Source organism: Salmo salar, chromosome 03 (assembly GCF_965601325.2).
Source record: "Salmo salar chromosome 03, fSalSal1, whole genome shotgun sequence".
In the NCBI taxonomy this organism is placed as follows: Eukaryota; Metazoa; Chordata; class Actinopteri; order Salmoniformes; family Salmonidae; genus Salmo; species Salmo salar.
This window is the reverse complement of record NC_138293.1, coordinates 70,303,699-70,445,719: the sequence shown is the minus strand read 5'-3', so window position 1 is coordinate 70,445,719 and position 142,021 is coordinate 70,303,699. Positions and strand designations below refer to the sequence as shown.

At 44.1% G+C, this 142,021-nt stretch overlaps 7 protein-coding genes, 1 long non-coding RNA gene and 1 pseudogene across 19 annotated transcripts in view; 3 read left to right on the top strand and 6 right to left on the bottom strand.

Moving 5' to 3' along the window:
- Positions 1-12,291, top strand: part of hook2 (hook microtubule-tethering protein 2) — a 14,380-nt gene extending 2,089 nt beyond the window's left edge. For both annotated transcript variants that reach the window (XM_082971457.1, XM_014193453.3), the window contains exons 3-22: positions 456-528; positions 674-724; positions 924-1,056; positions 1,394-1,461; positions 2,798-2,860; positions 3,058-3,138; positions 4,867-5,030; positions 5,146-5,286; positions 5,399-5,600; positions 5,723-5,833; positions 6,015-6,102; positions 6,276-6,342; positions 7,202-7,339; positions 7,973-8,060; positions 8,670-8,704; positions 8,821-8,903; positions 9,026-9,129; positions 9,293-9,400; positions 9,473-9,544; positions 9,711-12,291. In XM_082971457.1, coding sequence (XP_082827583.1) covers positions 456-528; positions 674-724; positions 924-1,056; positions 1,394-1,461; positions 2,798-2,860; positions 3,058-3,138; positions 4,867-5,030; positions 5,146-5,286; positions 5,399-5,600; positions 5,723-5,833; positions 6,015-6,102; positions 6,276-6,342; positions 7,202-7,339; positions 7,973-8,060; positions 8,670-8,704; positions 8,821-8,903; positions 9,026-9,129; positions 9,293-9,400; positions 9,473-9,544; positions 9,711-9,842 — 2,002 coding nt within the window. In that variant the 3' untranslated portion in view covers positions 9,843-12,291. The remainder of the gene's footprint in view (positions 1-455; positions 529-673; positions 725-923; positions 1,057-1,393; positions 1,462-2,797; positions 2,861-3,057; positions 3,139-4,866; positions 5,031-5,145; positions 5,287-5,398; positions 5,601-5,722; positions 5,834-6,014; positions 6,103-6,275; positions 6,343-7,201; positions 7,340-7,972; positions 8,061-8,669; positions 8,705-8,820; positions 8,904-9,025; positions 9,130-9,292; positions 9,401-9,472; positions 9,545-9,710) is intronic.
- Positions 12,292-32,194: 19,903 nt separating this feature from the next.
- On the top strand, positions 32,195-34,249 carry LOC106601332 (telomerase RNA component interacting RNase). The gene is made up of 3 exons (XM_014193463.3): positions 32,195-33,021; positions 33,382-33,459; positions 33,575-34,249. The coding sequence occupies exons 1-3, from the start codon at positions 32,749-32,751 to the stop codon at positions 33,677-33,679; spliced, it is 456 nt and encodes a 151-aa protein (XP_014048938.1). The 5' UTR covers positions 32,195-32,748; the 3' UTR covers positions 33,680-34,249.
- Positions 34,250-34,463: 214 nt separating this feature from the next.
- Positions 34,464-45,795, bottom strand: LOC106601331 (ubinuclein-2). 5 transcript variants are annotated; one of them, XM_014193457.3, is made up of 17 exons: positions 45,151-45,795; positions 44,643-44,774; positions 44,419-44,526; positions 43,542-43,652; positions 43,315-43,421; positions 42,670-43,135; positions 41,979-42,049; positions 41,725-41,854; positions 41,449-41,555; positions 41,204-41,314; positions 39,357-39,500; positions 39,015-39,065; positions 38,855-38,897; positions 37,611-38,729; positions 37,006-37,210; positions 35,273-35,341; positions 34,464-35,077 (listed from the first exon to the last, which is right to left on the bottom strand). In XM_014193457.3, the coding sequence occupies exons 1-17, from the start codon at positions 45,460-45,462 to the stop codon at positions 35,010-35,012; spliced, it is 3,354 nt and encodes a 1,117-aa protein (XP_014048932.3). In that variant the 5' UTR covers positions 45,463-45,795; the 3' UTR covers positions 34,464-35,009. The 5 variants fall into 5 exon arrangements, with proteins under 5 accessions (XP_014048932.3, XP_014048937.3, XP_082827582.1 ...); XM_014193462.3 differs by having other exon boundaries at positions 34,464-35,056; XM_082971456.1 differs by lacking the exon at positions 39,357-39,500.
- Positions 45,796-47,387: 1,592 nt separating this feature from the next.
- LOC106601333 (intraflagellar transport protein 56-like) lies at positions 47,388-52,174 on the bottom strand (annotated as a pseudogene). Its single transcript, XR_014391803.1, has 13 exons — positions 52,039-52,174; positions 51,873-51,922; positions 51,612-51,757; positions 51,143-51,314; positions 50,906-50,980; positions 50,698-50,800; positions 50,527-50,582; positions 50,012-50,065; positions 48,239-48,302; positions 48,027-48,115; positions 47,831-47,914; positions 47,642-47,711; positions 47,388-47,544 (listed from the first exon to the last, which is right to left on the bottom strand). The product of XR_014391803.1 is annotated as an intraflagellar transport protein 56-like (transcript).
- Positions 52,175-57,144: 4,970 nt separating this feature from the next.
- On the bottom strand, positions 57,145-67,328 carry LOC145873233 (uncharacterized). Of its 3 annotated transcripts, none has more exons than XR_014388871.1 (4): positions 67,276-67,328; positions 65,486-66,158; positions 61,399-61,569; positions 57,145-61,235 (listed from the first exon to the last, which is right to left on the bottom strand). It is a non-coding gene; the product is annotated as an uncharacterized LOC145873233 (long non-coding RNA). The 3 variants fall into 3 exon arrangements; XR_014388883.1 differs by having other exon boundaries at positions 57,146-61,235; positions 66,068-66,158; XR_014388877.1 differs by lacking the exon at positions 65,486-66,158 and having other exon boundaries at positions 57,147-61,235; positions 67,276-67,320.
- Positions 67,329-69,499: 2,171 nt separating this feature from the next.
- On the bottom strand, positions 69,500-75,965 carry LOC106601335 (mitochondrial glycine transporter B). 2 transcript variants are annotated; one of them, XM_014193464.3, is made up of 8 exons: positions 75,853-75,965; positions 74,212-74,368; positions 72,308-72,432; positions 71,841-71,925; positions 71,547-71,726; positions 71,237-71,405; positions 70,839-71,005; positions 69,500-70,610 (listed from the first exon to the last, which is right to left on the bottom strand). In XM_014193464.3, the coding sequence occupies exons 2-8, from the start codon at positions 74,347-74,349 to the stop codon at positions 70,488-70,490; spliced, it is 987 nt and encodes a 328-aa protein (XP_014048939.1). In that variant the 5' UTR covers positions 74,350-74,368; positions 75,853-75,965; the 3' UTR covers positions 69,500-70,487. The 2 variants fall into 2 exon arrangements, with proteins under 2 accessions (XP_014048939.1, XP_014048941.1); XM_014193466.3 differs by lacking the exon at positions 75,853-75,965 and adding an exon at positions 74,531-75,804.
- A 445-nt stretch (positions 75,966-76,410) lies between these two features.
- On the bottom strand, positions 76,411-110,280 carry LOC106601336 (myosin-9). 2 transcript variants are annotated; one of them, XM_014193467.3, is made up of 41 exons: positions 110,005-110,280; positions 97,544-97,878; positions 95,936-96,092; positions 95,090-95,117; positions 94,841-94,934; positions 94,115-94,135; positions 92,183-92,275; positions 92,011-92,074; positions 91,469-91,567; positions 91,246-91,389; positions 91,069-91,164; positions 88,658-88,929; positions 88,212-88,385; positions 87,772-87,945; positions 87,537-87,651; positions 86,175-86,362; positions 85,882-86,003; positions 85,651-85,720; positions 85,383-85,543; positions 85,148-85,256; positions 84,899-85,030; positions 84,556-84,762; positions 84,331-84,468; positions 84,121-84,244; positions 83,875-84,046; positions 83,524-83,736; positions 83,129-83,273; positions 82,823-83,029; positions 82,611-82,715; positions 82,332-82,484; positions 81,946-82,194; positions 80,813-81,025; positions 80,466-80,678; positions 80,189-80,350; positions 79,923-80,051; positions 79,556-79,644; positions 79,309-79,432; positions 78,990-79,198; positions 78,690-78,798; positions 78,292-78,464; positions 76,411-78,018 (listed from the first exon to the last, which is right to left on the bottom strand). In XM_014193467.3, the coding sequence occupies exons 2-41, from the start codon at positions 97,871-97,873 to the stop codon at positions 77,910-77,912; spliced, it is 5,886 nt and encodes a 1,961-aa protein (XP_014048942.2). In that variant the 5' UTR covers positions 97,874-97,878; positions 110,005-110,280; the 3' UTR covers positions 76,411-77,909. The 2 variants fall into 2 exon arrangements, with proteins under 2 accessions (XP_014048942.2, XP_014048943.2); XM_014193468.3 differs by lacking the exon at positions 94,115-94,135.
- An 11,509-nt stretch (positions 110,281-121,789) lies between these two features.
- LOC106601338 (thioredoxin, mitochondrial) lies at positions 121,790-126,213 on the bottom strand. 2 transcript variants are annotated; one of them, XM_014193471.3, is made up of 4 exons: positions 126,097-126,213; positions 125,236-125,498; positions 122,607-122,730; positions 121,790-122,347 (listed from the first exon to the last, which is right to left on the bottom strand). In XM_014193471.3, exons 2-4 carry the CDS (start codon positions 125,496-125,498, stop codon positions 122,231-122,233), a joined length of 504 nt encoding a protein of 167 aa, XP_014048946.1. In that variant the 5' UTR covers positions 126,097-126,213; the 3' UTR covers positions 121,790-122,230. The 2 variants fall into 2 exon arrangements, with proteins under 2 accessions (XP_014048946.1, XP_014048945.1); XM_014193470.3 differs by having other exon boundaries at positions 125,931-126,116.
- Positions 126,214-137,722: 11,509 nt separating this feature from the next.
- Positions 137,723-142,021, top strand: part of LOC106601311 (CCN family member 1) — a 7,815-nt gene continuing 3,516 nt past the window's right edge. Inside the window, exons 1-4 of the mRNA XM_045716155.2 lie at positions 137,723-137,952; positions 138,983-139,196; positions 139,876-140,292; positions 140,666-140,844. Coding sequence (XP_045572111.1) covers positions 137,902-137,952; positions 138,983-139,196; positions 139,876-140,292; positions 140,666-140,844 — 861 coding nt within the window. The 5' untranslated portion in view covers positions 137,723-137,901. The remainder of the gene's footprint in view (positions 137,953-138,982; positions 139,197-139,875; positions 140,293-140,665; positions 140,845-142,021) is intronic.

Below are 142,021 nucleotides of genomic sequence, written 5' to 3'. Positions count from 1 at the left end.
AGGATGGGCTGTTAGTCTGTTTTATTTCTATTCCTACGCTTGATAGGGAATAGGTCTATATTTGTCAAGGCCTGGGTCTGGCAGATTGTGCCCAGGTGGGATTTTGTGCAAGGGCCTGTCCATTTAAGGGTACTGTCTGTCTGTCCAAGCCAAGTTACCTTCATACCTCATCTACTGTAGTATGTGTGTGCCTTTCTGTCCACACACACAGAAATGTATCTGTTTTTGTGTCGAACTAGAAACAAGCAGTGCTTTTATCTGAAGGTTAGTTGAATTGGGTAATGGCAATTCTGGCCTCAAGCAAGTTTCCAATGATTGCTTGCTTGTTGTGACATTCATTGAGTGTCACATTAGGGAGTTTGCGTTTTCCAGTTTAGAAATACTCTGCCCTGTGGCTTCCTGTGTATTGTATGTCCCTAGAATATGTCTTGTTAAGTGTTTCATCTTGTTAACAGAGACCCCTCCTGGTTTAATGAGGCATGGCTGGGCAGGATCAAGGAGGAGAGTGAGGCCAACTGGCGCCTCAAGGTGCAGTATGAGACAGAAGGATATGACACAGTGCCTCTAGGTTGTCACCTAGGCAACCTAGAGTGACCACTGTTTAAAGATGGTGTATTTTCACCAAGGCAAAGATGCCTGTATTCTCCAGCTCAGATTTTTCATTTTCCTCCAGGTCAGCAACTTGAAGAAGATTCTTCAGAGCATGCTTGAGTATTACCATGATGTGAGTAAAGGGTTTTCCTCATTAAAGATCGGAAGGAAGGGATGGATGGTATATGCACATTTCCTGCATTTCTTTTAAGAGCTCAATCTCCTCCAGTTGTTCTTCAGTGTTTGCACCTGTCTTAGTCCATTTGAAATATCATTGCTCAATGCATATATTTTCTCACAATCCCCCATTGTCTCCAACCCTCCATGAACAGGTGCTTGGCCACCAGATAGCAGACGAGCACCTGCCAGACATCAATCTGATTGGGGAGTTTGGAGATGTGACTGAACTTGGCAAGCTGGTGCAGTTGGTGCTTGGCTGTGCTGTCAGCTGTGAGAAGAAGCAAGGTGAGCTAGCTGGGATAGAGGAGGCCCTGCTGGGTAACAGGAAGTCACCTATGGAGAAAATGCAGGATTAATGCAATGACCTGATTATCACGAGTTGATAAACTGAGCATTCATTGGTTCGTTCCTACAAAGCCCCAACCATGTATTGTATACAGATTATGATAAAACAGAGTTTTAAAAGACAATGTGATCCTCAGATGAACAAGCTAGTGGGTTTGATGTGAATGCAGGAGAAACTGTTGTACTGTGTGTAAAGCAGTGTGCTTGAAGTGTGTTTCTGGCTGTCAGATGTGGATGTGATATTCAGTGGACTCCTCCTCTGTGTTTTTTCTCATAGAGCAAATCCAGCAGATAATGACTCTGGAGGAGTCTGACCAGCACGTTGTCATGACAGCCATACAGGAGGTGAGTGATCTGTCTTTTTGATATTATCCTCTTTGTAAATCTGTCATTCTTGCATAATCAATGCTTGGAGTTTGTCAGAATTTGTGGGTTTTTGTTTGTCCACCTGCCTCTTGAGGATTGACCACAAGTTCTCAATGGGATTAAGGTCTGGGGAGTTTCCTGGCCATGGACCCAAAATATCAATGTTTTGTTCCCCGAGCCACTTAGTTATCACTTTTGCCTTATGGCAAGGTGACCCATCATGCTGGAAAAGGCATTGTTTGTCACCAAACTGTTCCTGGATGGTTGGGAGAAATTGCTCTCGGAGGATGTGTTGGTACCATTCTTTACTCATGGCTGTGTTCTTAGGCAAAATTGTGAGTGAGCCCACTCCCTTGGCTGAGAAGCAACCCCACACATGAATGGTCTCAGGATGCTTTACTGTTGGCATGACACAGGACTGATGGTAGCGCTCACCTTGTCTTCTCCGGACAAGCTTTTTTCCGGATGCCCCAAACAATCGGAAAGGGGATTCATCAGAGAAAATGACTTTAACCCAGTCCTCAGCAGTCCAATCCCTGTACCTTTAGCAGAATATCAGTCTGTCCCTGATGTTTTTCCTGGAGAGAAGTGCATTCTTTGCTGCCCTTCATGACACCAGGCAGGCCATCCTCTAAAAGTCTTCGCCTCATCTGTGCGTGCAGATGCACTCACACCTGCCTGCTGCCATTCCTGAGCAAGCTCTGTACTGGTGGTGCCCTGATCCCGCAGCTGAATCAACTTTAGGAGACGGTCCTGGCGCTTGCTGGACTTTCTTGGGCGCACTGAAGCCTTCTTCACAACATTTGAACCACCCTCCTTTTGAAGTTTCCAGTCTGTTATTGAACTCAATCAGCATGACAGAGTGATCTCCAGCCTTGTTCTCGTCAACACTCACACCTGTGTTAACGAGAGAATCACTGATATGATGTCTGCTAGTCCTTTTGTGGCAGGGCTGAAATGCAGTGGAAATGTTTTTTGGGGGATTCAGTTCATTTGCATGGCAAAGAGGGACTTTGCAATTAATTGAAATTCATCTGATCACTCTTCATAACATTCAGGAGTATATGCAAATTGCCATCATACAAACTGAGGCAGCAGACTGTGAAAATTAATATTTGTCATTCTCAAAACTTTTGGCCACGACTGTACAAGCACAATTCTTTGCTCCTTGAAACCTTTCTGTATTTAACAGCAATATACACTAAAACGGGCAATACCTCACTTATTGTCCTGCTTACCTCTATATTGACAATGGGTTTCACCATGTGATCTGTCTTTCTGGAGTTTGAACCAGCAATTTACTGTTTTGTTGTAGCTCCTAGCTAAAGAGCCAACTGTTCCAGGAAGTCCTGAGACCTACGGGGACTTTGACTACCAGGTGGGACCCACTCTCTTCTTACTCTGCTTCTCTGAATACATTAAACTTTCACTCCCCTGCAAGTTGGTTTTATTGCTATTCTTCAATTGCCGTCTCATTTACTTGTCTTTCGTGGTATCTCTCTCTCTTTCTCTCTCGTTCTCTACCTCCCACTGTGCTGTCTATAACCTCCCTTGTGCCTCTCTCTGTGTCTGCAGTCCAGGAAGTATTATTTTCTCAGTGAGGAGGTGGAGGCGAAGGAGGATCTGGGCCAGCGCTGTCGTGACCTGGAGCACCAGGTGGGCAGAGAGGACTGTTTGTTAGTTAGCATGTTGAGTGTGTATCTGCAGCTCTTTGCCATGAGTGAAGTGACCCTATTTATTCGCTTGGCTGAGGATTGTTGTCCAGTCTGACTGATTGCCCCTGATGGTTTGTTGTATAAACAGTGCATAGAGAGTGATAGAGGACTCTTCTTTGTAGCTGTCCCATTATGGCTTCTGTGAGTGCACGGGCAGCGCCATTGAGCCCATCTCCATTTTGAACAGTGGAGGCTGGTGGGAGGAGCTATAGGATGATGGGCTCATTGTAATGGCTGTTATATAATTAAAGGGACGGAGTCAAACATGTGGTTTCCATATGTTTGATACCATTCCATTCTAGCCATTACAATGAGTCTGTTTTCCTATAGCTCCTCCCACCAGCCTCCACTGATTTTGAAGTAGTACATTTTCTTCTACTACTGAGTTGGTAAACAAACTGAAAGGGTGCATACTGCCACCTGGAGTGTGTTGTTTGAACAGGTATAAAGCCAAGGGTGGCGATGTACTGCCACCTGCAGTTATGGAGTGTTTGCTCACAAATAATTCATTGGCTGATCCTTCCAGATGTCCTGGATGGAATTATGTGATCCTTCCTTAACCAATAGGAAGCCACACCCAGTTGACTACTTCAAAATGGTGAAAGTTCTCAATGGCGCTACACATGCTAAAATAGGCTTTTGGGTACTAGAATCCTCTATTATTCTCTATGAAACTGTGCTAACTGTGCTGCTAATGCTGCCTCTGATTAGGCAATGTCATTGGGTACAAAGACTTAAGTCATTGATCCCCAATAATTACATTGTATAGTATTTAGGATTAAAAGGCAATTACTACTGTTATGTATTCAGCATATTTCTTAATATGTTAACATTCAACACATTAAGATATTCTCAGTAGTTTATGTAGTTCTTTACTTTCTCCCTGGTATGAAAGCTAAAGCAAGCCATTTGTCCTTAAAGTTCAGTGTAGAGTTTTGCTGTGCTCAAACTGGAAAGATGTCCAATAGGTAAGTAATAGACGCCCCCTTTTAATATTGGCATGCCTGCTTGCCTAACCCACATAAACATATTCAGGGTGGACATTTTACCCTAAACCACCAACCTACATTCTTGTCCGTGATAACCCCAAGGATAGTTCATCTTTCATCAAGCCTCACTAGCTTGAATCCTTAATCAATATCCCTTTTTGAGCCCACTCTCTGGTCTCCCCACTTTTTGTAACTTTTAGTCAGACTGAGTCAGACAACTGTTTTTCTATTCATCTCCTTGAGGGGTAATGCTAACAACTGCTCCATTGAGAAAGTGGCCCACCTGATTGAGAACATAGCAGACCAGCTGACTAACTGCTTTGATGTTTGTGCATGTTAAGTTACCACCAACCCTCATGGAAAAACATGGCATGTTTTGCAAGCAATGTACAGTGTCTGTTGCTGGATATGTGAGTGTGGCTCTTTTTTCTTGAGCACTTGCGGATTGTCTTTTTTTGTGTTCAGCATTTTCATGAGTAAATTTGTTTGTTTTTTGGCGGTGTTCTGCATTTTGAAGTGTGTCCTTTTTCTGTGCTCAGCACTTTCTATGACTCAATGTGTGACTGTTTGTTCATTTGTCTCTAGGTCTCCTCCCTCTCTCTAGCCTTGGTTACATGCCACTTTGTCTGGTTCTCTCTCTGCCCTCTCCACCCCTGACTCTGTCTGTGTTTGGTCCTCAGTTGGCAGCCGTCCTGGAGGAGAAGTCGTCCCTGCAGGTGGAGACACAGTCCCTGAGGGAGAAGCTCAGCCTCAGTGACCCACAGGATGCTTCCACCACCATCACTGGCAAGAAGCTGCTGCTGCTGCAGAGCCAGATGGAGCAGCTACAGGAGGAGAACTACAGGTCAGAGTCATACCCTCAACACCGACTTCCAAACTAAATGCATTCTACTCTGTGCCTGTACTCTTTTGATACAATTAATTTATCATTTTCTGTTTGCCCCCTGTTTGTGACACAGACTAGAGAACAGCCGAGATGACTTGCGTGTGCGAGGGGAGATTCTGGAGCGTGACGTTTTGGACCTCACTCACCGTAACGATGAACTGACCAGCCTCGCCCAGGAGGCCCAGACTCTCAAAGATGAGATGGACATCCTCCGGTGAGCCCAGGGGGAGAGCAGCCTCTCAGCAGTCTGTGGCCTCCTATCCTTTTCTCCTTTCCTGCCCCATCCTCAAAACGGCTTCCCCATCTCACCCTCTCCCCTCCTACAGGCATTCGTCTGACCGGGTGAGCCGGCTGGAGGCGCTGGTGGAGACGTACAAGCGTAAGCTGGAGGACCTGGGGGACCTGCGCAGACAGGTGCGTCTGCTGGAGGAGCGCAACACTGTCTACATGCAGCGCACATGTGAGCTGGAGGAGGAGCTACGCAGGGCCAACTCAGTCCGAACCCAGCTGGACACCTACAAGAGACAGGTGGGCAGAGAGGGCTAGAGAATGGGGGAGGGTTAACAAAGGTGTGGAGATGGATGTGTGTATGACATAGGATGCGATGAACTCTCTTCAGACCCTGAATGTGTTTGCCTCCCTGCTGTCAGGTCCATGAGCTTCACACCAAGCATTCGTCAGAGGCACTGAAGGCTGAGAAGTGGCAGTTTGAGTACAAGAACCTTCAGGATAAGTATGAAGCCCTGCTTAAGGAGAAAGAGGTGAGAGGGATGGCCTGTGACAACTCCTCTCCAGATTAAGAAATATTACTTAAAAGGGCATGATGTCAAAGTGGATGTGGATTTAAAATCTCTGAAATTCTGAGGCAGTCACTTTGAACACTTCTAGTAGGATCAGATTGAGTGCAGTCTAATCCCCACGTTATCTCAATGTGTTTTCCAGCGTTTGATCTCAGAGCGAGACACACTGCGGGAAACCAATGATGAGCTCAGGTGTGCACAGGTCCAGCAGAAGGGCCTCAATCAACCAGGTGAGTCCAATGGACACAACTAACATCCTGAGTCTTCAACCTCTCAGTTTTTCTAAATGACAAGGTGGTAGAGGGGGATTGTTTGACCTTTTGTGGCAGTTGATAAGACTACTGTCAAAACAAATGTGATTTATTTTCCCCTGACATCTTGGCTCTCTCTCTCTCCCCTTCAGGTGGATTATGTGAGGACTCTGGCACAGTGGGAAACCTGGCCTCCGAGATGATGCCCACAGAGTTCAAGTAAGTGTGTGAAAGCTTCATCTGTTAGGTGTTATCTATCTGACCTATCAATAGACATACAGGGGTGTCAGAATTCAATTGCTAATTTTCAACTGTAGGCTTGGGCGGTACCGGGGTATTTAGAATGTTTCTTTTTAAACTACAATTCAGTTGAGCCAGTCACATGGTATACGTACTAAGAGCATGTGGAGCAAACTGAAGTTTTGTGACGTCCACTGTCGAGCAGTACAAGCTGAGCTGATCAAGTTATACTTGAAATTCACTACTAATGTTTGCCAGCTAAATATATCTATACGTTAACTATCTTAATGCAAAATACATTTTCTCCAGCTATGCATTTGGTTTGCTAACCTGCTAGCTTGAAAGATCAAGCGTCTTACAGCAGAGACAATCAATCCCCTCCTAGATTAAGTGTGAGTAGCCTTTTGAGATAGTTCTATAACTTTATGAGCTGGGTTCTGTCTTTGCTTTTAGTTTATGTTCGCTTGCGCTTGTTAGCATTTAGCTAACGTCCGCTATGGGAATTCGCTAGTACTTTGATAGCATTTGAACAGAAACGATGCCCTTTGTGTGCACTGCCGTTAATGTCGTAAACCCAATATGGAAATCTGGATCCGCCCAAACATAGTCTTCAGCTGTGATAAATGAAAAGGTCTTATTCCTCAGCCACACTATTTTTAGAACCAGAATGTGCCATTGGCTCCATGAATAGAATGGCTCCCCGTCAGATGGCACTGCTGTTAAATTGACTGAGGCGGAGTTGAATACTTCTGTTGGTGCGTAGTGTACAGACCTGTGCCTCTCTGCCCCACTTCCCTGCCTTCTCTCTTTGACCTCATCCCTTCTGCTTCCTCCACAGGGAGACGGTGGTGCGTCTGCAGAGTGAGAACAAGATGCTGTGTGTCCAGGAGGAGAGCTACAGACAGAGACTGGTGGAGGTACAGGGTCAGCTGGAGGAGTCTCAACGCAGCCAGAACACCCTGGAGACACAAAACAGGTGTGTGTGTAGACATGCGTAAAATAAAACAGAGGTTCTATACGAATACCACTGCATCTCATCCACAAAAGTAAAATAAAGTGTTTTTAGTTATGCACATTGTGATTTGATTGTATCAAGGTCAGTCAGTGACACTGTTAGTCACAGTATATATTGCCAGAGTTTCTGTTTGAGTTTCACATTTGGCTAAACGGAGGAGCGATCTAGTGAAATGTCAGCTCACTCTCTGGTCTGTGTTGAGTTGTGTTGTGTGGGCCGGAGCAGAGGATGGACAGCAATGGGCCAGATTGTCCCCCGGCTGTCCGTACAGCGTGTGTGTGTGTGTGTGTGTGTGTGTGTGTGGCTGGTTTTTCTGAGTGGATCGTGTGTGTGACGATGGGTCCAGAGTGTGGGAGGCAGGCAGCCATCTTCAGCAGCAGGAGGAGAGCATCCCGAGCTGTGGAGTATGGCTGAAGTGGCTCTGTCTTCCCCTAATGAACCACAACACACAGAGGGGAGTGGGTGGGCGGGACACCTCTAGAATGGACTAATGCAGCAGCTGATGTGACATTGTATGCACCAGCTTAATCGAATTTCCTCATTCTCTCTTCTCTCCCTCCTGCTTTTCTTATTTGTTCTCTCTCATCCTTCCAGGTTGAACCAGCAGCAGATCTCTGAGCTGCGGTCCCAGATGGAGCATCTCCAGAAGGCTCTACAGGAGCAGGGCAGCAAGGCTGAGGATGTGAGTGTAGAGACAGACCCTCCTCATTCACCCCTCCTCTCCTCCTCCCCCTCTAACATCCTCTTACTCCTGTTACCTTGTCCATATCAATCACTGAGTGGACCCAGTCCTCTCCAATCAAAGACGACAGAATACTGAAAATGTATAGGAACCAGGAATGGAAAGGACCAATCTCTCTTAATCAGTTGACCCTCCTAGTTCAAATGTTTTTTTTTTTGTTTTTAATCATTTATTTTGTAGTCATTATAATTGGAAAAAGAGACCTAGACCTCAATATAGTCCTTGAGGACTGTTATAGACTGTATCCTTCTCTCCCCTCCGTTGACTGCCTGCCTGTGACTGCTCTCTGAGATTTTGTGTGGGAACTTTAACCCTTGTTTGCTGTGTTGATTCACCATTAACGCCTACCCTTCTGTCTCTCTCCGCCTGCCCCCACCGACCGACATTCGGCCAATCAGGCCATCGTAAGTACGGCCCATCCCTGCCTGGGCTCTGATTTGACTTTGACTACTTCAGTTGTGTATTATGCTTATTATTTGTGTCTCTGTCTGACAGAAGTCTGTTTCGCAGTAGTTTGAGTGTTGACTGACTTTCTTCCTCCCCGTTCAGTCCTCCCTGCTGAAGAAGAAGCTTGAGGAGCACCTGTGAGTACTATTATCACTGATGCTTGCACACTGCACCTGTGAAGGGAGTATTATTACGGCTCTGTAGATTCTTGCACGTCCGGCTCCTCCATGCTTTTCCTCTGTCCTCGTCCCAGGGAGAAGCTCCATGAGGCCCACTCAGACCTGCAGAAGAAGAGGGAGGTCATTGATGACCTGGAGCCCAAAGCGGACGGCAACAGTAAGCAGCCTCTTATTTGCTGCCCTTGGGAGGAGCAGTGCTATCAAATAGTATCAATCTAAGAGCACGTTCAAGCTCTGAAAATGCCATTAATATTTCCTCTTCAACCTCCCTCCTGTCAGTGGGGAAGAAGATCGATGAGCTGCAGGAGATCCTGAAGAAGAAGGATGAGGACATGAAGCTGATGGAGGAACGCTACAAGCGCTATGTGGAGAAGGCCAGGACGGTCAGTCAACACTGCCTGACACTAAACTCATCCATACAGCACAACAGTGCTTGGCCGCCGCCTTAAATCTGAGTTGCAGATATCGTCAAAGATTGTCATGCACATCGTGACATAGTTGAGAATTTCCGCACCAAGTACATGTGTGTTTATGTTCATTGTGCAGGTGATCAAGACTCTGGACCCCAAGCAGCCGCCTCTGACTGTGTCTCCTGATGTTCAGGCCCTCAAGAACCAGTTAACTGAGAGAGACCGGAAGATCCAGCACCTGGAGGTAAGAGCCATTGACTGATGAGTGGTGCATTGTCTGACCCTCCATATGCATGAACAACTCCTCTGTGTGCAGCATGACTATGAGAAGAGCAGGTCCAGACATGACCAGGAGGAGAAACTCATCATCAGTGCCTGGTACAACATGGTGAGTAATTAACCTCTGTCTCTATGTGCCTAATCTACATAGTATTAAAGCAGTTGGCATGATAGGTGCTACAATGCTGTGCAATGACTTGTATAATGGTCTTGGTTTTTATTGTAGTAAGACATTTACCTGTCTTATGGCTCTATTTCTCTCTCTCCCTCCCCAGGGTATGGCCCTGCATCAGAAGGTGGTGGGAGAGCGGTCGGGTCCGTCCAACCAGGCCCAGTCCTTCTTGGCCCAGCAGAGGCAGTCCACGCACGCCAGGAGAGGCCTCGCAGCCCGCCACCCGCCCAGATAAGACATATCAACTCTGGGGGAGGATGTGGAAATGAGGCAAAACATTGTCTATATCTTGGTGTTCACTTCTTCCGCACTCCTACTCTCACTGCTCTGATGCCTTCTCCTCTTGGTGTTTTGTGAAGATTGCTGCTGCTGCCCCCTGCTGGGCATCTCTATTACAGGATTTTCTGGAGAGTCTGTGATGCAGAGCTACTTAATGCACCTTCAAGTGCTTTCAAAGCTGCCAGGACTTTTGAACAAAGATGAGTCTTGGGTCTAAATGAGAGCTGGAATGAAGGAACATGAAGTGGATAGAAAGAAGCTGAGCGACTAATCCTTTGTCATGGAATTCTTAGACAATGTTTATCATTCAGTCCCTCCATTTCTTTCAAGCCCTCTTTTTTTAGCTATAATGTGTTTGATGTTTTCTTAAGGTTTAGATTAGGACATTATGAGAATAAATGCTTTGGAAGGCCACAATAATGACCGAGATGGAAAGGGATGATTTCTGCTGTCAATAGGGTAGGGGTCTTTACCTTCCCCCTACTACTACTTTTATATATTTTCATCCTTATTATCCAGCCCACTATCAGGCTAAATAGATATTATCCTCTTACTATGACATGGAAACACTAATAAGAGAGACCTATGGGTTGAGATCATGGTGAATCTGTGCGATTTGTATTAATTTGTGCCCAAGTCATTTGGAGATTCTGGCTTGTGCTGTGTCTCTGACACTTTTAAATGTACATGGTGAGAGAGACTGGTGAAGTGCTACAACAGGGATGTCGTCCGGATCCAGATTTGTTTTTGGGGGGGTGTACTCGATATACTTTTTCAATTATTAAAACCAAGTTTGAAACTGTAGAAATGATAATGGACCTACATTCATATAGTTTAGTGTCCAGCTCGCTAATAATCATCAAAATGACAGTCAGGGAGCATCACTTTTTTCCCCATTTTGATGGCGAGGAAATGTTGTTGAAGACTGAATGTGGCCCCCGGGGCAAAATGAGTTTGGCACCCCTGATCTAGAAGAGCTCAATAATACGTCTTCGATATGAGAGGAACACATTTTCTCTGCACACAGTCATGACCTCTTTATTTCTGTGAATGTGTTTAGGCTTTTCTTTCAAGCTGTATCATCTACTTGATTTCTCTTCATTTGTTATGAGTTGTTTTTGTTATAGTTTGAAGAGCAGGAAGAATAGCTTTCTAGACATTTTTGTTTTTTTCAAAATGAACCTCGGCATTTTGTAGTTGTTAGTCTGTATAATAATGTACAGAAAAGCACTCCCTCCCTTTTTGATTATGGTTAATTTCCTTGTGAATTGTTAACAGAGTCAGGGACATTTTTCTAGTCTATCTACTTTTAAAGACTTTTGTATCAAATTCCTGTATGGTGTGGTGTTCACATGTAATGTCAGAAGTTCTGAAAGACTAGCAGATATGGGTCCTCTTATGTCAGGACCATTTTACTGGAAGTATTTGCAGACTATTGAACAAGCTTTTGTTTCAAGCTGTAATATGGGAATTTATTCTTTGAATGATTGACTAGATTTTCTGATGGACTACATTTTGTTCTTTAACTTTAATTTATCCCCTCTAAGGCGTTAAACAGGGTGTTTTAAGAATTATAATTGGTTGCACACACCACTTTAGACTGATGTGAATGTAGAAAACGCTGGTGCTTGTGAGAACCAGAATGTGGGGTTATTGATTCACATTTAATTGATATGTGGGGGAAAACTGGTTTCAAGATGGCAATGGTATGTAGCTTTTCTCTCATTCTCAGCAGAAGCACTCAACTATAGATGCTTCTGTTCACTGACACTGGAACTTACCTAGCTAATGAACAGACAATGTGTACTCTTTAATGTCAGAATTATTTACAACTGAATTTATGTACATTTGTACCTATCATTTTCTCAAGATTAACCTGTGAAGGACAGCACTATTGTTGAACACTACATCTATCTGATTACTTTGACAGTATCCACTTAAACATGGAACTTCTCTTTGGTACTCAAACTGCTCTCTATGACTTGTACCTAACCCTCTAAGTGTGTAACTATCTGTGCAATGTTATTTACCAGGCTATGAAACCACAAGTGTGTACATTTAACTTCACTTAGTGTTTTACTCTTTAAGTAGATGTGTTTATTTGGTATTAAATCAGGAAATCAGACTTTTAATTTCAAAGTAGTAAATCAACATTCCAACTGAACTCCTATGTTCTAGCAATTCAACCTGTCCTTGTCGTGACTGGAAATCCCTATTCAAATCTGTCAATGTACTGTCCAATTGCAGTATAACTTGACACTGTCCATTAGCAATATATTACAATTGGCATTTACCATCACAAATTGGACATGCAGTTAAAGGGCTTAAACTCTACTGAACACAAATAAAGGCAACATGTAAAGTGTTGGTTTCATGAGCTGAAATAAAATATCCCTTAAATGTTCCATGCGCACATCTCTCAAATGTTGTGCACAAATTTGTTTACATTCCTGTTAGTAAACATTTCTCCTTTGCCAAGACAATCCATCCACCTGACAGGGGTGGCATATCAAGAAGCTGATTAAAGTACATGATTATTACAAAGGTGCACCTTGTCCTGGGGACAAGAAAAGGCCACTAAAATGTACAGTTTTGTGACAACACAATGCCATAGATGTCTCAAGTTTTGAGGGAGAGTGCAATTGGCATGCTTACTACAGGAATATCCTACAGAGCTTTTGCCAGAGAATTGAATGTACATTTTTCTACCAATGTTGTTTTAGAGAATTTGGCAGTATGTCCAACAGGCCTCTTAACAGCAGACCGTGTGTGTGTGTGTGTGTGTGTGTGTGTGTGTGTGTGTGTGTGTGTGTGAGCAGTTTACTGATGTGAACAGAGTGCCCCGTGGTGGGGTTATGGTAAGGGCAGGTATAAGCTACGGACAACGAACACAATTGCATTTTATCAATGGCAATTTGAATGCACAGAGATACCGTGACGAGATCCTGAGACCATCGTCGTGCCATTCATCCACCGCCATCACCTCATGTTTCAGCATAATAATGCTCGGCCCCACGTTGCAAGGATCTTTTTGACAATTACTGGAAGCTGAACATGTCCCAGTTCTTCCATGGCCTGCATACTCACCAAACATGTCACCCATTGAGCATGTTTGGATGCTCTGGATCGACGTGTACAAGAGCGTGATCCAGTTCCCGCCCAATATCCAGCAACTTCACACATGTCCATTAGCAATTTACAGTATGAGTCAAAGTGTTTCCTCTCCCTCACTCTTAACCTCTCTAGGGTATGTGGGACGAAATCGTCCCACCTACTCAACAGCCAGTGGAATCCCGTGGCGCGATATTCAAATACTTTAGAAATGCTATTACTTCAATTTCTCAAACATATGACTATTTTACACCATTTTAAAGACAAGACTCTCGTTAATCTAACCACACTGTCCGATTTCAAAAAGGCTTTACAACGAAAGCAAAACATTAGATTATGTCAGCAGAGTACCCAGCCAGAAATAATCAGACACCCATTTTTCAAGCTAACATAATGTTACATAAACCCAAACCACAGCTAAATGCAGCACTAACCTTTGATCTTCATCAGATGACACTCCTAGGACATTATGTTATACAATATATGCATGTTTTGTTCAATCAAGTTCATATTTATATCAAAAACCAGCTTTTACATTAGCATGTGACGTTCAGACCTAGCATACCCACTGCAAACTTCCGGTGAATTTACTAAATTACTCACGATAAACGTTCACAAAAAACAATTATTTGAAGAATTATAGATACAGAACTCCTTTATGCAATCGCTATGTCCGATTTTAAAATAGCTTTTCGGCAAAAGCACATTTTGCAATATTCTGAGTAGATAGCTTGCCATCACGGGCTAGCTATTTTGACACCCACCAAGTTTGGCCCTCACCAAACTCCGATTTACTATAAGAAAAATTGGATTACCTTTGCTGTTCTTCGTCAGAATGCACTCCCAGGACTTCTACTTCAATAACAAATGTTGGTTTGGTTCAAAATAATCCATAGTTATGTTCAAATATCCTCTGTTTTGTTTGTGCGTTCAAGACACTATCCGAAGGGTGACGAAGGGTTACGCGGCCGACGCGTTTCGTGACAAAAAAATTCTAAATATTCCATTACCGTACTTCGAAGCATGTCAACCGCTGTTTAAAATAAATTTTTATGCGTTTTTTCTCGTAAAAAAGCAATAATATTCCGACCGGGAAACCCTGTTTTCGTTCAAAGACGAAAAAATAAAAACATGGTGTCGGCTCGTGCACGCGCCCCCAGTCTCATTGTTCTCTGATCGACCACTATCCAAATGCGCTACTGTTTTTCAGCCTGGGCCTGCAAAGGCATCATTCCCCGTTCTGCCGCCTTCTGAGAGCCTATGGGAGCCGTAGGAAGTGTCACGTTACAGCAGAGATCCTCAGTTTTCAATAAAGAGAGTGTAGAAGGCCAAGAAATGGTCAGAGAGGGCACTTCCTGTATGGAATCTTCTCAGGTTTTGGCCTGCCATATGAGTTCTGTTATACTCACAGACACCATTCAAACAGTTTTAGAAACTTTAGGGTGTTTTCTATCCAAATCAAACAATTATATGCATATTCTAGTTTCTGGGCAGTAGTAATAACCAGATTAAATCGGGTACGTTTTTTATCCGGCCGTGCAAATACTGCCCCCTACCCTGGAGAGGTTAAGTGGTCATTTCAGTCTGTCCAATTCGTGATGGTAAATCCCTATTCAAATATATTGGCAATGGACACTGTCCAATTGCAGTATAACATATTGAAACTGGCAATATATGTGTAATGGACATATCACAATGGGCATTTACCATCACTAATTGGACATGCTGTTACATTGCTGAAACGCCGACCCGTTGAACTCGGGACGGCCTAACAGTGCTAGTGATTCCCCTCCCTCGCTTGTTGGTGTTGATTTCAGCCTGTCATTTTGGTGATTGGTAAATCACTGCTTAAATATATTGGAAATGGACCGTGTCTGTTCGACATGATATAATGCCAGTACCAACATTTGCAGTATGAAATGTTGGCACTGGTAATATACACTACATGACCAAAACTATGGACACCTGCTCATCAAACATCTCATTCCAAAATCACGGGCATTAATATGGACTTGGTCCCCCTTTTTGCTATACAGCCTCCACTCTTCTAGGAAGCCTTTCCACTAGATGTTGGAACATTGCTGCATGGACTGGCTTCCATTCAGCCACGAGCATTAGTGAGGTTGGGTACTGATGTTGGCCGATTAGGCCTAGCTCGCAGTCTGCGTTCCAATTCATCCCAAAGGTGTTCGATGGGGTTGAGGTCAGACTGTGCAGGCCAGCCAGGTTCTTCCACACTGATCTCAACAAACCATTTCTGTATGGACCTCACTTTGTGCACAGGGGCATTGTCATGCTGAAACAGGAAAGGGCCTTCCACAAACTTGGAAGCACAGGATCTTCTAGAATGTAATTGTATGCTGTAGCATTAAGATTTCCCTTCACTGGAACCAAGGGGTCTAGCCCTAACCAGGAAAAACAGCTCATTATTCCTCTTCCACCAAACTGTACAGTTAGCACTATGAAGGGGGGCAGGTAGCGTTCTCCTGGTATCCGCAAAACCCAGATTTGGCTGTCGGACTGCCAGATGGTGAAGCGTGATTCATCACTCCAGAGAATGTGTTTTCACTGCTCCAGAGTCCAATGGCCCTAACCTTTACACCACTCCATCCGACGCTTGGCATTGTGCATGGTGATCTTAGACTTGTTGGAAAGGTGGCATCCTATGACGGTGTCACGTTGAAAGTCCCTGAGCACTTCCATTAGGCCATTCTACTGCCAATGTTTTTCTATGGAGATTTCATGGCTATGTGCTTGAATTTATAAGCCTGTCAGCAATGGGTGTGGCTTAAATAGCCGGATCCACTAATTTGAAGGGGTGTCCACATACTTTTGTGTATAAACTAAGCAACAAAAAAAAAGAACCGTCCTCTCACTGTCAACTGCGTTTATTTTCAGCAAACTTAACGTGTAAATATGTGTATGAACATAAGTATCAACAACTGAGACAAACTGAACAAGTTCCATAGACATGTGACTAACAGAAATGGAATAATGTGTCCCTGAACAAAGGGGGGGTCAAAATCAAAAGTAACAGCCAGTATCTGGTGTGGTACTCCAGTGCATCTCGTCCTCATGGACTGCACCAGATTTGCCAGTTCTTGCTGTGAGATGTTACCCCACTCTTCCACCAAGGCACCTGCAAGTTCCCGGACATTTCTGGGGGGAATGGCCGTAGCCCTCACCCTACGATCCATCAGGTCCCAGACGTGCTCAATGGGATTGAGATCCGGGCTCTTCGCTGGACATGGTAGAACACTGACATTCCGGTCTTGCAGGAAATCACGCACAGAACGAGCAGTATGGTTGCCGGCATTGTCATGCTGGAGGGTCATGTCAGGATGAGCCTGTAGGAAGGGTACCACATGAGGGAGGAGGATGTCTTCCTTGTAACGCACAGCGTTGAGATTGCCTGCAATGGCAACAAGCTCAGTCCGATGATGCTGTGACACACCGCCCCAGACCATGACGGACCCTCCACCTCCAACTCGATCCAGCTCCAGAGTACAGGCCTTGGTGTAACGCTCATTCCTTCGACGATAAACGCTTATCTGAACACCACCCCTGGTGAGACAAAACCGCGACTCGTCAGTGAAGAGCACTTTTTGCCAGTCCTGTCTGGTCCAGCGACGGTGGGTTTGTGCCCATAGGCGACGTTGTTGCCGGTGATGTCTGGTGAGGACCTGCCTTACAACAGCCCTACAAGCCCTCAGTCCAGCCTCTCTCAGCCTATTGCGGACAGTCTGAGCACTGATGGAGGGATTGTGCATTCCTGGTGTAACTCGGGCAGTTGTTTCCATCCTGTACTTGTTCCTGTTCGGATGTACCAATCCTGTGCAGGTGTTGTTACACGTGGTCTGCCACTGCGAGGACTATCAGCTGTCCGTCCTGTCTCCCTGTAGCGCTGTCTTATGCGTCTCACAGTACGGACATTGCAATTTATTGTCCTGGCCACATCTGCATGCCTCCTTGCAACATGCCTATGGCACGTTCACGCAGATGAGCAGGGACCCTGGGCATCTTTCTTTTGGAGTTTTTCCAGAGTCAGTAGAAAGGCCTCTTTAGTGTCCTAAGTTTTGATAACTCTGACCTTAATTGCCTACCGTCTGTAAGCTGTTAGTGTCTTAACGACCGTTCCACAGGTGCATGTTCATTAATTTTTTATGGTTCATTGAACAAGCATTGGAAACAGTGTTTAAACCGTTTACAATGAAGAGCTGTGAAGTTACTTGGATTTTTACTAATTATCTTTGAAAGACAGGGTCCTGAAAAAGGGACGCTTCTTTTTTTGCTGAGTTTATATTCTGTAGGTCCTGCCGGCCAGACCTACCTACCTGTTGGGCCGACTAATCCAAACTTGCCAAAAAAGGTGAAGCACAACAAAATCAGGGAAGATCAGATAAAGGATTGCTTGTCTAGAAATCAAATCAAATAGGGAGGTCTCGCAAGACAACTGGAGTGCTGGGCCAGCCACTCTTAAATAGCCCCTGGGCCAGCACAGGTGAAACACCTTCCTTCTAATGAGATGACCAACCAGCACCGGTGTAATACAGACTGACTAACAAGGTGACACCAATCGGTGCGCCCCACTTGCTAACGTCCAACCTTTAAATATAAAATGGAAAAACCAAATCCTGTAACACTAGTGATTTTGCTACTGTCAAGCGTGTCAGTTTTTTTAATGTAATGTGCAGTATCTATGTAGGCTGAATTTGTTATATATTCTTATGTTTGTCATTTTTCGGCATAACATCCTACTCTCTTCCCAACAGCAGAAATATATGTTGGTAGGACAAGACTATGTATGTGCACGTGGAAATCAGTGATTTATGTTTACTATAGGTTAATGAGGCAATACAAATGTGACATGACTAAAATTATAGGACATTTAGTTGACTAAAATGGCCCACTATTTGCATCATTTTGAAAATAACTACACTAAAGTATTATTCAACTGACAAAAATGTGACTAAGACTTAATGATATTTTAGTCATAATGACGAAGACTAGATTACATGTGGGATGAATTGGTATGCCGACTGCGAGCCAGGCCTAATCGCCCAACATCAGTGCCCAACCTCACTAAGGCCCTTGTGGCTGAATAGAAGCAAGTCCCTGCAGCAATGTTCCATCTAGTGGAAAGCCTTCCCAGAAGAGTGGAGGCTGTTCTATCAAAGGGGGGACCAACTCCAAATAAATGCCCATGATTTTGGAATGAGATGTTCAACAAGCAGGTGTCCACATACTTTTGGTCATGTTGTGTACATCTTGAACAACGTTAGTAGGTGGTGGAAGCATGATAAGGATATTTTATTTGTCGATAGAACCAGATGGGTAGGCCAACCAGATAGCTAGGTCCGGTCAGCCAGATAGCTAGGTCCGGTCAGCCAGATAGCTAGGTCCGGTCAGCCAGATAGCTAGGTCTGGCTGGCCAGGCAGGTCCGGCCAGGTGGACCATCTAATCCAATCTGTCCGGCCAACTGTTACAAAATAAGGTCCAGCCGGATAGATAGGACTAGTCAGCCGGATTGGACCAGCCAGCCGACTGGTACTAGATAGCTGGTACTAGATACTTAGCTATCTGGCTGGATGGACCTACCTGGCTGGCCGGCTAGACCTACCATGCAATCCATCTCCACGCCTTGTACTAAGACACTGTAACCATTTGCTTAAGTGTCAGGCAAAAGCAAAACACCCTCCTAAATGAAGGACTCAACACTTTTTTTTGTAACTCAAGCATGCATGGTGTGAAGGGGGTTTTATTTTTATATCTGTCTTTTTCTTTGTATAACTTTTTAATCAGTGCATAGAGGGTTATATAAAAATGAAGGTGAAGGATAAGTTTATAGTCCAGTCTATTCTAGTATTTTGCACTACAAATAAAATGGGGACACCTGTATTTGAAAAAGCCAGTGATGAGGATATTGTTTTTGTAAGTTGGCCTCCAGTACGGTAGATGACGACATATGCATTCATTTACTAGGCTAACTGATGATTGACGTGACTGAGGTGAAGAGCTTTTTGAGTTGATGAGACATGGATACATTTGAACAGTTTGCTACTACAGCGTATGGAGGAGCGGAAAGATCGTGGAGATGTGGATATTGACAGCAACGAAGAAGGAAATGACATTAGGGAAGCGGTATGGTGTGGAAGATTGGCGTCAAGTACAAAAACCAAAAAATACCCTGGTAGCTCAGAAATTGAATGTGACGAGCATGAGAGTGAATTACCTGCGGTGGCAGGTGTGGTGAAGACCGCAGAGTTCGAGCCTCGCCCCAATGATTCTGGCCCAGTGCAAGTGAGATCTTTTCCTTTTGGCTGATCCATACATGGTGTCAGGTTGAGTGGAGAAGGGGTTGGGGACTGTTGAATCTGTGAAAGGAACTCGAAGTGGACTTGTGAAAAGACCTGTGACATGCTTTGCTCTCAGGAGCAGGGCTTCATTGAAAGGAGCGCTAACTGGGGTGGTGTTAGGTTCTGACACCTGCTGTTTGGTGCAACGCAAACCCAGTGGAGAGTGTTGTGAAACAGAGAAGACTGTCTATCCTGCTGAGTTTTGATGAAGTCTTGACTCGACAAAGTCAAGTTAGGATGTGTCAGTTATTCCGTGAGCGCTTTTGTCTCAAAACCATTACGGTGTTTTAGGTGCCAAGCTTATGGTCACGTTGCAGCAGTGTGTAGGAAGGAGATGTGAGAAGTGTGCAGGAAGGCATGAGACAAAGGAATATGTAGTATTGGTGGAAAAAGCTGTGTGTGAATATTTGCCCGCAGGCCGCCAGTTGGGGAACCCTGCTGTAGGGGTATGTTGCTGAAGACAGAAGTGTCCGTTTCAGAGAAAGGCAGGTCAAGGTTGCCAGGGTCAGAGTAGTACAGAAGGTGTCATATGCTGCAGCAGTGTAGAGAGTATTAGAGGAAGATGGATCTTTAATAATTTGTGTTTTAATCCACTCCAACATTTACTGTATATAAAATAACCAATCTCCGTTGGATATTCACTATTTGCTTCAGACTCATTACATGTCTATTATTTTAAGATTAACATGTAATGCGCCGAATTTTTCAACTACATCGGCCAATTTCAGAGGTGAAAATATAAACTTTCTAAAGTAGCTCTCGAGACTAGATTTCTTTCTGATTTATAACTTTCACTATAACATCCCTGGCACTATCCACTAGTCCCCTGTAGATGGCGCTCTCTGTCCATAATATGTCTGGTGCCTGAGATGGCGTAGACAAGAAATCAGACACTTTCTATTTTGCTTACTCACGAGTTGGTTTAGAACGTCAACCTTTGGAATATAAAAAAAAAAAACTCAATCGGGACTACAATAATTTATAGCCTTAAATTTAAAAACAAATCTATACATGTTCAACATTTCAATGGTCCTATTTAACAGGGCATGGGTTTTGTTTCAAAATGTATTACCAGGACGGAGGGCATCCCATGTATTTATAGTTTTATTGGTTAGGGGTAAATCAGTTCCCCGCACTTTTACCCAAAGTGGACATACGCCAATATTTTTGTGAGACTATTTCCCAGACCCTGTATAGACAGTCATGTAATGTTTTAACCTTATCTCTGTCAAATGATAAAAAAAATTATTTTATTGAACATTTATTTAACTAGGCAAGTCGGTTAAGAACAAATTCTTATTTACAATGAAGGCCTACCAAAAGGCAAAGGCCTCCTGCAAGAACGGGGCTGGGATTTTTTTAAATTATAATAAATATAAATATAGGACAAAACACACATCAAGACAAGAGACAACACAACACTACATAAAGAAACCTAAGACAACATAGCAAGGCAGCAACATATGACAACACAGCATGGTAGCAACACAACATGACAACAACATGGTAGCAACACAACATGACAACAACATGGTAGCAACACAACATGGTACAAACATGAATTGGGCACAGACAACAGCAAAAAGGACAAGAAGGTAGAGAGAACAATACATCACGCAAACCAGCCACAACTGTCAGTAAGAGTGTCCATGATAGAGTCTTTGAATGAAGAGATTGAGATAAAACTGTCCAGTTTGAGTGTTTGTTGCAGCTCGTTCCAGTCACTAGCTACAGCGAACTGAAAAGACGAGCAACCTATGGATGTGTGTGCTTTGGGGACCTTTAACAGAATGTAACTGGCAGGACAGGTGGTGTATGTGGAGGATGAGGGCTGCTGTAGATATCTCAGATAGGGGGGAGTGAGGCCTAAGAGGATTTTATAAATAAGCATCAACCAGTGAGTATTGCGATGGGCATATAGAGATGACTAGTTTACAGAGGAGTATAGAGTGCAGTGATGTGTCCTTTAATGAGCATTGGTGGCAAATCTGATGGCCAAATGGTAAAGCACATCTAGCCGCTCGAGAGTACCCTTACCTGCCGATCTATAAATTATGTCTCTGTAATCTAGCATGGGTAGGATGGTCATCTGAATCAGGGTTAGTTTGGCAGCTGGGGTGAAAGAAGAGTGATTACGATAGAGGAAACCAAGTCTAGATTTAACTTTAGCCTACAGCTGTGATATGTGCCGAGAGAAGGACAGTGTACCGTCTAGCCATACTCCCAAGTACTTGTATGAGGTGACTACCTCAAGCTCTAAACCCTCAGAGGTAGTAATCATACCGGTGGGGAGAGTGGCATTCTTCTTACCAAACCACATGACCTTTGTTTTGTAGGTGTTCAGAACAAGGTTAAGGGTAGAGAAAGCTTGTTGGACACTAAGAAAGCTTTGTTGTAGAGCATTTAACACAAAATCCTGGGAGGGGCCAGCTGAGTATAAGACTTTATGATCTGCATATAAATGGACGAGAGAGCTTCCTACTGCCTGAGCTATGTTGCTGATATAAATTGAAAAGAGCGTGAGGCCTAGGATCGAGCCCTGGGGTACTCCCTTGGTGACAGGCAGTGGCTGAGACAACAGATGTTCTGACTTTATATACTCCATAAAGTGACCAACTCAGGATACTTTTTTCACCCCTTCGTATGTCTATGTTTGGGTGTGCAAGTTTGTATATTATTATTATTATTATTACTTCATCAAATCTCCAGTAATCGATTATACACACAAACAATATCATTTTTTTTTCATATCTTCACAGAATCCATATATAACGTTATAAATCTTTGTTACTCACGTCAACACCACTCCATGTGCATTCCCCAATGACTCTCCGCTGCTACAACTAATTCTAATTATCTCATATCACATTCACACAGTACTGTTCCCAAAACACATTCATCAATTAGTTGTTTTCTACAATATTTTTGTTATCTGCAGAAATATTGCCTAATTTTTATCTCGAGGTTAGTTCCTGGGATACCGTAACTCATACATTTACATCTTACCATAATTACCCATGGCATTACCTCTTTAAATACTTATGTTACACATTACTGATTTCACAGGTCATGGACTGTTCCCCTTCGCGACCACACACCCTAGGTTTTTAATCAGTCACGAGGTTCACTAGTCATAGAGTTCTCATGGAACTTCCACACCCTAGTTTTTCACCTAGTCCTAACTTCACTAGTCATAAATCTCGAAAAGAAAATACACATCCTAGGCTTTTAGTTAGTTCCCACTAGTTTCACTGGTCATAACATTCCTTATTCAAAATACATCACATCCCAGGCTTTTAACTAGTACCTACCAGTCTCACCAGTCATAGTTGTTCCTTTCACAGAACCCTACCACTTAGTATTTTGATCTGGTAGAGACCCCACGGGTCTTACTTAATTATTGTTTCCAAGAAATTTCAGTCTCACCGTTTATTTATCTATGTTCGAGATCCCATATTTACCCACCAACACTCTCCTCTTGGATCTTAGGCAGGTCCCAGCTGAGTGCGGGCTTCAATGAGTCTCCTAATTTAGGTGAGTCCTGTAAACAGTTTAACCCAGGTCCTCAGGAGCAGTCAGTAGTTGAAGGTTGGAATCCCATCCTCATCGCCAAGAATGTTGTGGAAATTCTAATCAAGTGAGAGTGAGAGAGACTTGTTCTTCAAACAATCAATCTTTATTTGATATCGATTAATTATTGCAATAATGGAGCTGGTCAACGAACCACCCATAGGTGATTCGTTGAGACCCCAATGATTCAGAGTTGGGGTTTTTCCTTATATAGCCCAACTTTGTAACATTTCCTTAATCCACCACAACTGTCTCAATGTGTCGAACCAACAGATATCTACTGGATGAGGTGGCCATATATAATATTCTGAGTCCTCTGTGTTCTCCTGTGTGTACTAAGAAACGTAAATCACAAAAAATAGATGTGGTGGTAGCTGCAAAGAAATACTTTGATTTATAAGATTTTACTTTAGAAAAGATCCAAGGTGTGTTGAACGATAGACAGTGTCCTGTCCTCTTAGGCTGCTGGCCTGATGTAGGATCAAATCAAATGTTATTTGTCACATGCTTCGTAAACAACAGGTGTGGACTAACAGTGAAATGCTTACTTACAGACCCTTCCTAACAATGCAGAGAGAAAGAAAATAGAGAAATAATAGAAAAGTAAAACAAGTAATGAAAGATACACAATGAGTACCAGTACCGAGTTGATGTGCAGGGGTATGAGGTAATTGAGGTAGATATGTACAGTCGTAGCCAAAAGTTTTGAGAATGACACAAATATTAATTTTCACAAAGTCTGCTGCCTCAGTTTGTATGATGCCAATTTGCATATACTCCAGAATGTTATGAAGAGTGATTAGATGAATTGCAATTAATTGCAAAGTCCTTCTTTGCCATGCAAATGAACTGAATCCCCCAAAAACATTTCCACTGCATTTCAGCCCTGCCACAAAAGGACTAGCTGGCATCATGTCAGTGATTCTGTCGTTAACACAGGTGTGAGTGTTGACGAGGACAAGGCTGGAGATCACTCTGTCATGCTGATTGAGTTCAAATAACAGACCTGAAGCTTCAAATGGAGGGTGGTGCTTGGAATCATTGTTCTTCCTCTGTCAACCATGGTTACCTGCAAGGAAACATGTGCCGTCCTCATTGCTTTGCACAAAACAGGCAAGGATATTGCTGCCAGTAAGATTGCACCTAAATCAACCATTTATTGGATCATCAAGAACTTCAAGGAGAGCGGTTCAAATGTTGTGAAGAAGGCTTCAGGGCACCCAAGAAAGTCCAGCAAGCGCCAGGAACATCTCCTAAAGTTTATTCAGTTGCGGGATCGGGGCACCACCAGTACAGAGCTTGCTCAGGAATGGCAGCAGGCAGGTGTGAGTGCATCTGCACGCACAGTGAGGCGAAGACTTTTGGAGGATGGCCTGGTGTCAAGAAGGGCAGCAAAGAGCCACTTCTCTCTAGGAGAAACATCAGGGACAGACTGATATTCTGCAAAAGGTACAGGGATTGGACTGCTGAGGACTGGGGTAAAGTCATTTTCTCTGATAAATCCCCTTTCCAATTGTTTGGGGCATCCGGAAAAAGCTTGTCCGGAGAAGACAAGGTGAGCGCTACCATCAGTCCTGTGTCATGCCAACAGTAAAGCATCCTGAGACCATTCATGTGTGGGGTTGCTTCTCAGCCAAGGGAGTGGGCTCACTCACAATTTTGCCTAAGAACACAGCCATGAATAAAGAATGGTACCAACACATCCTCCAAACCACACTACAGGCTGATCCAACTTTGATGTAATGTCCTTAAAACAAGTCAAAATGAGGCTCAATAGTGTGTGTGGCCTCCACGTGCCTGTATGACCTCCCTACAACGCCTGGGCATGCTCCTGATGAGGTGGCGGATGGTCTCCTGAGGGATCTCCTCCCAGACCTGGACTAAAGCATCCGCCAACTCCTGGACAGTCTGTGGTGCAACGTGACGTTGGTGGATGGAGCGAGACATGATGTCCCAGATGTGCTCAATTGGATTCAGGTCTGGGGAACGGGCGGGCCAGTCCATAGCATCAATGCCTTCCTCTTGCAGGAACTGCTGACACACTCCAGCCACATGAGGTCTAGCATTGTCTTGCATTAGGAGGAACCCAGGGCCAACCGCACCAGCATATGGTCTCACAAGGGGTCTGAGGATCTCATCTCGGTACCTAATGGCAGTCAGGCTACCTCTGGCGAGCACATGGAGGGCTGTGCGGCCCCCCAAAGAAATGCCACCCCACACCATGACTGACCCACCGCCAAACCGGTCATGCTGGAGGATGTTGCAGGCAGCAGAACGTTCTCCACGGCGTCTCCAGACTCTGTCACGTCTGTCACGTGCTCAGTGTGAACCTGCTTTCATCTGTGAAGAGCACAGGGCGCCAGTGGCGAATTTGCCAATCTTGGTGTTCTCTGGCAAATGCCAAACGTCCTGCACGGTGTTCGGCTGTAAGCACAACCCCCACCTGTGGACGTCGGGCCCTCATACCACCCTCATGGAGTCTGTTTCTGACCGTTTGAGCAGACACATGCACATTTGTGGCCTGCTGGAGGTCATTTTGCAGGGCTCTGGCAGTGCTCCCCCTGCTCCTCCTTGCACAAAGGCGGAGGTAGCGGTCCTGCTGCTGGGTTGTTGCCCTCCTACGGCCTCCTCCACATCTCCTGATGTACTGGCCTGTCTCCTGGTAGCGCCTCCATGCTCTGGACACTACGCTGACAGACACAGCAAACCTTCTTGCCACAGCTCGCATTGATGTGCCATCCTGGATGAGCTGCACTACCTGAGCCACTTGTGTGGGTTGTAGACTCCGTCTCATGCTACCACTAGAGTGAAAGCACCGCCAGCATTCAAAAGTGACCAAAACATCAGCCAGGAAGCATAGGAACTGAGAAGTGGTCTGTGGTCCCCACCTGCAGAACCACTCCTTTATTGGGGGTGTCTTGCTAATTGCCTATAATTTCCACCTGTTGTCTATTCCATTTGCACAACAGCATGTGAAATTTATTGTCAATCAGTGTTGCTTCCTAAGTGGACAGTTTGATTTCACAGAAGTGTGATTGACTTGGAGTTACATTGTGTTGTTTAAGTGTTCCCTTTATTTTTTGAGCAGTGTATTTGTGTCATTCTCAAAACTTTTGGCCACGACTGTACATGTTCAGGGTCCTGTTGGTTCCAGACATGGTGCATCGGTACCGCTTGCCTTGCGGCAGAGAGAACAGTCTATGACTTGGGTGGCTGGAGTCTTTCACCATTTTTAGGGCCTTCCTCTACCACCTTCGTGTTGTCTGCAAACTTAATGATGGTTTTGAAATCCTGAGCAACCACGCAGTCGTGGGTGAACAAGGAGTACAGGACGGGACTAAGCAAGCACCCCTGAGGGGCCTCCATGATGAGGGTCAGCGTGGCGGATGTGTTGTTGTCTTCCCTCACCACTTGGCGGGCACAATGGTGTTGAACGCTGAGCTGTAGTCAATGACCAGCATTCTCACATAGGTGTTCCTTTTGTCCAAGGCACCCAGACCTATGTCCCCGATATCTCTGTCTCTTTCTCCTGCGAATGACGGGGATGAGGGCCTTGTCGGGTGTCTGGAGAAAATCCTTCGCGTGCAACTCGTTAAAGAAACAATATTCTTCCAGTACAGGGTGAGTTATTGCTGTCCTGAAATCTAGAAGCTCTTTTCGGTCATAAGAGACGGTGGCAGAAACATTATGTACAAAATAAGTTACAAATAATGCGAAAAAATATACACAATAGCACAATTGGTTAGGGGACCGTAAAACGGCAGCCATCTCCTCTGGCGCCATTATCAAATAGTATGGTCTACAGTTTATGACGTATTCTAACTCAGGCGAGCACAACCTTGAGACTTCCTCATAGCCGCGGGAAGTAGGGGTGTTGAGAGTGCTGCAGCACCCCCGATAAAGCTTCAATATGTCATTTATTTGGTGATCCAACCAAATTCACATAGAAATGTAAGTTATAGATCTGTCATTCTCATTCAAAGCCAGTCTAAGAAGTGGTGGATCTGTTATATGTGCACTGTTTCTATGCTTCCCATACTTACCCTCTTGCCCTTTTGCACCCCAGTATCTCTACTTGCACATCATCATCTGCACACCTATCACTCCAGTATTAATGCTAAATTGTAATTATTTTCGCCTCTAGGGCCTATTTATTGCCTACCTCCCTACTCTTCTACATTTGCACACACTGTACATAGATTTTTCTATTTTTATTTTATTTTGTGTTATTGACTGTACGTTTGTTTATTCCATGTGTAACTCTGTTGTTTGTCGCACTGCTTTGCTTTATCTTGGCTAGGTCGCAGCTGTAAATGAGAACTTTTTCTCAACTGGCCTACCTGGTTAAATAAAGGTGAAATAAATCAAATAAATTCTTCAGTTTAGTTTTTGTCTTTCACTTTCAGTTTTGTTCACCAGCTTCAAACAAGTTGAATATACAATATTTTGGGTTATTGAAAATATATTTAACCGCGGTTTAGATGGTACAATGATTCTTGTTTTGTCACAAACTGAAATGATGTTAACTATTACAGTTTTAGCAACCAGGAAAAGTTCTAGCGGTGTCAGTTTTTTTGTTGTTGCCTTTATCATGTAGTGTGTGTGGCTGGTGTCAAGTCAGATTAATATAATAGTTTGATTTAAGTGTTTAGCCTACATGCTGAGCAAGAATAACAATTTCCCTGTAAATAATCTTGTTTACATGACACCTCTGAAATCAGGCTACCTGATGTGATTTTGATAAATGCATAAAATCGCCAATCAAAATAAACGTTCTACCACAGCGGCCATATTCTTTTGGGGAAGCCTATTTGATTTTGCGTTCAGACATTCACTCTGGAAATTCCTTTGGTCTCTACTGAGTTAGTTAAATCAGCTTTTAGTTTTCTTGTACTGTTACACAAAGAAATCGTCAAAATGTTCTTAGATTGGATGTTTTGGTTTCTCTAGAGATAGGTATTCACACATTATTATTATTTTTTTCTTCACATTTTCAAACAGTCCGTTTATATTTTCCAACGTGGCAATACATTTGGGTGAGATTTTTTTCTTGCCTGAATAGCCTCGTCTCTGCCAAAAATACAATTAAATCATCTAGTGTTCAGCGAAATAATAACACAATGTCAAGTACAGGTAGCCTAGTCAAATAATTAACATCCAATCACATTAACCGTTACTCTCTCGCGGGAATTCCACTAACGGTCCGTATGTCGCCAAATGTAGCTGCTGCTCATTCCATTTGCTCGAAAATTGATAAATGGTAAAAAAAAAAAAAAGTCCATAGACACATATCAACTCTACTGGTAGTACTGCTACTACCAGCAGTACTGCACCTGTCAACGAAACAAGTTGTTCTTCTTCCACGAGCACATCCAATTCTAGCATCAGTAATTCTACATTTGTTGTTAGCCCAGCTAGCATGGACACTGACTGTTGTGAATCTGATGCAGCCGAAGAGCTACTGCCCCCTTACCCAGGAAAGCACCGAACAACAGACGGGGACGTTGGACCATCGAAGAGGAGCAAATATGATGAGAACTACATTGATCTGGGGTTCACTTATATTGGGAGTTGTGCCTTTCCTCAGCCACAGTGTGTTATATGTGAAAAAGTATTATCTCACAACTCGATGAAACCTTCACTCTTGCGCAGACATTTAGAAACAAAACATGCCAATTTGAAAAATAAGCGACAGGAGTTTTTTGAGGGAGAATTAAGATGACTTTTGAGTAGTGAGACATGTATAAAAGCAACAGATACCATTAATAAGAAGGGGCTAAAGCATCTTATATGGTAAGCTACCAAGTGGCTAGGACAGGCAAGCCCCATACTATTGTGGAGTACTTCATTCTTCCTGCTGCCGTGGATATGGCTGGGACAATACTGTGGGAAAAGGCAAAAAAAACTATACAGACAATGCCTTCATCAAACAACACCTTCACAGCGCATCAGTGACATGGCAGGAGATGTTTTGAAACAATTACTGCTTCGCATACAAGCTACTGAATTCTATGCGTTACAGCTGGATGAGTCAACAGACGTGGCGGGCCTGGAACAGCTCCTGGTATATGTCCGTTACGTTTATGGGGGGTCAATTAAGGAAGACATCCTCTTCTGCCCCGGAAACTAGGACAACAGGAGAGGATATTTTTTAAGTACTGGACAACTTTGTGACATCAAATGTACTTAGGTGGTCAAGATGTGTTGGTATCTGTACTGATGGTGCAAAAGCCATGACAGGGAGACAGTGGAGTGGTAATGCGTGTGCAAGCAGTTGCTCCCGATGCCACTTGGGTACACTGCAGCATCCACCGAGAGGCTCTTGCTGCCAAGAGAATGCCTGACAGCTTGAAAGACGTTTTGGACACTACAGTGAAAAGGGTTAACTTTGTTAAAGCAATCACCCTGAACTCTCGTGTATTTTCTGCACTATGCAATGATATGGGCAGCGACCATGTAACGCTTTTACAACATACACAAGTGCACTGTTTATCAAGGGGCAAAGTATCGACACGTTTTTTTTAAATTGAGAGACGAGCTTAAATTTTCTTTACTGACCATCATTTTCACTTGTCTAACCGCCTGCATGATGACAAGTTTCTCACACGACTGGACTATCTGGGTGATGTTTTTTCTCGCCTGAATGATCTGAATCTAGGATTACAGCAACTATATTCAATATGCGGGACAAAGTTGAGGCTATGATTAAGAAGTTGGAGCTATTCTCTGTCTGCATTAACAAGGACAACACACAGGTCTTTCCATCATTGTATGATTTTTTGTGTGCAAATTAACTCAAGCTTACAGACAATGTCTTACAGACAAGACTAAGGAGATGATTGTGGACTACAGGAAAAGGAGCACCGAGCACGCCCCCATTCTCATCGACGGGGCTGTAGTGGAGCAGGTTGAGAGCTTCAAGTTCCTTGGTGTCCACATCAACAACAAACTACAATGGTCCAAACACACCAAGACAGTCGTGAAGAGGGCACGACAAAGCCTTTTCCTCCTCAGGAAACTAAAAAGATTTGTCATGGGTCCTGAGATCCTCAAAAGGTTCTACAGCTGCAACATCGAGAGCATCCTGACCGGTTGCATCACTGCCTGGTACGGCAATTGCTCGGCCTCCGACCGCAAGGCACTTCAGAGTGTAGTGTGTACGGCCCAGTACATCACTGGGGCAAGGCTGCCTGCCATCGAGGACCTCTACACCAGGCGGTGTCAGAGGAGGGCCCTAAAAATTGTCAAAGACCCCAGCCACCCCAGTCATTGACTGTTCTCTCTACTACCGCATGGCAAGCGGTACCGGAGTGCCAAGTCTAGGACAAAAAGGCTTCTCAACAGTTTTTACCCCTAACCCATAAGACTCCTGAACAGATAACCAAATGGTTACCCGGACTATTTGCATTGTGTGCTCCCCCCCAATCCCTCTTTTACGCTGATGCTACTCTCTGTTTATCTTATATGCATAGTCACTTTAACTATTCATTCATGTGCATACTACCTCAATTGGCCCGACCAACCAGTGCTCCCGCACATTGGCTAACCGGGCTATCTGCATTGTGTCCCTCCACCCGCCATCTCCTCTTTTTACGCTACTGCTACTCTCTGTTCATCATATATGCATAGTCACTTTAACCACCATGTACATACTACCCCAATAAGCCTGACTAACCGGTGTCCGTATATAGCCTTGCTACTCTTATTTTCAAATGTCTTTTTACTGTTGTTTTATTTCTTTACTTACACACACACACACACACACACGCCTTTTTTCGCACTATTAGTTAGAGCCTCGGCGCACGTGACAAATAAACTTTGATTTGATTTGAATGTCAAATGTGATATAGCGAAGCACCTGAGTGAGTTGGGTGCGCAATTACGCAGGTACTTTCCCAAAACGGATGACACAAACAACTGGATTCGTTATCCCTTTCATGCCCTGCCTCCAGTCCACTTATCGATATCTGAACAAGAGAGCCTCATCAAAATTGCAACAAGCGGTTCTGTGAAAATGTAATTTAATCAGAAGCCACTGCCAGATTTCTGGATTGGGCTGCGCTCAGAGTATCCTGCCTTGGCAAATTGCGCTGTTAAGACACTGATGCCCTTTGCAACCACATACCTATGTGAGAGTGGATTCTCGGCCCTCACTAGCATGAAAACTAAACTAAATACAGGCACAGACTGTGTGTGGAAAATGATTTAAGACTGAGACTCTCTCCAATACAACCCAACATTGCAGAGTTATGTGCATCCTTTCAAGCATACCCTTCTCATTAACCTGTGGTGAGTTATTCACAATTTTCAAAATTTTCAATTAACAAATAAGGTTTTATATGTAAGATGGTTAAATAAAGAGCAAAATGATTGATTATTATTATTTGTGCCCTGGTCCTATAAGAGCTCTTTGTCACTTCCCACGAGCCGGGTTGTGACAAAAACTCACACTCATTCTTATGTTTAATAAATGTATCGTATAGCGTCAGTGTGGCAGGCTTACAATGATGGCAACAACAACAAAAAACATTTGAGAATGCGCTGACCCTTGTGCTATAGGAGGTACGCTGCTGGAGGTTGAATGTTTGAAGGGGTATGGGTCTATAAAAAGTTTGGGAACCACTGCGCTAGGCAATTCAGAAAGCTGACTGAGGACCTTATTACTGATGTTTTTTGTTTTTTATGGCCATGTCTTTTTTTCTGTTTGTATTTTGTGTTAATATTTTGATGTCTGTAGTTTCTGTAATTCAGGGCTGCTCATCTGTAAAAGAGACCTTGGTCCCAGTATTCAAACCTTTATTTAACTAGGCAAGTCAGTTAAGAACAAATTGTTATTTACAATGATAACCTACACCAGCCAAACCCGGACAAAGTTGGGCCAATTGTGCGCCGCCCTAAGGGACTCCCAATCACAGCCGGTTGTGAGACAGCCTGGATATGAACCAGGGTGTCTGTATTGACGCCGCAAGCACTGAGATGCAGTGTCTTAGACCGCTGCACCACTCGGGAGGCCTGAGTATGACTCCCTGATAAAATAAAGGTTAAATAAAAAGATAGGGTCAAGTAGTGGAATAGTAGGGAGGTTTTAATGGGTGAAGGGTTAGTTCGTAGGGCATTTTTTCCCCCCTTTTTATTTCACGAAGTGTAATGAATTCACACACCAGAACAGTAAACTGACACAGTCCACACAGTAGGTGGCGGCATGCACCTCTAACGAATGTTTGCGGACCGCCATAATACCATAGAATATTGACGTGCTGACGTAAATGATAAGCCGAAATTCAACATGGCCGATAACAACTGAAAGAAAACCACATCTGGACAAATGTAGCCAATATATCAGTAATATACTTCACTTTGAGAGTCGTTTGAAAAAAAAATATTATTATATATATCTAATGTGGTTGATTTGTGTTTTGTAATAGTTTAGCTACTCATGACACAATTGTTTGGTCATTAGCTAGTTGACATTTTTCGAATAACTAGCTAGATACAACGCTAACGTTAGCTAGCCACCAACAACACGCCTGAGTTTTTTCGCAGTGAGGACCTGTGCTAGCTCGCTGGGAGACGGACAAGTGTCGCTCCGATTAATTTATGGATTTCCACGTGTTTAATTAGACGGCTTCGTATGCTAGCTACTTTGCCTCGAAGTTTGTTGCTTAGTTTGGGGTTCGGGTGGAGTCACTGTCACCGATAGCATTTTTTTGTTAAGTAGCTAGCCGGCTTTAGTTTGTGTTGACACAAAACGACCAGAGAGCACACCACTAGTTGCAGAAAGGCCTAAAGGAACGGAGCCCTTCTACGTCAAAAGAAAAGCTAACATGGATCCGAAGCGTGGATACAACAGAAGACATCAAAACAGCAGCGATTCGAGCAGTAACAGCCCGGGGTCGCCAGCCAGTCCTGCACCGGGAGTCAGCAAAGCAGCGGCGGCCAATTCATTTGCTAATGATGGAAGCTTTATGGAGATGTTCAAGAAAAAAATGGAGAAAGAAAAAATGAAAAAAGAAATGGACCAAGGATGCGGTGATAAAAGTACTGCTGAAGAAGGACAGTCGACACAGGAAAAGAAGACTCCAAGTGTGACCAGCTTTGTAAGGGGTTTGGCTGTTGTTAGCTAGAGATTGTAGCCAATGGCAATGTCTCAATTAACAAATTATAAACATTTGTTTTTTTTATCCACCACACACAGTTCACGTTAGTGTATAGTTACATCACCATAGAGGGATACATTCACACGTGAAGAGGTGCACTGCAATGTCACCAACAAGTAACCTGAGATCCACATCAGGTCCTAGACATTGGAAAGCATTCATTAGCTACTCGACTTCAGGAATGTTTCCGGTGATAACATAGGCCTTTTCTTTGTTCTCTCGTCTTGTGTAGTCTCCATCATTGGCAGTCCACCCGCAAGGGCTCGTATAACGGTTTCAGTCTTCTATCCCCTAACCCAGGTGGGGAAGCGCAGAGGTGGCTCTAAATTGGCCCTTAAGACTGGCATGGTTGCGAAGAAACAGAAAGTGGACCCTGAGGTTCAAGAAATATTTTTTTTCCTGCTAGTTTTGTCATGACATTGTCTTCATGAAATACCACTTGTGTCTTCTAAACCATTGTCTAATTATTTATTCTGCTTATTCTGTTTTCCAGATGGAGGGCAAGGGGGATGCCTGGACAAAATACATGGCAGAGGTGAAAAAGTATAAAGCCCACCAGTGTGGCGATGATGACAAAACCAGGCCTCTGGTCAAATAGACTGGAGGACCTTTAGAAAGAAAAACCAACAGGGATTGGGACAGCCATCAAACCTTCTGCCAGACTCTTTACAGCTGTAGAAGCGATCACCTATTTTGTTTAATCTTGTTTTTCCTGTTTTTCTTTTTTGGTTTAAATGAATGTCAGCTTGTGTGCTGTATGGGGCAATAGCATTTTGATGTGGCGTTAAAAAGGCTTTTGGGATTGTATTGGAGTACCTTACTGGTCCTGCTTGATTATTTAAGGGTTATACTGTCAGGATTGTAGCTCCTGGATTAAGTCATGAGTAATTTTCTGAGTATGAGATATGGCATTTGATGTCAGCTAAATCAAAGTTGAAATTATAAGCACCGCCCATTGACCTGTGTGTTGTGCCTTGGGTGTGTTGGCCTTGTCTGGACCCAGAACCCTAAAGAACCTCTGCTGTTTCAACCTCAGTCTAGTGGAGGCACAGAAAGTTGTGCAGCCTTGTGTTGATTAATTTGACCTTTTGGGCTGCTTTGGATAAGCAACCGTCAGATAGTCTCCGGTTAGTTTGTTACCCGTCAAATAAACATTTGATTAATCAGACTCCAGGAAGCATGGTAAAGTGTGTCTTTGCAATGCTGACCATTTGTGGATTTTAAGAGCTAACATTGAGACTAACTTTTCACTATGTGGATGCTATTGGCTTGTTTTCCACTTTTATAAGTTATGGAGTGTAGCGCTTCATGAAAGCGAGTGAAGGCACGACATGAGGGAACAGAATTACCCATGCTGATGACCATAGAAAGTCACCAATATACCATTTTGTTATAATCCTGCATAGATCATGGCTTGTTTTATTGAGTTTGGTGGAGTTATGTACAGCAAAAAAATACAGCTCCGGTCCCTAAACAAATTCAACAACGTTCGCATTTAGTATCATTCTTACAGGTCTAGATAATACATTGAAAAAGAAGCACCAAATAGACACACTAACCCAGGTATCAGAGAGGGAGGGTTGCACACTGACGCTAAAGAAGTGCATTCACACACACACCAACAAGTAGACCTCTCATTCATTCTCCCCTCCCTGACCACAGTGATAAAGGTCTGTTCTGTAAACATTGACAAAAACAAACTTGTCATTAAGCCTTACAATTTACAATATTTAAACAATTATCAAATTGCTGTTTAAAAAATAAGTAACAGCCGGAAGATTATCGAGAGGGTCCAATTCCCCATTTCAGCCCCATCCTGTGTTTGGGCAGTTTCTGTTAGTCATTCATTCAAAGTCGTCCTAGTTCCTGATTTGTCCTGATAGCTGTCATATCATAGTGGATGTCCTCAGTGTTCCAAACAGGTGTGGTCAAAGAGACTTCCTCTTCACATCCCCTCCTTGGGTTTGATTGACATCTGGACAGGAAGAGTAGAGTTCTTGAAATATTGATAAGAAACAAAAACAAATATTTAAACAACACAAATGCCAACCACCGACATGACGAAAGCGACAGGCATGCACAGAGACTACGGAGGGACAGACAGGGAAGATGTCCCCAAGAAGAAAAAAAAAGACGAAGTGACAGCGGGCTGAGAGGAGAGAGCGGGGTCACAGGGAAGGGCAGATTTTACCTGAGAAAGCGAGCTGTAAGTGAGGAGGCAGAGCAACCTGAGACCCTGACTGGAGACTCTTTAACAGATCTGAGGAGAGACAGGAGGACATGGGAGGGAGGAGGAGACACAGGAGAGTGTCGGTCAAGGGCATGGTGAGATAGGAAAGGCAGTGTAGACGAAACAAGAATGGGACGCAAGACAGAAGAAACATGTTGAAAGGAAAAGAGATGAGCCAGGACAAATAGTAAATGGATGTAAGAGCACAGGAGATTAATGGAATAATAACATTTTAAAGAAGAGGCACAGAGGGATAAGTGGAGAAATGAGGAATAAACCAAAGAAACAATATGGGAGAATGTCAAACAATGGAGAAAAACATTGCAGGCTTCCAGACACAGCATGGGGATTTAACACAATGGTCCAACAACATAAAATACAAAAACAAACTATACCCAGACATCAACATACACACAGACTAGACTAAAGCAACCCCATCTCGATCAGCTGTTCTACATTCAACTTTTGCTACATTACAGCCTTATTCTAAAATTGATTAAAATCACCACCCCCCATCAATCTACACACAATAACTTATAAAGCAAAAACGGGTTTTTAGAAATGTTTGCAAAAAAAACTGAAACTTCAGATTTAAATAAGTATTCAGACCTGTTACTCAGTATTTTGTTGAAGCACCTTTGCCAGCAATTACAGCTTCGAGTCTTCTTGGGTATGACGCTACAGTCGGAGGTCCTGAGCGCTCTGGAGTAGGTTTTCATTAAGGATCTCTCTGTACTTTGCTCCATTCATCTTTCCCTTGATCCTGACTAGTCTCCCAGTCCCTGCCACTGGAAAACATCCCCACAGCATGATGCCACGACCATGATTCCCCATAGGGATGGTATTGGCCAGGTGATGAGTGGTGCCAGGTTTTCTCCAGATGTGACACTTGACATTCAGGCCAAAGTGTACTTTAGGTGCCTTTTGGCATACTCCAAGTGGGCTGTCGTGCATTTTACTGAGGAGTGGCTTCCGTCTGGGCACTCTACCATAAATGCCTGATTGGTGGAGTGCTGCAGAGATGGTTGTCCTTCTGGAAGGTTCTCCCATCTCCACAAAGCAACTCTGGAGCTCTGTCAGAGTGACCATCGGGTTCTTGGGTCAACTCCCTGACCAAGGCCCTTCTCCCCTGATTGCTCAGTTTGGCTGGGAGGCCAGCTCTAGGAAGAGTCTTGGTGGTTCCAAACTTCTTACATTTAAGAATGATGGAGGACACTGTGTTCTTGGGGACCTTCAATGCTGCAGACATTTTTTGGTAGCCTTCCCCTGATCTGTGCCTCAAAACAATCTATGGACAATTCCTTTGACCTCATGGCTTGGTTTTGGCTCTGACATGCACTGTCAACTGTGGGACCTTATATAGACAGGTTGGTGCCTTTCCAAATCATGTCCAATCAATTGAATTTACCACAGGTGGACTCCAATCAAGTTGCAGAAATATCTCAAGGATGATCAATGCAAACAGGATGCACCTGAGCTCAATTTCGAGTCTTATAGCAAAGGGTCTGAATACTTAAGTTATTTTTTTTTATTTTTAATACATTTGCAAACATTTCTAAAAACCTGTTTTCATTATGGGGTATTGTGTGTAGATTAAGGCTGTACTGTAACAAAATGTGGAAAAAGTGAAGGGGTCTGAATACTTTCCGAAAGAGTTTTTTTTCATGTTTCTGTGGACTGGCTGTGTCACTCACTCTGGGTCAGGGAGAATGCTGAGCTGTTGCTGGCTGAGGAGCCACTGGCCCCGGTGCTGGAGCCAGCTGTGCCCCCTAACGGGGGCAGGTTTAAGAGTGAAGGAAACTGGAAGGGCAGGGACACAGGAACCAGCCCCCCCAACATCCCAAAGCCCAGTGGGAGAGACGGAGCAGAGCCAAGAAGACTGCTGCTGGCTGAGGACACCTGGAGAACAAAGGCATATAATTAAGCAATAAGGCCAGGTGGAGTATCCAGGCGGAGTGCCTGGATACAGCCCTTAGCCGTGGTATATTGGCAATATACCATAACCCCCGAGGTGCCTTTATTGCTATTATAAATTGGTTACCAACGTAATTTGAGCAGTAAAAATAAATGTTTTGTCATGCTCGTGGTATATGGTCTGATACACCACGGCTTTCAGCATTCAGGGCTCGAACCACCCAATTTTTTATTAGAAATATAGACCAGACCAACAGACAACATATACAAACAGAGATAAAATACATAAATACACAGACAACACAAACCACAGTAGACGATAAATTCATTTTGAACATTTGTTGACCTTGTCCCACCCAGCTACCATCTCTTATTTCTCACTTACCTGTGGCAACTGAGAAGAGACAGACTGTGTGGAGACAGATTTAATAGGCTTAGCCCCCTGAATGGTTCCACCTGCCGGCCTTTGTCGCTGATTGGCCGAGGCTGTGGTAGGGGAGGGACTGGATCCCGAATGCTTGCTGATGGATGAGGTGTTGGTAAGGCTGGTGTTGGCGCTGCTGCTGATGATCTGAGAGGGGGTCTTTTGCCCTCCTGGAGGGGTGTAGCTGCCTTGGACAAGTTTGGCTGGCCCTCCCGGAGCACCTGAGAAAGGTGGGCGGAACCCTGCTGGGCTTTTGGAGGAGTACTGGTGCATACTGGAAGCTGCCTGAGGCCTGGGATTGGTGGAGGGTGAGGTGGTGTGCGTTAAGGGGTTGGGGAGGCGAGGGGTGAGTTTGATGATGGGCGAGGTGCTGCTGTGGGAGGACTTGGTGAGAGTGGCCTGCATGGGGGTGATGAAGTTGGACTGCTGCTGAGCTTGGGCTCCTGAGAGAGAGAAGGAGGAAGAAGGGGAGGAGAGGGGGGTGTCACTGCTGTTGGCTTTAGTATTATTGCTGCCAAAGCCCTTCTGATTGGGGGGCGGCCGCAGCTTAGGCTGGGAGTGAGAGCCGGGAGCGTTGGCTTTACTCAGTCCCGTCCCAGCAAGCCTCTGAGTGCTCTGCACTGATTGTCTGTGAGCCTGAGCCAGGGCACCTCCACCCTTCATCGACCCCAACCCCTCGACCCTCGCTGAGGACAGAGAAGGGGAGACCGTGGGAGGCCGAGAGAGAGAGGAGGGGGAGGAGGAGGTAGAGATGTAGAGAGGTGTGTTGGAGCTGGGTGTGTTGATGGTGCTCTTCTTGTGCTTCTGGAGGAGAGGTGAGGCGTGGAGGGAGGACGGGGCAGTCTTGGGCCTATCAGGGGAGGGGGGACTGTCCCCTTGGACCAGGCCCTTGGCTGCATTGCTGAGGAGGGCCAGGGCCTGGGAGATGGAGTCCTGGGCGGGGGCGGTCAGCTCTTCATCCAGGGAGTCCAGCAGACAGATGGTCTCAGCGGGGGACTGGGAGGGCCGGCAGGCCACTGGGGCTGCAGGGGAGGGGGTCGCACCAACTGAGGGGGTGGATCTCTGGACCCAACTACCCTCCTGGATCACCAAACAACATAGGAGATAGAAAGAGCAAACAATTAGTGTGATCTAAAACTATTCAAACAACAATGGTATTGAAATGACAAGCATGCAAGCAGTGCATCAGACTGCAAAACACTAACCTTGGGTTTAGACTTGGGACTAGGAATCATCTTTTTCTTGGCTCTGGATAACAGTGAAATCAAAAGGAAAAAGAGTGCATAATTAAGAACACCAGTGTTAACCTTCACTTAAATATAGTGATTTTTAAAATAAGCAGAGTATATCAAAGTAATGACTCACGGATTGCCAGTGAGGTGACAATGAACCACGAGGCTCTCTTTGAATAGCATCCTGAGGAGGAGAGGAACGTGGAGGGATTTTTTTAACCTTTATTTAACTAGGCAAGGCAGTCAAATTCTTATTTATAATGACGGCCTACCAGGGAACAGTGGGTTAAAAGTCTTGTTCAGGGGTAGAACGACAGATTTTTACCTTGTCAGCTCATGAATTTGATCCAGCAACCTTTTGGTTACTGGCCCAAAGCTCTAACCACTAGGCTACCTGCCACCCATGTGGTGTGGTGAAATGCAAACTAGGTTAAATGGTCAAATTGTATACTTTTATGCAAACGCATACACTGACCTGCCCTGCATCCAGCCCTTGGGCCACAGTGGTTTCACCTCAGTCTCCATGAAGGCCTTGAGATAGTCCTCTGGAGACTGGGAGCTCTGGCCCTCCAGCTCATAGCAGCCCAGCTTCACCCTCACCAGGTTACACAGCAACATCCTACAGACCAACACACGTTCCACCAACTATGCATTACAATTTCAGCTCCACTGTTCGCGAATGATTCGTTCTTTTTGGACAACTCTTCTTACTGACTCGAGAGTCATGATTAGCTTTTCTGAGTGACTCGTTCATTTTAGTCGTTCATTTGACTTGCTGGCTGCATTTAGTTCAACAGCAGGATTAATACGCACTCCTTCTGTGACTCCGGAGATGTGTTCCGACCAACAACTGTTCGTCATATGAGCGCAGGTAAAATAGATCATGCTGCAGGCAGCATAGAAAAGAAAAAAAAACATGTTTAGAACTAATAAATGATTGCATGGTGCAAGAATGAATGCTATGATGGACAACTTTGTAGAACCAAAAGATACACAGCTTCTGCTCAACAAACTCAAATCGTCGTGAACAGCGAACGATATTGTGCTATTCACCCTCACACCACTCAAGCAATGCATTCCGCCAAGAGTCGTTCACAATGCGTTTGCATTTACAAAATAGCCTCCAATACTCTACTCAGCAAATTGGATGCAGTCTATCACAGTGCCATCCGTTTTGTCACCAAAGCCCCATATACTACCCACCACTGCGACCTGTATGCTCTCATTTGCTGGCCCTCGCTACATATTCGTCGCCAAACCCACTGGCTCCAGGTCATCTATAAGTCTTTGCTAGGTAAAGCACCGCCTTATCTCAGCTCACTGGTCACCATAGCAGCACCCACCCGTAGCACGGGCTCCAGCAGGTATATTTCACTGGTCACCCCCAAAGCCAATTCCTACTTTGGCTGCCTTTCCTTCCAGTTCTCTGCTGCCAATGACTGGAACGAACTGCAAAAATCACTGAAGCTGGAGACTCATATCTCCCTCACTAGCTTTAAGCACCAGCTGTCAGAGCAGCTCACAGATTACTGCACCTGCACATAGCCCATCTGTAATTAGCCCATCCAACTACCTCATCCCTTTACTGTTATTTATTTTGCTCCTTTGCACCCCAGTATCTCTACTTGCACACTCATCTTCTGCACATCTATCACTCCAGTGTTTAATTGCTGTATTGTAATTATTTCGCCACTATGGCCTATTTATTGCCTTACCTCCCTTATCCTACCTCATTTGCACACACTGTATATAGACTTTTTCTATTGTGTTATTGACTGCATGTGTGTTTATTCCATGTGTAACTCTGTGTTGTTGTTTGTGTCGCACTGCTTTGCTTCATCTTGGCCAGGTTGCAGTTGTAAATGAGAACTTGTTCTCAACTGGCCTACCTGGTTAAATAAAGGTGAAATAAAAATAAATCATTAGTCCGGTTGCGGTCACAACTAGACTTTGTTTCAAATGTACCAAGAAATAATCGGATTTGTATACCTAGCAATCAACAAATACACATCATCTAAAGCACCATTTTACAAGTCTGTCACAAATTACATCTCCAATAAGCCCCTTATGGTGAACGACCTATGAACGAGAGGCTTGTAGAATTATGACTATTTCTAGTTTTTAGTTATCGTTCCGGGGTCCTGCATGCTTTGGGCATTACTGACTGAAATGAACAAAATGAGTCGAAAGATTCATTCATTTGACTGAACGAGTCGAAAAGATCGGAGTCAGTAAAAGGAGTCGAATGTCCCATCACTACACTAAACCAAAACACCTATATAACATAATTGTAAGACGTTACATTCACAAATGAGAGTTCACCTGAGCTTCTCATCCCAGACAAACTTCTTGCGAGGTCCCATCACTCTCTTCCCAGGCTTCTCCTCATCCTCCTCTTCTGACCCGTTCTTTTCCCCCCCTTCTGAATGCTGCCTGTAAATACACAACCCAGAGAGAATATTGACGAGGAGTAGAAAAATAGACAGCAAGGGACAAAAGGGGAGGTATGAGAGGAAATAAGAGGCGAACAGAATGCAGGAGAAGAAAGGAGACAGAGAAGGCCTTACTTGGCCACTTTGGCGATGCAGTCCATGTTGTATCTGGCGATCTGCTCTGGCATCACGCTGCACACAGCCAGCTTCAGCTTCAGTAGCGGGGCACGCAGACGGTCATCCTGGATGACAGAAGATGGAAAAGTTTACAATCACGCACACCAGATGGCACTCACGCCACACACTCCGTTAACAAACAATCTACAATTAGATAGAAGACAAGAACAGGCATATTATGTGCACACACAAACATACACATAAAATGTCAAACATTTTAGTGCATACACATACCTGGATATTGAGGCTGAGTTTCTTTAGGCGTTTGAGCAGAGCCTCCTTGTTGCAGGGCACAAAGGCCTCGAGATGGGAGTAGACTGAAGAGCGCACTGCTGCAGGCTGCTCCTGGACCTGCAACTCAATACTGACCAACACGCAGAGGAAGAGGGTTAGACATTGAGATAAACACAGACTAACACATGCAGAGAGATGGTCAGGGGAGGAAAGACGGTTTGTACTGTTGTAAAGAGCTCAGAGCAGAGACTCACTCCAGTAGGATGTTGTTCATGTCCAGCGTGAAGAACTTTTTCCTGCCCTCTTGATCAAACTGATGAGAAGCCTGTTTGTTGGAGAATAATTCAATTTCAGAGATTCTCTAAAACAAAACATAGTATGCTCAAATGGACACTGAAATGTAATGCAAATCAATCAATCACCTGCCCTTTCACTCCTCTAAGCCTCACCTTGTCGTCTAAGCTTTTCTTTTTGACCTCCTTCATTACAGTACCTCTCGCTCGCTCTTGGCCTCCTCTCCTCCCTGCCTCCACTCCTCTACCTTTCTCTCCTCTTCCTGATATTCCCCTCTTGCCCTTTCCCTTCACCCTCACCGTTCTGTCAGAGAGAGTTGGCACGTGTTTTCCCCTCATCTCCCTCAAAGAACATCACTGCTCTCGTTGCCACAGCAACCTCTACTTCTCACTCCTACTTGTGCCCCTGAGAGAATGCATGTGTTACTCAGGTCTCTTTATGGAAGGAAATATCAGAACGGTGACAATCACTTTTCGTTTTTAAAGGAAAAAAAATCTATCCATTCCATGTAATGTGCTTGAACGTTTTCAACGAGCAGCGAGGGCTTTTAGACCCTACAAATCAAATAAAGAAACTGACTGAAGACCTAAAATATCTCTAAATATGAAATATATCTGTAACTGGATTTGATTGAAGATGTCAGTCACTTACCACTCGGAGGTCCTCAATGCGCTTACTGAGAGGGGCAGGCAGTCCATTAGGCAGAGGAGGAGGGGGCAGGAGACCTCCTTGTGCCCCCTGGACCCTGCCCTGGACCCTACCCAGAGCACCGTTCTCCCCCTGCGCAGGGCTGGAGGGCTGAGGAGAGTCCAGCAGCCCAAAGTCTAGGTCGCCCATCATGTCCTGCAGCATGTCGTTGTTATTGGCTGAGCCCAGCAGTGACATCATGGCAGGGTCGTTGGCCAGGTCGGCCATGCTGATGTCGTTGGGTTTAGGGTGTGCGTTGAGCAGGGCACTGTTGGCATTGTGCTGGCCACGGGGCAGGCCGGGGTTCTTCTTGCGGTTCTCCTCCTTCTCCCGTGTGAAGCGGCGGAGCATGGCGGCCAGATTCAGAGAGTCCTTCATTAACTTCTTCCTTTTCTTCTTCTCTGGCCGGTGGACATTCAGGCCAGACGCTCTGGAAGATAACATAGGACCGTTGAGTTGCTACATGGAGCTTGTTACAAGCCATAGACATATAGCATAACTATGAAGCACACGGCTCAAGTCAAAGTCGGGCAATAAGTTCATACATCATATGAGCTTATACATCAGTTAACTTCAGAAGTGGGACAACAGATGTAGAACATTGCTCACCCTTGCTTTGGCATCCTGATCTTCCTGGGCTTTTTCTCATCCATGTTACTGCCATCTTGCTTTTTCATTCGCTTCTTTATCACACGCTCCTCACCATCTTTCAACTTCTACAGACAGGAGAAACAAAAACTGAGCTTGTCACATGATATAGAAATAGCGTTTAACACTGAATAACATTTGTTCATATATTGAAAAGGTGTGTGTGTGTGTGTGTGTGTGTAACCCACCTTGAAGTCCTCTCCCTCTGACTCGGAAGCTGCTCTGAACTGCAGGGTGCCAGTGTTGATGTAGAACCCTCCCAGCTTAGTGTTGAGGGAGGCTGGCACCAGCTCATCATACTGAGGGGAAGAAAGTAGCTAAGGGATAATCAACAAGGGGCTATGTATTCTCTGGAAAATAATAAACAACATGGAAGGTGTGTTCGACTACACGCTAGTGGAGTGGAACTAACCTTCCATGGAGTTGCATTATTTTCAGAGTTGATTTTCCCTTTTATACCATGGCTATAATTGAACAAATTTACAGTTAGAAATTTGGTCAGCACCCACTGAAGTAGGTAGCAAGTTTACTTGATATAGTAGCTACAGTTGTTGCCTTGGTAACCAAACAAACAGCTTGCTATTATAAAAATCTAATTCAACAATGCCAATACAGTTCTCAACTCAACTTTTGCTTTCAAATGCAGCTCAAACATAGAACATGTAAGAATGAACTGTAGCTATTGAATTCTACCGTGCTGATATGCTGTGCATTATAGGGAAATAATGCACACTCTAGAATGCCCTTCAAGCCAATCAGGAAATACTATTCAACAATGCCATGGCATAACAGGTTACAAACAGCAGAGAAACTAATAAGCAAGTATGGGAGAGAATGCAATGTGTTAATGAAAAAGGAAGACAAAAGCACAATGGTGGTAAGAAAAACATGTGAAAGAGACAGCAAAAAGAAAATTGGGATAACAAATGTAAAAACACTGAAACTAGGGGTAAAGTGCAAATATGTTAAAGCATATGTTGATGCTTGTTTACATGAGTCTTAAGTCTGTTCACAAAGGAAAGATTCTGCAGTATATGAGCAGACTTACAGCCTTGCAGTACTTACAGCCTCAGAGTTATCAATGAATGGGTCAGTCTCATCGTAGCCAAAACCAATGTCGATGAGATCCTGTACTCTGTCCTTCCGCTTCTTTTTCCCTGTATTGGCCTGTGACTAGAGGAAACAAAAAACTACAGTTGACTAGGTGAAAATATGAAAATGAAACTAATTCAATCTATTTGATCTATGTGTAGACCTATTTGTTTCCCCCACAAAGTAAAGGGACCTACATATTTGCTCTCAAATTTCTTGGCGAGCGCCTCTACTTCTCTTCTCTCCTTATCGTTGTCTGCAATGGGGTCGTTGGGGTCCAGGGCTGGCGTCAGGTCTTTAGGACGTCCTGGAGCAGGAGGCTTCTTCACCTTCAAGAGACAATCAGGCATGTCAGGAAATAAGAGTAGGTAAAATGGGTTCAACAGTGGATTCTTAGTAGCTTAAAATGTAATCTTAAAAGTTTTACCTCCAGCAAGATGGGAACTAGATGTGTCATTACCATATTATATGATTTATATAACGGTAATATAAACATTCATATCAAAATGAGACGAATATTATATCCTACATGAAGTTGGCATGCTTACATCATATCTAAGAATACTGTAGCTACAGTTGGCCAACATCGCTCTTGTTGACAACAGCACCATAGCCTCGAGAGCTTACACTTCAAGCTGCCTACGCGTTCACCAGCCCAGCCTGCTGTGTTATCACTTGTAGCCTTGACTGATTTCACGTCTTTACCTGAGTAGATTGAACAAGTTCACTGTAGTTGAATTCAGCAGATCCCCGTTCGCTGGGTTCGGGCAAGGAGAGGTTCAAGCGCACTGTTACACGTTTTGTTTCCGCTGAATCCCCGTCACCGGCTTTCACGATACCGAATGGACTAGCACCAGTACCACCTCCTGGCCTGGTTGCTGCACTTCCACCCCCTCCATCTTCCTCCAAACTGATTTCGGCCTCATCTTCCCGGCGGCGTTTCTTTGAATCCGAAGGCGGTGCATTGCTGTTAAAGGAAGAGATTGTGACAAACGGTACTTTTCTCGGTTCGGCCATTTGATGCTGACCGTCACAGACCCCCTCGGTACGAACACACAAGGGAGGACGAGACTTCACTGAACTAACGTTACTGTAGCTTGCTATCTAAAATGTGGAATGTTCGACAACTAACGTTAGCTAGCTAGATGGTAAACTATGTCAGGTAATAAAATGCCTTAAACCACACAGTGGTATCTTCTGCACTTCCCAGGTTAGCTCCGGGGCCTTTAAATCACGAGGAATAGTAGTTTTAGTTGTTTCCATGAAATTGTTCGGTAGCTACCGCAAGGAGGCATCTGAAGTAGCCATCTTGACCATTATTATCATTATTCAGTGAGAGTAGTAACTGGGCGTGCGTACGAAAAGAAAGCGGAAACAGAACAGTCAGGGAGCAGTCTTTGACCAATCATAGAGCGAGAACGCCCCTCAAGAACCGCCCACTTTGCATACTAGCGCGAATATGGAGAATCGATTGTTCCCGGACTCTGGCACGCGGGATGTTTTGACGAGGTTCCTTGAACACTTTTACCTGGACTGAACGCACTAACAACATAGGACTGCCCTTCATTAGAAAATATGCATTGAAACCAACAAATTCTCCTGTTTTATATTTCTGTATGCATGATAAGCACTGGTCTTTATGTGCTCTAAAACGTTATGTCAAGGCCAGAGATAGTAAAAGCACAGATGTGGTATAAGATTTAAATATTTATTCACATAGGCAAATATGTACAGAATAAATGTGCAAAAAAACGACACCAATACAATGTACTAACAAAATAACAAACAGGAAAGAGATGAATGTATAATGAACAAACTGGCACTTTTGGTGAATTTTTGCATTTGACCAAAGGACCCTTTTCTTCATATAGGCTATGCATTCTTAAGTACGGAATGATAACATCACAGAGAAACCCTGTTGTCCTTGGCCCATTTCTTCAGAATCCTGATGATGTATTCCACCTGAGGATTCCCAGTGTTTGTCAGCAAGGGCAGCACTTCCCTCAAAGCCTCCCTGTAAAATACACACAATTGAGCACATTATGGTAACATAAACACTCACATTGGTAGACTTCAGCAATGAAAAATACAGCCCATCATGTAAAAAATGTGTAGGTCACTGAGCTGAGGACATATTATTTTAATGCTATACAAAGTGGTGACATTCATGATCCTATATCAATCCAATAGATTGCTATGGTAGACATGGTACCTACCTGGGTTCTCTGCTGGCCAAAATTAGCTGAAAGATACCCACACAGGCTCCCCTTTTGCCCTCCCAGTACTCAGGGTTGGGGTCCAATCTCTCCAAGACATCAAATGCCTTTGCTGAGTAGTAGAACTGGCCCATCTGTAGATGAGAGAGAGAAGAGTTACACATGGTGCAAATCAGTGGTGTAAATTACTTAAGTAAAATTACTACTTAAGTCGTTTTTTGGGGTATTTTAAACTACTTTTACTAAACTACATTCCTAAAGAAAATTATGTACTTTTTACTCCATACATTTTCTCTGACACCCAAAAGTACTCGTTACATTTTTAATTCATATACTTATCAAGAGAACATCCCTGGTCATGCCTACTGCCTCTGATCTGGCGGAATCAATGTCTGAGTGTTGGAGTGTCTGTAAATAAAAAAAAAACTAGAAAAAGTGTCCGTCTCCTTTGCTTAATATTAGGAATTTGAAATTCTTTATACTTGTAATTTTGATACGTAAGTATTTTTTTTGCAATTCAATTTACTTTTGATACTTGAGTATATTTCAAACCAAATACTTTTAGACATTTACTCAAGTAGTATTTTACCTGGTGACTTTCACTTTTACTGGAGTCATTTTCTATTAAGGTATCTTTACTTTTACTCAAGTATGACAATTGGGTACTTTTTCCACCACTGGTGCAAGCGCTCTCAGAATGAAATAACTTCTGTCGTGATGGGGAAATTAAACGTTTAGGAAGTTGAGTGATTTTGGAATTAATAAAGGAGAGTCACCTTGTAGCAATCGTTGGCAATGAGCGGCAGGAGGCTGAAGGACTCTGCTGAGGTCTACATCTTCATATAGAGCTCCCAGGCCAGACGGGCCTTCTGGTTCTTGATGTCTAAAATAGGACAACAGTGTTCATTGACAACAATAGAACAACCACACAGTGTTATACCAGCAAATGTTTACATCGTTTAATGAGAAGGAGAACATACAGCAGCGTGTCAGCCAGCTCAGGTACACATAGTCACTCTTGTTCTTGTCATTCTGAATCAACAGGAAGATCTGGGAGACAAAGAGAAAGCACACACTTTTAACATACAATAAAAGACATAGATTCGTATCAGTGAAAACGTTAATAAAATGACATCAAATAATCCCAAAAGGACATGTCAAGGTTTTACCTCCTCTGCCTCCCTGTAGTTGCCAACAGCAGCTTTGGCCTGTGCATAGTTGAAGTTGAAGGCATCATAGTTGTAGAAGTAACTCTGTGAGCAATGAGAGTTCAGAGTATTTAGAATCCATTGAAGAATGATAATTATAGAACATCAATATTCTATGTGGACACAAATATCTGTCAGGGTATTATGCTGTGCTTACCTTGACAGAGTTGAGGTAGACGAGCACATCCTCAAACTGCCTGAGCAGAAAGAAACAAGAAGCCATGCACTGTCTGCCAGGGATGGTGTCTAAGACACAGGGAAAGGAATTGTTAAAGAAGGCACCAGTGTAAAAACGTATTTACCATTGAATTAGTGCAGTACAAAAATGTCATTCTAGTCAGTATTTTAAATATCTGGAGGAGCACTCACCAGATTCGCTAGCTGAGCCACCAACCAGCTAGAAAAACTGCTGAGCAATCTTCAGATGATCTTTCTGTAATGGAAAAATTACATGATAATGTCACACAAACAAAATCAGGTGGGTATCAACGCAGAACTATATATATATATATACACACACTGTACATTAATCTATAGTTATATATTTACTGTCACGTTGTGACCAGTAAAGGGGTTATTTGTTATTGTAGTTTGGTCAGGAGGTGGCAGGGGGTATTTGTCTTATGTGGTTCGGGGTTTGTTAGTATATGTGTTTATGTAGAGGGGTGTTTGGTTAGAGTATTCCGGGGTTGTGGGTTATGTTCTATTGTTTCGTATTCTAGGATCTATCTATGTTGTGTATTTCTTTGTGTTGGCCTGGTATGGCCCTCAATCAGGAACAGCTGTACATCGTTGTTGCTGATTGAGAGTCATACTTAGGTAGCCTGTTTTCACCTGTCCCTTTGTGGGAAGTTGTTGTTGCATAGCTGTGTGTGTAGCCTGCAATACTGTTCGTTTGATCATTTTCTTGTTTTGTTTAGTATGTGTTCAAATAAAGTCAACCCGCTGCGCCTTGGTCCGTTACGTACGACGACCGTTACATTTACACTGAAGAAAAATATCAAACCCAACAATTTCAAAGATTTTACTGAGTTACAGTTCAAATAAGGAAATTAGTCAATTTAAATAAATTCATTAGGTCCTAATCTATGGAATTCACATGACTGGCAATACAGATATGCATTTGTTGGTCACAGGTACCTTTAAAAAAAGGTTGGGGCATGGATCAGAAAACCAGTCATGATCTAGTGTGACCACTATTTGCCTCATGCAGCACAACACATCTTGTTCGCATAGAGTTGATCAGGCTGTTGATTGTGGCCTGTGGAATGTTATCTCACTCATCTTCAATGGCTATGCGAAGTTGCTGGATATTGGTGGGAACTGGAACACGCTGTCCTACACATCAATTCAGAGCAACCCAAACATACTCAATGGGTGACATGTCTGGTGACTATGCAGGCCATGGAAGAACTGGGACATTTTCCGCTTCCAGGGATTGTGCACAGATACTTACGACATGGGGCTGTGCATTATCATGCTGAAACATGAGGTGATGGAGGCCGATGAATGGTACGACAATGGGCCTCAGGATCTCGTCACGTTATCTCTGTGCATTCAAATTACCATTGATAAAATGCAATTGTGTTCGTCGTCCGTAGCTTATGCATGCCCTTACCATAACCCCACCTCCACCATGGGGCACTCTGTTCACAACGTTGACATCAGCAAACCATTCACCCACATGATGCCATACACGTGGTCTGCAGTTGTGAGGCCAGTTGGACGTACTGCCAAATTCTCTAAAACGATGTTGGCGGCGGTTTATGATAGAGAAATCAACATTCAATTCTCTGGCAACAACTCGTGGACATTTCTGCAGTCAGTATGCCAATTGCCCGCTCCCTCAAAACTTGAGACATGTATGACATTGTATTGTGTGACAAAACTGCACATTTTAAAGTGGCCTTTTATTGTCCCCAGCACAAGGTGCACCTGTGTCATTGATCATGCTGTTTAAATGAATCATCTTCTTGATATGCCACACCTGTCAGGTAGATGGATTATTGGCAAAGGAGAAATGCTCACTAAGATGTAAACAAATTTGTGCACAGAAAGCTCATGAAACAAGGGAACAACACTTTACATGTTGTGCTTATATTTTTGTTCAGTGTAGTATCTAAATGTATCTCTGGTACTCACCAACCCCATCTCCTGTCCGAGTGCAGCATTCACAACCCCCTTCAAGATGTACTCCTGAAAAAAAGGCAGGGAGAGGTTACAGCACATATGCACTTACCATACACCACAATCCATTGAGTTTATGGCTAGGGCTGCACTAACCCTGGCAAAGAGAGGAGGAGGATAGGGAAAGAGGGGGAGATGGCGAGAGAGAGCTGGCTGCACACACACACTTACTGTACGCTGATGTACATTAAGACTAACACTGCCCTGAACCTGAGAAAGAAAGAGAGAGAAAGGGGGAGGTTAATACACAAACGCCTACCACAAATGACTACCCTGCAAACATAGAGCTCACCGCAAACTACACTATCCTTGTAGAAGGAGGAAGAGGAAAAGGGAGAGCAGGGAAGAGAGGGTGAGATTACTGGACCCTAAAATAGCTGAGAGGCAGGAGACGAATGATAGGTGGGTTGAAAAAATTAAAAGGGAGGGAGAGAAATCTGGAAATGGTGAATGGAAATAGAGGAATGAACCTGTGGTGTGGTGGGTTCTAAGTCTTTGATGAGCTGGTAGGACTCCTGGACATCATCTGAGAGAGATAGAAAAATACAATTACTATCCATATATTAACAGTAAAAAAACACACTTAGTTATCAATCAGTTATCATTAGATTGGCTAGTCAGTAGTAAAAGTGGCAGCCCACCTTGTCTGAGGTAGTAGATGACCAGATTGAGACGAGCCTCAGTAATGACATCAATCAGTGCAGGCAGCACTTGCAAGGCCCCCTCCCCATCACGAAACACCACCTGAACACCAGAGAAAGAATCAAAAGGGTAATTTGCTTGCATGCTGTTACACACGTGAGGTGCAAAACTGCTATGTTCCCTAGGCTGATAAATCATGACTCTCACCAGGTTGTGTCGGATTAACTCCTTGGCAAACTCAAAGGAGCTGGAGGAGATATCTATCAGGCTTTTCAGCTCAGTCTGAGAGAAGGAAAATGTGATTTTAGTTGTTTAATACTACAATGTTGTACATTGGTGAGTCACTGACTGAAGCCTTACAAACATTAACAAAGCAACATTCAGACAAACAAGGCTTAATTTTGAGAATGATTTGTTCAGGACTCTCTTGTCAAGTTGCGTTACCTCTGCTGCTTTTCCGTTGTAGAGCCTGAAGTGGTTGCAGGCCTTGAGGTTGAGAGCGATGGTGGAGTCTGGGACGCTCTGCAGGTAAACAGCCAGCACCTCCTGGGACACATCGTAGTAGTCCAGCTTGTAGTAGCACAGAGCCACATACACATTCAGGGCCAGGAAGTCTCTGCAGCAGACACAGTATGAACACAGCATGAGCTCCGCCGACTCACAGTAGGTACAATGAATCTCTCTTTCCCACCCTCTCACCTGCACAAGCAGTCACTATCCTCCTCTCCAGTTTCCATTATCTTCTCTCTGTCTCAACACAGGGAAACTATCACTCTCTCTCCCTCCACTCACTCTCTAACTCCCCCTCTCCTCATCTCATTGTCTGTGCCACTACTCCCACATGTGTCAGGATTACATTTGGAGTGTTGCCCGGTGTCTCTGTCTCTCTGTGGTGCATTCTGTTGCCTGTCACGTGTTCTGCAGCAGGATGCGTTTGTAGATGTCGATGGCCTCCTGGTAGTGGGAGCGCATGTAGTGGATGGAGGCCAGGCAGAGCTGGTCCTCTGTCACATCCTCCAACTCCTGGTGGAAACCCATCAGCTGCTTCTCATCATTGAACTGAAAAAAAGAAAATAGACCAGAAATAACGGTATAATAGAACACATTCTGTTATATAAGTTGTTTGGTACCATAGCACTGAATGAATGAGTTAGCGATAAGGGCGAAAGCTGACCTTGTGAGCCAAGTGGAACAGTAGTCGATTCTGCAGCTGGCATTTAGGGGCTGAAAGAGGTAGAGGAAGCACGTAAGGTCAGGGAGAAAAGGTCTTTAATTTTCCATATCACCTTTTGTAATAAAGCAACAAAATGTGAGAATGGGGAACAAGGTGAATGAGGTACCCTTGCGTGAAGCCTCCTCTGCTTCTTTGTAAAGCCCCAGGAAGAAGAGAGTACAGGCCAGGTAGACCCACACATCCGGGCGGCAGTCTGGTTTGTCTGTCAGGGCCTTGTATCCCTGAGGAAGGAATAGACACATAGGTATTAGTTCATGTCTCACACAATCAAAAACAGGAAAATACTTTCACACATCCAAACCAATGTTACTGAATTCAATAAAGGTTTTGAAACCTCCATGGCTCTCTTGTAGTCACCAAGGTGGAAAGCACAGTAGGCCAACCACAGGTCTGCATCCTCCCCTCGCTCGCCAACATTGCGCTGAAACTGAGTAAATTCAACCATATTGATAGGATGAGCATCTTATTTCGCAGACAGTAATGTAAGCACTGCATTGTTCAAAGATATAACAGCTCTATAAACCTATATGTCACACTTCAGGAGGCATGCAGCCAGAGTGGCATTTACCTCCAACAATGTAATGGCCCCCAGATAGTCTCTTTGAATTAGGAAGTCCTCCACAAGCGGTGACTTTTTTTCTTTTATCTTCTTATTTACTGGGATCTCCCCACCAACAGCTGCTGGCTTTACTCTGGACAGAATCTGAGAGAATGAATATGAAAATTATAATTATAGAGAACTCCACAGCTGGTGCTGTCCACAACTGAGCCAGTCATAATTACTAAGGGCCCATCCAACTAGTTACTTGTCTCAAACCTGTGGCTGGGCTGCAACCTGGTCTCAAAGCATTTCGTATTATTCTCTATGTAAATCCGAGACACTCCATTTAGAATGATCTGTTATGTTTCGTATGAAATGTAATAATTTGTGGATGTCCATCGCCCATTTCGTATGATATGTTACGAATTTGCTAAACATACACTATGTAACCATACAACCTAAGTAACCATCTGTCTTGTAACCATACCAAACATAACATTCTAATTTCAGTATTCCGGATTTAAGTGTACTGTTAGATATGTTACGGTCTAGTCTATGAGACCAGGCTGGCGTGCTAGGTAAAGTTAGATTTCTGCAAAACAATATATATCCAATAATCATCCAGCAAGGCAATGTTTACAGACTTCTTTGTGTGGTAGCTAACCTAACATTAATGCTAAATTGCATAGACTACTAAGCAAAGGTTCAATAGCTAGCTAGCTAACTGGGACATGCTTAACACTCCGGCTATCCTACAATCTAAGGTAGATGCCCTCAATCTCACACAAATTATCAATTAACCTACCAGGTACAACCCCAAATCCGTAAACACGGGCACCCTCATAGATATCATCCTAACCAACCTGCCCTCCAAATACACATCTGCTGTCGTCAACCAGGATCTCAGCGATCACTGCCTTATTGCCTGCGTCCGTAATGGGTCCGCGGTCAAACGACCACCCCTCATCACTGTCAAACGTTCCCTAAAACACTTCAGCGAGCAGGCCTTTCTAATCGACCTGGCCCGGGTATCCTGGAAGGATATTGACCTCATTCTGTCAGTAGAGGATGCCTGGTTGTTCTTTAAAAGTGCTTTCCTCACCATCTTAAATAAGCATGCCCCATTCAAAAAATTGGAACCAGGAACAGATAAAGCCCTTGGTTCACCTCAGACCTGACTGCCCTTGACCAGCACAAAAACATCCTGTGGTGTTCTACATTAGCATCGAATAGCCCCCACGATATGCAACTTTTCAGGGAAGTTAGGAACCAATATACACAGGCAGTTAGGAAAGCAAAGATTAGCTTTATCAAACAGAAATTTGCATCCTGAAGCACAAACTCCAAAAAGTTCTGGGACACTAATGTCCATGGAGAATAAGAGCACCTCCTCCCAGCTGCCCACTGCACTGAGGCTAGGAAACACTGTCACCACCGATAAATCCACGATAATTGAGAATTTCAGTAAGCATTTTTCTACAGCTGGCCATGCTTTCCACCTGGCTACCTCTACCCCGGTCAACAGCCCTGCACCCCCCACAGCAACTTGCCCAAGCCTCCCCAATTTCTCCTTCACCCAAATCTAGATCAAATCTGGACCCCTACAAATCAGCCAGGCTAGACAATCTGGACCCTCTCTTTCTAAAATTATTCACCACAATTGCTGCAACCCCTATTACTAGCCTGTTCAACCTCTCTTTCGTATCGTCTGAGATCCCCAAAGATTGGAAAGCTGCCACAGTCATCCCCCTCTTCAAAGGGGGAGACACTCTAGACCCAAACTGTTACAGACCTATATCTATCCTACCCTGCCTTTCTAAGGTCTTCGAAAGTGAAGTTAACAAACAGATCACCGACCATTTCGAATCTCACCGTACCTTCTCCGCTATGCAATCTGGTTTCCAAGCTGGTCATGGGTGTACCTCTGCCACACTCAAGGTCCTAAACAATATCATAACCGCCATCGATAAGAGACAATACTGTGCAGCTGTATTCATCGACCTGGCCAAGGCTTTCGACTCTGTCAATCACCACATTCTTATCGGCAGACTCAACAGCCTTGGTTTCTCAAATGACTGCCTCGCCTGGTTCACCAACTACTTCTCAAACAGAGTTCAGTGTGTCAAATCGGAGGGCCTGTTGTCCGGACCTGTGGCAGTCTCTATGGGGGTGCCACAGGGTTCAATTCTCGGGCCGACTCTTTTCTCTCTATACATCAATGATGTCGCTCTTGCTGCTGGTGATTCTCTGATCCACCTCTATGCAGACGACACCATTCTGTATACTTCTGTCCCTTCTTTGGACACTGTGTTAACAAACCTCCAGATGAGCTTCAATGCCATACAACTCTCCTTCCGTGGCCTCCAACTGCTCTTAAATGCAAGTAAAACTAAATGCATGCTCTTCAACCGATCGCTGCCTGCACCTGCCCGCGCATCCAGCATCACTACTCTGGACGGTTCTTACTTAGAATATGTGGAAATACCTAGATGTCTGGTTAGATTGTAAACTCTTCTTCAAGACTCACATTAAGTATCTCCAATCCAAAATTAAATCTAGAATCGGCTTCCTATTTGGCAACAAAGCATCCTTCACTCATGCTGCCAAACATACCCTCGTAAAACTGACTATCCTACCGATCCTTGACTTCGGCGATGTCATTTACAAAATAACCTCCAACACTCTACTCAGCAAATTGGATGCAGTCTAAAACAGTGCCATCCATTTTGTCACCAAAGCCCCATATACTACCCACCACTGCGACCTGTATGTTCTCGTTGGCTGGCCCTCGCTACATATTCGTCGCCAAACCCACTGGCTCCAGGTCATCTATAAGTCTTCGCTAGGTAAAGCCCCGCCTTATCTGAGCTCACTGGTCACCATAGCAGCACCAACCCGTAGCACACGCTCCAGCAGGTATATTTCACTGGTCACCCCCAAAGCCAATTCCTACATTGGCAGCCTTTCCTTCCAGTTCTCTGCTGCCAATGACTGTAAGGAATTGCAAAAATCACTGAAGCTGGAGACTCATATCTCCCTCTCTAAATTTAAGCACCAGCTGTCAGAGCAGCTCACAGATCACTGCACCTGTACATAGCCCATCTGTAAATGACCCATCCAACTACCTCATCTCCATACTGTTATTGCTAAATTGTAATTATTTCGCCACTATGGCCTATTTATTGCCTTACCTCATTTGCACACACTGTATATAGACTTTTCTATTGTGTTATTGACTGCATGTGTGTTTATTCCATGTGTAACTCAGTGTTGTTGTTTGTGTCGCACTGCTTTGCTTTATCTTGGCCAGGTCGCAGTTGGAAATGAGAACTTGTTCTCAACTGGCCTACCTGGTTAAATAAAGGTGAAATAAAATAAAATAAAAACAGTACGTTTGTGTTAGCGAACGTTACGTTAGCGTAGCTGCATTCAGTAAAGCAAACACTTACCATGGCCAGTGGAGTTAGTTGTCACGAAAGCACAGTAACAGCGCTCAGATAATCAGACAAGATAAATGTTTTTCTAATCAAGAAATATATGCTAACCCAGCTAGCTAGTGTAACAGATAGCTGTTGACAAGCATGTGAGCTCTTGTCACCAAGCAACGTCCCCACCAGTCTTTTCCCCTCCCTAGCATACTGGTTTATCACTGTGTTTAGAGCTGGAGTTGTAGAAAGTGAATTATAGACGCACGGCGAGTATGCCAAAAAACAGTAAGGTTTTATACTACTAACACGATTACACACGCTTGTCTTATAAATGGACATAAAGTCTCACATCCATTCATCATCACAGCAGATGAGGAATAGCAGATTTCTCAGTGGTTGAAACCACTTCTCCCAATATGATTGGGGGATTTTATTAATACATGTTTTTATTCTTTATATGTTAAGTTCACACTACAATCACCCCATATTTTTTAAAGACATCTCTATCAAGTATTTTAGCTACTTTTCAGATGCATTTTATACCTACATTTCACTGTTCTGCCTTGTCCCTGACCCATACATTTGAGCTTCTACTATGTTTTTCTATGAGAAAACATGAATAACTACACATTATAAACTGGGTGAGTCAAGCCTTGAATGCTGATTGGCTGATGTAACAGTGTAGGTTCCGTCCCTCTCTTCGCCCCAACCTGGGCTCGAACCAGGGACCCTTACACACATCAACAACTGACACCCACGAAGCATCGTTTCCCATCGCGCCACAAAAGCAGCGGCCCTTGAACCGCAAGGGAAAACCCTACTTCAAGTCTCAGAGCGAGTGACGTCACTGATTGAAACGCTATTAGCGCGCACCACCGCTAACTAACTAGTCATTTCACATCGGTTACACTGACAGCAGTGGTATATCAGACAGGCATGACAAAACATTAATTTTTACTGCTCTAATTATGTTGGTAATCAGTTCATAATAGCAATAAGGTACATCGGGGGTTTGTGGTATATGGCCAATATACCACTGCTAAGTGCTAAGGGCTGTGTCCAGGCACTCCACGATGCCTGGACACAGGCATCGATGCCTGGACACACGGCCCTTAGCCGTGGTATATTGGCCATATACAACACCTCCCCATGGCTTATTGCTTAATTATATAATGTTATCTAGTAGAGAAAGAGTCAATTAAATAAAATCTATATCAATATTTATTGTGAGTATGCCCTTTATATTTACACAAAATCAGTGGTATAAAGTACTTAATAAAAATACTTTCAAGTACTACTTAAGTAATTTTTGGGGTGTCTGTACTTTACTATTTATATTTTTGACAACTTTTAATTTTACTTCACTACATTACTAAAGAAAACAATGTACTTTTTACTCCATACAGTTTCCCTGACACCCAGAAGTACTCGTTACATTTCGAATGCTTAGCAGGACATGAAAATGGTCCAATTCACACATTTATCAAGAGAACATCCCTGGTTATGCCGTAGTACTGCCTCTGATCTGGCAGACACACTTAACACACATGCTTAGTTTTTAAATGATGTCTTAGCGTTGGAGTTGTACTTTTTTTTACTTATACTCGAGTCATTTTACTTTGAGTCATTTTTTAAAACTTTTACTAAAGTATAACAATTGGGTACTTTTTCCACCACTGCACAAAATACACATATCCTTTGGTAGTGGTGTCATTTCCACCACTGAGGGCAAACTTCCTCATAAAAAAAGTTGTCAAGAGAATGTTAATTCAGTTACCATGGAAACGTATTGACACTGAATCTTATGGCTGCAGTGGACAGTTGTTCCACGTGTCATGTCCAGAAGTTGAGGAAAAATCTAGGTAAATATTGCTGGTGTAGAGAATATTTTTTTTATTATCAGTCATTTCCAAACAGGCTATAATTTCTTTCATTTGTGGTAGAATTTAGATTTTTTAAATGTATTTTGTGTTTAGTGTAAACTATGCCTGCTGTAATACTAGCCAAAGCATGCTAAGCAGTCTCGTTTTTCTCCAAAAACGGTAGAAGTGTCATTTCCATCCCAGTAATTTCCATCACAAACTTACAGTGGCTTGCAAAAGTATTCACCCCCTTGGCATTTTCCCTATTTTGTTGCCTTACAACCTGCAATTAAAGTTTCTTTTTTTGGGGGGGGGGGGGGGGTGTTGTATCATTTGATTTACACAACATGCCTACCACTTTGAAGATGCAAAATATTTTTTCTTGTGAAACAAACAAGAAATAAGACACACACACAAAAAAACTTGAGCATGCATAGCTATTCACCCCCCCAGAGTCAATACTTTGTAGAGCCACCTTTTGCAGCAATTACAGCTGCAAGTCTCTTGGGGTATGTCTCAATAAGTTTGGCACATCTAGCCACTGGGATTTTTGCCCATTCTTCAAGGCAAAACTGCTTCGGCTCCTTCAAGTTGGATGGGTTCCGCTGGTGTACAGCTATCTTTAAGTCATTCCACAGACTCTCAATTGGATTGAGGTCTGGGCTTTGACAAGGCCATTCCAAGACATTTAAATGTTTCACCTTAAAACCACTCGAGCGTTGCTTTAGCAGTATGCTTAGGGTCATTGTTCTGCTGGAAGGTGAACCTCCATCCCAGTCTCAAATCTCTGGAAGACTGAAACAGGTTTCCCTCAAGAACTTCCCTGTATTTAGCGCCATCCATCATTGCTCCAATTCTGACCAGTTTCTCAGTCTCTGCAGATGAAAAACATCCCCACAGCATGATGCTACCACCACCATGCTTCACTGTGGGGATGATATTCTCAGGGTGATGAGAGGTGTTGGGTTTGCGCCAGACATAACGTTTCCTTGATTGCCAAAAAGCTCAATTTTAGTCTCATCTGACCAGAGTACCCTCTTCCATATGTTTGGGGAGTTTCCCACGTGCTATTTGGCGAACACCATACGTGTTTACTTATTTTTTTCTTAAGCAATGTCTTTTTTCTGGCCACTCTTCTGTAAATCCAAGTTCTGTGGAGTGTACAGCTTAAAGTGGTCCTATGGGCAGATACTCCAATCTCCGCTGTGGAGCTTTGCAGCGCCTTCCGTGTTATCTTAGGTCTCTTTGTTGCCTCTGATTAATGCCCTCCTTGCCTGGTCCGTGAGTTTTGGTGGGCGCCCCTCTCTTGGCAGGTTTGTTGTGGTGCCATATTCTTTCCATTTTTTAATAACAGATTTAACAGTGCTCTGTGGGATGTTCAAAGTTTGATATTTTTTTTTATAACTCAACCCTGATCTGTACATCACAACTTTGTCCCTGAGCTGTTTGGAGAGCTCCTTGGTCTTCATGGTGCCGCTTGTGTGGTAGTGCCCCTTGCTTAGTGGTGTTGCAGACTCTGGGGCCTTTCAGAACAGGTGAGATCATGTGACACTTAAATATAGTCCAGCTGTGTGCAATCTAATTATGTGACTTTTGAAGGTAATTGGTTGCACCAGATCTTATTTAGGGGCTTCATAGCAAAGGGGTGAATACATATGCACGCACCACTTTTTAAATCAATTTAAATTACAGGTTGTAATGCAACCATATAGGAGAAACACCTAGGGGGATGAATACTTTTGCAAGGCACTGTAACTGGTGGAAATGACAGAACATTTTGGAAATGACAAAAAAACAGTTATTTTTTACTTTAGGCTTATTTAATCATATTTCAAATTCATTTAATCTAGGAAATGCTCAAAGGTGTGCAAAAGTTGAAAACAATATTTCTTTGTTTTTAGAAGATGCCACATAAAACAGCAGAGGTCACAGACATAGAAACAAAATAAAAAATGATCCTATACAATACCAGGAACATCTGCAAAGAGACAGGGAGAGATGCTGAAAGAAAAAAGGGAAATCTGAGCTTACAAAAGCGAGAACAACGAAGCAAGAGAAGGCAATGGAAATGCAACCAACAGAATAGCTGATGTTAAAGACAACAGTTGCAATGGAGACCTACCTATCAGGCAACACACCACCTTAGTTGCCAGATGACTTGCAGCCAGAGGGCAAAATACATGCCCCTAACTTACCTGCCCCTGATGCACACCCCGATACCCCTTCCTCAATGTCTGCAACAGGAATGAGAAGTTGAATACTTGCTGGAAGGAAAAAGGTTGGAAGAGGTCGCTCAAAAACATGGAGATCTTTGCATGACAAATGTCAAACTTGATAAAGCTTTACTGAAAGCTGAGAAATACAAAAAAAAGGTATGATCAACTGATGAATAAAATGGAGAGACAAGATTCCAAAGACAAAACCGCAAATGAAGGGAACTCGGAATAACTTGAGGATTTTGTTTCAAAATGCCATTATTGCAGAGTTAAAGCAAAAGTATCAAAACTTGCACAGTGCCAAGGACAAACAAGTGGCTTCAAAAATGCTTAGAGGCAACATCCTGAAAAAGTATGGCCTAGTAAAAGCTGCAAACAGAGAATTTGGATTTTCAGTGAAAGCAATGAGGGCAAATGAAAAAAGGCCAACAAGTCTTCAATACTCCAGGAAAAACGCAATGTAACAGAATTAGAACAGCCACAGAAGAGAAAATCACTAGATTCTATGAACGTGAACAGAAGAGCAACATGGAAAGAGGACACACAAGGAACAAGAAAAACCAGCAGAAGCGCTTCTTGAATGGCACAATTCAGAACCTTAATCAGAATTTTAAGAGGGAATATTCAGAGATTAAAATGTCCTATGCATTCTGCAAAATACTTCCTTTTTGGGTTGTCAAGCCAACAGTCCATGATAGGGACACGTCTCTGCAAAACCCACACCAACCTCCAGTTCATGGTGGAAAAACTACAATATCACAAAGTGATCAGCTGCAGCTTGTCTTTGTGCTGTGAGAACCTGAAGAGTGCATGTACAGAGTGCTCCCTTTGCCAACCAAAAGAGCTTAAAACATCTGCCTTTGATGCTGGTGAGAAGACATGGTGGTTTGAGTGGAAAACAAAGCTTGGGAAAAAAAAGGGAAACATGTACATTTGTCAGTAAAAGAAAAGGTGTGGCACACTGCAGACTCTACTGGAGGACTTCTCCAAAGGTTTGAAAAGAGAAGTTGGGGAAAAACGTGTACAACATTTGACACCAATACTCCAGAGAATTTAAGGTGTTGCACAAGGGCAATGGTGGGGATGTTGACGTAAGAGGCTTCAGTCAGGGGCTGGTGGTCAGCACGAGGGTCCGTTACGATTAGGAGGCGGGGCTCCCTGAAGGCAGCCTGGATCTGATTGGTGAAGGTTCCGGGGGTGAAACGACCGTGGAAGGTGGTGGCACCAGCGGCCGAGGCAAACTTCAGCACAGCTCTCTACAAAAATGTATATGAAAGGTTATTAGCGACCAATCTGCAGACAGCATGTGTAACACCCATCACTGCCCTTGGAATCTAAAGGCAAGTGGCACTAGACAGCATGCAGAATTGATGTGGCTCAGGTAACTATCAAACGAAAATCATTGTGCGGTAGTCCTACCGATGTTACATCGAGAGCATCCTGACTGGTTGCGTCACTGCCTGGTACGGCAACTGCTCGGCCTCCGACCACAAGGCACTACAGAGGGTAGTGTGTACGGCCAGGTACATCACTGGGGTCAAGCTTCCTGCCATCCAGGACCTCTATACCAGGTGGTGTCAGAGGAAGGCCCTAAAAATTGTCAAAGACCACACCCACCCCAGTCAGACTGTTCCCTCTGTTCCCTCGCTCCGGTACTGCTTGCATGGCAAGCGGTACCGGAGCGCCAAGTCTAGGACCAAAAGGCTTCTACAGCTTTTTCCCCCAAGCCATAAGACTTCTGAACAGGTACCGTAATTTCCGGACTATTAAGCGCACCTGAATATAAGCCGCACCCACTGAATTTTTTTTAATTATTATTTTGAACATAAATAAGCCGCACATGTCTATAAGCCGCAGGTGCCTACCGGTACATTGAAACAAATGAACTTCACACAGGCTTTAACGAAACACGGCTTGTAACAAAAATAAATAGGCTTTAACGAAACACGGCTTGTAACAAAAACATTTAAATTAGCAGTAAGCTTTAGTTGTCTTTTTGCACTGAGTCAATTCCTCACGCTGCTGTTTCCAACGTCTTATCATCGACTCATTAAGACCAAGCTCCCGTGCAGCAGCTCTATTTCCTTTTCCAACAGCCAGATCAATCGCCTTCAACTTGAAAGCTGCATCATATGCATTTCTCCGTGTCTTTGCCATGATGAGGGTGACAAAATGACTACCGTAATCAGAATGATGGGAAGCTTGAGAGCGCTTGATTTAATCTAAACAGTAAACAAAAAAGTTGTTTGACCTTAACCCGTTCGGCAATTTCATTGGTCTAATGAAAGCTTCATGCCGCCAAAAAACTGAGCACATGTGTTTTTTTTATTTGAAAACGGGAAAAATCCATATATTAGCCGCGTCATTGTTTAAGCCGCGAGGTTCAAAGCTGGGAAAAAAGTTGCGGCTTATAGTCCGGAAATTACGGTAATCAAATGGCTACCCGGACTATTTGCAACCCCCCGCCCAACCCCTCTTTTACACTGCTGCTACTCTGTTTATCATATATGCATAGTAACTTTAACCATACCTACATGTACATTTTATTTATTTATTTTACCTTTATTTAACCAGGTAGGCAAGTTGAGAACAAGTTCTCATTTACAATTGCGACCTGGCCAAGATAAAGCAAAGCAGTTTGACACATACAACAACACAAAGTTACACATGGAGTAAAACAAACAAACAGTCAATAATACAGTAGAAAAATAAGTCTATATACAATGTGAGCAAATGAGGTGAGATAAGGGAGGTAAAGGCAAAAAAGGCCATGTTGGCAAAGTAAATACAATATAGCAAGTAAAACACTGGAATGGTAGATTTGTAGTGGAAGAAAGTGCAAAGTAGAAATAATGGGGTGCAAAGGAGCAAAATAAATAAATAAATACAGTAGGGGAAGGGGTAGTTGTTTGGGCTAAATTATAGATGGGCTATGTACAGGTGCAGTGATCTGTGAGCTGCTCTGACAGCTGGTGCTTAAAGCTAGTGAGGGAGATAAGTGTTTCCAGTTTCAGAGATTTTTGTAGTTCGTTCCAGTCATTGGCAGCAGAGAACTGGAAGGAGAGACGGCCAAAGGAGGAATTGGCTTTGGGGGTGACCAGAGAGATATACCAGCTGGAGCGCGTGCTACAGGTGGGTGCTGCTATGGTGACCAGTGAGCTGAGATAAGGGGGGACTTGACCTAGCAGGGTCTTGTAGATGACCTGGAGACAGTGGGTTTAGCGACGAGTATGAAGCGAGGGCCAGCCAATGAGAGCGTACAGGTCACAGTGGTGGGTAGTATATGGGGCTTTGGTGACAAAACGGATGGCACTGTGATAGACTGCATCCAGTTTATTGAGTAGGGTATTGGAGGCTATTTTGTAAATGACATCGCCGAAGTCGAGGATCGGTAGGATGGTCAGTTTTACGAGAGTATGTTTGGCAGCATGAGTAAAGGATGCTTTGTTGCGAAATAGGAAGCCAATTCTAGATTTAACTTTGGACTGGAGATGTTTGATGTGAATCTGGAAGGAGAGCTTACAGTCTAACCAGACACCTAGGTATTTGTAGTTGTCCGCATATTCTAAGTAAGAACCGTCCAGAGTAGTGATGCTGGATGCGCGGGCAGGTGCGGGCAGCGATAGGTTGAAGAGCATGTAGTTTAACTTGTATTTAAGAGCAGTTGGAGGCCACGGAAGGAGAGTTGTATGGCATTGAAGATCGTCTGGAGGGTTGTTAACACAGTGTCCAAAGAAGGGCCAGAAGTATACAGAATGGTGTCGTCTGCGTAGAGGTGGATCAGAGACTCACCAACAGCAAGAGCGACATCATTGATGTATACAGAGAAAAGAGTTGGCCCAAGAATTGAACCCTGTGGCACCGTCATAGAGTCTACCAGAGGCCTGGACAACAGGCCATCCGATTTGACACATTGAACTCTGTCAGAGAAGTAGTTGGTGAACCAGGCGAGGCAATCATTTGAGAAACCAAGGCTATTGAGTCTGCCGATGTGTTGATTGACAGAGTCGAAAGCCTTGGCCAGGTCAATGAATACGGCAGCACAGTATTGTTTCTTATCGATGGCGGTTACGATATCGTTTAGGACCTTAAGCATGGCTGAGGTGCACCCATGACCAGCTCTGAAACCAGATTGTATAGCGGAGAAGGTGCGGTGGGATTCGAAATGATCGGTAATCTGTTTGTTGACTTGGCTTTCGAAGACCTTAGAAAGGCAGGGTAGGATAGATATAGGTCTGTAGCAGTTTGGGTCAAGAGTGTCCCCTCCTTTGAAGAGGGGGATGACAGCAGCTGCTTTCCAATCTTTTGGAATCTCAGACGACACGAAAGAGAGGTTGAACAGGCTAGTAATAGGGGTTGCAACAATTTCGGCAGATAATTTTAGAAAGAAAGGGTCCAGATTGTCTAGCCCGGCTGATTTGTAGGGGTCCAGATTTTGCAGCTCTTTCAGAACATCAGCTGACTGGATTTGGGAGAAGGAGAAATGGGGAAGGCTTGGGCGAGTAGCTGTGGGGGGTGCAGTGCTGTTGACCGCGGTAGGGGTAGCCAGGTGGAAAGCATGGCCAGCCGTAGAAAAATGCTTATTGAAATTCTCAATTATAGTGGATTTATCGGAGGTGACAGAGTTTCCTATCCTCAGTGCAGTGGGTAGCTGGGAGAAGGTGCTCTTATTCTCCATGGACTTTACAGTGTCCCAGAACTTTTTTGAGTTTGTGTTGCAGGAAGCAAATTTCTGCTTGAAAAAGCTAGCCTTGGCTTTTCTTACTGCCTGTGTATATTGGTTTCTAACTTCCCTGAAAAGTTGCATATCACGGGGGCTTTTCGATGCTAATGGAGAATGCCACAGGATGTTTTTGTGTTGGTTAAGGGCAGTAAGGTCTGGAGAGAACCAAGGGCTATATCTGTTCCTGGTTCTAAATTTCTTGAATGGGGCATACTTATTTAAGATGGTGAGGAAGGCATTTTTTTTTAAATAACCAGGCATCCTCTACTGACGGGATGAAGTCAATATCCTTCCAGGATACCCGGGCCAGGTCGATTAGAAAGGCTTGCTCGCTGAAATGTTACAGGGAGCGTTTGACAGTGATGAGTGGAGGTCGTTTGACCGCTGACCCATTACGGATGCAGGCAATGAGGCAGTGACCGCTGAGATCTTGGTTGAAAACAGCAGAGGTGTATTTAGAGGGCAAGTTGGTTAGGATGATATCTATGAGGGTGCCCGTGTTTACGGCTTTGGGGTGGTACCTGGTAGGTTCATTGATAATTTGTGAGAGATTGAGGGCATCAAGCTTAGATTGTAGGATGGCTGGGGTGTTAAGCATGTTCCAGTTTAGGTCACCTAGCAGCACGAGCTCTGAAGATAGATGGGGGGGCAATCAGTTCACATATGGTGTCCAGAGCACAGCTGGGGGCAGAGGGTGGTCTATAGCAGGCGGCAACGATGAGATACTTGTTTTTAGAGAGATGGATTTTTAAAACTAGAAGTTCAAATAATTTAGGTACAGACCTGGATAGTAGGACAGAACTCTGCAGGCTATCTCTGCAGTAGATTGCAACACCGCCCCCTTTGGCCATTCTATCTTGTCTGAAAATGTTGTAGTTAGGGATGAAGATTTCAGAGGTTTTTTTTGAAAGAAAAACATACTACCTCAATTAGCCCGACTAACCGGTGCCCCCGCACATTGGCTACCCGGACTATCTGCATTGTGTCCCGCCACCCACCAACCCCTCTTACACTACTCTGTTTATCATAAACGCATCAAAAAAAGAAACATCCTTTTTCAGGACCTTGTCTTTCAAAGATAATTCATAAAAATCCAAATAACTTCACAGATCTTCATTGTAAAGGGTTTAAAGACTGTTCAATGAACCATAAACAATGAATGAACATGCACCTGTGGAACAGTCATTAAGACACTAAGTTTACAGACGTTAGGCAATTAAGGTCACAGTTATGAAAACTTAACACACTAGAGGCCTTTCTACTAGAGGCCGTGATATGATCAATACCCATAGCTTGTAGGGAGGCAGGTTTGCCATGGTGTAAGGACGTGTAGTGCCTTGCCATGGGGTAGTCGTCATTGCCTACCCGTATGGCGTACTTGTGTTCCGCTAGGCGGTCTTGAAGGCGTCTCTTTGTCCGTCCAATGTAGAACACCTTGCACTGTGGACATTCCAATCTATAGATGACATGAGTGGTTTTGCAGTTAATGAAATGCTTGAGCAAGCTATGGGTATTGATCATATCCCGGCCTCTATTAGAAAAGGGGACCCTCTTAAACAGTTAAACCAAAGGGAAAGTTTTTGGATTTACAAACTACAGGCCACTAAATACCCGGGTTTAAATGAAGATATGGATTTCTCACCCTTCCTGTAGGGTTGTGATGGGTCCATTTGCTGTCTCTAGTGGACTTTTTGCTCAATTGCCCTCAGCTATGTTTAGACTTTTGTTGTTCATGTTTTGCTGTGTTCTAGTGTACTATGGAATATATTGCCTTCTTATTCTTGACACTTCTCCCAGCCATATTTAAGGTTAGAACTACCTTTCGAAGTATTCTGATACTTCGAGCTTGGAGTTGTATTTTTATGATAACATAGCTACAGCATTTCACTTTAAAGTGTGTATAGTATTGCTTACTAGGTGTGTCCAATCAATCTTGTAACCACTCCCTCTTCAAATTAGGGCTAATTGGAAAAGCTGTTAAAAAGAGAACATTGTATTATTTCTTTGTACTCCCTGACGAAGGCCATGCAGCCGAAACGCATCGGATTTTTAAAAACATTGCTTCTATTGAACATGCCATACTAATAAAGGCATTTTAATCTATTATATGAAGAGTGCCTTGGTCCTCCTTTCTTTTTGATGACCAACTCACCCCTTTTACCAAAGAGCACCTTCTGTCTACCAACATTTACTATTGTGTACCTTAGTAGCGCTTCCCTTCCTCCTCTTTCTACTAGATATATACATTTTAAAAAAGTACTCAACAATTATTCCAGTCCCAGACATTGTAGTTGATAGGGCCATCTACGCATTGTGCTTATGCACCAGGGGCCCATTGCCTAGAATTAAATGACCTGGCTAGTGTACTTGGCAGGACACAGTGCACTAAACAGCATGTCAGGCACGTGTCAACTCGACATGTTAGTGTTAGCTTTCAAGTCATATAAAGCCTTCAAATTCAAACATCTAGATAGACTAATGTGAGACATTCTGCACATGGTCACTGATTACTTCGTCTATTAAAGTGACGTTTGACATTTTAAAAAAAGCGTGAAATTTAACTTAAAACGCACCACAAGACAACGCAAAATATGTACCACACGGCGTCAAAGAGGAAGGCAAAAGGAAATTACGACAAATATACGCTCAAGTTTCAAAGCACATGATTGGTTGTTTCGCTGACTGGAAACATAACTGTCTAATTGGATATTTCATTCACTAGATGGCGCAAATACTCCAGCGCACTAGCAGCACAGAGTAGCAGCGTATGGGTTGGGTGAAACCGGTAACTGGAGGTCGGACGAGGAGCCCATATTAAGACAATGCGATGGAAAGACCATATTAAGACAATGGGGAGACGTTGACTTCTCGGTTAGAGTGGCCTGTGTTGCAACTTTATTTGCTAGAGATACGGAGTTCCAGGTGAAGGTATCACAATATGTACATAGTGATTTTGCAATATGTTTTAACATTTAAAAAAATTCATAAGAGAAGATAAATTGCAAAAATGCCAACTTGCCTCAAATACAAAGATAGAATGGGTGCTAGACAAGATGGCTAGGACCTCTTGGGTTGGGTGCTGGAAAAGATCATTGCAATGTTTTGACCAATGTCAAGGTCATGGGGTAATTACAGGTGGAGGGTATGACATGTTATTGCGGGAAGTGGGGTTATGTGACTGAGTGAATAAAAAATAACAAACTTTTATGACTTATTGAATAGGCCACTTAAAAAAATGATAATTAAGTTAATATGTAGCCTGGGATGTTCTCAAAGTCCTTTCAGTGGCTGAATCTTAATATATTTGCGTTGCATCTTTTTTATTTTTTTATTTAACCTTTATTTAACCAGGAAAAGCCCACTGAGACCCATAGTCTCTTTTTCAATGGAAACCTGGCCAAGAAGGCAGCAACAATCAGTACATTACATAATTAAAACATACAACAATACAATACAACATGATCCAGCCTAAAAAAAAGCATTTACACTCCTCTGTAACAGAGTCTCCCATCAATATTTTAAATTCATTCAGTGGAACTAACATATCTAGATGAAGCATGGATTTTAGATTATTCCATGCGTCTGGTGCACAAGAAAAGGCAGTCTTGCCTAATACTGTGAATGTCCTGGGGACTTTAAGTAGCAACCACCTATGTATTCTCCACAGCAAGTTTACACACATACGTCATCTATGACCTCAATAAACTCCTAATCTGTGTCAAACTCACTTCATATGTCAGTGTTCCCTATCTAATTTGGAAAGCAAAGGCCACTGTGACACAGGCTATCACTGCAGTCCTTGATATAAGGTTTCCAATGAGAACAGCTGATTGGGTTGGATCTGGGTGTCATGTCATTAAGCTAAAAAAATAACCACAAAGTTTCCAATAGGTTAACAGTGTTTGTTTTACATCATGAGTCAGACATGTAATGCACAAACAATTAAATATGACTCATACTTAGCTAATAACAAACGAAATATGGCATACTTAGTTAATAACATACGAAATATGGCATTTTTAGCTAATAACATGGTTTTAATGTACAAGGTTTCTAGATGAAAAAAGAATCAAATACAGACATAGCCAAGAAGAAAACTGGTTTAGATCAGTATAGCCTGCCTTTCTTTTGCTTGACTCTTGCCTTTCACTCTCCTTATCATTAACTATCCCTTTGGTGTCACAACCCTGCCCCCTTCTCCCAGTCTTATGTCTGACAGCTCTGTGATAAGCATATTATCATCATGCACTGCTATTACTGTTGGTAGGTATAATGGCTGTGTATAAGGTGAAATGAAAATAAAAGCTACCTCCGGTATTGCTGTACTAATGTTGGAACTGAGAATGACACGTGCTAGAAACATCCACTGCTCTCAAGTACAATGTGGGCTTTTCATATTACCTCTGAATAACGAGGGCATTGTTGGGTTGTAGGTGTAGTTATTAACCTCTGAGACCAACTGTCATGTGATTTATGTGCCATAGAAGTTGGGCATTGCTGGAACATGTATCTGGACTAAGCTGAGCTGCCTGCGTGTCAGCCTGTCTCTCTCACAGTGACCCCCTAACCACGCCTCAGCCAGGATTCAGTATGTCATGTGTCATTTCATTTCCTTCTGAGGACGCATGGGTTGCAGTGGTGGGAAGGTTCCCCAAGGCACTAATGTCATGTCACTTTGTTGTTTCACAGAGTGTGGAGAGAGAGAAAGGGAAGAGAAAAGGGAGAAAAAGAGGTGTGAAGGGATGCATGACAGACACAAAGCAAATGCCTTATATAATGAATATTAGCAGACTCATGTTGTATTCTTATATCATTTTATACATTTTCTTTCAACATTTTTTTAAAATGTTCTCTTCAACACACCAGCATAATTATTCACCATTACGATAAACAGTAATAAATTATATCAAATATGAAAACATGAACAATTATAATACCCTTCTAAGGCAAATCAACTGTAGAGCTCAAATGGACAGCAAGCAAAGCTTATTATATGTTACAACATCTCTACCAGAATAATATCTTAGAACAGTGGCAATAGCTTGGCACAAAGGGAAGGCAGGTAGACTCACTGCGGCATGAGACACTCCAGGGTTTTAGATTACGGAAGTGGTTAAAGTGCATTTCCAGCTAAGGATCAGTATGTTAAGCAATTAGTGTTCTTTACCTTCAATTTAAAGACAAGCAGATACAAGTTGTGCTAAAGTCTAGGGAGAACAGGTACCTAACATTGTACATTCTACAGTGGGATATATATCTAAAGCCTGGAGCAGCTTAAACAGTCAGTGTGGCTGGGAGTCCAGTGGCTAGTTAGGGACCAAAAATATTTTAGGACTTATAGTGCAATATAGAATTTTGAAAGTAGCCCAGTAGAATAAATAAATTAAAGTCTTGTTTGGTGTAGCCTCACATACAATGAAGACAGACAATATTGTGCAATGCAAAACTATTGCAATCCATTCAAATATACAGACACTACTAGTCCCCATCTTTCTGTCAAAGTATGGATACCAGTCCTTGAGGCATCATATCTTTGCAATGTGTTAATAATGTTATAGCAGAATACTGTATGTCAGTGAATAAGTCCATTGGCAAACTCTCACAACTAGGCAGTCTTAAGACACAAACACAGCAGTGCCTTCCAGGGCACTCCTCACTAATGGTTTGTCCTCTGTGACTTGACTTTCACTTTCTTCCTCGGTCCACACACGTTCCTCATTTCATTCTCTCTCTTCAGGACTTGTCATCCCTTCTTCTTGTCATCCCTCTTTTTTGTCATCCCTCCTCAGGACTTGAGCCCCATGCGGGCCATCATCTGTTCATACACCGTCCATGCCATGGCAGCAATCATCGTTCTCCTCAGAGAACGTGGCACCCCACCCCGGAAGAACCCAGGAAACCCGTGCTCCTGAGAGACGGCGAGAAAGAATGGCACATGTCAACTACTATAAATCAACCCTGATGTTTTATTACATAGTGTGACACTGTGTGCAGGCTAGAGGTCAGTATATAAACACATACAGACAACAGTTTAGCCTGACCCATATAAGAACAACGTCAGTATATTATAACAGTGCTATTACCCTAAGCATAGTAACAACGCTGTATTCAATAAAACACCCAGAGAGATAGTTACATTGTAAATGTATCGCACAGCGTCTGCAGTCCTCTTGTACAGATGTGGGCTGACTTGGACGTGGGTTTTGACCACGTCAGCTGGCTGGGTGACCAGGGAAGCCAGGACCCCGGCCAGAATCCCACAGCTGAAGTTAGCCAGGGGTGCGTAGGGAGACGTGCTTATCTCTGGGAGGAAGAAACAGAGAGACACTATAAATTCCACTCCACACCAAACAGTTCACATTGAGACAGATACGTCAAAGTTATCAAATGTGGCTTCTAGTGTAACCAATACTACTGCTCTATGTTTATGTCATCGGCATCTCCATACTGACACTTCAAAGTGATCGCACACTAGTGAAACAAATACTAGTGTTGAGCATTAGTGTGGTGTGTGTCCGGTGTCCTGATACAGACCCTGTGGCAGAGTGTTCTTGCCCTGGCTGTAGAACATGACATAGAGGCCTGAGAAGGGAGCATCTCTGAGGAGGGTGGCGGTCAGCCCTGAGAACAGAGCTCTGGGTCCTTCTGTTTGACACACACTGCGCAAAGCCCCTGCCACGCTCACGTAGTTATACCTGCCACTCTGAAACAACAACAACAGGCACTACAGTAAACACCCACACATTAAACAGTACTCATGTAGTCACTGTAATCATACAGTATATAGAAAAGTATTTATCTTTTCCTTCCTGCCCCTCCCCTCCGTCTCTCTACCTGAACATACCTCAAAGCGAGTCTTAATGACAGTGACAGGTAGCATGCAGACCCCTGCCACAGTCCTGGCCCCAGCTCCCAGCAGCACAGACGCCATGGCCCCGGGGCCCTGCTCCAAGAAGTAGTGCTGCTTCAGAGAGTAGTAGGTGCTGAAGTAGATCCCTACGCCGGGGATAGTCCGCACAAACGACTGGAGGAGGAAGCAGAGCAGACATGCTGTCAGAGTCATATACTCAACACACAGATTCAACACAATTGATGTGTTTCTATTTATATTACTGATCATAAAGAGAGGCCAACTTACTGGTGAGACCCCCTTCCAAAGTCCTATGAGCTTCTCTGTCCGTACAACACTTAAGAACACAGTCACCATCCCCACTCTTGCTGAACTGAAAGAGCATAAGAGAGATAGAAAGCCGTATTAACACACTGTCCTATGAAACAACCCAAAAGTTATTTTTAAGTGTCTTGCAACTACGCTTCATTTCAAAATAGCTGACGTGACATTGAGTTGGTACTAGCATGCAGGCCATGTGGAACCAGCGTGAGTTTTATGACTCTTTGGACTCTCAATGTTCAGATCTACAATATTGCTTAGTTAATGAGGCAAGTCAATAGAGTAATGCAATGCTAGTGGGTCTCATGGTCTAGGACAAGACTGTAATCTAGAGCCAGAAAACTTACTACAAACGTAACCTCACCTGATTACTATGTGGAAGTGTGTGGACTACGCTGTAGAGGTATTGACTGAGCCAGCTGAAGGCTACTCACCCAGGCTGCATGTTGCTGTGAAGGGTCTGCAGGCGGGTCTTGACCAGGTCCAGAGGCTGGAAGAGCAGGGTGGAGCATGTTCCACTGAGAGAGCCACACATAAAGGCTTTGAGAGCCGGGTGAGCCTGAAGGGAGAGACAAGCAGAGAGGGGAGGAAGGGAGAGTGATAACACCGATCACATACCAGTCATGGTAGAGTGCTCTTCAGTGAGAGCCCAAAGCATGATGGGACTTATGATTGTTTACGATGGAAAGCACCAGGCAGAGTGGGTCCTGGGAAATAGGACAAATGCACATACACTTGCTACAGTAATTGACATTACATAAATACCCACACAAGTAGTAAAAACAAACATTCAGACTCAAGAATATGAGTATTAAAACACAAAGCAATGATTGAAAAATTGTGTGTAAATTAACATGGGACCACGAAGAGAACAGGCAACAGGGCAGAGGACTCTCCATTGAAAAACTAAGATGCATCAACCCATGAACACAGACACTATTCCCCTCCCTGCAAGTGTCACCCTACATCAGGTATGTGTTATAATGCATTATCATAATTGGCATGCTTAGTTCTCTAAACAATCTGCCAACACAAAAATTAACAAAGAACTGGATGGCTGCAGAAAATGCATCATATACACCATACCCAGTCACTCCAATCTTCACATTCTGTCATTACAGACAAAAAATAAGATGCCACACACACAGAATATACAAAACAACACACACGTCCCTCCTACAGCCCACATCCCTACCTTCCCCGGGCTACTTTTCAGTGGCTGATCCTGTTTTTCCTGCATTTGTCCCTGTTTTCTTCCCCTCTCTGGCTAAGCTGTTATGAACTGTGGTGGGTTGTCAGGGCAAAAGCCTCCATCCTTCTCTTCACTTCTCTATAAGCTTTCCTCAGTTTCCCTTCACAAAGCAGCTTAATCCACTGGCGTATGTTTCCACTCTCTCTCACACACAACCTCTCAATGCTGCTTCTCCTACTCTACCCCTCATCTTTCTGCTTCCAGCTAATGCACATCTCTGCAAAATGCCATGCGTCATACAATGGAAATGTCAGTGTGTGTGTATGAGCGCATGCTTTTGTATGTTCTAGCTTCCATAAAACAACTTATCACGGTTTACATTCTAGAGCGTATGTTCTTAGGGTATGTGCTGCTCTAGAACTAGTGTAAAAGTGCTTTTATTTCCTTATCACTGGGCATGAATTCTAGTACATTTCAATGTCCTCAGCTCTGGTAAATTACTAGGTAGTTCCTGTACTGTGATGTAACATTGACAACCTGTACTCCTTCACTGGGACTTGAAACCCACACTTTCTCAACATGTCCCTCCCTTAATGAGGGTGCTATGGCAACAGCCCACCAACAGTGCTTGCTGACCAATGGCAGTGTTGGCACAGGGGAGGCTTGGCAAAGCCTTGCTCACTTGTTTGGCATGTCTATGAAGATTTAAGGTGGCACCCCGGAGTTTGACCTACTTCAGGGCAGAAGACAATAGAGAACTTGAAAACATTGACTATTCTAGAACAGCCTGAGAAAGTGCATAGTATGAAAGTGGCCTGAAACTTCCATCAGGTTAGAGGAGGGACAACTGGGTCAATCAACTATGTCACAGAATGGTAATGTGATTAACATAGGAGCTGTATTGAGAAAGTAGTCCTGGGTGACCCTGATCCAAAATCACAGCCTGACATAAAATGCATGTGAAATCTTAACTGAGATATTAAATATTATAATCCAAGCCCTTAGACCAATGAAACCACATCAATAAAACATACTCAGCTATTCACAGTACATGTACAACAGTCACTGAAGTTACTCTAGAATTATTGTCCTTCAGACTTTCACTATAGGTCAAATACTAAATGATGTATAACAAATCCCACTCACCAGAGACAGTTCCATTGTTATTTTGAAAGTTGAGAAGAAATTCCAATCCAATAATGTTGTCCTTGTATGATCAAAATCCTCTTTTGTCTTTTCCTCTTTTTGAATCACTTTCTCAGTCCTTACTCTGCCACTGTCCATTCAACTTTTCCAAACGCTCCTGCACAAGAGATTACAAGTGAAGATTTCAAGAATGGACATTTCAGCTGCACAATCCATTACATAACACAGACAGAATAACCTTTCAAAACTGATATAGAATGTTACAGGCTGTAACTTAAAGCACGGGTGTTTTGCAATGTTGATACAGTGTGTCCCTTACAGCAGATACTGGAGAGCTGCAATGCCTCTGACTGATCCACTGAGGGGTTGGGGCACTCACCACAGCACAGACCCAACTAGGAATCACCTGACACACACTATGGTTCCCATTTAAGACACACAGTTACTTATTAACTAATCAAAGATCACCACCCAGCACATTAGCATTACATACACCCTGATCACACTGTGTGTGTGTATATGTCTGTGTGTGGTGTGAACATGTGTGTATTTGTGGAGGGGGGCCCTGAATCCTCATGCTCTCAATACTTTTTGAGGAGGAACAGGTGGCCAAATTAAGTTTGAAAGTGTTTTTTTAGTCCAGGACTATTTTTAATAATGTGTCCAGACTCCAGACCCTTAAATCTTGATATACATTTTTTATGGAATACGTTGTCATTTCAATACATAACTTTAAATGGGTACAGACAGACATCTCAATCGGCATATGTGACTGATTTTGTGAGAGAGTCAAATGACTCAGCACACATTATATACATTGAAACAGATTAATACAATGAATGTCTATTGTTAATGTAACACAGACATCGCTAAATGACTAGGTGCACACTCATTCAGCCAAAATTTAGCACGGGACTGGACAGGAACGATTATGATTCGGGGTTATAGAACTGTTGCAGAATCAGGACAGTACAGGATAGACGGACAGGAATGAATTTGCACTCCCATGTCAACCTGTAATGTACATGTCGACTAACATTCAAGGTAGTTACAAATATGAGCAACTGTTATTACAGGTCTCACACTAGATAATTTTCAATCATGTTAAACAGAGGCCTACAGTGATCTTCTTTGGAACTATATGCATCTCAGGATTCCCACGCAGGAATTTAGGCATTTATGCCTCGTTCTCGTGCTAGTCGGAACTAGGAAACTGACAATTCTGACTTGGAAACATGAGCTCTGAATTTCCAATTTGAAAGTACCAGAATCAACGAATAGTAAGCTCTAATACAAAACCCTAACAATCATGAACAGGGTAGTTGTCAGAAGCGTTTCCCAGTCCAACAAAACATTTATACCGAAAATCGTACGTCTAATACTATTTCAATTAATTAGAATGAGAACACAACCCGAAGACTAGTTACAAAACGTGCACAATGAGAATAGAAACTCAGATTTATAAATGCATAGGGCAAAGCATTGAACTGGAAAATGGACAAAAGATGTAATCAACAGAAACAGGCATCCGTAATTATTTGATTAAACAATGATTAACACGCAAGGGCCATTCGCTGAAATATTGTAGCTTACAATAGGCCGTTGTATTAATACAATATACAAACGACATTCAGTTCTCACCCAAATATGTCCATTCTTGTGCAATATTCTGTTTAAACCGGTTTAGACTTGCTTCATTATTATGCCGTTTGTCCTGGGGAACCATTGCAACTGGGATTTTTTTTCTTCTCCCCCCCCCCCCCCCACCAGAGTCAAGACTGTCCTCTTGTGGTCATGTCTGAGATCACGTTGCTAAAAAATAAAGACTACAGGACAATATTAGATCAGATAGTCTAGTGTATTGCCAGTTTAAAGCGGCAATCAGCAGTAGAAACATTAACGCGAAATCCCAGCCCGTTTCAGTAAACAGATGAGGGATGGGGCTAGAGGAATGTAACCATTCAAATTCAGACAAAGCTATGGATGCAAGGGCTGACCATCCATGATAACATTTAGTTTTAACCATGTTTCGAGGCCATTTGTTGAAATTTACTTTGAACTAAGCTCATAAGGAATGTGTAACTTGTATTCTTTAAGAATCAATAGGTAAAATAAATGTAGCAAAGTACAATTTTATTTATGTAGTAACTGCTGATTGCCCCTTTAATATGGACATAAAAAATTCTTAGGAGTCAATGGTTGCAGTTTAGAAAGCCATCTTTATTGCAATAATACCAACAATTCACAACTCAAGATTTCATTTTTCAGAGTTGGAGAGAAAATGAACAGTACAAAATTGAGATTTTTTTCCTCTTTTTTGCTTCCAAGTGCGAGAGAAAGAGAGTGATCCTTTGTCTGTTATCCATCATTAATAATAACAAATTCCTCTCACTTCCCAGCAGTGTGAGCAAAGAAGGCAACCCTGAGCACAGCCTGCAAGGGTCAATTCACCCAGACCTAAAGCACCTTCACTCATCTACCTCACCCCATCCCTTAAATACATGGGATTAACACCTGGCCAGGCATTTCAACAGGGAATCATCTTCCCAATCTTCCTGTCAGAGAAAGTAAAGATGCCATCAGGATATCATGTGATGTGTTAGACTACGGCGCTGCAAAATTTAACAACGTCCCACTCATCCCAACATGCTTTATTCTGTTCAACAACCCCTATACCCCGCCAAGCAGTGCTCTGAGAATACAGCGTGTCGTGAGTAATAAACTACACCACCCCGTAACCGTCGCCAAGCGCATATCGTAGTAAAGAAATGCATATAATAAAAATCAATACGTGGATCCAGGAAAAAACAACCTTGAACAGTAGAATTTGACTGTAAGGCTTTAGTGTGTGTTGGCATGAATACATAGGAGCCTGCAGTTACTCTGAATTTGTCTCTTCTTGTTTGAGGTGCATCTGCTGTCTATCAATGTCTTCATTTAATGCACAAATGCAGTGAACTATCATTTCTAATCCAGAGTCCTAAATCTCAGTGCAAAAATTAAGACTTTTCAGCACAAATCAAATTCTCCAATTCTGTGTGCTTTGTGTGTGTCTAGATGTGTCTTTTTCTTAAGCCCAAAAGCATATTCATGTTTTAAGTACTATCCGCAGCTAAATTAATACAGTACAATTGAGCACATAAACCTCCATTATAAACTGAGGTGAGAGCGAGCAAGAGCCATAATAGGCATGTAGTACTTTCATACTTAACCATTATAAAAACTATAGCATAAAATACAAATCTATAGATTGCGATATTACTTTGGTCCCCTTCGAGTAATCCTTCTTCATTTATATTTCTTTCGTTCGGTCTTGCTTCAGTTAGAAAAAGATCCCCAAAACAGGACTATTTCTAATGGAATGTTTCCTTACAAAAATATCATTCATTTTGTTCCCAGAGAATGAAGCAGGAGAAAATAAATTCGGCCCACAAGTTTGTATGAGTTATGTCATTATGGCGATTGTCTGAAGTACTGTTGTATTGGCTTATATGGAATACAAGTTTACATAGATTGTCAAGTCTCCTATTAAAGAGGGACTGAGGTCTGGCTGTGAAGTATATTTACTGCCTCTAAATCATACAGTATCATGATGTTTGTGTCCCTCTGTAAGTGTACTTTATGTGGTATGTGTGGGTTTGTGTGTTGTGTATGACTGTTGCAGTTCCATCCTATGGACAGCAGGGAACACTGGCTGTTCATTCAGGCTTGGGCTCGGGGGTCTCGCTCTTGGGCTCACTCTCCTCGTCGCTCTCAATGCCTGCGCGGCTGACAATGCGGCGCATGGTGAAGGGGAGGTCCCCACGCCTGGAACAGAGATGGTAGAGATCAGTGATTAGGGCAGAGAGATCGTGACAGGGGAACAGCACATTCCATGTATATTTTAATTTTAATTTATTTATTTTTTAAATGGAGGCCCTCTGAGGATATATGATCAGTAATGTAGCAGAGGGAATGTGTTTGAAACATACATTGTAAATGCAAGTATGCTGTGTAGGGTGCTAGTACCAGACAGTGTCATTTACCACCGAGTCGGTGCATCAGCATTTAGTCCGGGTTGGGTGATGGAGGTGTACGTACCTGAGCTTGCTCTTGAGGGTGCTGACCTCGCGGTTCATGGCGTCGGCTGACTCTGTGGCGTCCTCCAGCTCCCTTTGCAGTTTCCTGCGGTTGGCGTTGGCTCTCTGGGCCTCCTCCTCAGACTCCTCAAGCTGCCTCTTCAGCTGCTTCATACGAGAATTCAGCTTGTCCGACTGCGTACACACACACACACATCAAGTACCAAGGTGGAGGACACATGTAGGTGGTGGATAGGGTGAGTTCCAAGACAATGTAAAGTACAATGAGATCTAGTGTGAAAGCGTTATATAAATGGACTCCATTAAATCATTCACATAGAATCACACAGGGGGAAATAGAGACTAAGTTTACTGGTGTAAAGCTGTTGGGCTTGTGTTGAAACTTGTTTGAGCCCTGACCTGGTCTTTGTACTGCTCTGTGTTGCGTCTCTCGTCGTCCACCGCGAGGACGACCTCCTTTAGCTTCTTCTCTGTGCGGCGCACCAGCTTGGACGCCTGCTGCCTCTCTCTGTGGAAACATACATTTGGGTCACATGGACAGGCTGAAACTTCTACTTAACTTCTCCATGGCTTGTGGGATTGTCACCATCTCACCCATGCTGCAATTTCAGTAATTTTAAGCATTATGGAGAGCACAGGAGATGCGGGTTATCTGAATGAGGATGCAGGTGGTCTAAGGTAAGGCTCAGACCCACTCACCTGGTCTCGATGTCCACTTGCTCCTCCAGCTGGGCGATCTTGGCCTCCAGGGCGGCAATAGTGGCCTTGTACTTGGACTTGACGGTTCCCTCCAGCTCCTGCAGCTTCAGCTTCAGCTCCTTGTTCTGGCGCTCCAGCTGGGAGCGGGCCCCCTCCAGGCGCTGGGAGGTACTGCGCTCTGCCGTCAGCTCCACAGTCATCTGGTCAGTCTGACAGGGACAGGACGTTAAACTGCCTGACCCACCTTATCATTAGAAGTACACTATCCCAGTCTGTACACATGGGGCATGAAAGTCAATTGCCGCCTTGGCTGTCCTACCTGCAGCAGAGCTCTCTTCAGCCTATCGTTGACCAGCTCAGTGTTACACTGCTCCTCCTCCAGCTCCTCCTCCAGCTGTGCGATACGAGCCTCCAGTCTCCTTTTCTCCTCCGCAATCAGAGCACTGAGGGGAAGAGGAAAGGTGGGAAAGAAAGGAGGGGGAGAGAAGAGCAAGAGATAGACATTTGGGTCATTAGAAGCAGAGATAAAACAGTAGGTTATGAGAGAATATGAAAACTGCTCTTACTTCTTGGCGGCCTGGTTGTTGATCTCATCCTGCAGCTCGTCTCTCTCTTGCTGGGCCTGTCTCTTTACACGCTCTGCAGAAGCCAGCTCCTGGGGGGGGGGGTGTCAGAGTGTGTGTGAGAACCAAAGCGTGTGCGTGGGCCAAAACCTAACTTGAGATAAGCTCTCATAACTAACTTTCCACATTAATCATGATTTCAGTGCAAGATTTGTGCAAAAGTTTAAGTGCAAATACAGTTTCACAGTAAAATGTATAAAGAGCTACAGAAGTAGGTTTTGTATTGTTTGGGAGGGCGAGGTGTAAGGTGAAAATAAAACGAGACTAGTGTGAGATGCTTAGGTGAGGGGCAGCAGCAGCGCAGACTGACCTCTGTCATCTGGATCATGTCAGCCTCCATGCTCTTGAGCTTCTTCTCGTTCTCCTTGGCCTGGGCCATGATCTCGTCTCTGGACATACGAGTGTCCTCCAGCTCCCTCAGCAGCTCCTTCATCTGGGCCTGGTGGAGAGGGAGAGGTTCACAGCATATTTCTAATAAACTATTCACCATCTGCATGCATCTTGATTAGAATAGAACGTGGTCATGGTATAAAAACATACTAGTCAGAAGCTGGGGATGATGTAATTGCTTGTTACCTGGAGCTTCTTAAGCTGTTTGAGGGCCTCATCACGGTTCTTGTTGGCCATGTCGATGGCTGCCTCCAGCTCCTTCAGGTCCAGCTCCAGCTTCTTACGGGCTGCCACGGCAACAGAGCGCTGCTTCCTCTCATCCTCCAACTCCAACTCCATCTCCCGCACCTGAGGACCAGAGAGATTCAAGCTTTCAATCACTGGACTGCATCCCATCATGCAATGGACATAACACAGTAAGGAACCACTACCTACAAAGTCAAACCTGTAGCTACTAGTGTACCTGTTTGACCAGCTGTCTCTTCTTCTCCTCGCCCATCTCATCTCGTCCTGCCAGGTCTCTCTCGTATTGGGCCTTCATGGCCTGCATGTTGACCTCCAGACGCAGCTTGGCGTCCTCCGTGGCCTGCAGCTCGTCCTCAAGCTCCTCCAGTTGAGTTCTCATCTCCTCCAGCTGCTGCTCCATGCCACGCTTGGACTTCTCCAGCTCGTGCACCTGAAGGAGAATAGTGGAGATTGTGATGAGAAATAGGACTTTGGGACCAGTATTTAAACAGAGGATTTGAATTGATTTCTACCAAGAACAATTCAACCCCCCCCCCAAACAAAAGTGACACTAGGCTGTCTTACACTCTTGCCGACGTCGTCCTTGGAGGAGACCAGGTCCTCCATCTCAGCGCGGAGCAGCTTGTTGGCACGGTCCGTCTCGTCCTTCATGTCAATGAGGGATTCCAGCTGGCGGGTCAGAGCCAGGGCCCGGGTCTCCTTTTCCCTGGCCTCAGCCTCAGCCTTGTCCCTCTCCTCAGCATAGCGGCATGAGATGGTCTTCTCCTCAGCCAGCATCTAGAAGTAAAATGGAGGAATGTCATACTATACATCAAGACCCAGGTTTCCCCTAATAGTTATGGATCTTCAGAATCAACCCTTCCAAGTAGTTTACCCCCCCCCAGATTGAGTGAATTGTGGACAGTAACCAGGTTTCCTAGAACCTTCATGCGAGTAAAGTACATGTCTGGTAAAAAGTGACAACAGGCCTGATGGAAACAGCAAATCTGTCAACTCAAAATATACTAGATAAGATGTGATCTTTTTGTGTCTAAAATGAATTACACGAGAAATGGTGAAACGCCTTTATGCACAAATATTGATATAGTAACCATCATATCGAAGTAAACCTGGAGTAACGCGATGACGTGTGGTCCTCCCACTACGACCAAGGAAAGCATACAGTTTACTAGGTTAGATGAAATAAGTTGGGATGAATTTCACAGGGTGGTGGAAGTGCATAGTAATGAGCTTGATGCTCCTTTCCAGTAAATATTGAGGGTCTTACTATTATTCTGGTGACATGGTCGATGCTTGGCTGCCGTTTAACAAATTAAAATCTTAACTCTGTCCATAATAACCTTTTGCAGGTAGCTTACCGCCACTATCTGCAAGCTGTAGGTTAAAGCACACATCAAGGCCAGAGCGGGATCATTCGTTATAGAACGCCCCCAAAAAATTAAGACAAAACCACTAGAGTTGAAAATGCCATGGAAACCCATTTAACCGTTTTTCCCCCCTCGGTACATGGGAATTTACCCACAAAAGTCATTATGTGCACTACGTCATCACGTACAGCCTTTGATTCACAACAAGTCAATTTGATGGAAACATCTCTGCTAGTAAAATGCATACATTGTTTTTAATGCAGATTTTTGAACATTCGCATGAAAATCTGTCACCAATTGGATGGGAACCTAGCTAGTGTTACTACTAACCTGGTCGAACTTCTTCTGCTTCTTCTCCAGGTTGGTTACGATCTGTCTGAGGTGGTCTTGGTCCACCACCATGTCGTCCAGCTCCTGCTGCAGACGAGTCTTGGTCTTGTCCAGTTTCTCAAAGGCACTGCACTTCTCCTCCATCCGCTGGCTGAGCCCCTCCAGGTCCCTCTGCAGCCTCTTCTTCCCCTCCTCCGCGTTCTCCAGACAGCCCGCCTCCTGCTCAGACTTCTTCTTAATCTCTGCCAGCTATAGGGGGACACCGCTTGTCACTCAAACATTTGTGGTGTGGTTTATGGTTCTAGTGATGTGTTGAACAAAAACATTCTAATAGTACATTTACATCAATCAAATTTTAAGGTGTATGTTGCTGTAAGTGTGTGTACCTGAGCCTGCACGGTGAGCAGCTGCTTCTCCACGTTCCTCTTGCCCTCCTCCTCCTCCTCCAGCTGTTCTCTCAGAGTGTTCTGTTCATCCTCCAGCTGACGCAGACGAGTACCCATGGACAGCTTCTGACGAGTCTCCTCCTGGAGAAGCTCCTGTAGGTAGAAGAGAAAGACCGGCACAGTTATGGCAGCTTAATGACTGAGCTTTTACAGATAACCATGACAAAACTAGTGCAATATTGAATACTTAGATCTGTTGTAGTTTATGGAGTACTGTACCTGCACATCCTGCAGCTGAGACTCCACAGCAGAGCAGTCCTTGGACGCTTTGATGGACTTACCTTCCACCTCACTGAGCAAGCCATTGACAGTCTCCAACTCAGCCTGGGGAAGAACACAAGAACCAAAATGGTCATCAACATGGGCCTTACAGCTAGGTTACAGGCCACATGCTCCAAATCGTACCTGAAAGGAGATTAATGGTACTGTACCTGCATCTTGGCCACTTTCTCTGCCAGCTCAATCCTCTGGCGCTCGCTCTCTCCATGTTTGACCTGTAGCTCTTGGACCTGGCTCTCAGCCTTCTTCCTGCGGTGCTCAGAGTCTCCCTTCCCCTGCATCAGGGTCTGCAGCTCAATGGCCAGCTCGTTACGCTCACTCTCCAGGGCCTGCTTAGTCTTGTCCACCGACACCTTGTTCTGTTAGGGGAGGAGGGACAGAACACCAGGGGTCAGCGCATGTACAGATACTGTAATACACAGGAATTCATATACATATGATAATAATAATAATCTCACTCTCTTGGCCTGCTCCAGTTGCTCGTTGAGCTCGTCAAAGGCCTGGCTATGTTTCAGTCTCATCTCCACCACCTGCTGCTCGTGGACCTTAGCTTCATCCTCTAGAACCTTCTTTAGCTGGTTCACCTCAGTCTCACGCTTTGTCCTGACAGAAGTAGAGAAACGAAGGAAAGAGGGAATTGGAAATTGTGAGATTGTGCGCTAAGCTAAATAATGGAAAATAAAGGAATTTGGGAGTGTATGAGAATTGTTATCAACTCATGAAATAATTTTTCTGGAAGGTCAACGTGAAGGAATCTAAAAAGCATCCACTATGTGTCATCTTATTTCACAATAAAGCAGTTTCATTGAAACAGTAGCCGACTACATAACTGATCTCCTCCGGGTGTCAGTACCTGAGCTCTTGCTGGGCAGCGGTGGAGTCCAGTGTGTCCTCCAGCTCAGTCTTGAGGGCCTCCAGCTCCTCTCCCAGGTCCCTGCGGTTCTTCTCAGCCTTGGTGCGTGCGGTCCTCTCTAGCTCCAGGTCCTCCTGCAGCTCAGACAGCTGGGCTTCCATCTCCCGGATCTTCTTTTGGGCCAAGTTCTTCTGGGCTGCTTCCTCCTCAATCCTGAGGGGAGGAGAGGGAAAATGGGTGTTATTACTTTCATTATGCCATGAAAATACAATGTACAGAGTGATCACACTAAAGCCACTATGTATGTATGCATGCATGCATGTGATTGCAGAGATCTTGTAGAGATCCCACCTGGCCAGGGCTGCCTGCAGCTCCTCCTCCTTCTTAGCCAGCTGGGCGCGGAGCTCAGCGATCTGGGCCTGCAGCTCAGCTATCTGGTCAAGGAGATCAGTAGAGTCTCCCTCCAGCTTACGCCTGTTCTTCTCCAGCTCCTGACGGCCCTTCTCCTCCCTGCGCAGGCGGTCTAATAGAGAAGGACAAAGTGTTACGGAGGAAATAAGAGCAACTTGGTCAACATGGTGTGTGTGCTCCACCTACCCTCTAGGTCAGTGATCATGGCCTCGTGTTTGTTCTTGAGTTTCTGAAGGCTCTTGGACTTCTCCTCCTCCTCAGTCAGGTTAGAGGTGAACTCAGCGATACGCTCCTCCATTAGCTTTTTCTCCTGTGGGACACCCACCACACAACCAGGAGTTCACAACACAATTCTATCCATCCATACACCCGTCTGCCCATTGGTTGTATACGGACCTTCATGAGCTTGTTGTTCTGGTCTTCAAGAACCATGACGTCCTCCTCGATCTTCTTCAGCTTGGAGTCTGTGGTCACCTTCTCCAGCTGCAGCCTCTGCCTGGCAGCCTCCTCCTCATCCAACTGCTGCTCCAGGTCCTACACACACACAGGAGGGGAAAGAGTTAGTACAGTGTGTACTTGCCATGCTGCACACAAAGTGTGTGTTGGTTTGTGTGTCCTCACTGTGATGTTCTGCTGCATCTTCTTCTTCTCTGTCTGCAGATGTGTGGCTCTCTCCTCCTCCTCCTCCACTCTGGCCTCCAGGTCATGAAGGATCTCCTCCAGCTCCTGCTTCTTAGCGGCCAGACGGGCTCTCATCTCCTCAGCCTCGGCACACAGCTCCGTCTCAGCCTGCAGCTGCTCCTGCAGGGCCTGCTTCTCAGCACTCAACTGGGGGAGAGAGACAATATGGTGTTACGGGTTCATGAATGCATTTTCAAGTTAGCTTGAGCAATTATTGTTTCATTATAAAACCATCAACATGTCACTTCCGGGCTGTTTCAGTGATGGAGGGCCTCCATCTTACCTGGTGCTGTTTGACCTCCATCTCCTGCAGCTGTATCTCAGCATACTCCTGCCTCTCCTTCACCTTGCTCAGCTCATCGTCCTTGGCCTGCATCTCCTCCTCCTGCCTGCTCACCTGCAGCAGGGGCTTGACCTGGGGGAGAGGGACAGTTCAGAGGACAAAGGCAGTTGCACGCCAGTATTCCCCGGGGGTTTGGCTGAGTCGACTAGCATTGTATAGGAACAACATTAGCATAAGTATAATGTGTACCTTGGTGAAGAGTCTCCACCACTGCCAGTTTCTGAGTTTGAGGTAGGCTGAACAGTTCCTCTGGATCACCTTCATGGCGGTCAGCTGCTGCTGTCTCCTGGCAAAGGCCCTGCAGAGCAAGCAGAGAGAGAGCGAGAAACACTTTGGTATCTTCTAAATACAGTTATAAGACATTAATCAGAATGTTTCCACTGCAGCCATATGATAGACAGTTGGAGTCAGGGGGTCTCCTTACTTGCGGGCCACGTAGCCTCTGCACCAGGCCTGGAAGCTGATGATGACGTCAGTGATCTTCATATCTCTCTCCTCCTCCAGGTGAGCCAGCACTCCAGCCCTGAAGAACACCTTACTCTGACCAATCCTGAACAGGTTGGGATCCAGCTCCAGGCTTTTGATCTGCCAGAAGGAGGGTGAGGTATACAATCAGCTAAACTGACAATATTCATCTCTTCTCAATGAGTGACAAGGTTCTAGAACAAGATAATAATGCCCTTCTCTCTTACCATGAGCACACAGGCCTGTTTGCCATCCATGAAGCCCTTGGGGATGGAGTTGGGAGTGAGGATCTCATACCTTATAGAGAGAGACAAAAGGTATATGCATGGGATCATCAGTTGGACTCAACTCACTAAAAGCAACATACACAGCATGATGCAACAACAATAAGAGGTTAAGTTGGGGAACTGGTGAAAATAGACATTTGTATACAGCCACAATGGGAGTGAGTACAGTACCTCTGTCTGAACTCCTGGAAGACGATACGGTTGGGGAAGCCCTGTCTGCAGATACGGATCCCCTCCAGAACACCATTACACCTCAGCTGGTCCAGAACCAGGTGGGGGTCGAGCTTACCAGCCTGTAGGGGAGGGAAGAAAGGGAACATGCTTAGATGTGTAAATAAAAAAAGCTGCCAAGATAACACCACTAGCATACGCTATGGGTGCCTCTGTTGCGTACTGTGTTCGACGGCATCTTGAGAGAAACTATTGTTAGGATGTTTTCACTGGCGGAGCTGATCTACTGGTACCTTCTTCTCGTGGTTGGGGATGATGCAGCGGACGAAGTTGGGGTTGGTGTTCCTCAGAGTGGCCATGAGCTTGGACAGCTGCTCCTTGTAAAGCTGGCCCACCGTGCGGAACATGCCCTTACGGGTCTTAAAGGCACCGGGCATCTCAGACATCCCTGCAACCTTATCCAGGCCCACAATACGATCCACTGAGAGGGGGAAGACGGAGAGAAGAAAAAGAGGAGGAGAAGGGGTGACATGAGATAAGAGGCTTTCACATTTGAGGATATCTAACCAGGCAAACTCCACACAGTGAAAACAAACCACAACATAAAACACATGAAGCAGAGTTTAATGGCGATGGGGGAATCCCATCTCTCCATGGGGGCGGCGAGAGAGATGACTGACGGGTTCAAAACCAGTGACAACACTGGGTGACTGCAGAGAGGATAAATACAGTAGGAAGGGGTATTTGGGGAAGTCACAAAATGCCAGTGAAGCGTGGGGGGAGGAGGGAATCACACTAGAATGAGACGCAACTCGATGCAGTGGGTGAGTGTGTGTGTGTGTGTAGTACATGTAACTGCTTACACTATGCGACCATTTTAATAGGTCAAATGTGTACTGTGAACCGACATACTATGTGGAAATCAATGTTTGTGACAAACTGTGCATTTGTGGGCATGTTTTTATTGGTGACGACAGAACCAAACCCATGCAGTATATACCCATTGCTGCAGTACCCATGAGCAACACCAGGGGTCCCAAACCACACTATTACACAGAGGGAGAGAAGGAGAGGAGAGTCCAATGAAAGAGCAACAAGTGGTAGATCTCACTGCACAGAGCTGGGGGGGACGGTCATTACAACCCCTTGTAAAAATAGATCTGATAAATCAACATTGAGCCACAGGGAAAACAGGGTATGAGCACAGGATAAAAACATAGGCAGTTGATGCTGAGATGAGAGAAAGGTTCATATTTGTGTGAACAGAAGGATGAGCAGAATTTGAGTAAATAAAGGAGACTGAAATTATGAAAAAGAAAAAAAACTGTCACCTGAATTTGAGTGGAGAAAAGGAAAACGCTGATAAAAATAAGCTCTCTGAGACCTCTGTAGCTCTGAGACCCAGAAAGAGGGAGAATAACAGACGAAAACGGGCCATACAGAGGAGCAGATGGATAGAAACCAAAACAGAGAGTGAACGGGTAAGAACAAAGGTCCAGACACCAGACATTGGATACGAGACGAGAGAAAAGTAGATATAAGACAGGAAGAGACCCATCACTGAAAACATAGCAGCAATTCCCAGCATGAAGGTTAATCCACTTAAGTCTGTTCTTCTTACTGGTTGCTAACTCCATATCATTGGCTCCACTTACCGTCCTTCCACAGTTCAGACACAAACTTGTCAGTGGACTGGTTGAGCAGCGTGGCCACGTTGTCGTTCAGAGGGTCCATGTTCTTCATCAGCCACTCGTCAGCCTTGTAGTCCACCTGAGGAGACGGCACGCCATATAGACAATAGTATTACACAAGGTTTGCCTGGGACATGATGTCCAAGGGCACACCGTTTAAGCAGAGTCTAAACTTCATCTTCATTACTGGTCCGTTTACCTTCCCGGCATAGTGAATGATGCAGAAGTCAGCCTCATCTTTCAGTTTCTTGGGCTTGTGGAACTTGGAGTGGGTGCCCTGCTCCTGCAGGACCTTCTCCACAAAGCTCTTGTCAGTGGCTTTGGGGAACCAGCACTCCTCATCCAAAAGGGCAAGGATACCAGGGGGGCTAGCCTGAGGGAGAGCAGAGAACAAGGCTTACAGAGAAACCAGGGAGACTGGAGGTGCAGCATAGCATGGGACTGAACTGAAAGAGATGAGGGAGGAGGAGAGAGAAAGGGAGGTGGCAGGTGGAGAGAGATATGGGAGAGGATTGGGAGAAAGGGATGAGACTGTAGGAAGTGAGAAGTTAACAGAGTTACATACAGGGAAGGGTGAGGTGAGAAAGGGAGTATACAGTACATGATTAAAGGTAGGGCGATACAAAGGGTCAGACTCACAGGCTTCTCAATGAGGTCGATGCAGGGCTGCAGGTCCAGGCCGAAGTCGATGAAGCTCCACTCGATGCCCTCCCTCTGGTACTCCTCCTGCTCCAGGATGAACATGGTGTGGTTGAACAGCTGCTGCAGCTTCTCGTTGGTGTAGTTGATGCACAGCTGCTCAAATGAGTTCAGCTAGAGGAGAAAGAAATTGTCAGAAAGTGCATTCACCATCATGCACAAAAACTAAGAGGCTCAAGTGTCTATTTGTCCCCTTTTCCTAATCTGCAGTGATGTGAAAGAACTAGACAGGTGAAAACAGATTCCCTGTAGGCATCCACCCCCATTATGTCTTTCTAGATAAGTGGAGATAGCGAGAGAAGAGGAAATCGCTTTAAACAAATATACCCTCTGGGTCTTACTCAAGACATTGTAATCGCTTTGGTCTTTCCCCCACTCCAGTTTACCTCAAAGATCTCAAAGCCAGCGATGTCCAGGATGCCGATGAAGGAGGCTCCCTGTCTCTTGGTCTTGTCCAGGGCCTTGTTGATCCTCATCACCAGCCAGCGGAACATCCTCTCGTAGGTGGCCTTGGCCAGAGCCTCCACAGCAAACTCAGCCTGTTCCTGGGTCTGGGCCTTCTGCACGTAGTCCCTGCCCACCTTGATACGAGGGGACAGGATGGCACGGGTGAAGTCTGTCACGCTCATGCCCATCAGGTGGCACACCTTCTGAGCAGCTGTGACAGGGAGGGACGGGGGACAGAGAGACGAGACATAGGGTTGAGAGGGAGGGATCCCCCCAGGGAATAACAGTTTGATGCCTACAGCAGTGCATGGAACTAGACTTTGAAACCAAAAATAAATCACTTCTAAGCTCGCTTCGAGGCAAGCAACACTGAGGCATGCATGAGAGCATCAGCTGTTCCGGACGACTGATCATGCTCTCCGTAGCTGACGTGAGTAAGACCTTTAAACAGGTCAACAGTCACAAAGCTGCGGGGCCAGACGGATTACCAGGACGTGTGCTCCGGGCATGTGCTGACCAACTGGCAGGTGTCTTCACTGACACTTTCAACATGTCCCTGATTGAGTCTGTAATACCAACATGTTTCAAGCAGACCACCATAGTCCCTGTGGCCAAGAACACAAAGGCAACCTGCCTAAATGACTACAGACCCGTAGCACTCACGTCCGTAGCCATGAAGTGCTTTGAAAGGCTGGTAATGGCTCACAACACCATTAACCCAGAAACCCTAGACCCACTCCAATTTGCATACCACCCAAACAGATCCACAGATGATACGATCTCTACTGAACTCCAGCCTGCCCTTTCCCACCTGGACAAAAGGAACACCTATGTGAGAAAGCTATTCATTGACTACAGCTCAGCATTCAACACCATAGTACCCTCAAAGTTCATCACTTAGCTAAGGATCCTGGGACTAAACACCTCCCTCTGCAACTGGATCCTGGACTTCCTGACGGGTCGCTCCCAGGTGGTGAGGGTAGGTAGCAACACATCTGCCACACTGATCCTCAACACTGGAGCCCCCCAGGGGTGCGTGCTCAGTCCCCTCCTGTACTCCCTGTTCACCCATGACTGCCTGGCCAGGCACGACTCCAACACTATCATTAAGTTTGCAGACGACACAACAAGTGGTAGGCCTGATCACCGACAAGACAGCCTATAGGGAGGTCAGAGACCTGGCCAGGTGGTGCCAGATTAACAACCTAACCAAGACTAAGGAGATGATTGTGGACTACAGGAAAAGGAGGACCGAGCACGCCCCCATTCTCATCGACATGGCTGTAGTGAAGCAGGTTGAGAGCTACAAGTTCCTTGGTGTCCAGAAACTAGAATGGTCCAAACACACCAAGACAGTCGTGAAGAGGGCACGACAAAGCCTATTCCCCTCAGGAAACTAAAAAGATTTGGCATGGGTCCTGAGATCCTCAAAAGGTTCTACAGCTGCAACATTGAGAGCATCCTGACTGGTTGCATCACTTCCTGGTACGGCAATTGCTTGGCCTCCGGCCGCAAGGCACTACAGAGGGTAGTGCGTACAGCCCAGTACATCACTGGGGCTAAACTGCCTGCCATCCAGGACCTCTACACCAGGCAGTGTCAGAGGAAGGCCCTAAAAATTGTCAAAGACCCCAGCCACCCCAGTCATAGACTTCTCTCTACTACCGCATGGCAAGCGGTACCGGAGAGCCAAGTCTAGGACAAAAAGGCTTCATCAGTTTTTACCCCCAAGCCATAAGACTCCCGAACAGGTAATCAAACAGCTACCTGGACTATTTGCATTGTGTGTGCCCCCCCCCCCCCCCAACCCCTCTTTTTACGCTGCTGCTACTCTGTTTATCATATATGCAGTTACTTTAACTATACATACTACCTCAATTATCCCAGTTAGCCAATGTGTGGGGAGCAGTGGTTGGTTGGGCTATCCGCATTATGTCCCGCCACACCCTCTTTTATGCTACTGCTACTCTCTGTTCATCATATATGCATAGTCACTTTAACCATATCTACATACTACCTCAATCAGCCCGACTAACCGGTGCCTGAATGTAGCCTCCCTACTTTTATAGCCTCGCTACTGTTATTTTTCCCTGTCTTTTTACTGTTGTTTTTATTTCTTTAAATACCCATTGTTCACCTAATACCTGCACTATTGGTTAGAGCCTGTAACTAAGCATTTCACTGTAAGGTCTACACCTGTTGTATTCAGCGCACGTGACAAATAAACGTATTTGATTAGATCATTCTGGTGGACAATAGGTGTATAATCTGCTAGTCAGTAGAGTGTAATTGATAGATACTAGGATCTCCTTTTTAGGATCAAACCAGCCCAAATAAAGGTTTGCTGTACCCGTGTCGTCAGGCATGGAGGCCTGGTCTGAATGACGCTCCTTCTTAAAGCTCATGTTGCCCAGCTGGAGCACGGAAGACACCACCTTCAGCAGACCTGCATGAGGAGACCAGAGGTTAGAGTCATGCCGCCCCAAAATAAACCAGTGAGAGGGTAGTGTCCCGTCCTCCCACTCACCAATCTGCTCGTCCTCTGGAATGCCCATGATCCTGAAGGCCTCCAGGGTCTCAGTGAACAGGTCCTTATCCTGCTGGCCAGGGATGGTCACGTTTCCATTGACCAGGAAGCGGTAGTTGTTGTAGCCCTCCAGACACAGCTCGGCTGAGGGGAGCACAGAGTTATTACATCTGATATGAACAGTTAGCTGTACTTGATAAAGGTGATAAGGAAGGAGGCTTACAGCGCAGTTTGTCTCCAGCACCAGTGAGCATGTAATAGAAGACATGGAAGGTCCTCTCGTCTTTGGCCTGGCGGATGGCACGGGACTTCTCCAGCAGGTCTGGTGGTCAGACCGTTAAGGAGCCACTCAATCAGACTGGATTGTGAGCTTCTGCTGGCCGGGGCAAGTGTGTGTGACTTGTCTAGTTTACTGTAAAAGACTAACCGAGAGGTGTCTGGAGTTAAACTACACTTATATCTACAGCCTAGAGAATTTTTATTGAAAGTTTATTTAACTATGCATAGTCAGTTAATAACAAATTCTTATTTACAACTACGGCCTACCCCGGCCAGAACCTAACCTGGATGACGCTGGGCCAATTGTGCGCCTTCCAATCACGGCCGGTTATGATACAGCCTGGATTCGAACCAGGGTGTCTGATGTGACGCCTCTAGGACTGAGATGCGGTGCCTTAGACCACTGCGCCACTCGGGACCCCAAACTATTGTATATTTCAAATAAGGGAGTGAATTTCATTGTGGTTAACATAGTATGAAGGATACAGGTTTCAATGTTGGCCCCCACGATGTATCCGTTGACGTCGAAGTTAATCCTGATGAATTTTCCCTGGGAGAGAGAGAGAGAACATAGTGAATGACTAAGGAAGCAGGAAATTCTTGTCCAACTGAAAAAAAACAACAAGCATCACTAAGAGATTTAAAAAAAAGGTCTTACAAATCGTGAGGAGTTGTCGTTCTTCACAGTCTTGCCGTTTCCAAAGGCCTCCAGGATGGGGTTAGCTTGCAGCAGCTGCTTCTCCAGCTCACCCTAGAGGACAAACAGAACCTCTCCATCAACCAATGACTTTATCCCATTGGATTCTTTAAACCACCACCTCCTTATAAGGACGCATCTAGATTAGTGCAAATTCTATAGTGACACTAACAGGACATGCCATTTCTCAGCAGTGGGATCAAACTGAATACCTTTGGTGATTCCAATGGATGATTCATAGTCATGCATTGTGAGAACTACAGTCATCTGCTTTTAATTTACTCTAGTTTCACTTCATTGTGAGGATTTCAATTGTTTAAACATTTGATTTGTGTTTGGATGTTCCCTTTTCACGCCCATCATTTAATCATAAGTCGTAAGAATTCACACAACTGCATTACCTTACTTATGGAGAAAATAAAGAAAACTGCATGCAGACCATTGAATATCACCACACACGGGAACACATACACAAGTACACAATACCCCACACACAGCGCAGTGTCAGTGCCCACACCTTGACACCCAATGGACGACCGTGGCCCTCATCAGTAACCCTTCACCCAGAGTAACCCCCAGACCCCATGCAGAGAACTGACTGTCAAGGTTCACAACTGACATTAAGTATACACAACCCCCTACAGCCAGAAATCTGCACATAGTTCACACTGAGCTCTACTTCAGACTGTTGTACAGGTAAATCCATGCACATGACACCAGCTAAAATGCCACTAGTAATACTACAGTGAAGTTCAATTTGAAAAAGGATCTATACATGGACAGGAAAGCCTACTGATAGCCTCAGCTGTAGCAGACTCTTGAAGGTTGTGTCAACATGTGAGGAGCTTGGCGCATATTAGGTGGAAATCACTTCAATCCACCCAATAAAAATACAGACCCACACTAATATTCTTACATAGCCTAGCAGTTAAGAGGTTGGCCAGTAACCGAAAGGTTGCTGGTTCGAATCCCCGAGCCGACTAGGTGTAACATCTGTCAATGTGCCCTTGAGCAAGGCACTAACACTAATTGCTCCTGTAACTCTTCCTGTATAAGAATGTCTGCTAAAATGACTCAAATGTTAAAAATGTAGCTGCTATAGTGGCTTTGTCAATGTTATCAATCTGAGCTCACTGAACCTTTTTCCTTAATCTTCAAGGACAATGTTAGTTTAAAACCAATCCCTAACTAATCCTATACATTACACCACTATGAGGCTTTAAACGGTAGTAAGGAGTAGGGAATAATGGATATGATGACTGGTATGAAGCATCCCCAGTGAACGAACACACACGTATACAATTAGTCCACTGGCATCACAACGCACACAGCAACTCAGTGAGGTTGTCCAGAGATCTTTAAAATGGTGTGGACAAAGAGTGAGAAATGGAGGGGGAACTGTGAGAGAACTTTGACCAGAACTCTGGACAGACACACTGGAACACACACACACACAGCAAGCAGACATGGAGTCGTAAACACATCAAGCACACTTCTGCAACCACCAGGGGGAAAACAAAGGATCAACAGCGTTATGCAAAATTCAGCCAGACTTGTCAAACTGCAGAGCTGTTTACTCATGAAATATCTTTAAACATAGTATTTAAAGAAGATCAAATCAACAATACAAAAAGGGATGTGCTCTCAGTTTTGTCTGGCTGAATTCAAATGGCAATTTCCCCTTTAATAAAGAACATTCCTTCCTCTGGACTGACACTGGTCATGTGACCTACACTTCCAAGTGACCCACTAGCCCACCACAGAGCACGCTCCAGCAGCACGGGGGAGGAGGGAGAGAGCGCAAGAGCCAGGGAGAGGGAGGAAGGGTGTGGAGGAGGAGATCCAGAGATGTGTGATGGGAGAGGAAGGAAGGGGGTGGGGGGGGTAACTCACATGTGACAGGAACGAGCTGGTCTGTTGATGGGAAAAGAGAAACACACAACCTCAAAGGAATGATAGATACAGATACTGGTCTGCTTTCAGAAAGGACTGGGCCTCTTGAACCCTGTAGTCACAGCTACATCTATCACAGGGCTGGCCAACTACAGCACTGCAGGGTTACTATTCTCTCATGGCTTTATAGAGTCACTGATTCAGCTCAGCCGCTGGAGGAGAAATGTCAACAAAAGGAATATAGTCAGTCTACTGTGGTTTAGATATCACACTATGAACCAGCTAACAAGAGAGTTTAATCTACATCCTGCAGTGCTGTGCTACAGTCAGTCTTAAAGAACCAAGACTGGCCAACCCTTATTTAGAGGTCCTCTATGGCACCATAGAGCAGTGTGACAGATGTAGAAGCAGCACCTATCCAAGACCTGGAACAATATGGTGATGGCTTGACAGTGATGTAAAGTTAAGTACCACTGGCACCACTATTTCTCAAACGCACATACAATCACAGTACAAGTAGTTGAGCATTGAGGACTCGGAAAAGCCTGGTTCCGAGCTGATAAAGGACCATAGGAAACCAGGCCCACTTCAGAGAGAGGGAGAGTTCGAGAGCATGGTGAAGAGAAAGAAAAAAAGGAATAAGAAAGAGAGTAGAGGGAGAAGCAGAGAGGAGAGGGTGAAGATCAAAGGGAATTATGACAGAGAATAGTAGAGTAGATGACTGACCTGGTCTTTCTTGGTCTTGTGGGAAGAGGCCACATGGGCCAGATACTGAATGACCTTCTTGGTGTTCTCTGTCTTCCCAGCACCAGACTCTCCTCTGTGGAAGAGAAAAGGAGGAAGAGGAGAGGAGGACAAAAGCAAAAAAGTAAGGTAGTCAATCAGTTGTCAGCAATATCACACAACACTGATATTTCAAGGTCATGTTGAGAGACCAAGATTTGCTGTTCATAGGGTTTTGTGCTCAAGACTCACGTGCAAAGAATGGACTGGTCTTCACGGTCTGTGAAAAGAGGTGGGGACAAGATTTTTTTTTAAAGGTACATATTACATGGTTTAAGTTTGGATTGAATAACATGAGGGGACAGTTGAATTCAATAGTGACAATAGTTTCTGCTACTATTTGTAGCCCATCATGGGTGCTTGTTGTGCAGAGGAACTTCAGTTCCATTGTCAGAACAACTGAAGTATGTTGTTGCCAGCTGGCTTTATATAAAATGTGAATTCTTCAGTGTGTATTTGTTATCTCAGGAGCACATGCACCACATTTTTGTCTCTGAAACAGGAAGTGCATTGGTCACACAGGAAATCAATATCCAGCTTCCTGTGAACGGAAAGGCATGATGCCTTTTAACCAACAAGCCAATTAACCATCCCCATGCAAATACTGCACGGTAACTCCCTCTTCTAGTTCAATGATTCCCTTTACCTCAATGGGGGCCAACAATGGACTAACAAGACAAGAGGGAGTGAATGGACAGTCTGACAATGCCAAACAGTACATCAAGATAATGCGTCTGGGAAAGAGTACTGAGAATGTACTGTATGTAGCCTACATCCCCTTACAGACTGACTAATGGCCTTTCCTTGGTTATGGAAGGCAGGAGCCCTCAGAAACCAAAGCTAATGCTTCACTACTTAAATGCAGACTTTCAGAGTCAAGTATGCCTGGAGGAGTCTAAACCGATTCATATCTTAGACAAATTATCTTAAACATGGATGTTAAAATACTACCAATAACCCTTGTATTTCAGATGAGACTAATGAGTAAATCTGCTAGGTTACTTACTACGATGTGGTAAAACAAGGACCTTCGCTTACCCTGCATCATGCTCCTGTAGGCCGTGTCAGTGATGGCGTATATATGGGGGGGCATTTCATGCCTCTTCTTGCCCTTGTACATATCCACAATCTCTTCTGAGTAGATGGGCAGATTCTTATAGGGGTTTATGACCACACAGAAGAGCCCGGAGTATGTCTGTGATACAAAGAGAAACACTTATTAATAATAGCTACTGAACATACATGCTCTCTTCTATCCACAGCCTGAACCAAGAACACTAGGGATTATACAGTCGGACTTAACTGGTCTTCTTACATTGGATTTTGGCTAGTCTAGAGGTGTCATTTCAATTACAATTCCACTGTCGATCTTAGTGAGAGATTGCAGTAGAATCACTCTGACCTGCCAATGTAATAAGTTTAAACTGACTGCATATTATATCACTGATGGTCTACAGCCGAAAACAAGACTGGACAGATGTGAATGGGGAAATCATAGTGAACACTATCTTCTGAATCTAACCCTCTCCAAGTCTCTCATCAACACCAGCTCCATACTTCATTTCCCAATCTCCCTCCCTGACTACAGCCAGAGGCTGGGCTAGATCAGTCATGTTTCACAATGACCAAGAGCTTCTACAAAACAGTGACATCATCCGAGGTGATTTCACCCCAGCCCCTCTGTCCCTTTCCATATACCCCTCTAAACCTTCATCTTGGTATGGGCATCTGGAGCATCTCTCCTCCCCACTTCATTTATGTTAATCCACCCTCCATATTTCTGTTTCCTTCCCTCTCAGCTACATTCCTGTCCTCCCCTCCCCATTGCTCCGTGCCCTTGCTTCTGGTCTGGTAGTTGTCTCTGCCTGTCCCAAGAGGGGGGTTTCAGAAGGGTAGCCGGTCCAGTGGCGCGCAACACGGCAATACCCAAACCCCAAGAGGGCCAGGGTGTGTTGACTTGACCGGGTCAAAGCCCAATGTCGCAGACCGCAAATCACTCCCAGTCGTGGACAGAGGGATAAATGGCATTATGGGGGAACAATAATTAGAGCACGATTTACATTCCATATCCATTTCATTTCCAGCTCCGCCTGGAACTCAACTCTGAACAGCTTTACTTTCCGCCCCCTCATTGTGTCCCTCTTCCACCCCCCAGGAGAGTATTGTTCCCTGCAGATTCCTGTTTACAGCAGTACTCCAAACACACAAGGAGAGAGTAAGAGAGGGGAGCCAGAAAGGGAGGACAGAACATACTCGTATGTTTGGTTTGGGGTGGCAACCTGCACACAATGGTCATCTGACACAATGGGCTTAATGGGGATAATGAGGCTAGGAAGGAGGACCACCTGGTTTGGAACCAGGCCAAGTTGTGATATGACCAAACAGTGTTTTCATAACCAGCATTAAGCAAGACCTTGGATAACATCTAAAAAAAATATTTTTTTTTAAGTCAAATATTATCAGCGCTTGTATGAGGGGGCATGGGTGAGTCAGAAGTGTTCACATGAACACAGAGTAATAATTGACACTTGTATCATACAATGAGGTGAGGTCCTTCAGTGTGCTGTAGTATCAGACTTTCTCCTTCAGGTTCTACAGGCTGGGAATGTGTCCTTCAGTTCAGTGTGCCTGGTGTATAATACTCACGTAGATGAGGCCAGAGTAATATCTCTCCTTGAGGTTGTGCAGCACTGAGGCCTCGTTCAGGCAGGTGAGCTCGGCCATGTCTTCCACCTTGCTGAACTTGGGCGGGTTCATCTTCTGGATGTCGTCCTTGTTGACTTTCACCTTCTTGCCAGAGTCTGCCAGCTCCACCAGGCACTCTTCACCTCGCTCCTCCTTCACAGATCCCGCCTCGAAGCCCAGCCGCTCCGACGGCACCCACACCAGCTTCTTGGTGGCCCAGTCTGCCTGGGCCAGAGGGTTGTTGACCATGTTGCGGTCCACGTACAGGAACTTGTCTGCGTCCGTCGCCATGGTTGCTGTGGAAAGAGGGACCCGGAAGTTGGTTAGGGCTAGGAAATCGAGCATTTAGTTGTAGTACCAATTCAATTTAGTTAGACCTCAACCAACAAACAAACCTGATGTAAATGAGCAACAGTCCTGACATATTCTGAGCCAAGTAAACAAAGACTTCCCTGAAACTACAAAGCATTATCTTGCATCATCTATCCCTAAAACAATGTGGGCATGAACTGTCATTTCATCATCGCGTTAATCTCTATCCGCAATACCCATGTGACTGTTCTGAGCTAAAGATAGCCACTGCCCAGAAAGTTTGTTGGGTTGTGAGTTGATGTCTGTCAGAAAGGTCTGGTCCCTGGCCGTTTTTCTTGATTTAATGTCTGAGAAATGCCAAGGTGCTGAGGTTAGGTCAGGTCAACATTACATTTACATTTTACATTTTAGTCATTTAGCAGACGCTCTTATCCAGAGCGATTTACAGTAGTGAATGCATACATTTTATACATTTTTTTTCTCCGTACTGGTCCCCCGTGGGAATCGAACCCACAACCCTGGCATTGCAAACACCATGCTCTACCAACTGTGCCAACATGAAACAAACTAATCTCAACGAGGCCCCACGTTTCTGGCAACCACTATGGATGCTAATCAAATTACGGGGCGCACTCCCTCTCCAGCCAAGAAGGCCTCTAACAAAATGTAACTTAGTGCTGTGAAACTTATTTGTGGTAATGTGCAACATGTGCTGACCATCTCATCTGAATACGTGGTTTTGGGAAAGACTTCGTTGATTACATGCTTGGAGGAAAATCTTCAAAACAATTTGCGATTCGCAACGTTGGGTTTCTAGGGACGAGGAGCACGTCAGAGTGGGAGGTTAATAGACTGTTGTACATCATGAGGCCTGAGGAACCGCCCATATTCAAAAACAAAAAGTTGGAGCATTCAAGGGACTGTAAGTCTAAATATTACCCCCCCCCCCCAAAACAAAATGGGGTTAAAGGCCTAAACACAATGTTCAGTCTTGAATCTTGTTTACAAAGCTTGTGTAAAACAACCACAATGCCAGAGGTGAGAGATATCGCTTGCAGGCCCAAACAGGACCGGCTCACAGCTCATGAACATTATCTAAGTCATTAAAGTCAGTTCCATGGTATAACCCGCATGAAGAGACTAGACAAGTATTAGCAGAATCCAGTGGGGTGAGAGGAGGGTGTTTCATAACGTTTAGCTAAACACAGAGGTACGGAGAAGAGGGAAGGCCATTATCTGAACATTCCAACAACGGGAGCGTTGCGCTTTCCCACCACCGCCAGGGCCGTTAGCCTAAAACGTTCCTTTACTCCCTAGGGTAGAAATAAAGGTCGACATTTTACAACAACTGGCTCCGTTATGTTTACATATTCAATGTTGCGAAACAGCAAACGCTCAAAGGTTCCAAGTTCAGGATATTTTTCCACTTAACCATACTTAAGAGCTTTGTTTGTTGGCAGAGTTTCTGTTTGCAATTTGTGATACTTTTGGGGGAGGGGGGTTACAGGTGGGAAGTTCTAGAGTGCCTGCAATCATAAAGCTATTCTTACGAAATAGCACATCATTGAATGTGAGGTTTACCTGCTGTAGAACGGGAAAAAGTTATTTTATAGGCATGTTAACCTACACCGGGGGCAATGCAGTCTACTGCACACAAAGGCTAGGGCAAGTAGATGTTTGAGAATGTATCGAGAAAGCCTGTACTGCATTGGATATGGGCATTGCTGACAGAAAGGGTTATGAGAAACACTAAATGGCACATTAACCCTGATCTAAGTCAGGCAACCAGGAATGTCGCACCATTCCTCTCCCTCCTCAGAGCTCTACAGCTGACTTCCATCACTACACCCTCCCCTTTCCCAACTCTGTTCCTCAACCCTTACTTCCCAGTTTCCTGCTTTAGAGTGAGGTACCCCACAAATTAGTCCCCCCGGACCCCTCTCGGTCAGCTCCAGTCTCCCTCTCCCCCTCTGTTTATCCAGTCTTCCAGGGTCACATTCCTCCCATACTGACCCTTTATCAGAGAGAGCAAAGGAATGCTGCACATTTCTTTCCTCTTACCACCATCAGTCTCTCCTGGTCTTTCCTTCCAGTCCTTCTGCCTCTATTCCCCATCACCGCATCAGTCGAGCCCGGGAGGGGGGTTTATGGGTCGCACACGTCGCAACGAAGATGGATCTCCCGTTTGTCTACCGATCGTTCAGCATGCTGTTGATGTCTGACTGATTACATTCACGCGATTCTACATGCAAGATCTTTTTTGGGAAAGTACTCTCAGCAGGCAAACGCTATTGGTGTGTTCGAGCCCTTAAACACTCAAAATACATCACCTATCCCTGGTAATGCACCCTCAGGCTGTACAGTAGAACAGTTAGACTGTGTGCAGTGGTGAAGCCAGTGGCCTTCAGACAGTCCCTTGACTGTGGCAGGGCCTGACCATCTGCAACGTTAGGCAAACAACCAGCAACCACACCAAGGGGCAGTCTAGTCAGTTCCTTGCAGGCCTAACACGGCTAATGCCTGACTGCAATAGTTAACTGTATTGTTTTCCTGCTTGGCAAAAACAAGCAGTGTCAGCTAGGCTAACGTGTGGGCGTGCAGCATGAAAAAGAAAACGTGTAGCCTACATGAAAACAAACTCAAACAAGCAGCTCAAACATACACAGGCAATCTGTTGAGTGGATGCAGGATGGGAGCCAGAGAGTTTAGCTTGCATGGTCTTCCAGCAAGACATGGATAAGCCAGCAGGATAGGAATATGACCCACTGATAGTGAACCGAGAACAATGATAAAATGAGACTTGAAAAAGGAGAGCATGCAGCCGTTTTGGACGGCCCTGGGGAGGGAGGGAGGGAGCAGAGAGGCCTGTGCTGTGTCCTATACACGTCGTCTTGACACAGATTAGTCAGTGACGCATCTCCTCCATCCATCTCCTGAGAGCAGCACAGGGCTACATTTATAACCACATCTATTCTTTTCATAGCAATTCTATGGAAGGTGCTCTACATTGAAAGGTGAAGGCGAACCTAAAGTGTGATGGTGTAGCCGTTGCCATTGATAGACACTGCCTAGCCTGTACATGGCATTAAGAGAACACTGGGTAGACCCACGTCTTTTATTATGACTCAGAGTCCCCACCAAAGTCCACAGCTTTCTGTCTGGCCACCAAAGTCACCAGCTTTCTGTCTGGCCACCAAAGTCACCAGCTTTCTGTCTGGCCACCAAAGTCACCAGCTTTCTGTCTGGCCACCAAAGTCACCAGCTTTCTGTCTGGCCACCAAAGTCACCAGCTTTCTGTCTGGCCACCAAAGTCACCAGCTTTCTGTCTGGCCACCAAAGTCACCAGCTTTCTGTCTGGCCACCAAAGTCACCAGCTTTCTGTCTGGCCACCAAAGTCACCAGCTTTCTGTCTGGCCACCAAAGTCACCAGCTTTCTGTCTGGCCACCAAAGTCACCAGCTTTCTGTCTGGCCACCAAAGTCACCAGCTTTCTGTCTGGCCACCAAAGTCACCAGCTTTCTGTCTGGCCACCAAAGTCACCAGCTTTCTGTCTGGCCACCAAAGTCACCAGCTTTCTGTCTGGCCACCAAAGTCACCAGCTTTCTGTCTGGCCACCAAAGTCACCAGCTTTCTGTCTGGCCACCAAAGTCACCAGCTTTCTGTCTGGCCACCAAAGTCACCAGCTTTCTGTCTGGCCACCAAAGTCACCAGCTTTCTGTCTGGCCACCAAAGTCACCAGCTTTCTGTCTGGCCACCAAAGTCACCAGCTTTCTGTCTGGCCACCAAAGTCACCAGCTTTCTGTCTGGCCACCAAAGTCACCAGCTTTCTGTCTGGCCACCAAAGTCACCAGCTTTCTGTCTGGCCACCAAAGTCACCAGCTTTCTGTCTGGCCACCAAAGTCACCAGCTTTCTGTCTGGCCACCAAAGTCACCAGCTTTCTGTCTGGCCACCAAAGTCACCAGCTTTCTGTCTGGCCACCAAAGTCACCAGCTTTCTGTCTGGCCACCAAAGTCACCAGCTTTCTGTCTGGCCACCAAAGTCACCAGCTTTCTGTCTGGCCACCAAAGTCACCAGCTTTCTGTCTGGCCACCAAAGTCACCAGCTTTCTGTCTGGCCACCAAAGTCACCAGCTTTCTGTCTGGCCACCAAAGTCACCAGCTTTCTGTCTGGCCACCAAAGTCCACAGCTTTCTGTCTGGCCACCAAAGTCCACAGCTTTCTGTCTGGCCACCAAAGTCCACAGCTTTCTGTCTGGCCACCAAAGTCCACAGCTTTCTGTCTGGCCACCAAAGTCCACAGCTTTCTGTCTGGCCACCAAAGTCCACAGCTTTCTGTCTGGCCACCAAAGTCCACAGCTTTCTGTCTGGCCACCAAAGTCCACAGCTTTCTGTCTGGCCACCAAAGTCCACAGCTTTCTGTCTGGCCACCAAAGTCCACAGCTTTCTGTCTGGCCACCAAAGTCCACAGCTTTCTGTCTGGCCACCAAAGTCCACAGCTTTCTGTCTGGCCACCAAAGTCCACAGCTTTGTCTGGCCACCAAAGTCCACAGCTTTGTCTGGCCACGTCTTCACTCAACCTGGGACGCCACTAAGCCTGAAGCCCAGTACTGCGCAGCTGCAAGGCCTCCCCATGTCTCGTCACGTTAAATACTGTTCAGCTGTACAAACAGACTCATCTATTGAAGGTTGGCTACATTGAGATTAGCCGTTCTGGTAGTTACTCATGCAGAGTTACACATTAATGAAGGCGACACGTGGAATACAAGGAAACTAATCCCTCCAACAGTCCCTAAATGTTATCAGACCTATGACGATCAATGACTAGCCAACATGTCCTTGAAGGCTAAGACAACGACCGCTGACATCTAGGAAGAGTGGTGCTTAGTCAGTGAAGTGGTCTACTATAGAAGCAGACCCCCCCCACCCCGGGCCGAATAACAAGAGGGTGGTTTTAGAACCGACGTCACAGAGACAAGAATGTAGGCACAAAGGGAGGAAGTAACGAGTGTCCTTGTCAACACCTGGCCATCTCGTTAAAAAAGGGACACCAAGGGCTGCTTGCTCTTCAGAGCCATCCCTCCCTCCTTCCCTGCTCTACTCTCATTCCATTCCAGCTCAGTGCCTTCCCTTGCTCCTCCTCACCCAGAGTTATGCTGAGTAGCTGGAAAAGCCAAGGTCTTGACCCTCCATCTTGTCAGTCGGCGACCAAAGGCAACATTTAAAGCCTGACCATGTACAATAAGCCTTGTATCCCACCAGCCACAAAGCGGTTAAACAGCCGTGGCCAACTGGCCATGGTGTATGGCTCCATTGACTGGAATATTAATAGAACTGTTAATACCTCCTACCCTGTCCTGTCTGTCCCTACTCTAGTTCATCAGATGGTCTCTTGTTGGGTCAAGTCTAGCTTGGTCAGTCTTGTATGCATGTTAAGCTTCAACGGCCTATCCCTCCATCCCTTGCCCTCTGACCTTACCTCTGGCTTTCCTAGTCCTCTCCACTGTCTGACGCCCTGAGGGAGAGAGTGTGACCGCCAGACGAGGCCAGAAGGCAGGAGAGGTGGAGTGTCTAAGTTCATTATGGACTCAGACATCGTCTCTCTGCCTAAAAGAGGGGAGGGAGGGGGAGCCGAGGAGAGAGAGGGAAAAGGAAATGACAAAGAGGGAAAAATATTTTGCCATTTGTGGAACTTTGTTGTGTGAATTCTTGCAGAGTGCGCCAGGGGACACCGTTGAAACGAGAAGTTCTCGGCCCTTTGCAGACTGTGCAGTAAATTAAGTCCTGGAAACTAACCACACTGCATGACAAACCCTTATCCACAATTTTTCCACATTCCTCACTAGAGATGCACATAAAAACTGGAACTCTAAGCAACCTGTTAGTCTAGCAGCACCATAAAGTGAATAACTGATTTGAACTGTCCAGTTTAGATCTAATAACAGACATTTCCTTTAGAATTATTCTATTAACTGTACTGGTTGACAGCCAGTAGGTGTCAGTCTGACAAACACCTAAAAACATAATGATTTGGGGTCAAAGGGCTGATGAAATGGCTTATATTTCTGTTGTCATTTTGACAACCATATTGGACACGGCTGGCTATTTAAATTTGCACCCGCTTGCTGAACAAGCGAAAGCGCATTGGATATTAGATAATGGTTACATAAGTCTTTTAACTGTTGTGAAAGAATGCTGGAGGGAGTCATACATGCCTGTGTCCTCGGTCACTTAAATAAAACATGTCCTGAGTAGGGTTTAGAAAGACATCTTTCACCTGACCGTGAACAGGTCTTCTCATCTCAATTTTCCCCCTTAACAGACAAAAGGGAGGGGATGGTGTAGTCTAACTCTCATCTCTCCTTATCTCTGACTAGAAGTCTTATCTACAGTATAAGAGCACTCCCTTTCAATCACTATAGTCTAGGCTACATGAAGACAACAAATAGTGTCCAACGTTTATGGAGGCTATTCACCAGTCAAACAAAGCACTCACGGCCAGTTGAACATGTGCTGTATTCAAACTAGCGGGGTATATGGAACCTGACCTGCATTTGGGTTGACGGAGAAATAAAATATGGAGTGGCAGTCAGAGGGATGTCCCTGTGCAGAGAGCGTTTCAAAGTTCAGTGTGAAACTGTGTTCGAGTGCTCAAGTTGACTGCGTTGGGCAATAGCCAGTCTGATACATGCATGTATACACACCTACAAAACCAAACACATCAGGTGTGCAGATCACACCCAACACGGAACAAGGTCTATTTTCTGACATGCAAGGTAGCTTTTCACCACCCACATGGTGTAAAATACCTCTACCCATCTAGTAATCTGCTTCTCTCCATTAGTTACATAGAATAAAAATATAACCACAATATATTAGTTTTGGTCTTCTGTTTCAGCTGAAATAAAAGTTTGCAGAAATGTTCCATACGCACAAAAAGCTTCATCACTCGTGAGCATTTCTCCTTCGGGCAAGATAATCCACCTGACGTGTGGCATATCAAGAAGCTAGTTAAACAGCGTGATCATTACACAGGAGCAACTTGTGTTGGGGACAACAAAAAGACACTATAAAGTTCAATTGTCACACGACACAATGCCACAGATGTCTCAAGTTGAGGGAGTGTGCAATTGGCATGCTGACTGCAGGAATGTCCACCAGAAATGTTGCCAGAAAATTGAATGTTCATTTCTCTACCATAAACTGCCTCCAACGCCGTTTTAGAGATTTTTTGCAGTACGTCCAACTGGCATCCCAACCGCAGACCATGTATGGCGTAGTGTGGGTGAGCGGCTTGCTGATGTCAACACTGAACAGAGCACCCCATGGTGGTGGTGGGGTTATGGTATAAGCAGGCAGGCATAAGCTATGGACAACGAACACAATTGCATCTTATTGATTAAATCTGAATGCACAGACACACCGTGACGAGATCCTGAGGCCCATTGTTGTGACACTCATCTGCCGCCGTCATCTAATGTTTCAGCATGATAATGCACGGCCCCATGTCGCAAGGATCTGTACACAATTTCCGGAAGCTGAAGGCCCAGTTTTTCCATGGCCTGCATACTCAGACATGGCACCCATTGAGCATGTTTGGGATGCTCTGGATCGATGTGTACGACAGCGTGTTCCAGTTCCACCAATAGCCAACAACGTCACACAGCCATTGAAGAGGAGCGGGACGACATTCCACAATCAACAGCCTGATCAATCCTATGCGAAGGAGATGTCACGCTGCATGAGGCAAATTGTGGTCACACCAGATATTGACTGGTTCTCTGATCCACCCCCCTACCTTTTTTTTTTTAAGGCATCTGTGACCAACCGATGCATATCAGTCTTCCCAGTCATATGAAATCCATAGATTAGGGCCTAATTTATTTATTTCAGTTGACTGATTTCCTTATGAACTGTAACTCAGTAAAATCTTGGAAATTGTTCCATGTTGCTTTATTTTTGTTCACTATAAATTAAAAAGGACAACTACCCCCCACCCAGCATAGGCCTAGCATGCATCATAAACCAAGCAGCAATCAGTGTTTCCACAGTTAAGTCCAGAGAAGTGAGAACAAGCCTTGTTTGTTTGGAACCCCAGCCATAGATTAGTAATTTCCTGCTATTGTTGCATTCAGTGGAACGCTGCAGGTGTGCACTGTGAGGGGGAAGATGGGAAAAATAGGAGGTATGGAGAGTAGGGAGAAATTGACAGAATGGAGTAGCAGGAAGGAAAGAAACAAGCAAGCAAACAGTAGAATACACCTAGTAGTGGGATTTGCACTAGGCCTTTTTAGCTGATACATTGGGTGTCCCTGCCAAGTCGACCAATCCGATTGACCCAATTCAAATCATATTGTTCAAGCCAGACTGAACTAAGGAATGAGTTTATTACATATAAATAGATAGACGTTGATAGCGAGAATAATGGCAATAAAATAAGTTTGAAAGAGATTGACTGGCAAGCCAGCCACAGTAAAACATGACTCAAACATGAATCAGAGCACAGATGTATGCACGCACGTAATATCCTGTGTTTGATGTCTGCATTACTAAGAATCCATGATATCAAACTTGTTATTAAAAAGCAGTGATGGGAAAAATGAACTTGACAACTCCAGTATTTTCCCTTCATAGCTTGTTCTCCATCTTATTAAATAGGGAGCCAATTTGTTTATAGGACTCTTCCATGATGTATTTCTCATGCGCTCGCTTGTATCTCGGCAGCACACGTATGGTGAGCAATATGTTTGGAACGTCAAAACCCAATAAATAAATACAAATTAAATCACAGACCAAATCTTAATACATATGTATTGTGTTTCTCACAATTGTATATCATATTGGCACCCAAGTATCATGAAAATATTGTGAGGTCCCTGGCAATTCCCAGCCCTAGTTTAAAGATGGAATCCGTATCAGGGGAAACAGCGACACTGTCCGCCCCAGCACCATCGTTATCGTTTTGTGAATGTAACAGAGGTGAGGTGCGTCGAGCAGTGTTAAAAAAAATATTTGCAGTACCTATTCTGTTGTATCACACGTTCAATAACGTCTGATGAAGAAACACTTGTTTACAGTAACTTTGTTGTAATATCCCAAACTGATATGACAGTGTCACCATTAAGGATTCCAGCTTTAAGAAGAGAATGTGACCCATGTTTATATGCGGATCTGTGGCATTACTCAAATGATATCGACTCTCATGTGGAGATTGATCTTTGCCTTCTACTTGCCTCTGACTGGAGATGTACTGTACATTATATGACAAGGATCATAAATATCAATTAAGCATAAACTGCAGTCCTGTCCAGATGACCTTTCATCTGATCAAATACATCTGATCTGCTGTAGCTAGCTGGATTATAGGGCCTAAAATGAGGATTGCTTACTTGGGGAAATGACCTAATTGTGATGGTATGGTCTGGTCAAAAATGTAGGGCTCTTTTTTTTATTCCATTGTCTGGATTATCAGCAAGCATTTGCCCATGTTACTGCCCCTCATCACTGAAAGGGCAACTATAGTCCTGTAAATCTACAGTTAGTTTAGAGAACATCACCTGACAGAAACATCTTGGGACTGACTGATAGCGTCAACTCAAGAATCACAGCTACCACTGAACCTTGGATAACTGTGGGAAACTTTTGTGCCACGGTAACCTTGACCCAAATGTTTCAAATTGAAACAAACGCAAGTTGGTGCCTAACAGTAATCTACCTTAGCCAGGATGTCTGCATCATAGCTGGCCTTCAATACAGGAACAGGCATTTTCATTTGTCCTGTATGATTTTAAGCACACTTTTAGGCTAGACTACATATTGATCAACCCACTGTTCATGAACTGGACACATTCTAGTAGGGACATCATTGAAACAGTCAGTAAAATGTAAGAGGATCACGACAGTTAGATTAATCAGTTTATATCTACCAGGTCATTATAACTCAATCTAATAATAATGGTGAGTGCCTTTCCAATGAGCAATGTTGAAATCCAGAGGATTAGTTTCAGATGTTGCCAGGGGTTTGATTCACAGTTCAGTGCAGTGAAAGCAAAAACAGGAAATTATGTTATTCTGACAGGAACCAACACCCTGCGCTATTGAAATAGAAAGACACCAACAGAGAGAGACCAAGGCTGTATGCCAGAAAGTCATGAACTTGACTTTGCATATTGTGGCCTTCAAAAGACAGAAACCCTGTTCAAAGACATAAGCCTGTGTTTCACTTGAAATAACATGTTTGAATTAATGGGCATGATATTCAAATGTGGCTATATCTATAGGGCAGACATTCACTCAGTGCAGTGGGAACAGACATTTGCACAGGCGTAGACTGAGCCATGTTCCTATATCAGGAGAATTGCCCAAGCTGACTGGAGGACCATGCGTAATTTGTGAGTCCCAGATTGCCTGACGACTCAAATCTTCCTGTACTCTATATTTGCTACACTTCAGCTTGAGACTGCCAACATTGAAGTCGTTTGTGGTGGAAAAACCAACTTGCTTTTCCAGTGATTGGATCATCTCAAACAAATCAGTATGAAAGCCAATGACACTTCCAAAATGCTGCTTTACCAACATGTGTTCTGGTTCTGGTCCAAACCATTGGTTTCTGGAACCAATCAGAATGGTTAGAATGGGTTTGTGTTCTAGTAACCTAACTAGTAGGTGTAAAAGAAACTCCTGAAACTAGATCCCCTACATACTGGTCTTGATGAGAAGAAAAAAAACTTAGGGGGAGGTTCTCTCCTGTAATGTTCAACCAATCCGATAAATGTGGAGGAGCCACAGTCCCGTGTGGCTCAGTTGGTAGAGCATGGTGTTTGCAACTCCAGGATTGTGGGTTCGATTCCCACGGGGGACCAGTACGGAAAAAGTTTATGAAATGTATGCATTCACTACTGTAAGTCGCTCTGGATAAGAGCGCCTGCTAAATTACTTAAATGTAAAAATGTAAAAGTTAAGATGGAGTCACATTGTTAACGTACAAAAGTGAAAACCCCCTTGTTGGGGACTCTGATTTCTAGAATGCTAGCCTCTGCGTTGGGGAGGTACTCCGATACAGACTCACTGTGGAGAAGAAACTAATGTCAATGGGCGTGGCGTAGCGTTTGGCAGGAGCAACGAGTTTGGGTAGCCAGGCAAAGTCCCTGAGGTCGAAATAATCGGAATCAAAGTACTGCAGCAATCTATAATTTCTCAACACAAAACACTGACTCTAACCAAACCCAAATTACTGACAAAGCACTTAAATAGACTGGGGTCATTGCATATATAATGTCTGGTCGTGTAAGAGGGGTCACTAGTCCTACCGAGTAATGTGAATCTAGTTCAATGACATTAGCCAAGAAAGAAATTATCCTAACTCTCAGAAAATTAGGTAATACATTAACTTCACACGACTGGCTACGTTGCCATTTCACGCATAATGAGTTCATTGGAGTGTAGGATGAAATGCATGAGAAATGCAAACAAATTCAATGACGTAGACCTAAAGCATCAATCGAACAGGAAGCGTGGACGTACACAGCGAATCAATTAAAGAGTGACGTAATGGTGCGCAACAACACTCCCGGGGTACGTTAGCCTACAAACTTGTTTGCTTGCCCCGCGGCTGATCACACAGCGAGACCTAAACTATACAACATGTTAATCCACGATGAAATAGACACTTCAAAAGGGTTCTAACAGGACCGTGTTTATAGTTCATGTGTTCCATTATTTGGCGTTACTTTTCATTCCCTCCCTTTCTACATCTCATTCATGCGAATCACTTCCTGTAGTTAGCAAGTTAGCTTACATTACTTTCAACATTTTCTTGCAATTGCTTCTTTAGTCGCTTATATAATCTTGCTTTGACACCGTGCCTGGTAAAATGAAACTACTTTCCACCTTAAATTGTATCAACTATGTAGACAAAAGTTGATACAGTTGGATGTTCAAAAGTTAACAATACATCTGGGTTATGAGGTCCCACACTGTGAGGTGATGAAGTTGCAGTTCTCGTCCTTCCTGGTTAGGTACACTTGCTCACCGCTAGACACAAGCATGTGAAGAGCCAAGGCTGAAGGAAATGAGAATGTAGGTAGAAGAGAAATCTAGCTAGCTGGACTATTACCTGCTGTTGAGATGCAGAGGCTTTTGGGGTTGGCTAGCTACAACCGGTGGCTGAGTCTGTCTCCGTGTCGCCGCGAAACAAACTCCTTTTCAGTCGACAGCAGCCTCGCGAAGAACTCTGATCAAACTATAGTGTTCTCTTCTTCCCTCTCTTGCTCTCCCTCACTCTTTCTTTTTTTCTCTTTCTTGTTCCTTCTCTCTTCCACTAGCTAGTTAAATTCGCTCTTTGCGTAGTCAGTCGGGGTGCGGTCCAGAGGAGGAGGGGCCTACATGTTATGTCTCCGCCCTTCCAGCTTCTCCCAGCCAATGTTATAATAATCCTTACCGTCTGGGCGAATAATGTTATTGAAGGGGCGTTTCACTGTGGAGAAACTAGTCCCACTGGGCAAAAAAATCATGAACATGAAATAGTTGAGGGGATGAGAAGGGGGGCACAGATAAGGTGGTGTTTAATGAAGGAGGTATGTGCACTGTAAGGATTTGTATGACCATATAAGTACCAGTCCATTCAGCATGGGCTACATCATCCAAGTTATCCCCTTGTGTCATTTGACTGGGGCTAGACTGTCTGCTTTGAAGCTCACAGACACTGTTTAGAGAGAACCGACCAAGGTTCATGTCAAGGAATCTACTACTACACAAACTGGGCTACAACTGTAGCCAACTGTTTTACTCTTTATCGATTTACCTTTATTTTGACAGGTAAGTTAACTGAGAACACATTTTCAGTTAGTGATAGTATTACCATCACCACACTAATAATAGTGATATTTAGGGACACAGAAACACTATTGTCTGGAGAAACATACTGAAACTAAAACCACACCGAGGCATAATAAATGTAGGTGTATGTGCATATGAAAATACACACCAAATAGATAAACAACAATTCAGATTATTTTTCCACCCTAAGAAAAAAGAAGGTAAATTGCATTAAATTGGTCAATAGCATTCCACGTGACAGAAACTTGACCTGTGCAAAGCACTTATTGTGTGATTTGATATGTTTCAGTTTATTGACAGGTAGACCTGGTCCACAGGGAAGTGTCTATTGTCAAACAAAAACAATGTACAATGCTGATATCATAGAAAGCTGTCAATAGTGTGTTGCTGAATGATCAAATATCTTCCAGAAAAACTGACAAAAACAATAACAACTGAAAGAAGGAAGGTAGATTCAACAAACACAGGTGCTTTCCTGTTGAGGTGCAAAAGCCCACTAAGAATTTACTGTCAGGGGCCGTCTTCTGGACGTCTTTTTCGGTCCTGTCCGGACCTACGGTCTTTTTTAGGTATTTTTTTGGTGCGGTCCAGAATGGCCTTGATTTCAACGTATGCGGACGTTGATTTTTGACAATAGACACTTCCCTGTGTATCAAGTCTATCTGAACCAATCATAGACGTCTACACCAAGTTTATAAAACATTAGGAACACCTTCCGAATATTTAGTTGCACCCCCTTTTGCCCTCAGAACAGCCTCAATTCATTGGGGCATGGACTCTACAAGGTGTCAAAATGGTTCCACAGGGATGCTGGCCCATGTTGACTCCAATGCTTCCCACAGTTGTATCAAGTTGGCTGGACATCCTTTGGGTGGTGGACCATTCTTGATAAATACAGGAAACTGTTGAGTGTAAAAAAAAAAACAGCAGCATTGCAGTACTTGACACAAACCGGTGCACCTGGCACCTACTACCATACACCGTTCAAAGGCACTTAAATATTTTGTCTTACCCATTCACCCTCTGAATGGCACACATACACAATCCATGTCTGAATTGTCTCAAGGCTTAAAAAGTATTCTTTAACCTGTCTCCTCCCCTTCATCTACACTGATTGAAGTGGATTTAACAAGTGACATCAATAAGGGATCATAGCTTTCACCTGGATTCACCTGATCAGTCTGTGTCATATACACTCAGTGTATATTTGGTTCATGGTCCGGACCGGCCTATACTTGGACCAAACATAGAAGTGTATAATTGGTTAAGATTTGGTCTGGTCCGAACAGGCCATGATTTGGGCCAAACATAGATGTTCAGATTTTGTCCGGTCCAGCATTGATTTAGCCTAAACATAGACGTCTATAATTGGTTCAGATTTGGTCCGTCCCATACCAGACCGAATCTGAACCAATCATCGGCATCTATGTTTCACAAGTTTGATCAGCACATTACATCACAGTAAATCACAGCAGTGTAAGGTATATTACAGTACACAATACAGTAAAGACAAGTAAAGTATAGTCTACTGTATTTTACCCTTCTTTACTCTAATGTACTCTACTCTACTGAACGAAACTGTACTGTACTCTGCTGAATTAAACTATACTGTACTCTACTGCACTGTACTCTACTCTACTGAATTAAACTCTACTGTATAGTATTGTACTCTACTGAATTAAACTATACTGTACTGTAGTTAATGCTACTGTACTATACTGTACTAAATTAAACTCTACTGTACTGTACTGTACTCTACTGAATTAAACTATACTGTACTGTACTCTACTCTAATGAATTCAACTCTACTGTACTCTACTGAATAAAACTCTACTCTCCTGTACCATACAGTACTGTATTGTACTGTACTGTATTCTTCTGTGTTCTACTGTACTAAACTTCCATACAGTACTGTGATGTTCAAACCTGTGAAACATAACCTAGACGTCTGTGATTCGTTCAGATTTGGATCTGGTCCACACGACCATGTTTGTACTTGTTTGGGGGCGGAGCTCATTACAATACTACCCAGCATGCTTTGCACGTGTGTTGTTACGTTTACATTTTAGTCATTTAGCAGACGCTCTTATCCAGAGTGACTTAAAGTCAGTGCATTCAGCTAAGGTAGATAAACAACAACATATCACAGTCATAGCTAGAAAAAAATTATGTAACCATTACACCGAATATTATTGTAGTTGAATTGGTCTGTTGATTTACTCTGTATGGCAGCTTTAAATAAACTGCGTGCATGTTGATTTTGTTCACTAATACCTGAAGTGATCAGGATTTGCAGGTTTAAATATCAAAACAAACTCTGAGCCAATTATATTAATTTGGGGACAGGTCAAAAAGCATTACGTTTTGTTGTGGAATTGTTAGATATGACCTGTTAGATACTGCTGCGCTGTCGGATCTAGAAGCATAAGCATTTTGCTACACATTTATGGCAATTTAGCTAGCTTGCTGTTGTTACCTAATTTGTCCTGGGATATAAACGTTGGGTTGTTATTTTACCTGAAATGCACAAGATCCACTACTCCGACAATTCATCCACAGATAAAACGGTAAACCAAATAAGTTTCTCATGATCTCTCCTCCTTCCTTCAGGCTTATTTGTTCTTCTTTGGACTTTATATTACAGTTGGCAAACAAATTTCCAGTGCATTACTACAACTGATTAACTGAGGTCCGCTGTCCAATCTTTCAATCACCCACGTGGGTATATGCTCCTAAAAACGAATGTGGAGATGGGAGAGGCCGGAATTGCAGCGCATTGAGCTTCACAAATAGAACCAATTTCTATTTTAGCACCTGGCTACACAGACGCTCCGTGAGCAGTGTGGGTGCAATGATTGAATAACATGTATGTGTACATTTATTTTTGCAACGCTTGCGCACGTGACGTGAGCGGTGTAGTCAGCATGTCATGGTGTCAGTTTTAAAGCTTTTGAAAATGCTAACATAAGTGCATGTGATAGATGGGAGCAATAAAACAAATATTTAGTTGCAATCTTCACTTTGCTCCTCTTTCTCATTTAGAGGTGTGAAAAATGAATGTGTTTTATTTCTTACTTAATTGAGAATCTATAGCAGTTGAAATCTGGCCATGGAATCAATGATCGAAAAATAAGTATTTTAAAATTTTGGAAAACATGTACTGGAAATGTCACATTTTTTACTTTCATTCAACACCTAAGATGCACCTGATTTCAACGTCCGGAAAATGCTTATTTTTTACATCTGGAATATATGTCTTCTAACCTTCCATTCAGCACCTGAAATTCATGTGATGTCAACGTCTGGGAAATACTTATTTCATAGTAATTTTGCTTACTGAGAGTAGTCTAGATACAGTAGTTGAGATTGCTAAAACTATGGCTGTAGTGAGAAGGGCAAGCTTAGCCCCCACTGGAAGCCAAGAGATGTACTATGGACAGCAGGTTGAAAAAGTGGAGAGAACCAGATTCACTCCCAAGTAGAGCACTGCTGTGTGTGTGTATGTATATGTGTGTGTGGGTGTGTGTGTATGTATGTGTGTGTGGGTGTGTGTGTGTGTACCAAGGCTGCACAGCCTAGGCACATCAAGACCTCTGGACAAGTTTGCCTGGAAAGGAACCTTAAAATAACAATACTGGAAAACATAAGACAACAATTTCAACTTCATGGTTAAGTGATGGGGGAAGGGATGGAATTGGGGGTAGAGTAGCAGAAGCAGAAGTGAAGAATGAGACTATGAAAGGATGAAAAAGAAAGAAGGGATGATATGAGCTGATGGATGCTAAGAGGGTAGAGAGCGTAAGTACATAGCGAGTGGTTCAGTACCACGTCTACCTGCTCATTCCATTGTGTTCCCCTGAGATCTGGAGAAGGTGAGACAGTCTGACGGAACAAAGGCAATGGACCAGTATACAGGCCACTAACAGCAGGGAGACAATACCCTTTGCAAAGGAAAAAGGAAATGTGGCAAAGGAAGTACATTGAAGAAATGCCCAGGTGAAAATTAGTTTGGTGGAACAAGGAGAAAAGGGATAGAATAAAGATGAAAGAGGAAGAATGAGGTAATTTAATACTTTGCACTCCTGACCTCACTCGTTCTCATCTTCACTCTCTCCAAGGGGTGACGCCGGCTCTGTATGCGTTCCAAAGGACCTGAATGTGAAACAGATGATGTTGTGACCTCATTGGATAAACAAGGGTTAACACAACCAACATTGGCAAAAACATCCACGACACAGGTGACATCAACATATTGACATACACAACCTATATCTCATGTGCACTTAACAGAGGCAGTCAGGGTAAACAGCTTTATCATAACCATAGGATGACATAATGATTATTAGGGAAAGGAGTTTTTCCAGACCACACGATATGATCAGCAAAAACTCAGGACCCTAGATATAGCCTATAACTAACTAAAAGTATGAGCCAATAAAGGTAAAATGTCTGTTAACAAGCAGAGAAATATGTTCAACATTATACTGTTCAATGTGTCAGCAGGTGTGGAATATGTCTGTGTTCAGGGGAAAATAATAAAGAAGGAAAATATATTTGAAAATATATATATTTAAAATAATATAAACTCAGCAAGAAAAGAAACGTCCCTTTTTCAGGACCCTGTCTTTCAAAGATAATTCGGAAAAATCCAAATAACTTCACAGATCTTCATTGTAAAGGGTTGTAAACACTGTTTCCCATGCTTGTTCAATGAACCATAAACAATTAATGAACATGCACCTGTGGAACGGTCGTTAAGACACTAACAGTTTACAGACGTTAGGCAATTAAGGTCACAGTTATGAAAACTTAGGACACTAAAGAGGCCTACTGACTCTGAAAAACACCAAAAGAAAGATGCCCAGAGTCCCTGCTCATCTCCGTGAACGTGCCTTAGGCATGCTGCAAGGCGGCATGAGGACTGCAGACATGGCCAGGGCAATAAATTGCAATGTCCGTACTGCGAGACGCCTAAGACAGCGCGACAGGGAGACAGGATGGACATCAGTGCTCCATCAGTGCTCAGACTGTCCGCAATAGGCTGAGAGAGGCTGGACTGAGGGCTTGTAGGCCTGTTGTAAGGCAGGTCCTCACCAGACATTACCGGCAACAACGTCGCCTATGGGCACAAACCCACCGTCGCTGGACCAGACAGGACTGGCAAAAAGTGCTCTTCACTGATGAGTCGCGGTTTTGTCTGAGCAGGGGTGATGGTCGGATTCGCGTATTTTGTCGAAGGAATGAGTGTTACACCGAGGCCTGTACTCTGGAGCGGGATCAATTTGGAGATGGAGGGTCCGTCATGGTCGGGCCGGTGTGTCACAGCATCATCGGACTGAGCTTGTTGTCATTGCAGGCAATCTCAACGCTGTGCATTACAGGGAAGACATCATCCTCCCTCGTGGTATCCTTCCTGCAGGCTCATCCTGACATGACCCTCCAGCATGACAATGTCACCAGCCATACTGCTCGTTCTGTGCGTGATTTCCTGCAAGGAATGTCAGTGCTCTGCCATGGCCAACAAAGAGCCTGGATCTCAATCCCATTGAGCACGTTTGGGACCTGTTGGATCGGAGGGTGAGGGCTAGGGCCATTCCCCCAGAAATGTCCGGGAACTTGCAGGTGCCTTGGTGGAAGAGTGGGGTAACATTTCACAGCAAGAACTGACAAATATGGTGCAGTCCATGAGGAGGAGATGCACTGCAGTACTTAATACAGTTGGTGGCCACACCAGATACTGACTGTTACTTTGTTCATTTTGTTAATTTTGACCCCCCCTTTGTTCAGGGACACATTATTCAATTTCTGTTAGTCACATGTATGTGGAACTTGTTCAGTTTATGTCTCAGTTGTTGAATCTTGTTATGTTCATTCAAATATTTACACATGTTAAATTTGCTGAAAATAAACACAGTTGACAGTGAGAGGACGTTTCTTTATATAGGGGATTGGAAATGATGCAGACAATTACATTGATAGAAGCCAAAATCTATCTGCAATATTAAAGCTGATCTACCCCCTAATGACATTTTTTTAAAGCACAAAAACATGATTCTTGTTTGACTTGTTCCACGTTATACACGTTATAACACGTTATATCACAGATCACTGCACCTGTACATAGCCCATCTATAATTTAGCCCAAACAACTACCTCTTCCCCTACTGTATTTATTTATTTTGCTCCTTTGCACCCCATTATTTATTTCTACTTTGCACTTTCTTCTACTACAAATCTACCATTCCAGTGTTTTACTTGCTATATTGTATGTACTTTGCCACCATGGCCTTTTTTGCCTTTACCTCCCTTATCTCACCTCATTTGCTCACATTGTGTATAGACTTATTTTTCTACTGTATTATTGACTGTATGTTTGTTTTACTCCATGTGTAACTCTGTGTTGTTGTATGTTGTCGAACTGCTTTGCTTTATCTTGGTCAGGTCGCAATTGTAAATGAGAACTTGTTCTTAACTTGCCTACCTGGTTAAATAAAGGTGAAATAAAATAAATAAAAATAAAAAATACTGTTCTGTGTGGAATGTGTCTGTGTTTGTTCCTGCATATTTTGCAACTGTGCATCACATATAGCACATGACGACCCTGACGAACATGCCATGTTGTTGGAAAAATCAATACATCGCTCAGTCAGGGCTGGTTGGGAAATACAAGAAATTTAGCCCGGGGGTCAAGGGTCCCCTCTGAGCAGTACCAGATGCTGAGGGAGCAGAAAGGAAGGGATTTGGGAAATATATGTGCAGCCGCCCATCCAGACCTAACCTTAGTTCTACATCATACTCTGCTCAATCATAGTCACAACAGGAGTGACAGGACACAACAAACTGATTTGGGCCCAGACGGCAGCAACGAGGGATTAAAACAGAAGAAAAGCAGCCTATAGCGAGTAGATAACCAAATATGGAGACACACTCCTGACCTCACTCCATCCCTTCTCCCTTGCTATGACAGTCTCTCTCTCTTTCACCTGCAGTTGTAATAGCAACCGGGTGGGTCTGTAATTCTGGGTGTGTAAAGTCACATCATCTGCTCTGAAAGAAAGGGATCTATTGACTCGCACTATGTGAATAGGCTGGTATGAGTTCATTGAGCTCTTTTACACACCAATAGCTTCTGTGAATTCATGTGTGTGTATTCATATGTGAGAGTAATGTGTATGGGCCAGCTTGCATGTGTGTCAGATTTGTAAGTGATTGGAGTGCTGTATCCTGTTCATTCCAGATAAAAACCATATCTAAACATGGTGTGACACATATTAAGCATACAACACATTTGAATATGAGCCTAACGGCTATCTGTAGAAACACATTGTTTTGATTGTCAGCATCCAGCACCTTGCTGTTGTTTTACACCATTCACCAATCATGTCAAACCCCCTGTCAAGACTATTTACGCAACTCACTTAAATTTAGCCAGCTTGTCTTGACATGACAGAGTATGGCTGTGTGAAAGTATTTTTGTGTGTCCTTAAATGGCATAGAGCATCCCTGAGGGCCAATGTCCAAACACAACCGCAAAGTAATTAAAAACAGCTCCAGCATGCCAAATATGCTGTCATGAAATTATAGTAGTAGAACACATGGCAATTTATTCCTTCTTTTGTCCTTTTCAGCATCCCTCGCTTCTTCCCTCCCCCAGTAATCAGTACACAGGAAGGGGTGATAAGACAGACCCATGTTGACTCACAAAACTCTGGAATGTAGAGAAAAGGGAAAAGGGGGGGGGGCTCCTTTTCTTTCATATTCTCTTTCCCACTCAGCAGTAATCAACTCTCATAGCCAAAATATAAATTCAGATCATGTATACTGTATGTATAAAAAGTATACATTGCTCATTGAGGCAGCAGGTAGCCTAGTGGTTAGAGCATTGGGCCAGTGACCGAAAAGTTGCTAGATCGAATCCCCGAGCTGACAAGGTAAAAATCTGTCATTCTGCCCCTGAATAAGGCAGTTAACCCACTGTTCCTAGGCCATTATTGTAAATAAGAATTTGTTCTTAACTGACTTGCCTAGTTAAATAAAGGTTAAATGTAAAATAAATGCACATGATGAGGAAGAAATGGGAGCGATAAAGAGAAATGGTGTCTGCTTTGTGTATCGTAAATTTACATTTGTCTGGAACAGAATGGACATTCAACAAGCTGGAGGGTGATATGTGTTTGAAATATAAATAGAGCTAAGTATTTACTATAATCACAGAATAGTCTTGGTCTGTGCCAGGTATGGCTGTTGTTACAGCATCACACACATTCCAAAGGCATTTTGACTATGTGGCACAGACAGGGCCAGCCAAATTATCACACAACAAACATTACAAGTTTTAGAGTATGAGAAAAGCAGAGAGAGATGGCAGAGGAATTCTGCAACTCTCCCTTCTTAGCCCATTTGTTCAACAGTCACTGGCTTCCCCAGTCTTTTTTGCCTTATATGGTAACAGAGTGGTTGAGAGAGAGAGAGAGACAGCGGGAGCGAGGATGGAGGTGTGGTCTATTGTTTTTGGCGGAAGAGGTGTAGGGTTACACTACTCATGAACCTTTCCAGCATTCCGTCATCTCTTCACCTCATTCCTATGACTAATGTCACATTCATAAACAAGTGGGAGGTGGGAATGTACCAGTTGTGAAGTCGTAAATAGAAGTTGGATGCATTCATGTGCTTTGAACTTGTTGAGAAACGCTGATTGGCTAATGACCAACAAGCTGCATAAACCAAAAATTAAAAGTACAGCTATAATGCTTGTAAAGAAATTGTGTTCAAAAACCCTATTAATAGATTGCTTCTTATAAATAATGTTTTGTTATTGCATTTATCTGCCGAAAATGCTGTTAACGAGGTAATTTCTTTAGTAGTTGATGTCAGAGGTCAGCATGTGGGAGAAGTGGGAGCTCAGGATGATAGACGAGTTTCCCACTAGTGATTACCAGTTGAAGGGGCGTTAAAGTGGATTTTTCCCAGACATATGTGGTAAATTCTCAATTCCCACTTGGTTACAAACACAGCATAAGTCAGACAAAGAGTAGTTTAAGGCCCAATGCAGAGGTTTTATATCAATAGCAAATAATTTCAGGGTAACAATTAAGTACCTTACTGTAATAGATTTTCATTAGAACTCTCTTTGTAACTCTTTGTTATTAGTCTATTAACTAATTTACTGCATGACCATGTCAAAAACTCCCACCTATTGCAAACCTGCTGATTAGAAGGACCTATGTAGATTGTATTTTCAACCAGCCACTATCAGGAAATAATTTTGACTGCACTGGTCCTTTAAAGAAGGGGAATCAACAAGTACGCCTTCATAAGTCTATACCTATCATCAGCACTGTGGTCAAGACACTGAACAGAGAAAGAAAGGGAGGGGGAAAAGAGAAAACATGAAGGGAGAGGGAGGACTTGTTCAAAATAGATCATTAACAAAGGGACTGCTGAACTACTATTCCAGCCATTTCAACTATGTGATAGAGTCCAAACAGAAATGTCTTTCATTGAGTACAACAGCAGTCTGGATTATAGATCGAGACCATTAGCTACTCCAACCGTACCTGCTTACTCACACCTGTTTATGTAATACCTATGGAATTCCTCTTAGAAAATCCCTGGATGTTTATATTCTTTATAACTGGCTACTGAACAGCTCAACACTCAGTCAATTTCTTGGGGGCCGTTATTTGTGTAACAATGATCTAATCCAAGGTTATTAAAACTACAGACGGAACCTGTAAAATGTACTCTGTTTAAGGGTAGCAAATAAGTAGCTTGGAAGCCTGTGCCATGACGATGTCAACGGTGATTCTGTAATAACACGCTATGATTGTGAGGCACGCAGTGTGGGAATGACCCTGTGTGTTGTCATGTGAGACGGAATGACAACTGGAGACGGGGAGTCAGAGCCCAGGTGTCTACCTAGACAGTTTGGTGGTGGAAGGTAAAGAGAGGGATAATTTAGAGGAGTTAAGTGGAGGCTGGTGTGGGGCATGCTTCAGCCTTCCACACCGTTACACTGATGAGAGGGGGGTGAAACAAGTAAAGAGAGAGAGAAACAGAGCGAAACAGAGACAGACTGATTAAATCGAAACTGAAGTAAAGGATAAAACTGAAAATACAGGAGGATGGAGAGACATGAAATAGAAAAGAGGAGAAACTGAATGGGGGATAAATAGGCCGTCATTGTAAATAAGAATTTGTTCTTAACTGACTTGCCTAGTTAAATAAAAATAAATAATTAAATGACAAGTAAAATAATGTGGCAAGGTAGCTTAATAGACAGAAGACAATTCCAGTTCATTAGGGCCATACAGAAGTTTGTCAGTAATGGTGAGATCATCACACCCATTCTACTAGAAAGAAACATGTCAATTAATCTGTGACAGAAAACATCCCTGCCTCCCAGGCAAACAAACATCACACCATCATCCTTAGTCAACATTCCATCACCACTCCCCTAACTAGACTGCCCACATAGTTAACATGGGAATCACATGGCTGAAATATTACAACTGATTAGATGTAAACTTCAGAGTTGGCATACCCCCGAAATAAAATAAAGTTATAAAGAATATTATTTTACAGCTAAAGTCATATATAGGTCTAAAGTCCTCCAACATTACTATGAAACCACTTCCTCATGATTCTTAGTCCTTTACCGCATGTAATAGTAGACCACAAACCAATTCACACTCCAAATATAGAAAACCTTTAATATATTTTATTTATTCTCTTGGTCATATTACATAGTTTATTGAAATAAAATCTAAATCGAACCCATATAACCACATTTGTGTTTTGCGATTATCTCAAATTCCTCAGTCAAAACCAAGAGACAGACCGGTACAGACTGAGAAACTCATACACAGATACAGCCATACAGACACATTCCACTCACATTAGGCATAATGGTGTAAAATGACAGTGCAGTCTACAATACTTGGGGAAGGCCGCACTCGAGTGGACTAAGCAGGAACTGCAAGGAGAGCGACATCACAGCTCATTCACCAATATAACATTTCCTGTTAACGTCCTTCCCCACTTAATACTAAACGACTTGTAACCGTACAATGCAGTAAAGTACAGCAGTGTAGTTGCCCACCCAAAACAATCTATTGTAGTAAACTGGTACACACTGGCTCAGGCTGCTCTACCAGTTTCCACAGGGTGGGGCCATTATATTACAGGTTGATGGAGGGAGGAAATCTCTGCAAGATGGGAACATTATATGAGTAAAGAGGGGAATTGAAGTTCACACAAGCACACACCCATCACTAGACAATAGACAGACAGAATAATACAAAGCAGAGAGGTTAGGGATGGGTGTGAGCATCTGCCTGTTTGTCAGGTGGGGTTGTGGTCAAGTGGGGTTGTGGTCAGGTGGTGGGTGGGTTGTTAGTTGTTTTAAACAGGTTCAACATGGCCATGAAGCGCTGAGGACCAGGCCAGGCTCAGACAACAATGGGGTCATAAGGGGTTGGATCACAGGGATGGGATTGACATGTTCATTGTCCAACAAGCTTGCTGACAAACGAGTCCAGAGCCTCATCATCTTTGATTCCCACAAACTGGTCAATGACGTCGCCTCCTCGCATGGCGATTACCGTGGGGACCGCCGATACCTGTAGAGAGAAGTAGAGGTCAGTAACCACAATGACATCAGTCAAAGGCACTGTTCCAGATCAAAATTCATCCTTCCTTCCTTCTAGTAATCCCTGATCTGATATGACTGGGTTGCTGTAAGCTATGCAGTGGAATCCCTGCTTTCACAAATCCCACCATTTTAGATCAGGAGTTACTTCAAGGAAGGGAGGAAAGAAGGTCACATTTTCTAACTAACATTTGCAATATCAATCAATAATGTCAACAGCTTCCACTTACCCCATATTCAATGGCCAAGTCTGTGTGATCGTCTATGTCGACCTTTGCCATGGCAACTTTGCCTTTCTGTTTGGCGACAGCTTTCTCTAATCTTGGCCCCAGTATCTTGCAGGGACCACACCACCTTCATAGAACAAACATGGGATTTATGGTTAAAACTAATAATACTGAATGTATTCGTGAAATTTCAATCAAAAGTCTCCACAAAATAAATAAATATATATATATATATATATATCTGTGAGTACAGAATAGAACCTGATAATAACATTAAATTGTTGGCTAGCAAGACAATGTCAACAAGTTGGCAAAAACATAAACCAGGGCAACACTGACCACTACGCATATCAAGGTCATGTGTATCATGTTTACTGTATATACAGTGCCTTGCAAAAGTATTCACCCCCCTTGGCATTTTTCCTATTTTGTTCCATTACAACCTGTAATTTAAATGGATTTTTATTTGGATTTCATGTAATGGACATACACAAAATTACTTGTTTAAAAAAAAATCTAAAAAAGAAAAACGGAAAAGTGGTGCGTGCATATGTATTCACCCCCTTTGCTATGAAGGAACTAAATAAGATCTGATGCAACCAATTACCTTCAGAAGTCACATAATTAGTTAAATAAAGTCCACCTGTGTGCAATCTAAGTGTCACATGATCTCACCTGTTCTGAAAGGCCCCAGAGTATGCAACACCACTAAGCAAGGGGCACAATGAAGACCAAGGAGCTCTCCAAACAGGTCAGAGACAAAGTTGTGGAGAAGTACATATCAGGGTTGGGTTATAAAAAAAAAAATCTGAAACTTTGAACATCCCAGAAAGTACCATTAAATACATTATAAAAAAATTGAAAGAATATGGCACCACAACAAACCTGCCAAGAGAGGGCCGCCCACCAAAACTCACGGACCAGGCAAGGAGGCCATAAGAGAGGCAACAAAGAGACTAAAGATAACCCTGAAGGAGCTGCAAAGCACCACAGTGGAGATTGGAGTATCTGTCCATATGACCACTTTAAGCCATACACTCCACAGAGCTGGGCTTTACGGAAGAGTGGCCAGAAAAAATACATTGCTTAAGAAAAAAATAAGTAAACACGTTTGGTATTCGCCAAAAGGCACGTGGGAAACTCCCCAAACATATGGAAGAAGGTAATCTGGTTTGATGAGACTAAAATTGAGCTTTTTGGCCATCAAGGAAAATGCTATGTCTGGTGCAAATCCAACACCTCATCACACCATCCTCACAGTGAAGCGTGCTGGCAGCACCATGCTGTGGGGATGTTTTTCCATCGGCAGGAACTGGGAAACTGGTCAGAATTGAAGGAACGATGGATGGCGCTAAATACAGGGAAATTCTTGATGGAAACCTGTTTCAGTCTTCCAGAGATTTGAGACTGGGACAGAGGTTCACCTTCCAGCAGGACAATGACCCTAAGCATACTGCTAAAGCATCACTCGAGTGGTTTAAGGGGAAACATTTAAATGTCTTGGAATGGCCTAGTCAAAGCCCAGACAGACCTCAATACAATTGAGAATCTGTGGTATGACTTAAAGATAGCTGTACACCAGCGGAACCCATCCAACTTGAAGGAGCCGGAGCAGTTTTGCCTTGAAGAATGTGCAAAAATCCCAGTGGCTAGATGTGCCAAGCTTATAGAGACATACCCCAAGAGACTTGCAGCTGGAATTGCCGCAAAAGGTGGCTCTACAAAGTATTGACATTGGGGGGGTGAATAGTTATGCACGCTGTTTTTTTGTATTATTTCTTGCTTGTTTTGCATCTTCAAAGTGATATGCATGTGTAAATCAAATGATACAACAACCCCCCCCACAAAAAAATTTAATTGCAGGTTGTAAGGCAACAAAATAGGAAAAATGCCAAGGGGGGTGAATATTTTCGCAAGCCACTGTGTATGCATGCATGTATGTATATTCATTCAGGCTGTGTGTGTAATTTTCTAGAGCAGGGGTGTCAAACTCATTCCATGGAGGGCCTAGTGTCTGCTGGGGTTTGGTTTCCTTACTAAACAGTGACCTTCACTCATCAAGCCCAAGGGAGGAGCAAAAACCCACAGGCACTCTGCCCTACGTGGAATGAGTTTGACATGTTTTAGAAGAGCATGAACCCAATGTGGCTGTCCTGGCATTGTTGTGTAACCTCAAATGATCTACCTCCAATGGAAACACCATCAGATGTCAAGCCATGCAGCCAGACACATACAGTATGGGTAAGGTGTTGTTATCACACATGATATGCACTCAGTCACAACTTTCACTGTTATGCTTTAGTCTTACAATAGGAAAGCTGTTGAGCATGTTATGCCAACTCAATATAACTGATAAATACATTCACCTGTTGGGTGCATTATTGAAAAAGCTATGGTCAGGTTTACAAGCATGGTTGTAAACCATCATTTGCTTCCTGCTATAAAAATTGTTTCCTGCTGTCATCTCAGTAGTCTAATTCCAACAGGCAGACATAGATACTTCTCCATGTATTGTCTCTTAGGGGCTTTGCCTTCTCATTAGAGGGTAGTTTGTAAATGCTGTAAGTGGAGCCTAATATCCCCTCTGGGGGTCCATGAAGCATTTTTATTAATTAATTAATTAGCTACTCACTGGGCATGGAAGTCAATAAGTACAGGCAGCTCACTGTTGATGACTCTCTCTGTGAAGTCCTCATGGTCCTGCACATTGAAGGAGACCTCTCTGCGGGAAGTGTGTTGCAGGGAGCGGGGCAGAGTGCGTTTGGGGGAAAGGAGGGATAGAGGGGTAGTGGAGGAACGCAGGGAGGTAGAGAAGGAGGAGGTGGAGGCCGGGAGACAGCGAAGGTCTTTTACTGAGAGGGTCCAAATTCTACGGACTAGCAGCCGGTGAGCCATCTGAAAGGAGACATATAGGGGGAAGAGAACAGAAGACTGATCAAAAAATGTAATTTCATGGCACCATAATACAAAACGGGGCCACTACTCAGGCAGCGTTACTATGGTTGGACAGTGACATCAGGGGGAGGACACCTATACAAGACATTCATGTTTACCACCATACAGTAACATGTAGGTGTGTGAGAGATGGCTGGCTTAGTGGCTATACATAACATGAACAGCAGGGAACTAGATTCATACAGATTCCTAGCTAGCTAACGTTAGCTAACTTCACTGACAACTGCTGATGGGGGGTGGGGCAATAAACCACCACAAAGAGTTTTATATAGTTATTTTTCTAGTGGCTTGACCATCCAATAGAACGGCGTCGTGTTTCGCAACCACTGTGTGAGTATTTACGAAATGGGCTTAGTTTTTTATTAGAATAACCTCCGTGTGACTTTGCCTGCGTCTTCCTTCTCTCTTTCCACGCGCCTGTGTCCTCCCATTATAAAACGCCCACATCCACAAACCGGAGCAAAACTACTGCCATTACGTGCCAATGTCACCCAGAATATCATTGTTGTGACACATACAAATAACACAAAACACTTACCGTTCTGTACACTATCGTCCTGTATGAAGTACTTCCGTTTACAGTTCAGATAAAAGAGAACGCGCAGATTATTTGTGGGTCTCATGTTTAAATTTGGGCGAGTAGCGCCGCCATGAGTTACAATTCAGAACTACAGTGGCGCCAGTGCACTTGAAGGGCTATGAAAGGTTATCTGGCAAAAACAATGGGAAGACCTCGAGATTGAGGTGAGGTGGATTTGCAAATCGTGGAGACCCCACCACACGGAATCTGACACAGAAGGAAATATTATTGTCTACCTTTGTCAATTAATCATACATCACAAAATATTGCGGATACCCATACAAAATTACCCTAAGGAGCTGCTTTCAATCTTTAAGATTTAACAGATGGAATGGGGATACCTAGTTACTTGCACAAGTGAATGCACTCAAACGAAATGTGTCTTCCGCATTTAAAGCGTCTGAATCACAGAGGTACTGGCGGCTGCCTTAATCGACGTCTACATCATCGGTGCCTGAGAGCAGTTGTTGGGGGTTAACTGCCTTTCTCAAGGACAGAACAGTAGATTTTTTTTTCACCTTGCCGGCTTGGGGATTCAAACCAGCGACCTTTCGGTTACTGCCCCAACGCTCTAAACCGCTATAGGCTATCTGCCTACAAAGTTCACTGCATTGAGCTCAGGCACCTATAAATTCACCTAAGCGAAATTATCAATATGGGTATCATGCTGGCCCTTTCTCTTCAGAGAGCTATTCATTCATAATTGATGGGGAGAAGTGAGGCTGTCTCGACCACCTTTCATGTCAGATGGCCACCGGATGAAAGGTAGAGAGATGTGGGTGTGTGAGGTGCAGAGGAGACTGCGACTTGATAAGGATAGTGGAGAGAGTAGAGTAGACAGCAGACAGACAGACAATGGATTCAGAAATGGGGGCAAGGCATTGCTGCTGCTGATGATGATGATGATGTGGACAGATGCACAGGAGGACCAGACTGCTGCATTAACAATGAATGGATATTCAATCAAAGACAGCTCATTCCTGAAGTTGAGAACTGAGAAGGCAGAGAGAATGTGAGTGGCTTTCACGTATTCTTTGTAGACCTGTAGTACTTCTTACCATGAATTAGCTTTTGTACTCATTGCATTGCACTCAATGTTTTCTCTTTGACTGTCCTTTCCTCTCTGTGTTTATTATTCTGTCTTTTCACAGCAGTGGAGGCTGGTGGGAGGAGCTATCGGAGGACAGACTCATTGTAATGGATGGAATGGAATTAATGGAACGGAGTCATACCTGTGGTTTCCATATGTTTGATGTGTTTGATACGTCCCATTTATTCCATTCCAGCCATTACAACAAGCCTGTCCTCCTATAGCTCCTCCCACCAGCCTCCTCTGTTTCACCACTGCTGTATTATGTCACAGTGACTTCTTGGACATGGACTGTTTTCTCTGGATGTAGTGCAATACCATAGCTTTGATGACTTAACTCTGAATAACTCTGTGTCAGTGGAGGCTGCTGAGGGGAGGACGGCTCATAATAATGGCTGGAACGGAGCAAATGGAAACCATGTGTTTGATGTATTTGATACCATTCCACTGATTCCCCTCCAACCATTACCATAAGCCCGTCCTCCCCAATTAAGGTGCCACCAACCTCCTGTGCTCTGTGTTAATTCTGTACATTTGTATCCACTGTCTACTTATAGGGTACCTTGATGAACGAGATGTTTATGACCTATCCGGACATTGGTGAAGTGACTTCAGGATTTTTTAAAAACTAAGTACATTTAGGAAAAGTCTAACAAGAGGTCTTCCCAGACCATATCAACCAGAGGTGATCATCTTACCAAGTGAAATGTTTTACCCCATCCAATACCATTAAACACAGTCTCCCATCTACCTCCACCTGTAACAAGGTAGAATGTCCCAGCCTTCCCGACACTGGCAGTTTGAACATGGGGACAGATCTGATGACTTCTGCAGGCACCTCAAAGAGGGGGAGGAGGAGAGAGGAGCAGATGTAATGCTCCAGAAGACGGGTGAAGAGATGAGACCCTCTATCACCCTTTGCCCCCCACCTTTGTTCCGCAGCATCGGACCGTCGGGGCTGTCGGCCAGCCTACCACCCCACCGACTTCTCCGCTCCATATTCCGCAGATCCAGAGCGGTGCTGCCTGCGAATACACACGCCGGTGAGGTTTCAGGAACACACACCCTCCAAGATTTACTGTCAGGCACCCACATCAACACACTCCCACATCAACTGACTCACAATGACGTAGTGTCAGAGAAGGACGTTCACATAAACACAGACTCAGAGACACAAACACAGCCCAAGAGACTCATGAGTGCACATGGGCTCACTGTATTAGAACCACCAACTGGACCTCTCATAGATACACTCTCATTCATAGTCAGTGCTGAAAGCAGACAGCAGGGCGGACAGCCTTTTTCTCAGCTTTCCCCACCCCTAAGGACCCATATCAAAGGCAGGGCAAGATGGGGCAGAGCAGTGTCTCCTCTTAAAATGCGAGATAATCTTGTGACTGGAGAGGGAGGAGTGAAAGAGAAGCAGAAGGTGAAGAGGAGGAAGAGGAGAAGAAGGAGGCTGGACTGTAAAGGAGAGGACCAAGCCAATGACAGATATGTCCCGTCCTTCACCCCAGAGACAGAGGGAGATGGTGGACTGTGCCAGTGGTTACAAAGTCTGGGGATTGGAGATAGAGAGGAGGCCATTTCCCCCAACAGAAGTAAACAGCAGCAGAGTGGGTTCAGAGAGAGGATGGCTGGACACAGAGAGGGGTATTCACATCCAGCAGCTAACCACAGGAGAGACAGATGCCCCCACTTCCTCTCGCCTATCCATCAGTCTTGCTCCCTCCTCCATGTACCCCTGCTGCTTCCCGAAAACTCCCCGCCACCCTCGCCATGCACCTCCCCACACGCCCCCTTCCATCCCTTGCCTGTACCCCTCCTCCACTCTCTGCCCTTCAGGAGGAAGTGATATTGTCCAGCAAAGGAAAGGGGTCTCTCAACTCAAGAGGCACATTTGTGTTTATGCTGTATGCGGTTTTCTGTCTTGTTACTTCGGCATATTCTGACTGACACTTAGCTTATGTAAGGTTATATAATGTATTTGCATATAGCTCATTACGCCTACACATCCTTAACAAGTCTTATCCAGGTATAATGTATGTTGCTCTTGCCTATTATACTGTACGTCCTTTACAAATAATCACATGAATAGTTTCTAAGGATATGCTGCCCTGTCACATTTCAATTGCATTACATTTAGCATGTTTAGTTTGAAAGATCCAGGGCATTGTTGTTTCTCAGGATTACCATCAACAAGTGAACCAACCTCAGCGTTTCAGTAATGGTGTGCCCTGCCTTGTCCGTCTATAGACAGTGTCCAGATATCCCCCGCAGAGGGCCCCCTCCCCTAATCAGAGAGGAGGCCCATGTTGTTTTTGAGGTGTCGGTTGGGGCCTGAACAGTGCTGTGCTCTGTGTGCAGCCTGTGGTGGGAGCTGCGTGTCAGGGCCAGAACACCGGCGTCTCAGTCCTCCTCACTGCCCGCCTCGCACAGCCTGCCGTTTATGTGTTTACCCTCAAACGCAGCACAAAATGTTTGTGAGTCAGGCTCTTTTTTTTTTTTTTTGTCCACCCGCCCCTCCCATTAGCCGCCAACAAACATTGCACCGGAAATTGCAGGGATATCTGGGATTTTTGAGGGGTCCCAGAAGACAGGGGGCGAGGTCGAGAACAAGGGTGCTTTCTGTGACATCTTAGAGGTGAGGTGAGGTGGGGGGGGTAGTGGGCCAAAAGAGAGGGTGTGACCAAGGCTGGGTGGCAGGGGGTTGGGCAGAGTCAGTAAGCTTCATTACGACTGATCAACAGGCACAGGTGACCCAGTTACCGATGCCCTTTGACCTTGTTACGTTCCTTGAGCCCACAGTGCGTGCCACCCCTGACCTTACTCATCACCAAGCTGACCCGAGCGCTAGGCTAATGCTAACCATTGACGTAGCTGTTATAAGGCCCCGTGTCACATGTAGCAGCAACCTATTTTTTGGACTGCTAACTGGTCTAGCTTGTTTCCTCTCATTCCTTCTCCCTCCTTGGCCATTCACTCCACAGGACAGACAGGACAGTGGGCCCAGTACAACCATTGATGAGGCTGAGATTTTATGTCACCCCAAACAAAGGAATAATGAATGAGAAAGTGTATACTTTTGTTCACAGGGTGCTATCTGGGTTTTGTCCAAGCCTCGTCCTCGTCAAACCCCAAAGTCCTTACTCATAATGGCCTGGTGACACATATAGTACATGGCACAGGAAAATGGCTGTTGTTAGATTAAATTGTTCCCAACAGGGCAAGTACAGTAAATGGCCTTGTACTTATTTTAATTAAAGTGAAACAGAAACCAAAGTCCAAGTCCGCTTTTTCTCAGTCTTCATTTTCACTGTTTCTGCTCTGTCATCTGTGCTGTATACAGACTCCGAGCCTTTCTCGCTGTGTCCAGACGCAAGCTCTCTAATTTAGACCTCTGTCTGCTCTTTATTTTCCCTCTATACATCTTACATTATTGTCAATTAGGAGATTGTTTGATTTCAAATGCATAGCTATTTGAAAAGAGCTTTGTTTGATTGAAATGAATGACTACTTGGTCTATGTTTCGTGTGAAGAGTGAAAGTGTACACAGACTGTTGATATATAGGAAAGCATACAGTCGTGGCCAAAAGTTTTGAGAATGACAAATATTAATTTCCAAAGTTTGCTGCTTCAATGTCTTTAGATATTTTTGTCAGATGTTACTATGGAATACTGAAGTATAATTACAAGCATTTCATAAGTGTCAAAGGCTTGTATTGACAATTACATGAAGTTGATGCAAAGAGTCAATATTTGCAGTGTTGACCGTTCTTTTTCAAGACTGCAAGACTGCAATCCGCCCTGGCATGCTGTCAATTAACTTCTGGGCCACATCCTGACTGATGGCAGCCCATTCTTGCATAATCAATGCTTGGACTTTGTCAGAATTTGTGGGTTTTTGTTTGTCCACCCGCCTCTTGAGGATTGACCACAAGTTCTCAATGGGATTAAGGTCTGGGGAGTTTCCTGGCCATGATCCCAAAATATCGATGTTTTGTTCCCCGAGCCACTTAGTTATCACTTTTGCCTTATGGCAAGGTGCTCCATCAAAGGCGTTGTTCGTCACCAAACTGTCCCTGGATGGTTGGGAGAAGTTGCTCTCGGAGGATATGTTGGTACCATTCTTTATTCATGGCTGTGTTTTTAGGCAAAATTGTGAGTGAGCCCACTCCCTTGGCTGAGAAGCAACCCCACACATGAATGGTCTCAGGATGCTTTACTGTTGGCATGACACAGGACTGATGGTAGCGCTCACCTTGTCTTCTCCGGACAAGCTTTTTTCCGGATGCCTCAAACAATCGGAAAGGGGATTCATCAGAGAAAATGACTTTACCCCAGTCCTCAGCAGTCCAATCCCTGTACCTTTTGCAGAATATCAGTCTGTCCCTTATGTTTTTCCTGGAGAGAAGTGGCTTCTTTGCTGCCCTTCTTGACACCAGACCATCCTCCAAAAGTCTTCGCCTCACTGTGCGTGCAGATGCACTCACACCTGCATGCTGCCGTTCCTGAGCAAGCTCTGTACTTGTGGTTCCCCGATCCTGCAGCTGAATCTACTTTAGGAGACGGTCCTGGCGCTTGCTGGACTTTCTTGGGCGCCCTGAAGCCTTCCTCACAACAATTGAACCACTCTCCTTGAAGTTCTTGATGATAAGATAAATGGTTGATTTAGGTGCAATCTTACTGGCAGCAATATCCTTGCTTATGAAGCCCTTTTTGGGGAAAGCAATGATGACGGCACGTGTTTCCTTGCAGGTAACCGTGATTGACAGAGGAAGAACAATGATTCCAAGCACCACCCTCCTTTTGAAGTTTCCAGTCTGTTATTCGAACTCAATCAGCATGACAGAGTGATCTCCAGCCTTGTCCTCCACAGGTGATCTCACACCTGTGTTAACGAGAGAATCACTGACATGTCAGCTGGTCCTTTTGTGGCAGGGCTGAAATGCAGTGGATTTTTTTTGTTGGGGGGGGGGATTCAGTTCATTTGCAAGGCAAAGAGGGACTTTGCAATTAATTGCAATTCATCTGATCACTCTTCATAACATTCTGGAGTATATGCGAATTGCCATCATACCAACTGAGGCAGCAGACTTTGTGAAAATTAATATTTGTGTCATTCTCAAAACTTTTGGCCACAACTGTATTTACAGGTACAGTATAATGCTAATGTGCGCATGTGTTTAAGAGTGAGTGTGAATATGTGCATGCACACATACTGTAGTGTAGTAAAGTGTCCCTGCATAAGGATGTAAATGCATGGAGGGAGCTAAACCTGATAGTGTGTAGCAGTAGAGGCGTGCACACGTCCCTTGTGGACCTACACACGTGTGTGTGTGTGTGTGTTCTGCCCTCTCCGTCTCCTCCGTGCTGCTCTACTCTTCTACCAGTGTGGAAGTCAACAGAAGAGTTCCTGTTCTAGGTTTAAAAATAACTGTGGGACTTAAATTCCTCTCTCTCTCTCTTTCCTCTTTTCTCCCTCCCTCTCCCATAACCTCTCTCTCTTCACTTGTTTTGGAACAGGCTGTGTTCTTTCTCTCGCTCCCAGTCACCCTGCCCCTTCCCATGTGCCAGCATTGAGACACACACCCAATGCTGATGTGATTTGAGCAATCACAGGCCATATACATACAGTTGTAGTGCACAAAAATGTCTGTGTGTGTTTGTGTAACAGAATGCACCTCAACAGGTGTGCCAAGCAAGAGCTCCCTCCTGACTTTAACAAACACTCCACACCTGTCCCCCTTCTCTTCTAATCCCCCCCCCTCCCCTTCGCCTCGCATGTGTAAACCAGTGGAGGCTGCTGAGGGGAGGACGGCTCATAATAATGGCTGGAATGGAGCAAATGGAATGGCATATGGTTATGTGTTTGATACCATTCCACAAATTCCTCTCCAACAATTACCACAAGCCGGTCCTCCCCAATTGTTTTTATTTTTTGTATATATTTAACCTTTATTTAACTACTGTAATTTCCGGACTATAAGCCGCAACTTTTTTCCCACGCTTTGAACCTCGCGGCTTAAACAATGACGTGGCTAATATATGGATTTTTCCCGCTTTCTAAATTTTTTTCGACAAAAAACACATTCTGTGACGTGCTCAGTTTTTTGGCGGCATGAAGCTTTCATTAGACCAATGAAATTGCCGAACGGGTTAATGAGTCGATGAATTCACTCAGTGCAAAAAGACAACAAAAGCTTACTGCAAATTTTTATTTTTTGTTACAAGCCGTGTTTCGTTAAAGCCTATTTATTTTTGTTAAAGCCTATTTATTTTTGTTACAAGCCGTGTTTCGTTAAAGCCTATTTATTGTTGTTACAAGCCGTGTTTCGTTAAAGCCTATTTATTTTTGTTACAAGCCGTGTTTCGTTAAAGCCTGTGTAAAGTTAATTTGTTTCAATGTACCGGTAGGCACCTGCGGCTTATAGACATGTGCGGCTTATTTATGTTCAAAATAAAAATGTAATTCAGTGGGTGCGGCTTATATTCAGGTGCGCTCAATAGTCCGGAAATTACGGTAGGCAAGTCAGTTAAGAAAAAAATCTTATTTACAATGAAGGCCTACCAAAAGGCAAAAGGCCTCCTACGGGGTGGGGGCTGGGATTAAAAATGCAAATATAAAATTTAAATATAGGACAAAACACACATCACAACAAGATAGACAACACTACATAAAGAGAGACCTAAGACAACAACATAGCAAGGCAGCGACACATGACAACACAGCATGGTAGCAGCACATGACAACAATATGGTCAATTAAGGTACCATCAACCTCTTGTAGTTTAAACACACTATCTATCCCTCTTACATACCCCATGCATTCCCTCCAGCTGACCATCTCTTTTTTACCTTTCTCATGGAACCAACTTGTTCTGTTGTTTTGGAATAAAAGTTGGTAATGGAGGAATTAGGTCTGAACTGCCAGTCATGAAATGGCAGACCTCGTCTTTCTTTTCAGTGATCTCACAGAACTATCCCCCCTTCTTCACTCTCTCTCTGTTCTCAGTCTCTCCATGTCTCTCCCTCTCTTTTTCTATTTCCACCACAGAAGGTCTGTGGCACCTTAATTGGGGAGGATGAGTTGAATGGTATCAAATACTTTAAACACGTAGTTTGATGCCGTCACCTCTCTGATTCAGAGGGGTTGGGTTAAATGCGGAAGACACATTTCAGTTGAATACATTCAGTTGGACAACTGACTAGGTATCCCCCTTTCCCTTTCCATTCCATTCGCTCCGTTCCAGACATTATTATAAGCCGTCCTTCCCTCAGCAGCCTCCACTGATTTCCACAGACTTGTTTATGAAAGTATAATGTTTGATCTCTTCCTCAGCTGCCACCGCCCACCTTTTTCCCGCTCCTTCCACTCCCCCTTTACCTTCCCGCTTACTGCCGTGAATTCCATTTGATCATAAACAGGGAGGGATTTCCACTGAAGTAGTCAAAGATCTGAAAACAAACCAGTGTCACTTTAGCTATTACCAGTTGACGTTTGCTGTCAACATAGAATGCAAAGGTCAGCAGAAAGGTCATTGAATACTTGCGATGTCTGCGTGAATATCCATCTCATTAGAGTGAGAGAGAGAGAGATAGAAGTGTGTGTGTGTGTGTGTGTGTGTGTGTGAGAGAGAATTTTGAGTGTTTGTGCGTGTGTGTTTTCGGTTGGTGTTATATATGTGTATATATGCGTTGGGTGGGACCAGTTCAGACTACAGTGGAAAGGACACGTCCTTTGATGAGTCATGGTAGCCTAAGCTTTGAGGAAATATGAAAACAACAACATGGCTGTGAGTGTGTCCATCTATTACTTACCCCTCCATTTTCGCTCGCTGGGAGAGATCTTCTTACCTTGACCAATTACATCATCTCATTACACAGTCAGGAAGAGACAGAGATGGATTGAGTGGGAAGAGGATAAAGGAGTGTGTGTATGTGTGTGTACAGTCTGCGTGTCTTACTCAGTAAAACAGCGTGTAATGCGGCACACTTTGTCGTCACAGTTCGTGTCAGTGTACAGTACCAGTTACAATTTGTACACACCTACTCATTAATGGATTTTTCTTTATTTTTACTATTTTCTCCATTGTAGAATAATAGTGAAGACATAAAACTATGAAATAACATATGGAATCATGTAGTAACCAAAAAAGTGTTAAACAAATCAAAATATATTTATATTCTTCAAAGTAGCCACCCTTTGCCTTGATGACAGCTTTGCACACTCTTGGCATTCTCTCAATCAGCTTTATGAGGAATGCTTTTCCAACAGTCTTGAAGGAGTTCCCACATATGCTGAGCACTTGTTGCCTGCTTTTCCTTCACTCTGCGGTAGAACTGCTCCCAAACCATCTCAATTAGGCTGAGGTTGGGTGATTGTGGAGGCCAGGTCATCTGGTGCAGCACTCCATCACTCTCCTTCTTGGTTAAATAGCCCTTACACAGCCTGGAGGTGTGTTTGGGTCATTGTCCTGTTGATAAACAAATGATAGTCCCACTAAGCACAAACCAGATGGGATGGCATATCATTACAGAATGCTGTAGAAGTCATGCTGGTTAAGTGTGCCTTGAATTCTAAATAAATCACTGACAGTGTCACCAGCAAAGCACTCCCAAACCATCACACGTCCTCCTCCATGCTTCACGGTGGGAACCACACATGCGGAGATCATCCGTTCACCTAATCTGCGTCTCACACGGCGGTTGGAACCAAAAATCTCAAATTTGGACTTATCAGACCAAAGGACAGATTTCCACCGGTCTAATGTCCATTGCTTGTGTTTCTTGGCCCAAGCAAGTCTCTTCTTATTATTGGTGTCCTTTAGTAGTGGTTTCTTTGCAGCAATTTGATCATGAAGGCCTGATTCACGCAGTCTCCTCTGAACAGTTGATGTTGAGATGTGTCTGTTACTTATACTCTGTGAACCATTTATTTGGGCTGCAATTTGAGGTGCAGTTAACTCTAATGAACTTATCCGTTACAACAGAGGCAACTCTGGGTCTTCCTTTCCTGTAGCGGTCCTCATGAGAGCCAGTTTCATCATAGCTCTTGATGGTTTTTGTGAATGCCCTTGGAGAAACTTTCAAAGTTCTTGACATTTTCCAGATTGACTGACCTTCATGTCTTAAAGTAATGATGGACTGTTGTTTCTCTTTGCTTATTTGAGCTGTTCTTGCCATAATATGGACGTGGTCTGTATACCATCCCTACCTTGTCACAACACAACTGATTGGCTCAAACGCATTAAGGAAAGAAATTCCACGAATTAACTTTTAACAAGGCACACCTGTTAATTGAAATGCATTCCAGGTGACCATCTCATGAAGCTGGTTGAGAGAATACCAATAGTGTGCAAAGCTGTCATCAAGGCAAAGGGTGGATACTTTGAAGAATCTCAAATATAAAATGTAACACTTTTTTGGTTACTACATGATTCCATATGTGTTATTTAATAATTTTCATGTCTTCACTATTATTCTACAATGTAGAAAATAGTAAAAATAAAGAAAAATCCTTGAATGAGTAGGTGTGTCCAAACTTTTGACTGGTACTGTATGTTTGCATGATATGCTGTACAGTTTAACAGTGTGTCAGTGGATTGTGGTATGTGTGTCTACCTCTAACACAGTATCAGTGTGTAACAGGGCACACTATGTGGTCAAAGTGTGTACCAGCTCAGGTAAACCAAGAGCTTCCTGTGTTCGTGTCCATGGGAGCGAGCCCTGGATTAGCCCGACTGTTCTCACCCCCGTTCCACTCTGCTTTGGTCTGCACTCACCACCACTGGACCTTTAGCACACTCCCTCCTTAAATAAATGTCTGTGAGAGAAAGAGAGAGTGACGAATGAAGGCCACGTAGAGGGGCACCATGGGAATCTATGAGGAAGGTAAGATGGATGTTGACGACAGACAGGATATGGAAGGAGGAGAGAGTGATGGATTGAAAGGGGAATTATCGCTATCATTTCCACCATCACCTTCGTAGACTTGTGCAATATTTTGGTATATCAGAGATAATTCCATTGAAACGTCTACACGCCCATCTATATGTATACTTTATCCATCTCGCTCTCCTCGTCAAGTGTTTTTATAAAGAAGGGGACCAAATTCCTAACTGTTTTCTATGGCTGTTCCAGTATTAATGTAGCACACACTAGCCAGCTGAGTATATTTATCTTGCCTTTCACAAAACAGCAGCTGGACAGAGGTATGTGTGTGAAAACAACTTAAAAGCATCAATAATATTATTTTAATTCAAACATAAATAAATAAACACCAAAAGCCAGGTCCTCTTTGGAATGTAGTAATTCAGATTTTTTATGAATGAACGCATTCATAGTTGGCCACGCCTCAAACCCCTCCTCCCCTTTGGAATATTCTGGCCTCATGCCCGCCTCTTAATTGGCTAGACCGACTGTGGTAGGCGGAGCTGCAACAAAAAGTACGGGGACAATATATAACCGAGCTGCAAAAATGAATCGATTAAAATGTGCAGGTGTTGATATTCTAGGAAGAACACTACACATTAACTTTGGAATTACTGCGACTTGTTTGACAGTTCCCGTTGTGAAGTTTTGTTCGTGGACTAAAACAACAATTATCTTCCTGTGGCAGAAGTTATTTCTTTATTTTCTTTATTTTTTTCATTAAATTGTCATTTGACAACATGAGGACGTTAATATTGCTTGTTCTGTTTCAAATGACGACTATTGCCTTGGTAAGTGTGCAATGTTTTTGTACTATTTTGGCTTCAGCCAAGCTTGTGTAAACATTGTAAATAGAAGTTCACGTGTCGGGTCGGTCTCCTGTCAGCACAGTGGCGGGTAGTCAACAGACTGCACCACCTACAATCGTACTGGTCCTCTGTCTTCAGCGTTATAAGAAATACCTTCGGGTCTCTGAATATTGCGTTAATGTGAAGGCACTGTGAATTTGATGTTACAGTTGAGTAAATGCTGTCGTTTTACCTTGACAGTGAACATTTATGGCCAGATGGTGCCACCCCACTACTAAAATCTGTTTCCATAAAACAAAAGTAGGGTTCTGTACTCTGTAATGAAAATGATGTTGACCACAGTGTCTTCTATACACTAAGATAGAGACAGAAAGGAACGGTGTGGTTATCAGACTCTAATGCATGACATGACAGATGATGATTACCTGACTCAAGTGCTCATGTTTTACCTGGGTTCCTGAATATCATTGGAATATTGGACCACTACTGCCCTTTAAACCCCAGTGGCACACAAGGACCCAATTAGGGCTCCCAAACTGAGATGAAAAGTGACACATTCAGGTCTGGAAATAGATGGAACCCGCTGTGTGGAAACAATTTAGACCCCACCGCTCAATCCCCCTGGCCCAGGATGGCATGGCAGGAGAGGAATACTTTGGATAGTCTTATCCAACTGTAGACAGGCAGACCCAAAGCCTTTTTATCAGGGTTATGGGGGGCTGTGGTGTTGGGACTCAGGGAGGGGGTCACATTGAATTTCTCTTTCATCCCTGCCAAGAGAAAGGCGACAGCAACAGAGGGTGGGAAAGTGTCCCAGGGGGTTGGTGCTACTGGGTATTTAGTGAATATTTAAGCCAAACACACTTTGAAGATCTTCTGTGCTCTGTAGCCTGACTCCACTTGAAACAAACAGTTTCTCGTTCTATTATTGTTTAGGCTATGAACTGCCCTCATTGAAATCCTTTTTTCAAGTCTCTGTATTGCACCGTTCCCTCCATCCTGCCACCTGTAGGTGAGTGCTGGCTGCCCTGTGATGTGTGAGTGCCCGGGTGGCCCCCCCTCCTGTCCCCCGGGGGTCAGCTCTGTACCTGACGGCTGTGGCTGCTGTAAGGTGTGTGCTGCTCAGCTCAACCAGGACTGCCATGACTCACACCCCTGTGACCACCACAAGGGGCTGGAGTGTAACTATGGCAATGACGTGGGCCGCACTCATGGCATCTGCAGGGGTATGTACACAATACAATCAGGGTTCATGAGGGTTGGGTTTAGTCTGGGGTTGTATGGGTTCAATGAAAAGGGAATGTTGGTTGTCTTTGATATGGATCTGGGGTTTGAAACTGGTGCCATGTTTAGAAGAGCGAGCACCTTCCTGAGCCACACTGCTGAGAGCAGGGGGCAGAATGTATTTATCTAGCTCCGTGTGTTGCCGCATGCACGCGCACACACACACACACACACACACACACACAGGGGTATTTATATGTGAGGGGGGGGGGGGGGTGGTTTCTATATAAAGGAGGGTATTTGGGGGTGTTGTATGGAAGTCCCGCAGAGGGACTGAAGCGGAACGACATCGTAAACAAGTCAAAATTCCTCTCTGGACTAAGAATAGAGGCTCCTTCATTAAATTGGGGATAGAGTGTCTACCTCCTCTACTGTCATTTCACTTCCTACTTCTAATACACAATTAGTTCTGGACCTTTCTTGTTGATGTGCCCATTCTCTCTCTCTATTCCTTTGTCTCTGTTGTCCCTCTCCTCCACTTTGTTCATTACCTCACCCAACTTGAACTCATTGTGTTTTAAGCAATACAACCAAAGGCATGGCCATAGGCTAGTGATACCTCAGAGCCTTCTACATACAGACATCATTGTCTTTCCTTTTTTTATCTGTCTCCCCTAACAGCGAAGCTTGAGGGTCGCTCCTGCGAATACAACGGACGGATCTACCAGAACGGGGAGAATTTCCGGGCTGGCTGCAAGCACCAGTGTACGTGCATTGACGGGGCGGTGGGCTGCGTGCCCCTGTGCCCCAGCCATGTGCCCCTGGCATCACCCTCCTGCCCTGCCCCGCGCATGGTCAAGGTGCCTGGGCAGTGCTGCCTCAGTATCGACTGCCACAAGGGCTCATCCGTTGTACCCCCAGTACACGGGCACCCACTGCCTCCAGCCTACCCGCCTTTCCCCTTCATGCCCTACCCTGCCTACCCCTACAAACCATACCCCAAGCCGTACCACTACAAACCCAAGGATACCATGGGAAACGAGCTGGTGGAGGTAGAGAAGACGTGGGACAAGCTGCGCAGGCACAAGCACCTGGCGGGTAAGAGAGGGCGCCGTGATGTCGCCCTAGAGCGCCGTCTGTTTCCTCCCCGCAGTAAAACGCCATGTTTGTGTTTTATCCCCCGACTCAAACAGACCCACTGTGCACTCCTAGCCTTTCCCCTGCATCTCCCTGCATGTGTGTGTGTGTCAGTGTTTGAGTGTGCCATGTTTTCCACTGACTACTTGTGCACCAGAGGCGCACACACACCACTCTCTCACAGCATATACCTCTGTCGTCCAGCTTTTCCTTCTCTGTGATCACCCTCCTCTATGCGTCAGTGTTGCCTGTTCTGTGAATGAGGCTAGTGTGCTTACATCTCTCTCTGCCTCTCCCTCTGGTCCTCTCTCCCCCACTCTCTCCTTCCGTCCAGCATGGAGGCAGTTTGGAGGGCAGTGTGTGGTCCAGACCACGAGCTGGTCCCAATGCTCACGCAGCTGTGGGATGGCCCTGTCCTCTCGTGTCACCAATGACAACGCCCAGTGTAAGCTAGTGAAGGAGACGCGTCTGTGCAACATCCGGCCCTGCAGCTCCATGTCCATCCCCGTCAAGGTAGTGTGTGTGTGTGTGTGAGGAGGGTCTAGAAACCATAAAGAGGCAATAAACAACTTATCTTGTAGTAAACGGCCTATGTGGCATCTACATTAGTCATAAACATTTACTCTAGTGTCAAAATTGAATACAAAGTGTAAATAGGATAATTTGGATCATAAAGTCAGTCTCGTCCCAAACTGAGATTTGTGAGATAATTAGGAAAAAATGGTATGTCACAGAATGAAGGGTACCACAACAGGTTTTTTTGGTTGGGTTTATTTCAATCCTGCCCACAGTAATCATCAATTCAGAAACCAGCTGCATACATCCTGATCGTAATGCCCCAAGGTAAATTTGGTTTGACATTCAATACCACTACGGGGCTAGCTAAGGACCAGTAAATCACACAATGTACATGGGACAATATTTTAAAATGTCAACAGCTCCAAATTCGATTTAATTAGAAGCTGTATAAATTAATATACATATATTGAAAGCATTTAATTAGACAACTGAAAGATGTGCAACATGAAAATATTGTCCCATTTACATTGTGTAATTTATTGACAGTCCCCAACTAGCCACACAGATATGCTATCAAACCAACTTTGCCACGGTTGTTCACTGGCCAGCTGAAGCTAATCAGCGAAAGAAGTTGGCTAGCTTGCTAGCTAGTCTAGACTACTTCCAGACAAGACCTGGTTAAACTGTTTCACGTTATCTAGAACAGGGGTTCCCAACCTATTCCTTGATTTGAGATGACGCATACATCGGTGACACTTTAGGCTAGAAACAAGTGGTAAAATGCCAGAGGAACACTCGACTGATGCACATGGGAATATATTTGGTTTGGCTCTATGACAATCAGAAGCGGAGCTACGACCTTCTAAAGTCGAGGACTCAAAGAAATTTGACTGTGCTTGAGAAGTAATCTTATACAATGTGTGACTGTCGCTATCAATTGATCAATTCGCTTTGTTTAAAAGAGAATATGTATAATTCAATTGAGTTCATAAATATCATAAAACACATTTGGTAGCGGAATAACAGGGGAAAACGGGTCTAGAATTTATTTCTGATTACCGGTATCATCAAAAAGATGTCGAGTCTTGTTAAACTATGGAGAATTGCAGGAAATTAGCTTGAAATAACATTTTCCTAAGTTCTTCATGTTAAACCAAATCAAGCTGGTCGT

Excerpts from the sequence above, each read along its gene's own strand:
- LOC106601332 (XM_014193463.3), top strand. The coding sequence starts at position 32,749 with ATGGATCCGAAGCGTGGATACAACAGAAGACATCAAAACAGCAGCGAT. Across the intron at positions 33,022-33,381 it reads CTCCAAGTGTGACCAGCTTT|GTGGGGAAGCGCAGAGGTGG; the intron begins GTAAGGGGTTTG and ends CCCCTAACCCAG. Across the intron at positions 33,460-33,574 it reads AACAGAAAGTGGACCCTGAG|ATGGAGGGCAAGGGGGATGC; the intron begins GTTCAAGAAATA and ends TCTGTTTTCCAG.
- LOC106601331 (XM_014193457.3), bottom strand. The coding sequence starts at position 45,462 with ATGGCCGAACCGAGAAAAGTACCGTTTGTCACAATCTCTTCCTTTAAC. Across the intron at positions 42,050-42,669 it reads GCATTGAGGACCTCCGAGTG|GCTTCTCATCAGTTTGATCA; the intron begins GTAAGTGACTGA and ends TCCAACAAACAG. Across the intron at positions 39,501-41,203 it reads GTCTGGGATGAGAAGCTCAG|GATGTTGCTGTGTAACCTGG; the intron begins GTGAACTCTCAT and ends GTTGGTCTGTAG.
- LOC106601335 (XM_014193464.3), bottom strand. The coding sequence starts at position 74,349 with ATGGACAGTGGCAGAGTAAGGACTGAGAAAGTGATTCAAAAAGAGGAA. Across the intron at positions 72,433-74,211 it reads TAACAATGGAACTGTCTCTG|GCTCACCCGGCTCTCAAAGC; the intron begins GTGAGTGGGATT and ends CTCTCCCTTCAG. Across the intron at positions 70,611-70,838 it reads CTGTGCGATACATTTACAAT|GAGCACGGGTTTCCTGGGTT; the intron begins GTAACTATCTCT and ends GCCGTCTCTCAG.
- LOC106601336 (XM_014193467.3), bottom strand. The coding sequence starts at position 97,873 with ATGGCGACGGACGCAGACAAGTTCCTGTACGTGGACCGCAACATGGTC. Across the intron at positions 92,276-94,114 it reads CCAGCTCGTTCCTGTCACAT|GGTGAGCTGGAGAAGCAGCT; the intron begins GTGAGTTACCCC and ends TTTGTCCTCTAG. Across the intron at positions 79,433-79,555 it reads AACAACCAGGCCGCCAAGAA|TGCTCTGATTGCGGAGGAGA; the intron begins GTAAGAGCAGTT and ends TCTTCCCCTCAG.
- LOC106601338 (XM_014193470.3), bottom strand. The coding sequence starts at position 126,005 with ATGTGGGCGTTTTATAATGGGAGGACACAGGCGCGTGGAAAGAGAGAA. Across the intron at positions 122,731-125,235 it reads CTTATTGACTTCCATGCCCA|GTGGTGTGGTCCCTGCAAGA; the intron begins GTGAGTAGCTAA and ends TGTTCTATGAAG. Across the intron at positions 122,348-122,606 it reads ACTTGGCCATTGAATATGGG|GTATCGGCGGTCCCCACGGT; the intron begins GTAAGTGGAAGC and ends TTCTCTCTACAG.